Source organism: Taudactylus pleione, unplaced genomic scaffold (assembly GCF_031769625.1).
Source record: "Taudactylus pleione unplaced genomic scaffold, aTauple2 ptg000854l, whole genome shotgun sequence".
NCBI classification, from domain to species: Eukaryota; Metazoa; Chordata; class Amphibia; order Anura; family Myobatrachidae; genus Taudactylus; species Taudactylus pleione.
In genome coordinates, this window is record NW_028285256.1 from 1,441,981 (window position 1) to 1,545,557 (window position 103,577).

Below are 103,577 nucleotides of genomic sequence, written 5' to 3' on the forward strand. Positions count from 1 at the left end.
TCCCTACACTGCCAGACTGCTTTGTCGTCATATATACACTGCGCTGCTGAACTTCCTGCTGTGTTACTTACATCATTGTGCAATTATGTAGTCATTACATGGTGAGGAAAACATTCTTTTTCATTATTGCAATAAACTATCTGATAGGTTGTAACCTCTGGCTGCTCGCACTAGTCCATCCTCAAGATCTCTCTACTTCATCATTGCACACGCAATCATCGGATTAGTAAATAGTATATGACCTTGATCTTATTATATAATGATATTTCCATTGGTACTTGGGTAGTATAGCCAGCCCAGATGTACTGAAAGTGCTGTTTTGTGCCATGGATCAGTGTTGCCAATTCAATGTAATGTTCCATAATGGAGTGCTTTTACATATACAAGACTATACTTCCCAACATCGGAGGTCAGTATTTCAGGACAAGGGGCATGGCTATGTGTCGGATGGGTTTTGTCTGTGTCATTGAGGGGGTGTGCCTAGTGCTGAAAGGCATTAGCCACCCCTTTTCTGTTGCTGGTCCTCCTCCTGTAAACCTTTAACTGCTGTGAGAGGTCCACACATCTTCCTAACTTCCCACAAGGACAAAGCAGTCCCATTCGTCAGCAGGACAGAGACCTCAAATAGTGGCTTTTGGGACGGTTGGGAAGTACAATATGCAATACTATTATCTTCTGCATTAAAACCCACTACATGTAATAATGTTTTGGGCAGCTATGTGCAACTACAGTAATTTGCTGTGTTGACATAATATGATCCCAAACTAAAACAGTTAACACCTAGCGTAATAGCTATTTTCTGTGGATATTATTTTGCACATTGTGGCAATGTTTACGGTTTTATTGCTCAAGTTCCAGCAGCTTTTACTGTTGTTTCTTTCTCAAACCATATGTTTTGTTACTTTTCAATATACTACAACAAGCAATAGGTACTCTCTATTATTATTATTACAGGAAAATAAATATGAACATACTGTCTATTGTTATGTTTTATCTATTTATAAACTTTTGTTCAAGCTATCATAAAGTAAGACTGGAAATGTGGGTGCCTGCAGCCAGAATAGCTGCTATGGCGTCCTCTGGATGCTCCTGACATGGACAACCCCAGTCTTTATAGCCCCATAGAGCAGCATTGTTCTTCCGTGCGCTGGTGGCCTACTCCCCCATGGCATGATGTCATATGCTCTGGGGTCATGGCCGCCACAGGATGAACACACTGCACCATCTTGTCACTGAGTAAAGCTGGCCATCAACTATACAATTTTCTGTCACATATCTGTCCAATCTGGCTGGTTGGAATGAAAAGCTGGTAATGTATGGGAGCAAATGACAGTCGATCATATAGTTTAAAACACTGAAAAAAGGACAAAAAAAATTGTTCAAATTGGTTACATATGTGTGTTTTAACTAGGGATGTGCAGGCTCGGATAGGTTCGAGTTTGCACGTTGAGTTCGGATTTTTCCCTCCAAAAAAACGGAACTCAGAAAGAGGCAAAACGTCATCTTACATGGACGAACATCATCATTCCTGGACAAAAGTCCAGGAATTATGATGTTCGTCCAAGTAAGATGACATTTTGCCTCTTTCTGAGTTCCGTTTTTTTGGAGGGAAAAATCCGAACTCAACGTGCAAACTCGAACCTATCCGAGCCTGCACATCCCTAGTTTTAACCAATTTTTCTGAACAACCATTTTTGGCTGTTTTTCAGTGTTTGTGAGCAAATGGACGATTGTCATTTGCTCCCATACATTACCAGGTTTTCATTCCAACCAGCCAGATTGGACAGACATCTGACAGAAAATTGTATAGTGGATGCCCAGCTTAAGAGTGCCACAGTGGGAGACGGACATCTTCTACTTATCCCTAAAGAGATCTGCGAGATTACCCTGCATTTACCGCTGTTCCAGCATCCTGCACCGCTATCAGCTTGCTGCATACACTCACTGGGTGAGCTGTATGACACCGTGCTCTGCTCTAGCTCCGCTCCATCCAAAACCAGTATGTATCACAGTGAGTCTGGCTGTACATTTGTCATCCAATAAACCATCCCACTGGTTAAGCAACTGGACTGTTAATAATGATAAGGCATCCACTGGTGTGTACATAAACTCTGCCATACCACTACCCCTGTACACAAATATTTAAACAAAAATTATCTAATTTTTCGGTTATGCCTGGTGTCTCAGTATGCAGTGCCTGTGATCAGATTGCCAGGTGTTCCTGTGACTCTAGGGCCTATTCATCATCACTTAGTTTTTACAAAAGCAGGTGAAAATTAACATTTAATTTAATTTAATTTTCACCTGCAATTGTAAAAATTTACATTAGAGGGCCATTCATCAAGAAGGTAAAGCAGGAGATATCACAGATCTCTCCGGCTTTCCTTCCTCTGACAGAATGGTCCACTGTCCCCATACACTAGTATGGAGACTGAATTCATCAAGCTCCGAAGATGGTGAATGCTCTCGCTTGTGGATCACAACCCACCCTATGGGAAGGAGGCCCGGGTTGCGAAGAGAGATCCTTTCGGATCCCTCCGCCCCTGTCCGGCTCCTTCCGCCGGGGCTCTTGTGCGCATGCGTGACCTCTAGGTCACACATGCTCACTCCTGTCACTGCTCCGAAAGGAGCAGTAAAAAGATTCACTTGCATCAGCTGCCACCGCGCCGAAGCAATGATGAATTGCTCCGGATTCCGCAGCGAGTTAGAATGTTAATTATCATCATGAATAGGCCCCTATGTATATCAGTTACGAATGCCATGTTGGAAAATAAAAGTTAACAAATAATGAATCTTAAATACTGCTATATTATAGTTTGAACCACACCACCCTCCCCCTTTTCGCCATAATGGTCTATTTTGGTTTTATCGGTCTTACCTATTATGTAATCCATTATTGATTGAGAGATCTGCAGACACTGTACATGGCTCAGCCACCTGAGCTGCTGCGATACAGCTTGCCAACAGCATTTATATGTCTCTAAGCCTGTGTTGACGTGCAGGTGCCCTGCAAAGAAATCACTGTGCTAGGCTTTATTATAATGAGCTATAGCTATACAATTAGGCACAGTACAGTGCATCAAAGAAATTTGTGGGAACAATCTAATTTATCCCAATTTTCATTTGGAAATGTCAGGACAAAGGTCAAGTTCAGGCTTGGAGCTGGGAGGCAAAGTTACTGCAATTCGCTCTGTAAATGCTGGATCCCATGATTAGTGGGACAAATAAAACATTAAATGACCATTGATGTGGGGCTATAAAGGGGTAGGAGTGCTATTTTTTTAATTATTTTAACTGTATAATCCCTTTGAGTAAGATAATTGCATTGATTGATACGCGAACTCTCACTTTTCTACTCATATAAATTGGCTGTAATGACTACATCCATCTACTAGTATCTCTGCAAGCTTGAGAGGGATACTAGGGATTATGATTCAAATCAAGTGAGATCCTATAATAGACAATTTATGAATCGGGATAGGAGTTCCTCCAACTATGGGAAAAAAATGTTTAAATCGGATAGATCGAGAAGTAGACAAGAAACTCAAACTCAAAGTGGGAGACAGACCAATTGGTTTAAAAGAGATAGGATCAATTCAGCCAATAGGAGACAATATTCTGATGAATACACAATTTGCAAAGAACAAGAACGATTTAGGAAAGATCTCTAAACACCTTCCCGTAGAAGAAAAGACAATGTGAGAGAGGATGTATATACATCAAGAGGTGCGAGACCGAAAGAACAAATTAGATTGAGGGAGGAAATAGTTAATTTTGAAATAAATCTAAAACATAATTTCTTAGGAAGAGGAAAGGAAAATCTGAGACTAGATCCCAACAGATACGAAATTCTAAGAACGGATACATCAAAAAGATTCAGAGACGAGGATGTAGAGGAGGTTACAAAAAATCCTACCAAAAGTGCAAAAATAAGATAAGAAATAAAGGGATATTCAATCTATCTTTTCGCAATCTGAGTGAACATGAAAAATCAATACTAGCTTGAGGACTAACATTTGCACCAACCTCTAAACCTGATCTTTTTGAACTATTTGGATCATTAAATAGATAGGTAAGGGAATTATGTAGAAAACTGTATTTTGTGAACAAGGAACTTAAGAAAAGAGACGTAGAGGGGAATCTGATAGTACTGGATACGGGAGATACTCTAGCTGTACAAATTTTAGAAGAGTTAGAAAGGGAAGGGAAAGTTGATGATAACAAGGAGGAGATAATTAAATTGTTTGAAATTGATGGGAATAAAAAGAACTTCAAAAAGAAATCAGAGTTTTTTCCAATACAGTCTAAAAGTGCCTACATAGAATCCTTTTATACCTCAACTTTAGAGGATTTTCAGATCCTATGTGAAAAGAACAATATCAAGAGAGCTAAATATGATAATCTTAATAAGAGTGAAAGAAAGGCACTGAATAAACTTATGAAAGATAAAACTATTACGATCAAAAGTGCGGATAAGGGAGGTGGGACAGTGATCCAGGACACTTCCGATTATCACAGTGAGGCAAAGAGACAGTTGACAGACAAAGTTTTATCAGAAACTTCAGTCTGATCCGACTAAATAATATATACAAGAATTTAAAAATCTTGACAGAGCTTTGATAGAAGAAGCAATCTCCAGAGAAGAATATTCATTTTTATTTAATGGTTTTCCGGTTATCCCTACTTATTATCACCTCCCCAAAATACACAAATCTCTTTCCTCAGCTCCTGATCGGCCTATTATTTCAGGTGTTGGGTCCCTCACTACAAATCTTTTGGCTTTTGTTGATTCATTTTTGCAGACTCATGTCGCTACTCTCCGGTCCCACATCAGAGACACGACCCATTTTCTCCAACTGATAGGGGTTGTGAAGTGGCAGGATGGGTACGTGTTGATGACTTGTGATGTCGAGTCATTATACACTAATATCCCCCATCTGGGAGGCCTACAAGCCACCCGCCACTTCCTTGACTCTGATGTGGGACTGGAGACTAAGCGATGTCGGTTTGTATTGGATTCTATTTATTTTATTTTAACTCACAATTATTTTTTGTTTGATGCACAATTTCTTCTGCAACTTCACAGTACTGCGATGGGTACCAGGTTCGCTCTGAGTTTCGCCAACCTGTATATGCGCCTCTTTGAGAAACAATACATTTGGGGCAGTCCATTTGGGGTGAACCTGGTGCTCTTCGGCAGATATATAGATGATCTTTGGGATGGGGGTTTGATTTGATATCCTCCTTTATTACACATCTAAACACTAATAATTTTGGTTTAAGATTCACACATACCTGTCACTTTTCTCACATTAATTTTTTGGATATTTCTTTGGAAGTCAGAAAGAATAAATGATGTACTAAAACCTATAAAAAAGATGTAGATTGTAATGGGTATTTAAATTACTCAAACTTTCACTATGGTAAGTGGAAAGAAAACATACCTAAGGGTCAGTACCTATGACTTAAACGGAAGTTGCTCTGATATAACTGTCTTTAGAGAACAAGCAGGGGAGCTGACCCTGGCATTTTTTGGAGCAAGGTTACCAATTATCATTATTGATGAAGCCATATAAAGAAGTAGAGCAATATCATAGAGACTCTCTCCTATCAACTAAGGAAAGTAATAATAATAAAAAAGAACAAGCTAACTGTAAACCCTATACTATGTCTTTTATTTCAAAATGTAATAATTGTTCAGATCAGATCAAAAGAATTATCTATAAGAATTTCAATCTTCTAAATATGGATAGAGTCCTAGCCCCTCATATGGGGGATAAACCTGTAGTTACTTTTCGTAAAGCTAAATATCTGAAGAACTTCCTTTCACCAAGTTTTTTTGTCAATAGACTGTCTGAGCAGAGTACTAGAACTAAGATGGATTTTCTAATGAAACCTAAAGGGAATTTTACATGTGGACGGCGTTCTTGTATCACATGCAAATTTACTTTACATAGGAGTACTAGTTTTCAGTCAACTTCGTTGGGGAACAAATACGATACATGTAAATTTATTAATTGTCAATCCACTTATGTTGTATATCTTATAACATGTAAATGTGGGAAACAGTACGTGGGACGTAGCACGAGAAACTTAAACAATAGGTTTTTAGAACATAGGAGAAATGTAGTTAAAGAAAATTGTCTTCATAGTGTCTCCAGACATATAGCTCAATGTCATGGGGGGTGATGTGAGATCTCTCTCGGTGCAGGGGATTGAGCATGTGTCCCCCTCCCGGAGGTTCAATCTCCTGTGCAAGAGGGAGGCATATTGGATTTTTGCATTGGGGACATTAATACCTGGGGGACTAAATGAAAACATTGAACTTAATAACATTCACTGATCCCCGGGTTTTGTTCCCCTTATTATTAAAAAAATAAAGAAAGAAAAATGTCCCCCTTCTTTTCTTCTACCTCCCTCTCTTTTCTTTCTCAATCTCTGCTTCTTATTTTAGTTGGCTTTATACATGTGTATATATATGTATGCATGTGTAGGTGTATGTTGCTATTCGAGGTGCTGATGTGATTAATATATAAGAGAACCATTCCTCATGATTTCTAATAAGACTGGTTCTTAATAGTATTTTATGTATTTAGATGACTGCACAAATCCCAAAAATAATAAAATATATTTATGATAGATTACTATATATTTTGACTACTCTCTGTCACTATTCATTTGAATAAGTGATGTAGAAATGAAAATGTATAGCTATTGCCATCTGCTTAGTCCGATTAATGGCAGTTTATAATATTTGTTTTATGATTTGGGATTGGAGATCATGTCAAAATAAGGACTATTGTTAGAATAATAAATTATGATCATGTTTTTCAAAAAAATCAATATTCCATTTCTAATGGTATTAGAACCCATGACAATTTGCTTAGAAGGCTGTGTGATTATTGTGTTGTGCCACAGCCAGACCTATAATGAAAAGGGATTTTTTGTTTTCTCTTGAGGTTCTTATGAGTGAACATTGGAGAACTAAATACTCTTGATTAACGCAGGTTAGAGACAAAATATATGTCTTTTGTTCAAATGCAAGTGCAGTTGTTTTAAGGATTGATATTTATTGTGCAAATTCTGTATGGAATGAGTATTTTTGATAAATAAATGTATATTGATTCAGGACACAGGTGAATTATAATTGGGTGTTAGCTTAATTAGTCAATTATTATCAGCAGTTGACTTAACTGAGAGAGCTTTTTAAGGTCAGAAAGTAGTCCCCTTTTTTTACTTACCTTCTGAGGAAACCGTGATTACATTTAAATGGAGAAAAGTGTCAAGGATAAGAATATTGGGACTCTGTGGATTACTCCTAACCCTCTATTTATATACTGGATTTATGTGGACAATTCCCCTAACCACCGCTTATCACCCGTCAGCGAGGACCTAGCTGATCACTATGTGGTAATCAAGCCTACACCAAGACCTTACAGTCACTTCCTTATACGCCGACCGGGAGGATTCTTTGTGGTCACTGTGACTATGTCCTGCTGCTGACAGCTTGTAGTGAGGACAAGTGATTCTTTCATCTCTGCACAACTATCCGCATGGTATCAGTATGAAATACCGCCGACCGCATGGTGCCGCGGTTCGATTCCCGGCAGCGGCAGCCCGACATCAGCAGAGTTCCCGGCAGCGGAAGCCCGACAGCGCTGGAAATCCCGATCGTGGATAGGTAAGTATTCTGTAACCTAACCTAGCCCCCCTAACCCTCCTTAGGGGTGCCTAACCCTAACCTCCCCCCAAGTGCCTAACCCTAATCCCCCCTCTAAGTGCCTAACAATAACCACCCCCTTCCCCGCTGCCTAAACCTAAGTCCCCCGGGGGGGTGCCTAACCCTAATCCTCCCTCCCCCTAGCCTAACCCTAAACCTCCCGGGGGGGGGCGCCTAACCCTAAGTCCCACCCGGGTGGCCTAAACTTAACCCTCCCCCCCCGCGGCTGACCGCTTGCGGCGCCGGCATCACTACGATCGGGATGCCGGGCGCCAGTCTCCCCGCGTCGGGGAAATGCCGGGCGTCTACATCTAGACGCCCGGCATTTCACCCTCGCCGGGATATGACAGTCGGGAAGCCGGCTGCCGGTATTAAGGCAGTCGGCTTCCCGATTGCATACCATCCGCATTACCCTGGAGTTGGTTATTGGTGATTACGTTTTGGCTTAAGTCCACTTTGTCCAGCAAGTCCACTAAGATCATATCCATATTAATTATTTATATTGGACTCATTAGAGTCAAAACTGAAGAGACTGCTCAACTGTAATGAGACTATATTATTTACAGGTGTATCAAGCTGTGCTATGGAGTAAAGCTTACAAAGCAACCTTTCAATTTAAATAATTCCTGTGGAAACATGATGGAATAAACCACTAATCAAATGCTATTAATTGGGGTAGGACTTTATTTATACATTGGACTCCTGTCTTCAAGTATTGTATTTAAGAGGAGGAGAGTTTTTTCTTTCATTGTATTTATGTGCACACATTTTAATGAGGGTTTAGATATCATTTTTTAGTGTGGAATAAAATTAATATTTTGATGTATACCTGTGTCCTGATTCATCCACTTAAACGCGCACCCTTAATGGAGTGGTTTTCACTCCATTAATTTTGTTCCTTTTCTTTATAAACAAAGTAATCATAAGCATTATCTGATTACCTTAATATGTACAGTGGCCCTGATTCAGAGGCGCTCGCAAAAAGCGAGCGCTCGCTCTGAATCAGGGGGGAAGCTTTTTCTCGCTAAGCTGTGGGTGACCATCCACAGCTTTTGCGAGCGGTCAGTTGATGGTCGCAATGGTTGCGACCATCGGATTTCCGACAAGACCCTTGTGGTAGGGTCTTGTCTGCCGCAAGCCCCAGTGAGCTTCCTGCTCAAATAGAGCAGGAAGCTCACTACTGACATCACGAGTGATGTCTGTAGGGCCGCCCACAAACGGCTGGCATTCCTTCAGGAACGCCTCTGTTTGGTCAGCCACCTCCCCTCCCTTGCCTACAAAACGGGGCGAGCTGTCAATCAACATCGACAGCCGCCCTGTTTTGTTGTGAGCCCCGGAGTGAGTGATTTCTTGCTCGCTGCAGGGCTCGCGCACGTGCAGTGCGCTCTGCCCGGCCATCAACACGCTTGCGAGCGGGTCTGAATCAGGCCCAGTATTCACAGAGGTTCTCAAACTTCACTGATAGCCTCATTTACTCATAACTAGGAAGAACCAGGCATCACTGCTAAATAAAAAAAAATATGTTTCACTGATAAATATATCCGACAAGTACTGTAGACTTTCATGCTGATCTCTTGCTACGGACATTGCGGTCCTCCTTACTCATCAATCCTCCCCCTGTTCTGCTGTAGCCATGTTTTCTTTTATTCCCTTCCCACTTCCACACCTCAATTGATTACTCATTTGTAACAGGCTGATTTATATATTCCTCATTAGGTAACCAAGTCTTCTATAAAGCTGAAACTGAATGTTCAATAATAATGTCATTTTAAGAGGACACAGAGATAAAGTGAGCGTTTGGATGGAGATAAACGCCATAATTTTATTAGGCCACAGGTTCTCAAACTCTGAGGGTCATTCAGACCGACTCGCAAGCGGCAGTACGCTCGCAAGTGGGTCGATGTTCCCCACTGCGCATGCGCACGACGGAGGGAGCTCCGTCGTGCGCATGCGCGAGACCCGGACTGCGACAGCCAAGCTGTCACTCCGGGTCTCGCACCAAAGGGGGCGTGCTGTCGATGTTGATTGACAGCACGCCCCCTTTGGTGGACGTGCCGGGGGTGTGCCTGCCAGACGGAGGCGTTCCCATGGGAACGCCTACCGTCTGTAGCCGGCCCCACTGACATCACTAGTGATGTCAGTGGGAGTGATTTTGGCTCTGATAGAGCCAAAATCACTCCAGGGCTTGTGACAGGGAGACCCTACCGCAGGGTCTCCTTCGCAAGTCCGATGTTCGCGATGGTCAAGACCATCGCGACCATCATCATGGACGCTTGCTATAGCTGTGGGTGGTCACCCACAGCTATACAAGCGTCCAGGAGGATGCTCCTTTTTAATGGAGGAGGGCCCTGATTCAGAGCGAGCGCTCTGGTCAGAGCGTACGGCTCTGAATCAGGCCCTCTGTCCTCAGTACCCCAAAATGTGCAATGTGCAAGGTCTCCTCACAGAATCACATGTGAAATACTTAGCTCCACATGTGGATGTTTAAAATGTGTCAGTGAATAATGAGTACACCTGTGCACCTGCTAGATGCCCTGGAAATGTGACCTGTTTGGGGTCCTGAGACTGTGTTTGAGAACCACTATATTAGACCATCAGCGCATGTGTAATTGCTATGGCAGAACTGTGTTTGTGGACGTCGAGAATGAGTGAGGTAATACTGTAAAGTCCCTCGCAAAATAAAAAAAACAATGTGTATGACTGGCATGACACTGGAACTACATGGTAATTTGAAACATCATAAAATGGTAATCCGGTGCCATTTTCCATGGTAAACTGTCAAATAGGACTTGGGTTGGTGAATGTAGTTTATGTGGAATGATAAATGTTAGGTATTGGTAGCTCAGGATATGCCGGGCAGAAGTGGCTTCTGTGCTGGGTGATATTCAGTCTCATTTCCTTCCAAGCTATAAGCCAGAGGTTCCCAAATTCTTTTGAATCATGGCACCCTAATGTATTAGCATTGTTTTCATGGCATCCTTGAGCCAAAAGTTTGTTATTGAGAAATTCTGAAAATATCTAGTAAAATAGTAAAGTGAAGTAAATTGTGCTGACCTGTCATCCTTAGGGTCAGTTATGTGGTGGTGGACGGGTTTGCGCTTCTGTTTGTCCACATATTTGCATTACATTGACGATAAAGAATTTGATTTGGTGCTGGACCAACAACCTAAGACACCCCTGCAAGTGTCCTGAGGAACCCCGGGTGCCACGGCGCACAGTTTGGGAACCACTGCTCTAGGCTATATGTTCCACCCACTCAAGAGGGTCACGGAGCAAGAATTAGGGTAATAGTACACAGCCATGTTCCATGTGGCCCACACTCCACACTGCTTTAACCATAACCCATTTTTATTTAAAAATAAAACTATTTTCTTTGACATAACAAACACTTTTCTACTGCACATGTGCTTGTTTCTCTGTGTTCTTCTCCAAGAACAGAGAGGTGTCCGCTTGATATCTTGGCAAACTGTTTCTGCTACTTTGAAGAGACCGTTTGTATCAAGCTCCCTGTTTATGAAACCTGTGCAAAAAAAAGAGGCTTATGTCACATAAATCATGGCTGATGGAGAAGGATCATGGCACAAAGATGGATAATGGAGATAGTCTACTATGTAATAGGGGGGCAGGGCAGTATGTGCAGCGTATACATAGAAGATCCAGATCCGCACCTACTGGCCCTGCTCCCCCTTGTTGTCTGATTACCAAATCACCCCTAGAACCCCTGTAATGCTGTGTGCCTGGCACTGTACAGAAATGAAGTGGGTCCCCCCAGGGACTATTTGCACAAGTCACCAGGACATCTCAAATGACAGTGTCTATGTATATGTATACAGCCACATTGGTTCATATATAGTCTTTGATCTTATCTCCCAGTTCCCATCTATGAATGTTACTTCCTCAGCAGCCTAACCTTTATTTCCCACTTCACAATAAGCTGTCACTGATCTCTGTTGGGCAGTAAACTGATATAAAGTTGCTTTGTTGATTTGGTTTGTTGACTGGACCTGCCCATTGCAGCTGTCCTCCATGGATGGTGTCATCACCAAGTTCATCTTCAAGACACTTGCCAATATGACATATTAGAGAGCAGAGCCTACATGTCACTCAGACGTCAGCAAAAAAGTAACCCCTACTTCTTTTAAAACTACCATGGACGCTGTCTGCACTAATGCCAGGCTATTTTCCCGGGTTCCAGGCCTAGCTAGCATTCTGCTGGGAAAAAACTTATTTGTATGTCATTGTTTTATTGTCATTTGTATAAATCACCAGCAATATGAATAGTTTGGTTATATTTGGAGCATGTGTTACATTTAGATTATTAATATATAGTATAAGGGATAATTATCTCTTACTTTGCCTTTAATCGTACATCTTTGGTAAGCTCATGCCTTCTTGGTTTTCACCAGCCCCTTAGCGACCAAACTGCGGTATAGTTCTTGCACATAGGTGTAAACGCATTTAGAGTCGGGGACCTTCATACGCACCATGTCCACCACATCCAGGAGAGGGGGGCAGTCTGCAAACTTCCTGGAGAGGAGGTACAGTAAGTATTACAGAGGAGGCTATTAGTAGGATCATGGGGGAGTGTCTGGTAGTGTGTGATCAATAGTATAAGAAGACAGGAAGCCAATCTCAGGACAATAGAAACAATATAATTGGAAAGTTGTATGTATAATACAGTTAATCCTATATGAAAAACACTTTGCAGCTTAGACCATGGATACACCTCAGAGCTGTACAAGTTGGTCTGAAGCAGAGTATGATCAGTGATCTATATAGTAACACTGAAAATTTGTACACATGGATGCCTGATTCAGAGATGTACGTTAATCTGATGACGTTTCCTGCGATCTCACTCGCTGACTCCCCCAAAGCCGCAGCATGGTTGACATGCTGTGTTGTTTTTAGGTGTGGAGCAGGGGCGTGTCTGGTCACCGTTATCCGGGAGGGACAAGACCAGGCACAGATTCCTGGCATCTTAAGTGATCAGTACCCGGTTAAAGACCATAACCAAAGGAGCAACCATCGGTCGCGATGATGATCCCAGCCTGCGATGCGAGTTGTAGTACTGGGATCGCAAATGCAGCAAGAAGGTGTCCGACGCATTTGCATCTGAGATGGACGGAATTTCACAGCCGCTTGTGTGCGTCTCTGCACATCCCTCCATCTCTGCATCAGGCCCACAGATATAATAGGAAAGTTTATTCTACTGTATATATGTTTTTCCATATGTATTTGTCCGTGTTTGAGTCTAAGTAAGTCCTTAATGCAAAGAATTTAACACAAATATGTGTGTGCTCCTGGCACCCGTGCATCTGTGGATGTAATGTGGTGTTGATGATGTTTGAATATGCACTTCTATACCATGAAGGGCTGGTATATGTGTCCTTGCATACTGTACATATTTATTATTTAATAAAGCAGACGTATATTGCTGTAATGCAGGGAACACAATGAGCAGATAGAAAAAAGCTAGAGCACAAACAACAAAGGAAAAATATATATTAAAAGAGATAAGGTAGACAGATCTATATACTGTAGTGTTATGTTAGTAGCATGAGTATAAGGGGTCTATTCATCAGCTCAGTAATAGGTAGGATTAGAAAGAGAAATAAGAGATAATGAAGATGGGGACTTTATGTTGATATCATAAAAAAAGTAGTTTCTTTGTAAAGGGGTCATACATGTTGGTATTCAGTTGTTTGGTCTGATCTCTGAATTGTCTGCTCTATACAGTATTCAATTAGGCCAGATTGGACCAAGCAACAGCAATCCCAAGGGGTTCCATTAGTTCAGCCGTCTAATGATGGCACCACACAAAATCGCTATGTGTGTACTGTGTACATGTTAAAGAATCAATATATTTATGGCTCTCCACTGACCACTGATCATTGTACAATTGTAGTAATGGGATTCTTTCTGACCACTGAATATACAGTTCTGTCCAACTTGCCCTCTATGTGTGTGGCCAAGTTGGACAAAGATTTGGCTATTTGGGGATAAAGCCAAAAACCTGGATCTCATCCCATTTGGGCCACATTAGTCTCAATTGCCTCTGCCCAATTATCTCCTCTCATTTATGTCCCCCACCATGCTACCCCTACCACTCTTTTCCAAACTGTGTTCCTCACTCTGCTGTACTGAATGCCAGCTGAAAGTTCTGTCTTCTGTTCTTGGGATCAAGAGAGTCGTAGTCAAACGCATCCGGGAAGAAGGCCAGAATGAGAGCACAGAATGCAAGGCCGCTACTCCAACTGCTCGAAAAATTCTGGATGTCTACCCCCTAAAAGCCAAAGATAGAAGAAAGAAAGTCAGATTGTAACTATGGTAAGTAAGTTGTTATCTCGGTAGTTACGTGTTGTTTTCAGAATAATGTTAACATTATAGATCTTATTAGAATATACATATATGACAATATCTCTTCTGTGTTTGAGTACGGTTATGTAATTGTGTGCTTTCAGCTACAAGGGAAAACGAAGTACAGAACCCACTTTCCATATAGACTAGAGCTAAGAAATTGAGCCAAAGAAACAGGGAAACTTAAAGATGTAAACTGAGTAATATGGGGGATCATAGAGAGTTGGATGTATTTGTACCCTAAACTTACACTGGAAAATACACATGCAAGAAAATGTGAATTCACATGTATGTGGTCAGTCAGGCGCAGCTTCGGCATGCGTCCACCTGTACAACACTAGCATTTGCTCCAGGTATGTGCAGGAGTAACACGTGTGTATACTATTACCCTGTCCGCCAACCATTGCTGGTTTTGTTAATGTGCTGATTGACCTGACCTTAAAAGATCACTGAAGACGCAGCATTCTTACTCCAACACAGAGGATTGCATGTGTAGCTTACTGCATAGGACTCTGCACAGACTGTGGTGTCAGTGTCCTGTGAAAAACTGTGTCCTGTGAAGGCCACATTAGGTTGAGTATATTTAGTCGACATTCAGAATGTTGACCTGATCCGAATGCCAACACTGACTTAATGTTCACATTTACAATGTCAACAATAGGATTTTCAATGTAAGCCTAACCCAAAACTGAAAATCACTATATCAACATTCTGACAATATCAACGTTATGTTAGCGTCGACAACGTTGACATGTTGTATGTTGTATGTTGACATTCTGGACATTCTAAAATGATACCAATGTCGCAGGAGGCGTCTTGTGTAAATAGACGCCTCCTGCCGGCTTCTGTGATCCACTGCTGTGTCTGAGAACGTCAAAAGGCTGCAGCTTAGGGGGCACTGCGACTGTCGTCGCATTCATAGATTGGCACATGTGCAGTACAGATCCTGTGTATGGGCTGATCGGCAACCATTGGAGTTGTATGTAAACCATCGGGTTTGCGCACAACTCTGAATCAGGCCTCAAGTGTCTTTTGCAAGTTATGGCCTCAAATATGTGAGGTCCCTTCAGTCTGATGGAACAAGAAGAATTCCTAGAATTTGCACATATGTCCAATCCTTCTCGTAATCTGTACTCTTCTGTCATCCATACACCTACTGGGGACATTGGGACTTATTCAGATGTGGACGCAAATTCCATCTCAGCTGCAAACTCTCACGGATCACAATTGTGAAAATATGCTAATGACTTACTTGCCGTCCAGTGCTTAGAGGCAGCCCTGAGAGCATCTCACACACACAAAACCAGAAACATCGTATGTACAGATGTGTCCACATATCTTTCCTCCTACAAGTCGTGCCACACATAACGCGAGAGATCCGTGTGACACGGTAGCACCAAGCGTCTTTCGTGCGACTTTTTACCTTCAAATGTGTCTTATTTGTATTAGAGATGAGCGGGTTCGGTTCTCAGAGAACCGAACCCACCCGAATTTGCAGATCCGGGGCGAGATTCAAGTCCGGCTCGGGTTTCCCGTCTGACTTGGATCTCAAAGCGAGGCAAAACGTCATCCTCCCACTGTCGGATTCTCGTGGGGTTTTGGATCCTATAGAGGTTCCCGCTCTCGCCGCCATTTTCATTCCGACTGTGGAGAGTGAAGAGGAAGCTAGGGAGGGACTGTGCTGTTGTTGTCCATAGCAGCTGTACTGTTGCTGTGTATAGGGGCTAACTGCTGTTGTCCATAGGGACTGGGCAGTGCTGTGTTTATGTTCATAAGGGCTGTGTTGTTGTCTATAAGAGCTGTGCTGAAGACAGAAGAGGGGGGCTTCAGTGTCTCCTTTCTCACTGCAGTCCATTAAGGGGTGCTGCTGTGTTGTCCAGGGGGTGCTCTGTCCATCAGGGGTGCTATTCACCCCCAGTGTGGAAAAAATAAAAATAGTGGGGTTTTTACTGTGTGTGTGTGTGTGTACGCGTTAGCCACAGTAACAACGTAACTGCCCCAAGCATGCTGCCTGTGTCGTTTATCAAGGGGCTGCTGCCTCGTTCAAGGGTGCTCTCCCCCCATTGTAAAAAAAATAAATAATAAAAGTGTTTTTTTTTCTGTGTGTGTGTGTGTGTTAGCCACACTTATCAACAATGTAGCTGCACAGGGGTGCTGCCTATCTCGTTTATCAAGGGACTGCTGCCTCATTCAGGGGTGCTCTCCCCCAGTGTAAAAAAAAATAATAAAAGTGTTTTTTTTTCTGTGCGCATTAGCCGCACTTATCAACAACGTAGCTGCGCAGGGGCGCTGCCTGTGTCATTTATCATGGGACTGCTGCCTCGTTCAGGGGTGCTCTTACCCAGTTTTAAATACATATATATATATATTTTTTTTTTGTGTGTGGCTGTGTGCGTTAGCGGCAACTTAGCTGCACTATAATTGCTTGGTGACACTGCTGCAAGACCGCAGTGAGTATGGAGGACAGTCACATGACAGGAGAGCAGGATCCACATACCAGTCTTGTAACTGCCGGCAGCAGTCATGATGATGACGCAAGGCCGTCAACGTCATCTATGAAGGCCAATGCCCAGGGCTTAAATCAGGCCATGTAAAATCAACTTTTACCCTGTTAAAGACAAAAAAAATCTAAAGCTAAGTTAGCTTTAGAGAAACAAAAAATTGCCAACATGCCATTCACTACACGAAGTGGCAAGGAAAGGATAAGGCCTTGGCCTTTATTTATCACTGGTGGTTCTAGTTGTGATGATTTAAGCCCTTCTGCTTGTAGGAGAGGTATAAAAAAAAAATTTAATTGTTAAGAAATGTTAGACACCGGAACCAACTGTGTGCTCCGAAAAGTCACAGATCCCCGAGGAGAGTCCAAATGTGTCCGCGGTTGCCATGTGCCCTTTGTGAGAGCCTGACCTTTCTAATACTGTACTTGAAGAGAATCCTCCTTCCACCATTTGTGTGCCCTCTGCAAATGTGGGGATGAGCAGCACAAATCAACATTCTGAAAACTGTGGAATTGCACCAGGAAGTTGAAGAGGATATTTATGTAATTGGCGATAACAACAAGGATGATGAGGATGTTGATGCCGAGGATGTTTGTTTAAAAATTGTAAATCAGGCAACAGTTGTTGCCCATGGTGGGAAAAGTCCCATTGCTGTCATGCCTGGGCAAAGGACCAAAAAATCCACTTCTCACGTGTGGAAATATTTTCACCCAAATCTGGACAACCTTTGCCAAGCCATTTGTAACCGTTGCCAAGTAACAGTGAGTAGAGGTAAGGACCTTAACCATTTAGGAACCTCCTCCCTGTTACGTCACTTGCAGCATATTCATCAAATTCCAAAGTGTTTGCAAAACTCATAAGAATAACTGACTCCTCTCCTATCCGTGGTTCTTCAGAAAGATCCTTGAGTGCTACGCCTGTTGCTGCTGTGAGTGGATCTTCATCCCAGAAGGGGACCAGGAAGAAGACTGCTTTTTTAGTAGTTTAACCAAACAATTGACTGTCAAACAATCCTTTGCAATGGTGAACAAGTATGACAGCAGACACTCAGTTGCACAGCGGATTACTGACGACATAACAGCTATGTTGGTATTAGATGTGCGTCCAGTATCCATGTCCCCTCTAGATTCCACTTATCTAGAATAGCAATTCCCAATCTGTACAAGGACATTAAAAAAAACCTTATTAATGTCATCCGAAATGCCACTGTCCACTTAACCACAGATATGTGGACAAGTGGGACAGGGCAAACTAAAGATTACATGACTGTGACAGCCCTCTGTGTAGGTGTATTGCCTCCAACAGTGCAAACAGTAGCAGCAGCATCTAACAAATGCCAGCTCATTCAGAGGCCGGCTACTCTGTGTATCACCGGTTTCACTAAGAGGCATACCACTGAGAACCTCTTAGAAAAACTCAGGGAAATCATTGCAAATTGGCTTACCCCACTTGGACTCTCCTCTGGATTTGTGATTTCTGACAATGCCAGCAATATTGTATGAGCATTACATGCGGGCGAATTCGAACACATCCCATGTTTTGCTCGCACAATTAATTTGGTGGTGCAACATTTTTTTTAAAATGACGAGCGTGCAGGAGATGCTCTCGGTGGCCCAAAAGATTTCGGGACATTTTCAACATTCAGCAGCTGCGTGTAGAAGATTGCAGAACCAGCAAGAACTGTTGAATTTGCCCTGCCATCAGTTGAAGCAAGAGGTAGTAACAAGGTAGAATTCTACCCTCTATATGCTTCAGCGGATGGAAGAGTAGAAAAAGGCCATCCAATGCTACACTATGGTCTATGGCATAAGGAAAGGAGCAGGAATGCACCTTAGTCAAGTGCAGTGGAGAATAATTTCCATGTTGTGCAAGGTTCTCAAACCCTTTGAACTTGCCACATGTGAAGTTAGTTCAGACACTGCCAGCTTAAGTCAGGTCATTCCCCTAATCAGACTTTTGCAAAAGCAACTGGAGAAACTGAAGGAGGAGCTGAAACGGAGTGATTCCGCTAAGTATGTCGGACTTGTAGATCAAGCCATTCATTCGCTTCACCGGGATCCAAGGCTCGTCAATCTCTTGAAATCAGATAACTATATTTTGGCGACCATACTCAGTCAGCAAAACCTAATGACATCTGGTTGGGTCTGAAAGAACTGCCTACAATGAAATACATGTCTACCGTGACTTTGTCTTATATGGTCACCATTCAGAGAATGGTGGATGATTATTTTAGGGATAGCATCCAAATAGGCATGTCAGACAGTCCCTTTCACTACTGGCAGGAAAAAGAGACAATTTGGAGACCCTTACACAAATTGGCTTTGCTTTACTTAAGTTGCCCACCCTCCAGTGTGTACTGTGAAAGAGTTTTCAGCGCAGCCTGGAACCTTGTCAGTGACCGGCATAGGAGATTACTTCCCCAAAATGTGGAAAAGATGATGTTCATCAAAATTAATTACAAATTCCACGAGGAAGACCTTTACCAGCAATTAAGTCAAAAAAATACAGAAGCGTCTGTAATGATGGATTCCAGCGGGAACTAATTAATATTGCAAGGGCTCCTCAAGTCCAAAATGACTAAATGTACAGTATATAAATATATACTGTATACAATATATACATGCTGTATATTGCACACCCCGAACGCAGTTATATATGTATGCATATAGAAATACATATATATATATATATATCTCAAGATCTATTTTCCAAAAAAATCCAACTATAAAGCACTGATCAGGCAACTTATCTTGACTCCTTAAGTTGCGGTATACATGTCAATCCAGCAGATAGCGCACCAAGACAAATACTACATATCATGTTACTTGCAACCTTTCAGTGTTACTGTAGGTTAAGTGACTTGCTCACGAGTTAGTAGCCCCAAGCATCTTTTTGTATTAATCTCTAAAGGACAAATTGCAAATATTGTTTACAAAGACATTTTGTGACCAATGTCTACAATATAAAATATACATCATCACAATATTAATGCCACTACTGTCTTTGTAAAATTAGTTCCGCTGAGCAATAACAGACATCCACATGAACGAAGCTGCGGGCAAACACTAGTTAAATGTTAAAATTAAAAACGTTTCTGTTCTTATGCACTAATAAAATCATTACCATTAAGAAGATTGTTTTGGCATGATTGGCAAGTAATTAACCATTTTAGTGCTAGTGTGTATTTGTTAAAATACTCTTCCAGATATTAGAGAGGTTACTGACTGTGGGCCTGATTCAGAGATGGACGCAGTAGCACAGCCGCTGCTTTGCTAAAAACGCTCACTGCCGACTTCTCTGATCCGATCCTGCGTCCGGGTACTTTTTTATAAAGTGATTGACAGACAGGGACCATTTGTGGCTGGCAATGACAAAAGTGGCGCAACCATTTTTTGGGGCGTATTTCAGCCTGCAACTGCAATCCCACAAGCAGTAAATATGGCTGCAGGCTCTTGGTTCCAGCAGCTATTCTAAATAAGCATAGGGTTACTCAGAACTCCAATAATCGACTGATCTGTATCAGATTCTGTGTCTTTGCACAAAGTTGTTTGGATTTGTGTCTCAATACAAATCCCGGTGGCTGTGACATCTTCATATTTTCGCACATCCACTGCGTACAAATTCTCAGCTGTGTACAACTCTGAGTCAGGCCCAAAGTCTGAAGCCTGTAGGTACATGAGTGTGAGAGAATCCATTACAGAAGCATCCGATGAAGGCGTGCACAGGTGAGGCAACTGGCAATCCCTAACAATTGTGTATGTATGTATGTATATATATATATATATATATATATATATATATATATGGGTCAAGGAAATGCCAGATCCGGCAAAACACACGCGGCACTGCAGATTGATACAAAAGACTGCTTTACCTCAACGTTTCGAGGCTTGCACGTCTCGTCCTCAGTGCCGTGTGTGTTTTGCCGGCATTTCCATGACCCCTATTCAATTTTTGCAAGGGCACGCAGGATCATCATTGTATATACTGGGAGAGCCGAACCTATTGACATTATATATATATATATATATATATATATATACACACAGTATATATACACTCACACTATGTAGACAAAAGTAATTGGACACCCCCGAGCAAACACACGAGTTCCAAATGGCCACTAATGTGACGGTTTTGACAAGAACGCCATGTAGGGAGGCCCATGCACTTGCAGTTCTATGGAAACAACAAATGTTTTTATCAGGACAACAATGCCACCTGTCATGTTTCCAGGGCGGCGCTGGAATGGTATACAGAAAATTCAGTAAGCCGGAGAGTCCAGATCTTAACCCTATTGAGGACCTCTGGGACGAATTCACGGGTGCGTTCTAGGCCGCCTCGACCTTCTTTTTTTTTAATCATGTATTTTTATTGAAAAAGTTAAGCTGCGTACACACGCAGCGATCAGACAACGATAACTATATCGTTGTCTGATCGTCCTGCAACCTCCTGGTGTGCTGGATGATCGATATCGATCATCCAGCACACCACCAACTCATTAACGACTATAACATCCCTATAGTAACTTTGTCGATATCGACCATGTAAATGACTGTAAATAAATAAATAATACTTAATGTTGGTGCATTTGTATGTATCGGATATTTTCTTTTCTTTAGTGACAGACTATCTCATTATGCAAGTATGAACCGGAATAGAGGAAATTAAGGCTCTTTTACAACCTCAAGTCTTTTGGAAGCACAGGGCTTCCGTAAGTCTAAACGGCTCCTAGTATTTGGAGACACCACACTGGCCTGCTCGGCCAGCAGCAGGAAGCAGCATGGAGAACGTGGAAAGGATGTTACCCATCTAGGACCCCACCAATGAGGCACCACACACAGGTAAGCAAGCAGAGTGCAGGGACCAAACCTCTTAGTGTAGTAATCACACCGCAAGAATACCTTATTTATTATACATCCACCACTTTCAATTTAAAATAGTGTATATATAATTTATTTTGATTTACATTTATTCAATTTACCCAGCACAGTACATATTTTAAATAATACTAAATTGTTTTATATTTAATGCAAATTATCCACAATAACTGCTGAGTAGCTGTCAGAACAGATATGTCCTGCACCCCAATGAGGAAGGACAACATGCATCAAACAGTGGCTATTCATCAGGGAAATCTGCCTTTCTTGATTGAGTAACCTCTATCTAGCAATATAATATTATGCCCATGTCCCCCTTTACTGCACCAAGCATGAAAGGATGGGGGGGTTCTATAAGGGTGGTCTAGGGCAAGGTATGCCCCCATTGTAACTAGTCCTCTGCCAGTGGCAGACACATGCTTAGACTATCCCCCCAGCTCCTGGGTGTGACGGTGTAGCAGTGTCAGTAGAATAGGAAGGAGAAGGGAAGAGTCTACAGGATTTACAGAAAGTGCTTAATGATTTGAAGGCTGTGAAGTCTTGTAGGTGTAAGTGAGAGACTAGGGTCAGGTTACAGGTAGATCTAAGAGGGCGTGAGGGAGAGTATTTGGAAATGAGCTTTGACATGTAGGAAGCGATGGTATTATGGCTTTGTCTGTAAGTCATTTGAATCATATTTTGGAGGATATAGAGAGCCAGTGTAGGGAATGTTCTAGTGGATGTGGAGCGGGGAGAGATGATGATCAGTCTCACCATAGATTTCGGATGACTGAAGCTAGATAGATGGGTGAGACAAATGCTACTTAAGAGGAGACAGAGAGAAAGTTTCATATTTTGGATCCATAAACTCTGTTGGGCCGGTACGGATTGGGAGTGAGAGTAACAATTATCTCTCAGACATGAACTACTGGACACCAATGGAAGCAATTGCCTGTCAGTCAGTAGATCACAATATGTAAGCCTGTGTACACATTATACCATCCGTCGTAAAACATATTGCTCCATCACAGATCGGAACAATATATTGTATGGATCATGCAGTGTGTACGCCCGATCCGTTGTTCGTGACAGTCATTCATTGCATCGTCCCATCTTCTGTTCTCCAGGGCATGCAATGGATAACGTCATGCTGCTACAATGTTTTACACCATTGTACACTGGATCGCGCAGTGTGTACAGCAAAGTATCATTACGGCACATCACACCATCGCTGGGTAGCACATCGTATAGTGTGTACCCAGCTTTAGGTAACTGAGCTGCTTTACAATCCCATACAGGCTTTTACACACAACATTTTGATTGTAATTCATTTGAGCCCAGTATTCTTCCTAAGAAAGTTATCTTGCTCTGTGGAATTGATCCCAATGAAATACTGTTCCAGATTCTCACCTCGCGCCCACGAGTCTTTGCCCGGCACCACTCTAGCAGCATATTCTTCACAGCACCTGCACCACAGCTTGTCGATCTTTGCACACGAATCCCAGAAGTGGCCACCCTGTAAGAAAGCTCACAGTACATCACCTGACCTTACTACACATTACCTGTCTTCAAGTATAATAAAATACATCTCAGATACAAACAGATATCCTGTGTATATATATATATATATATATACACACATACACACATATACACAGTATATATAAAAGGACATGCTAACACTGAAAGCATTTCAGTGATTGCCGATTAATGTAATTGTGGTAAATAAAATAAAATTAAAACTTTTCAATGCTTCTACTTCTTGTAGATAAGGGGAACGAGAATGGGGAAAATGGAGGAGGGAAAGGAGAAGGAGAACGGGAGGTTGGGGTATCCTTTTCAACCATGCTATAAGTGGCAAATTGCAGATGTTGAAGCAGAAATCCTATATAGAAAGTATTTAAGATAGCCAATAAAATGGCTAAAATGAACATAAGCATAACTATATTCCAAGTTATCATTATTTTCTATTCAAAAACTCTCTGGAGGGTAAACAAATATGGCTGCCACAGACTCAAAGCTCTCAGGATGTCATGTCATGGCTGAGGTGGTAGATGGAGGAGAAAGATGACCCAATGCACCGAGCAGACACAAAAAAAACCATTGTCTTGCTGCTTCACAGTCACAGGCACTCAGACTGTCAGTATATATGAATATATATGAAGGCAGCTGGGTGCAAAGGAGAGTAAAAAAGGTTTGACTATACTAAGAGGTGATAGTGGTATTCCAAAGGGTCTCTGCTCACTACATTGTATGTCACGTGACTGTGGTTGCCATAGTAACTCTGTGGCAAAATTTGCAGGTGATGATGATAATGACGATGAGGGATGCATATACTGGCTATAAACAGCTGACCGGATCTTGCGATTTAGCCAAGTCACCATTGCAAATTGGCTTTTTATTTAGATACAATTTAGGGTTTTGGTTTAAGTGCGAATTTCATCCAACTTAATATGACTCCCTAAGTCTGTATGTGTGTGATTTGATTCATGGCAAAGGAGGTACATTGTCAAATACATAATTTGCTGGCCCACAGTCCCCTCCCCCCACAATGGCCATTTCCTGGAGGATAATTTTAAAGTATTGTCACGTATGGACTGGTAATAGCCACTTTATACACTTACCCTCCAAACTTTTCCGCTATGTCTTTCCTTGTGGCCCTCCCGGATGATTTTGGCATAGTTCTAGAACGAGGCAGCTCGGCTTTGCGTTCATGATTATCCTTCTCACGGGTTGCTCCTTTACCAGGAGTAGGGGCAATGTCTTCTTCTACAGGACTAACAATAAGGAAGAAACTCTTGTAAGTCACTGTCGTCAGCACATTATGAATGTGGTATATCGCGTAGGCTCCGTATTGGGAGTTAAGTTCTAAATGAGAAATTAAACTTTAAAAAATGTGCTTTTAAAGGAGGTTTTAAAAACAGATGGTTGCTAATGTCAACTATTTGTTATAATAAATGAATTTACATTTAAAGACATTAAAACACAAAATGTTACTAGTCATCTGTTGTTCATACATGCCTACTTTCCCGGTTTGGCTGGGAGCCTCCCGAAAATCGGGTGCCGCTCCCGACCTCCCGGAAAAGTAGGCACTTGTCCCGGTAATTTACCCTCCCTCCCGCTTGCCGGATATATAAGAAAAAAAATATACCTGCAGCAGGGGCGGGGGCTGATGACGCGATTCGTGGTATATCGCATCATCGTGGCCCCGCCCCCGGCAACACAATGCCGAGATTACAGGCATTATGTTGCCAGGGGCGGGGCCGCAGTGACGCAATTGTGAGATCACGCCCCTGGCCCGCCCTCAAAACTTTGATACGCCCCCCCAGCTGTGCCGAGCTGGATGCCTCCCCCGGAAGAGCCAGCCAGATAGTCGGCAAGCCTGCTGTTACTAGACAATCCACAAAGACGTTTGTTTTATGACAGAAGTTCATGCTTGCCTACTTTTGAAAAAGCATTTCAAGCATTTCAGGGAGATTGTGAAAGCGTGATGGTAAAGTAGACGTGTACTGCTACATCTGAGAGTGGTGTCATAAAACTGATTTACATCCAAATGTAAATAAGCCCCAAAGCAGTTAGTAAGAACTAATTGTTGATGAAAAAAAACACACTGATACTTTCAGAAAATGCTCGTAGCCATAGGGAACATTGTGCCTTATAACCAAATGCAGGGAAATTATACTAATGATTCAATTTGACTGTATATATCTGTGTGTGTGTGTGTGTGTGTGTGTGTGTGTGTGTGTATATATATATATATATATATATAGCATCATAATTGGGGCACAGTGCAATTAGGGAGATTGTTAGACTCTTCAGGGTGTCAGGGAGATTGCTGCTATTTCAGAGAGTCTCCCTGACAATCAGGGAGTTGCACACTGCTTACCTACCCGCATTGGGTGCATGAAAAGGTAGGGAAGCCACTGAGCAGGGCTGCCATCAGAAATTGTGGGGCATGAAACCGACAAAACAGGCAGTGCGGAAACCAAACGTTAGAGAAGGGCGCGAGCTGCAGCCGATGGTATGTACGGGTAGTCCCGCCTCTCCTTAGAGCCCTGTATATCGATATGCAGAGCTAGACGCACTTCAAGATGCAACTGCATCTGCCCATGCAACAAATGTGCCTGCCGGGATGGAGTTATGAGACCGGCGGCCGCGATGCCGCCGGTCTCAATACCAACAGCTGAATCCCGACAAGGGACTTAAGATAGGCATCGAAATACCGACGCCTATCTTAACCCCTACGCCGGAATGCCAGCCTGAACGAGGTAAGCCCGGGGCGCCCTTAGCTTTAGCCGTGTGATTGGGGAGGGAGGGTTAGGTTTAGGGAGCATAGCGGGGTTAGGGTCAGGCTTTTTTTGGGGGGGTTAGACACCCCTAGGGGGGAGGGTTAGGCACCACTGGGGGGGGGGTCAGGTTTATGGCACGAAGGGTGGAGGGTTAGGTTTAGACACTAACAGGGAGGGCTAGGGTGCGGGTTGGGGAGGGTTAGGCTACCAAAAGGTAGGGTTAGGGGGGAAGGGTAGGGTAAGTATACTTACCCAACCCCTGTCAGGATACCAACCATCGGGATGCCACTGTCGGTATTCTGACAGGAGGCATCCCGAAAGCCGGCATTACATATCCATTCTGTGTCTGCCATGCTACTGCTAGGTGCCAATGACAGGCCTCCAAACAGCCATATATATATATATATAAATATATATATACAGCCACCTATCCAGCCCTGCACTCTGATGTTTCCTCTTCCCAGCCCCCTTCTGCCTCACTCTCACTCCCTTGCAGCCCTCTTTTGCCTGCCTCAACCACCATATTAATCTTACCTTGTTTCCTGTGTTCCTGGCTGCTGCTCTTCAGGTGCCGTGGCTCTTCTCTCCTAGTGCTTCAGTGGCGCGCGGTGACGTCATGATGTCACGCGCGCTGGATAAACTTTATTGTTCATCGGCAGTTCGGCACTGCAGAGGGGACGGACGTCGGACAGCAGGACCAGGATCTCCCTCACGGCAGGCTCCTTTCAGTAGCGGCAGGTTGGGCAGCGGACCACCTGGGGCCCCATATACATCATTAGCACCAGCAGTAGCGGCGGCAGCGGCTGTAGGACTCTTTCACCTACACTGGCTGTAGCGGCAACTGGCAGGAGCGGGCCCCCTTCTCTGTCTTAGTGTCCGGGCCCGGGACAGTAGTCCCGACGGTCCCCCCCTGATGGCGGCCCTGCCACTGAGTATGACCCATGCATAGTGATGATCAGTGTGTATCAGGTGTGTGATATCAGTATGACCTGTGTATAACGATGATCAGTGTATATCAGGTGTGTGATATCAGTATGACCTGTGTATAGTGATGATCAGTGTGAATCAGGTGTGTAATATCAGTATGACCTGTGTATAACGATGATCAGTGTGTATCAAGTGTGTGATATCAGTGTGACCCATGCATAGTGATGATCAGCGTGTATCAGGTGTGTGATATCAGTATGACCTGTGTATAGTGATGATCAGTGTGTATCAGGTGTGTGATATCAGTACAACCTGTGTATAACGATGATCAGTGTATATCAGGTGTGTGATATCAGTGTGACCTGTGTATAGTGATGATCAGTGTGTATCAGGTGTGTGATATCAGTGTGACCTGTGTATAGTGATGATCAGTGTGTATCAAGTGTGTGATATCAGTGTGACCTGTGTATAGTGATGATCAGTGTGTATCAAGTGTGTGATATCAGTGTGACCTGTGTATAGTGATGATCAGTGTGTATCAGGTGTGTGATATCAGTGTGACCTGTGTATAGTGATGATCAGTGTGTATCAGGTGTGTGATATCAGTGTGACCTGTGTATAGTGATGATCAGTGTGTATCAAGTGTGTGATATCAGTATGGCCTGTGTATAGTGATGATCAGTGTGTATCAAGTGTGTGATATCAGTATGGCCTGTGTATAGTGATGATCAGTGTGTATCAGGTGTTTGATATCAGTGTGACCTGTGTATAGCATACCTCCCAACATTTAAAGTTGGGAAAGAGGGACAGGTCACGCGCCAAAAAGGGGGGGCGTGGTTTAAGAAAAAGGGACGGGCTCTATGGAAAATGGGGCGGAGCCTATCAGCTTCCCCCGTTTTCGTCACTTTGGGGGCGTGCCCAGCACTCTCCGAGATGCTGGGCAGCCCCCAGGCTCTCATTACACAAGAGAACAGATGCGCATGCGCACGGCATCTGTTCTCCTCCTGCACATCCGCTGCTCTGCTCTCCCCAACTTTTCCTCCACTGCGGGACACTGCGGCCCGCGGGCGGGACAGTCCCAGATAAGCGGGACTATCCCACTGGACAGTTGGGAGGTATGGTATAGTGATGATCAGTGTGTATCAGGTGTGTGATATCAGTATGACCTATGTAGAGTGATGATCAGTGTGTATCAGGTGTGTGATATCAGTATCACCTGTGTATAGTGTGACAAGGTCATTGGTATAGTGCTGGAAGGTCACTATATTTCTCCTAGATTCCTAAGCTATGTGTTCTAAAATCCCCAGGAAAATGTGGGCTTTTTGACAAAGCTGGAAAAGGGTTCCTGGGGATTATGAATGGAGAGAGGGGGCGGGCTCCATTCATTAGGCCCAGTTCGGGTTTTCGGTCTTTTGGCCTCACAGGAGGCTAATTAGGTTAAGGCTGTCAGGCTGATCATTGTAGAGCACAGGTCAGTGATTCCCAACCACGGTTCTGGACTGTTAGTGTGCCTTGAGGACCGTGGTTGGGAACCCCTGGCACAGGTTCTCAAACTCGGTCCTCAGGACCCCACACAGTGCATGTTTTCCAGGTCTCCTCACAATCACAAGTGATAATTAGCTCCACTTGTGGATCTTTTAAAATGTGTCAGTGAGTAATGACTACACCTGTGCACCTGCTGGGTAACCTGGAAAATGTGTACTGTGTGGGGTCCTGAGGACAGAGTTTGAGAACCACTGTTGTAGAGACACACTACCTGGGGAAATTAGAGTATATGGCAGGGGTTCCCAACCACGGTCCTCAAGGCACACTAACAGTCCAGGTTTTAAGGATAGCCATAGCTGGGCACAGGTGACTTAATTAGTACCTCAGTTATTTTGATTTAACCATCTGTGCTTAAGCATGGATATCACTAATACCAGGACTGTTAGTGTGCCTTGAGGACCGCGGTTGGGAATCACTGGTATATGGTGTCTCTATTAACATTATTTTTACTAAAATAAAGTGAAAAAGGGTGTTTTCACACCCTTTTCACATTATTTTAGTATCACCTAAAATCACTACAGGGCAATTGGAGTAGAATTCGTAAAAATCTTCTCCAAGCCCTAATTATCAATTATTTTTAGTAAGCAGATCGCATTTCCCATAATTGTAATAAGGAATGTGATCTGGCCAAAGTTACTAAAAATAAATTGTGATAAAATACAGGGGAAAGCCCTGATGTCAGCTGAGCCACGGAGGAAATCACTGGAGCACCAATCACCGAAGTTAAATGTAATCAGGGAGGGGGGGTCGCGGGGAGGGTCGCGATCACGGGGGCGGGGCTTAGCATCAGGGGGTGGGGCTTAGTGGCGGCCGGTCGGCACGTACGTGGGCACTTGTCATGGTATTTTTGCGAAAATACCGTGATAAGGCTGCGGAGGGGATTCGCAGGGACAGAGCTTTATCGCAAGCTCTATCCCTGCAAGGGATTTTTAGTAAATCCCTGTGATATTGCCTGAATTCGCATTGCGAATTCAGTCGGTAATATCACACTACAATCTGCATTCAAAATGCGGATTGTAGTAAATAGAGCCCTATGAGAGAAAACATGCTGCTGAAACCAAGTGAACTATGCCTGGTAAAAACTTCTTGTATTTTTTATTAGTGAGCTAGGACCATTCTGTGTTTAGTTAGTGCTCGACGCCAAGGTATTTATATTTGTTATTTTGTTTTTGCTTGATAATAAAACTGTCCAAGGTCAGTTGCACCAGACCAACAAACTTTGGGGCATATGTATCAAAGCTTGATGTGAGATAAAATTGTGAAATATATATCACTAACCAATCAGCTCCAAACTATCAGTTCTCAAACACAGCCTTCAAAATGTAAGTTAGAAGCTGATTGGTTGGTGATATATATTTCACAATTTTATCTCACATCAAGCTTTGATACATATGCCCCTTTTTTTGTGTGATCTCTCAGCTGCTGCACATTGCCATCTACCCCAGGAGATGGTACAGATTTCCTGACCTTGTGACAATAGTAATGATCAGTCTGTATCAGTATAATATGTTATATCAGTATGACCAGTGTGTATCAGTTATTTGATATCAGTATGACTTGTGTATGGTGATGATTAGTGTGTATCAGGTGTGTGATATCAGTATGACCTGTGTATAGTAATGACCTAAGGTATCAGTATGACCTACAGTCAGAATCCCGGCTGCTGACATACCGATGGTAAGTATTTAGGATAAGGGGGAGGGTTAGGGTTAGGCTGCGGGGGGAGGAGGGTTAGGGTTAGACTGTGGGAAATTAGGGTTAGGATACTTACCTAATTCTGTTGGGATTCTGACCGCCGGTATCCCAACCGCCGGTATCCCGTACACAGCAATAGAATAAAGAAAAGCATGGTGATATATGGATTATAGTGGAGGACATATGTTATGTATGGTTATTAATGTAATTTACTCATATGTGTGCAATATCACACTCCTCTTATACTGATTATTAGTAGAAGAGTGATACATGTTAATGACAATAAATGTCCCAGACTGCCCTATCACAGTGCACCTGCTAACAGGCAGTTGGGCAAGGAGGACAAAATGCCTTGATGTACATGTTACATCCTGGGTAACATGCAGTGAGGGGCGTTTCTAGAGAGGAGGGGGCCCGTGTGCAGTCTCTGACACGGGCCCCCTCCTCTCCACCAGGCAGCGCACTGAGCTGTGCGCGGCCAGCGCCGGAGTTATAGACTCTGGGCACTAGAGCGTGCCCAGAGTCTATAGTGTATGCACAGGTCACCGGGAAAATGGCGGCGGCGGCCATTTTCCCTGTACTGCGCATGCGCAAATGACAGGAATTTTCCAGTCGTTTTACAGCGCCGGACCCATGCGCCGACGTGGGACTCCATAGAGGTAAGTAATATCATGGGTGCAGGGTGTGCGGTGTGGGGCCCCCCTGGACCAAGGGGCCCGTGTTCCCCGCACACCCTGCACCCATTATAGATACGCCCCTGCATACAGTAGGCTTTACCCAAGCAGAAGACCCAAAAATGGAATTATCTGTAACTGGAAGGAGCAAAAAATGATGATAAAATGGAGGTAAATGTTCTCCTTATTTTCTCAAGAATTAAGCATTCCTACACTATTACCTATAGTCTCCCACTACATGTATATTATTGTACCTCCGCTTTCTGCTCCGCCATGTTCAGACAATGCCCTCTAATGAGATTGTTGGTTTTTGTTCATTGCTTTTTATTAATTTAGGGAGAAGGGTAGAGAAAGAAAGGCACAGCATCCACAGAAACTCATCTTTTACACACTGACACCTACCGATAAAGTGAGGGTCACAAGTCTTTAGACACATCAGCAATGCTAACATATGCTAATGCTGCAGGACTCATCTTGTGTTAATAGACACCTCTTGCCTGCTTGTGTGATTTGATCCAAGGATGAACATCAGTTTTGCGTACAAGTCAGAATTTATCCCATAGAATCAACATATTACACAGTCCTTTTACAGAGAATGTACATGGACTGCAGAGGTGGGAACCTTTTTTCTGCAGAGGGCCATTTTGATATATATAACATTACTCAAGGGCCCGGTGCAGGCCAAGCCCCCTCCGTGTGATGTCACATGGGGACGGGGCCAATATCGCCAGTGATTACAGCAATCCTGGTGCATCCAGAAAATGCTCCGGGGAGCTGTAAGGGCAGTGGTGTGACCGTCTGTAGCGTCCTAAGGATGCTCCATGCAGCACTGCTGCATATATTCTGGCTGCAGGGTACCATTATAGGCACCCTGTAAGCCAGATGAGGCTAGTAGAAAAAAAGTCTGAGAGGGCCAGACCAAATGATTCCGGGGGCCTTTTACGGCCCCTGGGCCTAAGGTTCTCCATCCCTGATGTACCGTATGACCAAATCACAGATCTGGGTGATGGCTCCTCATGAGATGTAGATTGTGATAGGTTCCAGGAGGGGGCAGCCAGGCTGGTGATGCAGGGGGCATGGTACAGCCAAGAGCGTGGCGTAATTGTACAATTGAGTCATTGTTGCCCTGCACCTCATTATACAAAGCCGCAATTAGCAGATTGTAAAGCAGGGGTAGGGTCACAATGACTCTATTCAGAGCGAATCGTGTCATCAAGCCGCTCAGACAGCAAGCTTCCCTCAAGAAGCGTCAGAGGACTGTGAGAGGGATCTGGGTGACTTTCCTGCTTTTCTGGTCATCCGGGAGAACCACCCGAGATTTAAAGTCTCACGGACTTTCCAGGAGAGTAGACAAATATGACATATAAAATATATATGCTTTCTAAAAGTGGTTATAGTATTAAAAAACCAAAGGTATACTTACAGTAGCTAAACAGTAAACATGTAAATTATGTTTTTGTATCTATTTATGCGCAATGGGGTGAATGCACAGTGAGTACTATGCCAGTTTGCATGGCACATGTTGCCTGATCTCACTTTGCGCATGCTGAAAAAGTGAACGTACACAAACTTAAATGTATAAACATTAATGAGTGATAAAAGACAATTTAGCTACCAAAATCAGCCCCATAATAAGTGTAAAATACCCTAGGTACTCACTTCCAGGAACAGATGATAGCTGTAAATATCACAAGGTGCTGTCGGATGTAGTTAATATGCCGGCGGACGGGACGTCAGCCGCCAATATGTCGCCGGAATCCCGACGCCCGGCAAAATGCAGAAGTCGCTATCTCAAAGTGGATCAGGATATCGTCGCCTGCATCCCGACCGCCAGAATCCTGAACGAGGATTCTGGGTAAGTATCAGCATTAGCCTGGGGATGGGGGTTTAGGTTTAGGCACCCACTGGGGAGAGTTAGGGTTAGGCATCCCACAGGGAGTTTAGGGTTAGGCACCACTAAGGGAGGGGAGAGGGGAGGAATAGTGTACTTACCTGCCGCTGTCCAGATGTTCACTCATCAGGCTTCCGGCACCGGTATTTCATACCCAATCCGCTGTCAGTACTAGTTCTGATTCATCCCTATTCTGTTTAAGGGAAGCAGTCTGGAAGCCGACGGATGGATTCCCGACTGTCTAATCCCGGCAAGGGGTTAAATGACAGGCATCGAAATTCCGACGCCTGTCATTTTACCTATGCCGGGAGCAGACCCCCCTGGCTTACCGATCGAAGGTAAGCCGGGCACGGACAGCCGCGCGGGGGTGGTGGGGGGTTAGGTTTAGGGTTACCGGGGGGGACTTAGGGTTAGGCACCCCCACCGGGTGTTTAGGGTTAGGCTAGGGAAAGTGAGGGTTAGGCACCCCAGGGGGAGGTTAGGGTTAGGCAGTGGGGAAGGGGGGTTAGGTTTAGGCACTTAGAGGGGGGATTAGGCACTTGGGGAGGGTTAGGCACCCATAAGGGAGGGTTAGGGGGTAGAATAGGGTAGGAAATACTTACCTTGGGACGATCAGGATTTTCACTGCTGCCGGGATGCCGCTGTCGGGAATTGAACCGCGGCCGGCGGTCAATCATACCGAATCCCTGCTTAAAACAATGACTACTGACAGCAGCCTACAATGTACATTACTGCAGTGAGTGCCATCAACCAAACAAATTATTCCAGGATACAAAATAGATCAGCCAATGGCAGCAGTGCCAATTGATAACAACCCTGGGGTCCTGGGGCTATTTAACGTTAAAAGCACACTTGCCATGCACATGAGGGTTTGCTTTATATGCTAGCTGTAATGTATAGACAAATTGCACAGTAAAACTGTAGTTTGGTGCTTGGTTAGTAGCTGAATCAGCCATTTTGTGGCCAACTTGTAGTTGCCAGAATAACATGGGGCATGTGCTGAACATATTAAGTTCCATACAAATAATTATTATATATAATGTATTACTATAATGTAGAGATGAGCGGGTCCGGTTCGAACCGGACCGACCCGAACTTTGTGTTCCGAGATGAGATCCGAGTCCGGCTCGGGGTTTCCTGCGTGACTCTGATCTCAAAACGAGGCGAACGTCATCATCCCCCTGTTGGATTCTCGTGGGTTTTGAATTCTAAGGTCCCGGTGATCGGCAGCATTTTCACTCTGGCTGGGGACTACAGAGCAGACTTGCTGTTGGTGCAGTTAGTGTAGTTGTCAACTTGTCGGTCATCAATCATTGTAAGTGACTTGTCCATGTTACTATTTGTTCAAGGGTACAGTGTTGTCCTGTCAATCAAGGGGCAGGGGCTGCAGTACATAAAGGGCTGCTGTTGTCTTGTCCTGTCCATCAAGGGGCTAGGGCTGCAGATCATAAAGGGATGCTGTGTTGTCCAGGAGTGCTCTTCCCCGATGTAAAAAAAAATAAGTTAAAATAATTATTTTTTTTGTTTCATTTTTTTGTGTGTGTGCTAGGTAGTAGTAGTTACACTATTATTGTTTGGTGACACTGCCGGCCAGACCACAGTTTATTGTTCACGTATTTGTGGTCTGTCTGCTCTTGGCATGGGTGCTTTGTTGTCCATAAAACAGGGTTGCTGTCTGTGTTGTACATTAAGGTGCTGCTCCCTCATTCAGGTGTGATATTCCCCAATGTAAAAAAAATATTGTTCGGTGACACTGCTAGTCAGACCACAGTGTAAGTTTGTTGATATGGAGGATGATCAAATGAGAGGAGAGCAGGAACTACATACCAGTCTTGCAGCTGCTGCCAGCAGTCATGATGATGATGCAAGGCCGTCAACGTCATCTACGAAGGCCGATGCCCAAGGGCTTAAGTCTGGGCATTTAATATCAAACAAGCAATGTTTTACAGTGTTAAAGAAAAAAAATTAAAAGCTAAGATAGCTGCAGAGAAACAAAAAATTGGCAATATGCCATCTACTACACGAAGTGGCAAGGAAAGGATAAGGTCTTGGCCTTTATTTATGACTGGTGGTTCTGCATCTTATGATTATGTAAGCCTTTTTCCCTGTAGAAGTGTCAAAAAGATTAAAATTGCTAAGGCACATTAACCAACTGTGTGCTCAGAAAAGTCACAGATCCACGAGGAGAGTTCAAGTGTGTCTGCAGTTGCCATGTGTGAGCCTGACCTTTCTAATACTGTACTTGATGAGGATCCTCCTTCCACTATTTGTGTGCACTCTGCAAATGTGGGGATGAGCAGCACAAGTTAACATGCTGACGTAGAAATCGAGGCTGCTTCTGTGGAATTGCACCAGAAAGATGAGGAGGATATTTCTGTAGTTGGCGCTAACAAGGATGATGAGGATGTTGTTTCTGTAAATCAGGCAACATTATTGCCCATGGTATGAAAAAACCTACTGTCAAAAATCCACTTCTCATGTGTGGAATTATTTTCACCCAAATCCGGACAACAGTTGTCAAGCCATCTGTAATGTTTGCCAAGCAAGAGCGATCAGAGGTAAGGACTTTAACCATCTAGTTATGTCACTTGCAGCGCATTCATCAAATTCCAAAGTGTTTGCAAAATTCAGAAACTTTGGCTAAAAACATAACAATCAGTCCAGCGTCACCTACCTGCTCTCTTCTCTCTGTTAGATCCAAGTGCCTGCAATCTCCACTACCAACACCTGCATCATCAACATCTTCAATCATGATTGGAAGTAGTCCTGCTGCATCCAATTTCATAAGTATGACTGACACCTCTCCTATCCGTGATTCCTCAGAAGGATCCTTGAGTGCTACGCCTGTTGCTGCAGCTGCTGCTGCAGAAAGGGACCAGGAAGACTACTACTAGTAGTAGTAATTTAAAAAAAATTTGACTATTATACTTACTTCCTGTATCAAAGGATTGTTTAACAGCTGTCACCCAGTTGCACAGCGGATCACTGACGGCTGTGCTAGTATTAGATGGTGAAATAATAGAAAAAGAGGATGATAGTGTGGAGGAAGTGTAAAAGGAGGATGAGGGGAAAATGTGTGTCTTATTTGACACTAATGAGGATGCTGATGATGAGGATGAGGATGTTGTTTGCGTAAATCAGCCACCAGTGGCAGCAGTTCTTGCTCATGATAAAAAGAAAGCCAGAAAAGCCACGTCTTGGGTGGGGAATTATTTTAATCTAAATTCTGACAACAGTTGTGAAGGCATCTGCTCCATTTGTAAAGCCAAAGTTAGCAGAGGAAGGGACGTTAACCGTCCAAATCCAGATCCAAAACCAAAACACGGGGCTCGGCACACATCCCTACTATAATCTGAGAATAAGGGGCCTATCCATTATCCCTTATGGGCATAGGCGAAGCTAGACAGTTGGAAATGGGTAGGGGCGGATTGGGATGAAAAACCAGCCCAGGAGATTTATGGAAGCAGCCCTAATGAGGGCGTGGCCTGTTGAGGGGGTGGGTCTATCGAGGGGGGCGGAATCCCTCCTCATTGGATCTGATTCTGAGTTGGGCACAAATAAATGTTTTTAAGACGCTTTTCACTTTACTTTTAACATAGAACTCATCTTGCGTGTGTGCGTGAAAATTTAGTGTGGATTCAGCTATTACTCTCTTCCCAAAATACACATTATAACAAAGAAACATCCACACAAAAATTAACATTTAAAAACATAATCATATATACATACACACACATAAAATCTAAAAGGTAATGGCCAGCGTTGACTGGCTTTCTATTTATTTTTTAAACTATTGCTGTTCACGACACTGCCTGATTTTTTTTTTCTACTCTCTCTTTCTCTTCTGCCCCCTTCTCCTCCCCTTTTCCCCCTTTTTATTCCATCTCTCACTTCCGGCTCTGTCTTTTCCTCGTATCTCTTTTCTTCCTCCACACTTTTTCTCTCTCTCGCTCTGATATTCTCCTTCCCATTTGTCTCATCCCACTGCTTCTTCTCTCTCTTCCCTCCTGTCTTCCACCTTTCCCCCTCTCGCTCTCCTGCTCCTCTATTTCTGTGTCTGTTTCCTTTCTGACATTCTTTCCTGCTCATTTTTTCTAATAGAGAACATTGATGGTGTTTGTGTGTTATTAAGTGTGAGTGCCAGGGTGAGTGTGTGATGGTAACATTGTGGGTGTTTGTGTGGTACATAGCTTGAGTGATTCTGTGACTGGCAGGACTACTATAATTGATGAGTGTAGGGACATTGAGAGTCAGTATGAGTGATACAAAGGTGAAGGTGACAGTGAGTATGAGTGGCAGGAATATTGAGATTGAGTGACAGACACACAGTGTGACTTTCAGGGAGGGTGAGGGCAGGGAGACCAAGGGGGGAGTTACAGGGAGGGTGAGAGCAGGGACCCTGAGGGGGCTTCTTTATTTAGAGATGTAGCATCTAGGAAGACATGTGGGCAGGCAGGGGCTGGCTGGCAACTTTCAGCCTGGGGGGCAACACAAGCAAGTGGCCCTGGTGATGTTAACCCTGACTAGAGGTTACACGTAAAAAACTCAATAGCCCACACAGGAACAAAATAAAACACATTGGCCCTCATTCAGAGCCGTACGCTCTGAGCAGAGCGCACGCTCTGAATGAGGGCCGGCCTCCATGAAAATGGAGCGTCCTTCTGGACGCTCGTATAGCTGTGGGTCACCACCCACAGGCTATACGAGCGTGCAGTTTGATGGCCGCGATGGTCGAGACCATCGCGACCATCGAAATTGCAAGCCGGAGCCTGCGGTTGAGGTTTTCAACCGCAAGCTCCGGAGTGATTTTGGCTCTATCAGAGCCAAAATCACTCCCACTGACATCACTAGTGATGTCAGTGGGCCGGCTTTTGACGGGAGGCGTTCCCATGGGAACGCCCCCGTCATGGAGGCACGCCTACCAAAGGGGGCGTGCTGTCAAACATTGACAGCACGCCCCCTTTGATCGGACACAACGAGCGAAGGACTTTCCTTCGCTCGTCGCGTCTGGCGCATGCGCACGACGGAGCTCCCTCCGTCGTGTGCATGCTCAGTCCAGAACATCGACCCACTTGTGAGCGGACAGCCGCTCGCGAGTGGGTCTGAATCAGGCCCATTGTCCCCTACAGGAAAAACAAATCAAATGCAATGGCCCTCACAGGAAAAAAAAATAAAACACATATGCATTGCCCATGCCGCCCTACAAAAGTCTGACCTGACCTGTCAGACTCACCCAGTGGAACTACCGGTTGCTGCCACTTCAACTTGCAGGCGCTGAAGAGCGGAATAGAGAGAGGAGCTCCCAGTCTCCCCTTTGCCCTCAGCCACGGGTAGCACCGGCACACTGCAGCATCAGTGAGCAAGTCCCTACAGATCACAATGCACAGTACTAAGCCCTGGAGAGAGTTAAATTGAATGAAGATAAAGTACCAACCAATCAGCTCCTGTCATTTTTCAAACAGCCTGTAAAATGACAGGTACTGATTTGTTGGTACTTTATCTCCATCCACTTTATCTCTCTCTAAGGCTTAGTACACAGAGCCCTTAGTAAACACACATTACAGCAAAAAAAATATCCACAAGAATAAACATTTAAAAACATACTGCACATATACAGTATATACACACACTATATTTAATGTCCTGCGTTGCCTGGCTTTCTTTTTAATTTTTTTTTAACTCTCTCTCTTTCTTCAACCCACGTTTCTCCTCCCCACTTTTCCCTTCTCATTCCATCTTTCACTTCCCAATCTGTCTCTTCTCCATATCTCTCTTCTCCCTCCACTATTTCTTTTTCTCCAATCCCACTACTTTGTCTCTTTCTTCAATACCATCTTGGTCTTTTTCCCCTCTTGCTCTCCTGCCCCTCTATGTCTGTCTTTGCCTGGCAGGAATACAGTAAATGATGAGTATAGACACTATGAGGGTCATTGAGAGTTATATGAAGGGTGAATGTGACTGAGTGACAGGGCAATGAGAATCAGGGTCAGTGACAGGCAGTATAAGTGGCAAGAATATTGAGTGTGTGTTAAAGGGTGTGTTAAAGGGGGGCTGAGGGCAGAGACACTAAAGGGGAGTTATAGGGAGGGAGAGGACAGGTAGACTGAGGGCAACTTACAGAGGGGATGAGGACGGAGACTGAGGGGGATTTATATTGAGTTTGAGGGCACCAGTGGAAGCTACAGATTTCAATGATGCGACTGACAGACCTTGTGGAATTTACGCGTGCGTGTGTGTATATATATATATATATATATATATATATATATATATATATATATATATACACACACACATATATACTGTACATACACTGTATATATATATATATATATATATACACACACACACACACACACATATACTGTACATACACTATATATATATATATATATATATATATATATACACACACACACACACATATATATATATATATATATATATATATATGTGTACTTAGTTTTTTCAGGGTCTCACTAGTTGCGATGGCACTACAAGTCCCAGCACATCCTTATTGACAAGGCGTGCTGGGACTTGTAGTCTCATCTCAGCTGGACAGGCAGTCAGTGGCCTAGTAGTAGGGCCCCCAAACTTGTTACCTCCATGTACGGTGCAGGTGTTTCTGGCTACCAGGGGAAGCCTCCGGGCTTCTGTACAAGCACAGTCGCTGCAGGGATCACTAGCTCCCCGTTCTAACTGCTGACTCTGCAGTCTGCACTGCAGTGTGGAGACAGACCGCGCGGGAGAGCTGGGAAGTGGAAGGGAAGAGGAGATGCCTGGCCACCTCCCCTCACCCAGTGATGCCCCGCCCCTGGTGACTGTCTGAGCAATCTGCCCGTGAGTCCGAATCCTGGCTTGCGCTGCCTGCAGCCGGAAAACATGCACAAGATGCTCCCCAGGCAGCTGCTTATTACAAGGGCTTCAAAGAAAATCAGTGTGGCAGACGGCCGCACTGATTAGCCTTGCTACACAAACTGAGTGGCCGGGGAGCATCCTATGCATGTCTTCCGGCCACCAGAAGTGTATAGAGAAAGACGGCCCATAACACTGAAATTATACCGGCCCGCGGGGCAGATGGCACCCTGCCCCCCGGCCCAGCCCGCCACTGTGGGCAGGTACCATTATTGTGGAGTGGAGTACTGGCTATATATATACATACATACACACAGCAGACTGCATACAAATTCCTAAAAAAGGAATTTTTCATGAAATCCATGAGCAAAGATAAATATATATTTTCTATCACTAGTCTTTTCAGAGCCTTTCTAGCTGGTATGGCACTACAAATCCCAGCACATTCAGTTGACAAAGTGTGCTGGGACTTGTAGTCTCATCACAGCTGGACAGGCACAGTGAACCTAGTTGCACATACAGTAGGACACTGGGCTTCTTACCTAGAGCTCCAGGTCATGCTGTGCCGGTAGTGCGCGGCTGCAGGGTCCATGACTGTCAGACCGCACTGGCGTACCGCTGGGCTGGGGAGCCGAGGAGGATGAGGAACTTCCCCGTCCCTTGCTAACTCCGGCATCATGACCAGCTCCTGAGTCCAGACCAGCATTGCCCGCTGCCCGTACAGCTGAGGGGTGATCTTGTGCAAAAATGGATCACCCCTTCTAACTCTGCTAACCCGGCGGCCCAATCCGCCCCTGGTAATGGGTGGTCCCAGATCCATCCCCTTGCCAGAAGTTATGTTACCTTGGATGTTTGACACTTTGTTTCGTGAAGTGAATGGCTGAGGTCAATACAACCTAATGTTCACGTTAGGGTGAACAGCAGGCAGGGCCCTATCCAGGAGAAGATGCACGAGCACTCCCGACAAGGGGGCGTGTCTTCTGTCAAACCCCTTGTTCTTCATTCTAAGGAGCATGTTCAGAACTTATGGAGATGCTGGGCTGCCCTCAAGCTCTCCCTCGCTGTGAATAGATGCCATGTGCATGCACACAGCATTTATTCACTGCCTGTGATCGTTAAACTTTTCCCACCTGCAGGACACTGTGGCCCGCGGGTGGAGAGGGTTTAGGGGAGGTTGTTTCAGTGAGACGCCACCGTAAGGGCAATAACTTGTACAGTGCACTACGCCAACATTCATATATGTAGCATGACTTTCAGCAGCATCATACTAACAAAGCCAGGCACTACAGCAGGGGAATTCTAACAAAGCGTAGGGGGATAATAAAGCGTAGGCGGGGAAGGGGACAACATTGTATATGTATACATATATACTGTGTGTGTATATATTATATACACACACACACGGCCCCCCCTGCAAACTATGAATTTGCACCCTCCCACCCATATTCTATAAAGGAACAGCGCACCGCCACAAAAAAGGGGTGTGGACTCACAAGGAACAGCCATGACAACACATTAGTACTCCCAATTCAAATTACGACACACAATCTGCTCCTTCCTACTGGAAGGAGTTCCAGAGTGCAACGAGGGATCCGAATGGGCCTCCAATGGCCCTCTCTGTGCACATGTGTGAACTCAGGGCCTCATTCAGCACGGATCGCAAGTTTGTAATCGCACGCACCCGCTGCGAAACTATGCAAATGATTGAGATCGCACTGCGATTGCAACACTATATCAAGACTCCCACCACTGTATAAAGTCGCCCACTTCCCATTACATACATCCTCAAGTCAGAGAAAACATCAGTAACATCGGACCAATACACACAGTTGTGGTTGAGCTAACCCAGACTCAAACTGTGAAACTTCCTGTTGCCATCTAGACCTCTTGCTGCGTATGCCATCGCAGGGGCTTAATTATGCACGTCCCTGTAACGAATGCCAATCAAAAGCACAGACACGCCTGTGTTCCTTCTACCACCGCACTCTCCACCCCCAAATGTTGCTTTCTGTCAATCACTCTGCGATGGCTCTGAGTATCCTCAGCATTTGCTTTCGCGATCACAGCGGCCGGTTCGCGCACATGCGCTGCATACGCATGTGCAGAACGTAAACATCGACCGGGTGTGTGCTTCCGCAGACTTGCGATCCAAGCTGATTGAGGCCCTCAGTTCATGCAGTGCTCACTTACACTGTCCAGCAGTCTAAACTTTAACCGGTAGTAATCAGGGCTGTCGAGAGTGGGGACTGACCCAGATGTTGGGGGTGTAGCCAAATTGTGAGAGGTGGGGCCACGCTCACTTCCAAAACTAATGCTGCATACAACTCAGCCATAGGCTGATCCAGGGAAGGGGGGGCGATCAGTGCATTACCCCCGCCTTCCGTAACTAGGGGTGTGCGAGTGATGCCACTGCACAGAGCATACCATCGCTGCCCCATGGCACCTACATGTGCCTTGCAGGGTTCCTGAAGTGGCACCCTGCAACTACTAGCACTGCTGAAGAACCACAGGGATGCTATGGATAGGTACCCCACAACCCATGGAGCTGACTGGGCAGTGCTCTATTTTCCAGAGTCAGTGGCCCCGCCCCCTATGTATGACATAATGACGTAACGGAGTTAGGAGCCAGCGCACTGCCACCCTGTTACAGCACTGCACTGAACGCTGTATAGCAGCGTAGCAGCAGTGACATCAAGCAAGGGGCAGGCTCCTTGGATCCTCTGCACCATAGCACACAGCACCATGTGCTGGACTGGGGAGAGGGGCTGCTACAACTGACATAGGCCCCACCAACAAGCGGAATGGCCCGCTGTCCCATACACTAGTATCACAGATATCTCCTGCTTACCTTCCTCTGGCGGAATGGCCCACTGACCCCATAAACTAGTATCACAGATATCTCCTGCTTACCTTCCTCTGGCGGAATGGCCCGCTGTCCCCATACACTAGTATCACAGATATCTCCTGCTTACCTTCCTCTGGCGGAATGGCCCGCTGTCCCCATACACTAGTATTACAGATATCTCCTGCTTACCTTCCACTGGCAGAATGGCCCACTGTCCCCATACACTAGTATCACAAATATCTCATGCTTGCCTTCCTCTGGCAGAATGGCCCGCTGTCCCCATACACTAGTATCACAGATATCTCCTGCTTACCTTCCTATGGCGGAATGGCCTGCTGTCCCCATACACTAGTATGGGGACAGAATTCATCAAGTTCCGAAAATACAATATTTTTGGAGCTTGACTGCAGTAGCTTTCGCCATCTTCAGATGGCAAATGCCCCCGATACTCGCTCCTTTCCCATGGGAAGGAGTCCCAGGTCGCGAAGAGGGATCTTTTAGGATCGCTCTGCCCCTGTCCGGCTCCTTCCACCGGACATTGGGGCTCTTGTGTGCATGCATGACCTGTAGGAGCAATGACGAAAGGAGCAGTGAAGCCGCTTGTGTGGACAGATGATTTCACATCAGCTGTCACCATGCCGGAGCAATGATGAATTGCTCCGGAATCCGCAGCAAGTTAGAATGTTAACATCATGAATAGGCCCCTAAGTGCTGACGTCTCTATCCCACACTAACCCCAGGTGTAATGAAGTGTCCCCCAGATTAAGTCAGATAAAGAGAATTAACTGGTAGGTACCATAAATCCTGTTTGCTTCTAAAATATAAATGGTGATATAATCTAGATTTTACTATCACTTAGATTTTCCCTTCACTAATATATTGGGGCACTCTGTACAACATTTCCTTATAGTTCTTTTTCAACATTATTCTCTTTTTTATTTAAAGTCCATGTAAATCCAGTTATAATTGATGTATATGTATGATGATAGCTGTAACTTAGCAGCATTGCTATGGTTGCTGTGACATCATACACCTATCCTGTGACATCACAGTGCCTCATCCTGTAACATTCTATCTACAGTTGCTGCAATTTACAGTTACTGGCCAAGAAGGAGGAAGGTAAGTCCTACATAGCAGGGTATGATGGAGGTGGGTAAGGAAAGCAGGGTGCAGTGTATTAGGGTGAGATACAGGACAATATAGAACAGGGAATATATGTACAAGGACACATAATTAGGAGAAGTACAGGAAGGAATAACACATTTAGGAATGAAAATTCATAATGTAGTATAAGAGAAATCAAGAGGGCAGTATGGATGATAAGCACATAAAGTAGCTGGAAGAACAGAGACTTATAGCATGGATAAGGAAAAGACAGGAGAACTATCCAAGTGAGACATACAGATCGGGAGCATGTGAGGCATCTGATGGGCCTTATAAGGGCCACATGAGAAGCACCTGGACTAACTCTCCCTAAGGCACTGATCTGGAGATAGTGAAATGCCTGACCTTTTTATAAATGTACAAAGTACATACGAATGATGACATAGGACAAAATAGTATAGACGAAAATTGTGAAATAGAGCTGTAACAAGTGATTATATATTTGCCTATGCAAATATTAAGGGCTCCATTTATCATACATAACCCTTTTAGCATTCGCTATTTAACAATCTATCTAAAGTAATCACTGTTTGCTCTTGACATCTTTAGATGACGCATACGCAGACTGACCATCACACATGGGCATGACATAGAAGCCCGTTGCCGGCAGTGTTAGGCTGCCAGCAGCTGAGCGGAGGGACGTAACTGGCCCTCGCCAGCGGGTGAACTGATTTATATAATCCACACATTAGGGGGAATAAAATTGGCCCTTTTGGCAATTGTTCATATTTTAGGCATTTTCAATGCCCTCAATAGTTGGAAAAATATGAGATATGGTAAGAACTTACCCTTGTTATCTCTATTTCTACGAAGTCCATAGGGTTCCACAGGATACCTTGGGGGGTATAGGTGTGACGTCAGTCGCAGGGCACCAAAGAGTTAAGCTTTCAGCCTCCCAGGATGCACTAGGTCCCCCTCCTATACCCCGCCCCCGGGCCAAGGCACCTCAGTTAGTTACCAAGCCATAGGCCGGAGGAGGAGAAGGAAGAGAGAGAACAAAGATCTGGACACATACAAGAATCACATTCTCACCAGAGGGAGACGGAAAACCGGTGACCAGAGCAAAGCCCATCTGCAGCACAGGTGCGACAGGGCGGGAGTCCTGTGGAACCCTATGGACTTCGTAGAAATAGAGATAACAAGGGTAAGTTCTTACCATATCTCATATTTTCTACTTCAGGGTCCATAGGGTATCCACAGGATACCTTGGGGATGTCCCAAAGCAGTATCCTTTAAGGGTGGGGACGCTCCTGTGCAGAAAGGAGAATCCGCCGCCCGAAGGAAGCATCCTGAGAGGCGAAGGTGTCAAACCTGTAATACCTCACGAAGGTATGGACAGAAGACCACGTAGCAGCCTTGCAGATCTGAACTGCCGAGGCACCACGTCGAGCTGCCCACGAAGGACCCACAGACCTAGTGGAATGAGCCTTCAGAGAAGGAGGGACCGGTAGGCCTTCATGAAGATAAGCTTCAGAAATAGCCATACGGATCCAGGCTGCCAAAGTTTGCTTTGAAGCAGGCCAACCCTTTTTACGGAAGCCAAAGAGGACAAACAAAGCGTCCGACTTCCTAAACGAAGAAGTGCGGTCAACATAAGTCCTTAAGGCCCGCACAACATCCAAAGAGGCCTCACCCACGGAAAGACCCGGTGAGTTAAAGGCCGGAACAACTATTTCCTCGTTAATATGAAACTGGGAAATAACTTTGGGAAGAAACTCGGGCCGAGTGCGGAGCACTGCCCTGTTCCCATAAAAAACCAAGAAAGGGGGTCTACAAGAAAGAGCCCCTAACTCAGAAACACGTCTGGCCGAAGCAATGGCCAGAAGGAAAACAGTCTTAGCTGTTAGCCATTTAAGATCCACTGAGCCCAGTGGTTCAAACGGCGGTCCTTGGAGAGCCCTCAGGACCACAGCCAAATCCCAAGGCGCCACAGGTGGAACAAAGGGCGGCTGAATGCGGAGAACACCCTGCATAAAGGTGCGCACATCCGGGATTGTAGCAATCCTACGGTGAAACCAGACAGATAGGGCCGAAACCTGTACCTTCAAAGAAGCAAGGCGAAGCCCATGATCTAGTCCCGCTTGCAGGAAGGCGAGAATCCGAGACAGACGAAACTCCCGCGGTGCATAACCTCTCGGTCGACACCACTGGAAGAACGTATGCCACACGCGATGGTATATCCTCGCGGAAGACGGTTTCCGAGCTCGTAACATGGTACGCACCACAGAGCTGGAAAACCCCCGGGACCTCAGCATGGCCGTCTCAACAGCCACGCCGTCAAAGACAGCCGAGTCAGGTCCGGGTGAAGGCAAGGACCCTGAGACAGAAGGTCCGGTCGTAGCGGCAACCGCAGAGGAATGTCCACGGACAGACCCTGAAGGTCTGAGAACCAGTGCCGTCTGGGCCACGCGGGAGCTATCAACAGGAGCGTCCCTCCTTCCTGTTTGAATTTCCGGATTACCCGTGGAAGAAGGGAGACCGGAGGGAACAGGTATGCGAACCGGAACGTCCACCGGACGGACAGAGCATCCACCAGAGACGCCCCTTCGTCTCTTGTGCGAGACCCGTACACCGGCAACTTGTTGTTGTGCCGGGACGCCATGAGGTCGATTTCTGGAAGACCCCACCTGTCCACCAGTAGTTGAAAAACGTCCGGGTGCAGGGACCATTCCCCCGGATGAACGTCCTGGCGACTTAGAAAGTCCGCCTCCCAATTGAGCACTCCCGGGATGAAGACCGCTGATATGGCCGGAAGATTGCGCTCCGCCCAAACCAGGATCCGAGAGACCTCTACGAGAGCCGCCCGACTGCGAGTTCCTCCTTGCCTGTTTATGTAGGCCACGGTGGTAGCGTTGTCCGACTGGACCTGCACCGGGCGACCCTGGAGAAACCGCTGTGCCTGCTGGAGAGCATTGAAGACCGCACGGAGTTCCAAGATATTTATTGGAAGCTCCGCTTCTGTCGGCGTCCACCTGCCCTGGAACAAGTGTGGACCCGAAACTGCTCCCCAGCCCCGAAGACTGGCGTCCGTTGTCAACAGGACCCAATTTGGAACCCAGAACGGACGTCCCTTGTTGAGGTGGGTCGTCTGTAACCACCACGTAAGGGACAGGCGAACCTCCTGGGTGAGCACAATCGTCTGGGACTTCAGAGACTGAGTCAGCCCGTTCCACTTGGACAGGATCAGGTGCTGCAGAGGTCTGGAGTGAAACTGGGCGTATTCCACCATGTCGAACACCGACACCATGGAGCCCAGTAACCTCATCGCCGAGTGTAAGGACACCCGGCGGCTGTGCAGACAACTGCGCACCCTTGACTGTAAAGCAGAGATCTTGTCCTCCGTCACGAAGATCCTTTGCTGTCCCGAGTCCAATAAGGCTCCAAGATGCAGAATCCTCCGAGACGGGATTAGAGTGGACTTCTGCCAGTTGATTAGCCAGCCGTGCCGTTGCAGCAGTGCAATGGTCAGGTCCAAGTGGCGTAACAGGAGCTCTGGAGATCCTGCCACCAATAACAGGTCGTCCAAATACGGCAACATGCGGACTCCCTGCAGCCGCAGAGAAGCCGCCATGACCGCCATCACCTTGGTGAAAACACGTGGTGCTGTTGCCAGGCCAAAAGGTAACGCCCGAAACTGGAAGTGGTCGCTGCTGATTGCAAACCTGAGGAACTGTTGATGGCGCCAAAGAATAGGGACATGCAGGTAAGCGTCCTGTATGTCCAATGACACCAAGTAGTCCCCAGGTTCCAGCGCCAGAATGATGGACCGTAGGGTCTCCATCCGAAACTTCGGGACCCGCAAAGACTTGTTGAGTGCTTTGAGGTTGAGTATCGGACGATATGACCCATTGGGTTTCTGTACCAAAAATAGATTTGAATAGAAACCCTGGCCCCTCTGGGTGAATGGAACCGCCACTATAACTCCAGCCTGGAGCATAGTGTGCAATACCTTCCGCAGCTCCGTAGCCTTGTTCCGGTCTGATGGGAGACCCGTGGTGAAGAAGCGTGCCGGGGGTCTGTGCCGGAAGGACAGGGCGTATCCGTGGGAAACCACCTCCAGAACCCAAGTGTCTGTCGTAGTGGTCGACCAACACTGAGCGAACTGTAGCAGGCGGCCTCCCACCCTGGGATCCCCCAAAGGGAGGCCCGGACCGTCAGGCCGCAGGCTTGTCATCTGGCTTGGGGGCCGGACGTCTGGTACTCCATGCCTGCTTCCGGGGCTTGACCGATTTCTTAGGGCCAGCCTGTCGAGGAAACGACTGTGGTTTGGGCCTGCCCTGGGCCCTAGATGACCGAAAGGACGATGGTCCCGAACCAGAAGGAGCAGCGGCCGACGGGAGACAGGCAGATTTGGCTGCCGCCAGTGTGGCCACAATCTTATCCAGATCCGGACCGAAGAGAACTTCTCCGGTAAACGGCAACGCTTCCAGACCTTTCTTGGAATCTGCGTCCGCCTTCCAGGATCGCAGCCACAAGGTGCGACGAGCAGCTACCGCTGCTGAAGAAATTCTAGACACCAGAGTACTAATGTCTAGAGCCGCCTCGTTGATGTAGGTGGCCGAATCACGGAGATTGCCAATCAACTCCGCCTGATCGGCCGGACAGTCGGATTCAAAAGAAGCCTCTAATGAATCCGCCCAGCGCTCCATCGCTCTGGCAACCCAGCAAATGGCCATAGCCGGCCGTGCTGCCCCCCCTGCAAGGGAATAAGCGGACTTCAGGCAGATTTCTACCTTGCGGTCCGTAGCATCCTTAAGGGAGGACATGGATGGCATCGGCAATGTGGCACTACGGACAAGACGGGTCACGTGAGAATCCACCTGTGGAGGGGATTCCCACTTAGCAAAATAATTATCCGCGAACGGATAAGCCACCGCCAGGCGTCTCTGCGGCTGGTATCTTTTGCCAGGTTGTTTCCACGCCTCCTCTAAATGGTCCACCAACTGACCCGAAAGAGGAAAGACTGTGGCATCGCCCTTCACATCTTTGAAAAAGGCATACTTAGATTTAGCCGCTGGGGGAACTTCGTCCTCAATCACCAAGGCTATGCGGACCGCCCGAATAAGTCCAGGAATATATACTTTGGACTTAGCATCAGCGTCCTTAGTATGGAGAGGTTCCTGATCGTAAGGATCTAGAATCTCCCCATCATCAGACGTCCCTTCGTCATCCTCATAAGGAGCGGACAGAGACGCCACCGGCCTTTTATGAGACCGCATCACAGACTCCCCTTGCAACACATCCGACAAGTGCTGTACAGAACTTGTCAGGGAGTTAACCCACGCTGGCTCCTGAGAACCCGGGAGCGGGGAAATAGGGAGACTGTGGGGTACCACCAATTGTCGTGGGAACCCCTGCATGGGTGACGACACCACAGACTGCTGGGACAAACCCATCGGAGTAAACGCGGGCTGCGGAGCTAACTGGCCCACTAAAGCTGTTAACGCCTGAGCGAAACAAGCCCAGGGCGGCTCCTGTACCGGTGCTGTAACCGTAATAGGCCGCGCCATGGACAAACACTGCCGGCAAAGGCCCTCCGCGCTACCCTCCCCCTCCGCTAACGGTACTTTGCACGTGGTACACTGTAGCCGGAGGGGAAAATCACTTTCAGACATGATGGCACCACGTATGTGACCTCTCTCACCAATTAAGTATTAAATAGGCGAGAGACCACCCTGCAGCACCGCACCGCAAGGGCTTTAGCAGAAAGAACAGGGACAGTAATAAAGCTGACAGTTTAGAGAAGAAAAGATTACAGGCAGCAGCGCTAGCACAGTCACATACAATGCAGAAAAATAACAATTCCTGCACTAACAGCGCTGATCACTCAACTACACAGACACAGGGCCTGGTAGGACACAGCGCTGCATACACAGACCTGACCACAGCGGAGGAGAGGTATGCGGGGGGACCCAGACCACGATGCTTCCGTCCAGCGCTTCCAGCAGCGTTCACCATGCGTTCTGGAGAAGATGGCCGCCGAGGAGCAGAGAGGAGGCTGGCCTGGGGGAGGAGCGCTGCCACAGGACCAGTCGGCAGCATGCAGAGAGGGCTGTGTGCAGCGGGGGAGGCGCCGGCTGTGAGACAGGGAAGGCGCGCTCCCCTGGCATGCATTTAACCCCTGGGACGCCGCAGCGCTACCGCTCTGCTGCGGTCCGCTGTCCCAGGGGGTAGTGGAAGCGCAGGTTGGTCGCCTGGCTCCACGCTGCAGCCAGTCCCCAGGGAGCCCCCTGCCTGGGGACTTAGGACCATGTGATCAGCGGGGACCCACCACGGGACCCCGCTGCTTACCTCTGTCCCCCTTGAATCCGGCCATGGTCCGGAGCATCTGGGGTCACCGCTAGCTGTGACCCCAGACGCCCACCAGCATCCCCGGATCAGTACCGGCGTTCTGGTACCGGCGGGGTGTAGGGAAGACAGCATGGACGTCAGGACTGACTGTCCATGCTGTTCATCCAGATGTGCAGCCACAGCTGCATGAAGAATAAGCTTCAGGGGCTCTTCTAGTCCCCACTCCAACAGGTGCACCCGACTCCGGCCGGGCACCAAACTAAACTGGGGTGCCTTGGCCCGGGGGCGGGGTATAGGAGGGGGACCTAGTGCATCCTGGGAGGCTGAAAGCTTAACTCTTTGGTGCCCTGCGACTGACGTCACACCTATACCCCCCAAGGTATCCTGTGGATACCCTATGGACCCTGAAGTAGAAATTGGATTAACCTATTTACATAGAGAGATTTTTCCTCTTCACAACCACATCAATGTTTACAGTTTATCACTCTGCTTGTTCTTACACTAACAATGTCTTCTCCTCTCTTTCCTCTTACTCTACACAACAACTGATGATCTTTGGTAAGTATTGGAAAGCATTGAACATCTCCCTTTATCTATTACTATACCTTTTAATGCCCAGAGGGAAGGGCGATCCTGAAGCCATGGTTCCCCAGAGGTTTCCTCCACAGGGGGTTTTTCCTCTCCTGAGTGCTGAAGAATGACTCTTCGTGAGTCTAGAGGTTGCCCAAGTATGTGGCTGTTATGCCATTATGATCACCATCATTCACCTGTCTCCCTTTATCTATTAATACACCTCTTAATGCCCAGAGGGAAGGGCGATCCTGAAGCCATGGTTCCCCAGAGGTTTCCTCCACAGGGGGTTTTTCCTCTCCTGAGTGCTGAAGAATGACTCTTCGTGAGTCTAGAGGTTGCCCAAGTATGTGGCTGTTATGCCATTATGATCACCATCATTCACCCGTCTCCCTTTATCTATTAATACACCTCTTAATGCCCAGAGGGAAGGGCGATCCTGAAGCCATGGTTCCCCAGAGGTTTCCTCCACAGGGGGTTTTCCTCTCCTGAGTGCTGAAGAATGACTCTTCGTGAGTCTAGAGGTTGCCCAAGTATGTGGCTGTTATGCCATTATGATTACCATCATTCACCTGTCTCCCTTTATCTATTAATACACCTCTTAATGCCCAGAGGGAAGGGCGATCCTGAAGCCATGGTTCCCCAGAGGTTTCCTCCACAGGGGGTTTTTCCTCTCCTGAGTGCTGAAGGATGACTCTTTGTGAGTCTAGAGTTTGCCCAAGTATGTGGCTGTTATACCATTATTCACCTGTCTCTCCAGCTCACACCCCTGCGTCTCTACAGCACACACATCCCCTGCATCTCTCTGGCTCACACCCCTGCGTCTCTCTGGCTCACACCCTTGCGTTTCTTTAGTTCACGTCCCTGCACGTCCCAGGCAAGGTGCGACCCTTCTGGGTGCTGCGAGACCAGCTAGGGCCGGCGCGTCCCAGGCAAGGTGCAGCCACACTGGGTGCTACGAGAGTAGCTAAGGCCGGTGCATCCCAGGCAGGGTGTGGCCTGCCCTGGGTGCTGCGAAACTAGCTAGGACTGGCGCGTCCCAGGCAAGGTGCAGCCACACTGGGTGCTACGAGAGTAGCTAAGGCCGATGCGTCCCAGGCAGGGTGCAGCCACTCTGGGTGCTGCGAAACTAGCTATGACTGGCGCGTCCCAGGCAGGGTGCGGCCACTCTGGGTGCTGCGAGACCAGCTAGGGCCGGTGCGTCTTTCCAGCGTACACATTGCATCTCTCCAGCTCATGCCCCTGCGTCTCTCCAGCTTAGCTCCCTGCGTCTCTCCAGTTCACACTTCTGCATCATTCCGCATAATAAATCATTTTTATAATTTAACAAATAATAAAAAAATGTTTATGTATTTATTGGCAGAGTCTCTATTCTTTACTGAATACTACTTTCACAGAGTTCACAAATTACTACTGATATGATTGTTACTGTACTGTGCTGCTGGTGCTCCTGAGCAGCTATATAACAGTTAGACACATTTATATTCTATATTTAGTGTGTCAAGTTGTACCTACACTTCTGTTCGTGCTTATACCTGATATTTAAAAGATCAGTGCCCTTTTAATTATCGGGCATAAACAGGAACAGAAGTGTCGGATTGTAAATTTCGCAAATAAACCCCTTGAAGAGCGATAAAGTGGAGAAGTCGCCCATAGCAACCAATCAGCTTCTGTCATTTATCTAGCACAATATTTGAAATCACAGTTAAAGCTGATAAGTTGCTTTGGACAATTTAACCATTTTATTTCTCTCCAAGGCTTGATACATCTCCCCGACAGTTTAATGTCCTCCTTTCACTTAATTAGCAAGTTCAATTATTATTATTAACAATGTCATTGTCTTGGGAAATTCACAGTATAAAATACTGTAAAAATAATACTAATAATAATAATACTTTTATTTATATAGCACTGTTCTTCAATAGGTCTCAGTGTGCTTGAATAGGGGTTTCCATCTTCAGATTACTTTGCTTTATGATTCAGAGGCCTATTCATCATTACTAAATTTAAACAAAAGCTGGTGAAAATTAAAATTTTTACCTACTTTTGTATAAATTCATTGTTAGGGCCACTTATAATTGCTGTAAGGCAGAACATATCACTCATATCTTGTGGTTACAAATCTGCCCCGATAATCTCCACAGTATAGAAATTATGTAATTCATCAAGTTCCGAAAAAGCTTTTTCTTTTTTAAATTTGACAGTGAAGCTGTACGCCACCCTGAGATGGCGTACAGCCCCCGAATCTCTTCACAAGTTGCCGTTTACACAGAAATTTATGCAGCAGATCCCTCCCCGCTGTGTCCCCACTGCCTCCAGCTAAGCACACACTCCACTGGCCGCTGCCCAGCAAGGTACGGCTGGGCAGGTATTTAAGCGGTTCAAGGGTGCACAGGGTGCCCAGAGCCTGCTGCTCATCTGTGCCCACCCTACTTCTTACCCACAGCCTTCATCCCCCACTGCACACAGCATCTCAGCTGGAGGAAGACCCTGCAGGACACTCCCTCCAGCCGGCACACACCAAGTAGCAGCCGCAGACAGGAGCCCGGACCCTGCTGGCTATTATCATCCCTTCCCATTGTCTTTGTCTTTGGCTATCCGGCACCGCCTCGGTCCCTTCTTCCCTGCATCCTTGGTACCCGCAGCCTGCATGCCGTATGAAACACTGGCAGGCTAGGAGGAGAGGGCTGCGGGGACACTGGCAGGGGGGTACAGTGATGGGACTGTGGGGACACTGGCAGGCGAGTACGGGAGAGGGGTCTATTTACTGAGCAGTGTTAGGAGACAGAGTGAAAAGTGATAAGGTACTAGCCAACCAGCTCCCAACTGTCATTTGTCAAACACAGCCTGTGAGATGACAGTTGGGAGCTGATTGGCTGGTACCTTATCACTTTTCACTCTGTCTCCTAACACTGCTTAGTACATAGACCCCATAGACATGATGAATGCCTCCAACAAAATGTTTAAACTCGCAGCGAGTTTAAAACATGATTATCAGAAGTGATAATTATGTAATGATGAATAAGCACCTATATCGCAGACATGTGTACAGTTTGTTGTATATATTCTATAAATATATTTAGGGAAAGATCATCCCGCTTACTGTAAATTCTAAAGAGTTCCAAACCTAAGTACAGCAATCAATACTTTTATATAGTCCAGGAACACTTTTCATAAACCATTTATATTCATTAGCAAGTACTGTACATACATTCTTATCAACTAAGTTTATGTTTTTGAACAGCTTGTATGGTGTGGTATGCCCCCAACTCAGAATCAGGCCCATTGTGTTTCCTGCCCTCAGGATCTTGTACTAGAAAAATTCTAGGGATGCTAGTGTTGAAAGACGTCATAATGTCTCCTGCTCCCTCAAGTTTACCATATCTAGTATAAGGAAGCCACACAGTTCTGCCAACTTTCTTCCCACAAAACTGTTATTGTCTACTGGCTATTAAAAGAAACATCATTGAGGTAACATGATAGGAATTTCCTTAGTATCATCTAACCCGCTCTCCTTGTATTGACTGTTAGAGAACCATCTGGCACACTGTCTCATTTCTCTCAGCATCTGCCAAGGTACCCTGCTACATCTGTGAACCCCTGGGTAGAAAGGAGGTTTCTAGTATTTCTTATTTATTAATGGAAGAAAGGTATTGTAAGCTGTCAGTCTGCCACATAAGTGCAATTGTCCCAATATAGGCAAAACAGTCCCAATGTTCCATCCCCAAAAGGACTTGCAGTTGCTTTGGCAAAAATGACTGTGTTTTGTGCAAGATGATGGGGTAGTGTATTGTCCGGGCAGGGTATCAATGGATTCTTACCGATAGTTAAAGACCAGAATGTATGCAGTCTTCAGTTATACACCATTGATAAATGGCTACATCAACATTCATTCAACTGTATTTTGGAACTACCCTATTGATATGCACTGATTGCCATAACAACATTCCCACTGGTGAATACTGATTATCGTATCCATTTCTCTTTCTGGCTTTGTACAGCAACTGTCAAGTAACTCGACACACTGGATACATTCAAGTCATTTTAATTTCAGCATCCGAGGGCTGAATAAATGGCCAGGGGCGTATCTACCCATTGGCCAGGATGGCACTCGCCAGGGGCGCCGGTCGAGGGGGGGGGCGCAGTCTCGCAGTGCCTCCCATGGTCAAGGGGTAGAAATAGACTGCCGTAGAGTCCTAGGTACGCCCCTATGAAGTCCGTCCAGGACCTGGGAGCCGCTGGTGAGTGAGAGGGAGTCACCCACCCCCTACTTCCTGGCACCATCTCCTCACCCGCCCCAGCACCTCCCCGCCCGTCCTCCCCCAGCCTCCTCCTCCCTGTCCCCGGATCCTCCCCCGCTCGGCCTCCCCGGCATCCGCGGCTGACTCTCCTTCTCACATGCCGCCGGGCACCGGGGAGTGGAGGATGAAGGAAGGTACCTGACGGTTGCTCCTGTGCGCCTGACAGCGAGACACCCGGACTCGCGGCTGACTCTGTCTCACATGCCGCCGGGGAGCGTAGGATGAAGGAGTGTACCTGCCGGCTGCTCCTGTGCGGGCTGACACACCCGGGCATCCATCTCACATGCCGCCGGGGAGCGTAGGATGAAGGAGTGTACCTGCCGGCTGCTCCTGTGCGGGCTGACACACCCGGGCATCCATCTCACATGCCGCCAGGAACCGAGGAGCGGAGAATGTGGGAGGGTACCTTCCGGCTGCTCTTGTGCGGGCTGACAGGGGGACCCCAGAGGTATGTGACAGAGTATAGTGTGACAGGCTGAGTGTGAGTATATGACAGGGTGTAGTGTGACAGGCTGAGTGTGAGTATGTGACAGGGTGTAGTGTGACAGGCTGAATGTGAGTATATGACAGGGTGTAGTGTGACAGGCTGAGTGTGAGTATATGACAGGGTGTAGTGTGACAGGCTGAGTGTGAGTATATGACAGGGTGTAGTGTGACAGGCTGAGTGAGTATGTGACAGTGCATAGTGTGAGTGTTTGACAGGGTGTAGTGTTACAGGTGACAGGGTGAGTATGTGACAAGATGTAGTGTGAGTGTGTGACAGGATGTAGTGTTACAGGTGACAGGGTGTAGTGTGAGTATGTGACAGGGTGTAGTGTGAGTGTGTGACAGGGTGTAGTGTGAGTGTGTGACAGGGTGTAGTGTGAGTATGTGACAGGGTGTAGTGTGAGTATGTGACAGGGTGTAGTGTTACAGGTGACAGGGTGTAGTGTGAGTGTGTGACAGGGTGAGTATGTGTCAGGATGTAGTGTGAGTGTGTGACAGGGTGTAGTGTGAGTATGTGACAGGATGTAGTGTGAGTGTGTGACAGGATGTAGTGTTACAGGTGACAGGGTGTAGTGTGAGTATGTGACAGGGTGTAGTGTTACAGGTGACAGGGTGAGTTTGAGTATGTGACAGAGTGTAGTGCTACAGGTGACAGGGTGTAGTGTGAGTATGTGACAGGGTGTAGTGTTACAGGTGATAGGGTGTAGTGTGAGTATGTGACAGGGTGTAGTGTTACTGTAACTGGCAGGTGAGACACGGGGGCTGGCTAGGGAGAGGTTTTAAGTACAGTGTGTGTATTTATACAGAAAATATGGGGAGAGGGGGTGCCATTCCATTACTTTGCCATGGGCGCTCGGACCCATAGATACACCCCTGTAAATGGCATGTTTTTTATGTTTATAGTAGCTGTTGCCCGCCGATTCGCCACTATGAAATCACTTCTGCTAGCAATTTTTTTATTTGAGGTGTTCTAGTTGTATTGGTTTGCAAAAGGGGCCCTAACGCAGGCGTGCTCCACGTCACCAGCAGCGCTATACAGACTGGTGGCATCTGCGCTTTCACCTACCACTCACACCAATGTCACTGTGTGCCCTGTGCACAGACTGCTATGTAGCCTAACCCAGGGCTGGCTCCAGGGGTCAGAGCACCCTGTGCCGGCCCCCTCCAGCGCGCCCTATCTTTGCGACTGAGAATGGGGGCGTGGCCTAATTTCCATAGGCCACTCCCCCTACATGACGTTACTAGGAGGCGTGTCCGCCTCCAAATAACGTCAGGCTGGGGGGAGCCTCACTAGCTGGGCTTCCCCCAGCTCTCTACAGTCACTGAATGAGTCTCCGGGGTCCGGCACCGCCGCACAGCTGCGGCAGTGGGGGGTCCCCAACCTCCCGATTTAACTACCTGCGGGCCACTTCGGCCCACAGGTGGAACAGCGGGACAGTAATGTCCCGCTGAAATCGGGATGTTGGGGAGGGGTGCGCCCTCTATGGGTGGCGCCCCTGTGCAACAGCTCAGGTCAAACACCCCTAGAGCCGGCCCTGGCCTATCCTATTCCAAGTGAACGCAGGCCCAAAGCACCTCTCTCCCGTCCCATACAGGCTGAACGCATGCCACACCTATCTCTTGCATTGATGATGGTAATACAGTTTGTTTTTCTTATTGCTTGACGAAGCGAGATAAAACAAAGTGCAGGTTATTTCTAGGCGATCCCACTACAAAATGATGCAGTTTTCAGGAAAATCGGTTCAGTAATTTTTATGCCAACTTGGAACAAATGGACAGAGACAACGTAGTACAGAATCAGTAACGTATTTGGTATATGAATGCTTTCATTAATAAATATATTTTTTATTAAATTCTAGCAATCAGTTAATTGTTATCTATAAGTGCCCAGCACTGCAGAATATAGGCCTGATTCAGCAAGGAACGCAGTTGCTAATACGCACGCAATCGGTCGATTAATTTGCATTACTCATGCATATGCATTGCAGTGCGCAAACTAGCAATTGCGATGGGAACTGCAATTGCAGAGGCTACACAGACCCAGAGAAGAGTGATTGACAGGAAGCGCCGTTTGTGGGTGGTGACAGGGAGGTGGTCAGGCGAACGCAGGCTTGCCAGTGTGTTTCAACGCCGTTGCATGGGCGTGCATAAATTATCCACTGCGATACCGGATGCTGCTTGAAGCGTGCGCTGAAGTTAGCAATTCCTGAGTGAGGTCTGACCTGCCTTAATTGTGTGTATGGGTCCGATGTTACCGATTATTTTGCTGTGTTGCCCTAGCATACGGATGTGAGGGGAAGTGGGCGTCCTTATGTCAGGCTGCGATCGCAATGTGATTGCAAACATTTACATATCACTGCTGATATGTGCAACTGCGTATTAGCATAATAGCGATCCTTGCTGACTCAGGCTCTATATTTCTGTCCCAGATTTATTAATTGTCATGGAATCAAACTGCACCGCTCTCTATCCCACAGACAGGGCCTGATTCAGAAATGTACGTTACACCGCTATTTACACAGTCTGCAATCTGCGCATGCATCTGAGTCATACTGCGCATGGGTCAAGGTACATTACCGTAGTCATTCGCAGAGATTGTACTCGCAGTTTCATTGACAGTCAGGGACAGTTTGTGGTGGCAAAGATCGGGGACGTGTTGTATCCTACATCTTTGATCCCATATGGAAGAAAAATAACTACGGCGTCTCAGTTCATGTGGCCATTCTGCGCGACAAAAAGGGTTACTCAGAAGATAATGGAAAGATCTGCTACTGATGCTGCACCTTTGTACGCAGATGCTTGGATTTGCAAAGCCGCAGGTGGGCGTCTGAATACATTCCTCGAAATCTGCAGCACTTGCATATTTGCACATCCACTGCATACACAGACGCAGCAGAGGCGACATTACCATACAACTCTGCATCAGGCTCACAGTTATTTGCTTTCTCTGACTCGGCATCCCATTTTCACAAACAAGCAAAATTTCCATCTGGGCTAAATATTGCACAAAGGGCGGAATTCAATTCTCTCCAGCCCCTATTGCGCCCGACGGAGCTATTCTATTCTTGCTCCTGTCAGGCGCGATCATCTGCCAAGCGCTACATTTCAGCTCGCAGCCCCTGGGGGATGAGAGCTGAAATGTGCGAAAAGTGACATGTTTGGGCGTCCAAACATCACTTTTCGCGATCGCGCCCAGCACTTTGGTCGGGTTTAGCTGCTTTACGCTGCTAAACCTGACCTCTATGGGCGCGATCAGCGTGAAATCCTGGCACAATTGAATAGAGGCCCGCGATCTCCTGTCACTTTAGACGGGAGATGCAGGCCGCGAAATCAATTGAATTCCGCCCACTGAATGACAAGTTCAGTGAGTACAATGAAATTGCTCTTTTGTTATGTACTGTACGTATCACAGAAAGCAATGCAAAACCAGATTGGGCTGCCTTTATAGTGAGACTTGGAACAGAATGGAAATGGAAAAACTTAGGGCCTGATTCAGAGGCGCTCGCTCTTTGCGAGCGCTCGCTCTGAAGCAGGGGGGATTTTAAAAAAAAAAATCCGCCTCCAGGCGGCTCGCACCCACCCACAGCTTTTGCGAGCGGCCTGGCGATGGTCGCGGTTATCGCGACCATCGGGCTTGAGACGAGACCCTTGTGGTAGGGTCTCGGTTCCCGCAAGCCCAAGTGAACTTCCTGCTCTAATAGAACAGGAAGTTCACTACTGACATCACGAATGATGTCAGTAGGGCCGCCCACAAACGGCAGGCGTTTGTCCAACCACCCCCCCTCTCCGCCTACAAAACTGGGCGAGCTGTCAATCAACATCGACAGCTGCCCCATTTTGTAGCGAGCTCCAGAGCGAGTAAAGTTCTCACTCGCTCCGGGTCTCGCGCACGCCACCCGTGCGCACTGGCTGACCATCGACCCGCTTACGAGCACTATGCACTCTCCAGCGGGTCTGAATCAGGCCCTTAGTTTCCTTAATAAGGACACAACAGTAATACTGTAATATCAATAATTCAATAAATATAGTAGTCTACACATGCTAAAAAGAACTATATATACTACAGCTTATATTGTCTTAAATCTAAAATAATGTTCTATGGTTCCATTTGACCCGCAATGGTGTCATAGGATAGGTGTACCTCAATATTTGTTCCAGGTTATATATAGAGGCATTATTGTCACATTAGTTGGCAACTCTAGGGCAAGGGCTTATTTTATCCCATCTATGGGCCATATTCAATTTGGAGCGAAACGTCGGAATCAGCAATAATTTATCGCCGATGATGTCATTTTCGCCTATTTCAATTATCCCCGTATTAAATTTCAAAGACTTTTCGCAGGTTTTCAAAAGTGTTTGAAAAAAAACGGGGATAAGTTTTCACCACTGAAGTAGGTGGCGAAAAAAAGTGCAGAATTTGTGGTTTAGGGGTGCAGGCTTAAAAAAAATAGCCTGCACCCCTGGGAATGTCATTTAAAAATAAACTGTGTCACAAAAAGTTTATTAAAAATAAATCGGGACACCCCAAAAAATTTACTTTAATTTTGGGGGTTAAAAAAAAACTAATAGGGAACACACTTCTAAAATAGCCAAATTAAATTCAGAGGGGTCCCCAAGTATGCGGCAGGTGTTTTCTTCATTGCGGGAGTAGCGGAAGGTGCATTTTTGCAGAATTTTTAAAAATCATTTTAGGGTCTTAAACAAAATGCTTATTCCCATTTTCATGTACCCCAAATTTGATAGATTTTTTTTTTTATTTAAATAACTATTGCTAAGTGCTATTCTTCACCCTTTCTTCATAGCCACCAATATGCACCTGCCGCGGCTATTAGAAACCACGACTTCCTTCAGCAGGTAAAAATGGGGGTACCCATAGTGATCCTCCATATCTAGATATCTTTAGGGGGGTCCCTGGAATATTTCCAGAAAATTCCCGTTTTTTGGCGATACTTACCTTTCCGCCGAGTCCCATTTTTGTTGATTTCTAATTGAATACGGGGATAAAGCGGGCACGTGCCCCATACTTTATCCCCGGAAAACCTCCGATGTGGAGCGAAAAGTCCAGTACGGACTTTTCGCTCCAAATTCAATATCCCCCTAAGTTTGGGTACATGTTGTGAGGTCCTCTGTGGCCAGTATAATGATTGTAGAAGTGAGGAAAAATGTAGCAGTAAGCAGGGGCTAACTGGCAAATTTTAGCCTGAGGGGCAAGTACACCACATCGGCCCATGAGCTGCGGTTCATCTCTTAAAAATAGTCTAATGCGGGCCATACATCTAAACGCCAATTCCCCATACTGCCAGTGCCAATCTGCCAATCGGGAATCGGCAAAAAACATCATGTTAACAAACCCCAATTTGCCGATTTTGGCAATTTTCCGGTCAGAATCGAGATTGGCCAACATGTTAGATTATAACTATCCCCCCGACCCAGGCGTCCTCAAAACGGGGAATTGCCCTGATAGAGTGTAGATGCATGGGCCCCTTATGATATAAAACTCAGGGGCAAACGGTTATTCTGTGGGAGAAAGCAAGTGTTATTGGCTGGACCACTCTTGTCTTATGTTGTTTGCACATCTCTTGCCTACCCTTTCATACAGATCACCATGATCTCTTCTCTATCTTTCTTATGACTGCCCTCAATAAGCATAAAGAGGTCAAAGGTAAACCTCCATAACACCACTGAAAATAATCTACCAAACCTACTAAACTACAAATATTATATTTGTTGACATACAGCTGTTAATGAAAAGAAATTATCAATAAATTTTACCCATACAAATATGGATACCGGTCAATTGATTGACAGTAAAAAGGTCGACATGGTCATTAAGTCGACCTTCATTCTGTAGGCATGTACATAGGTTGACAGTGTTAAATGGTCGACAGTCAATGGGTCAACATTTACTATCTCAACACTTCAATTTTGACACATGGATTCTCATGATTTTTAGGGTTAGGGTTAGGTTTAGGATTAGGCTTAAATAGCATAAGAAATGTGTTGACATTTTAGTTTTGACATGTCACATGACAACCTTTTGACTCGACTGTTTTACTGTCAACATTCAGAACCAGTCGACCTTCTGAATGTTGACTTTCATACGGTTGACCATTTATATCACACCCAACAAATATGGGTTTGGTTGGCTTAACCCTTTAAGTCTCGGAGGCTTTAAACTGTGAGCTCTTCAGTACAATTTTGATTATTCTGAAAAATATTGTCAAATAATAACATTATATTACCAAGCATTTGTATAAAATAACATAAATAATTGGTTTATTAATTAGCGGTCATAAAAGGTTTGCAAAAGAAGAATGAAGGGGGGACCTAAAGCTCAGTGGCTGACTGAGCTGCTGACATGGTGGTGTGGGCGGGATCGGTATGTATTACTGCCGGCCACATGGCGCATGCCCGGCAGGGGTGAAGATCACGACTGCTGCTAAAGGCAAGTACCGCTAACCTTCCCCCCCCCCAAACCCTCCCTTAGGTGTGCCTAACCCTAACCCCCCCCCCCCCAAGAAGTGTCTAACCCTAATCCCCCCTCTAAGTGCCTAAACCTAACCTCCCCTTCCCCTAGCCTAAACCTTACCCTCCCAGGGGGTGCCTAACCCTAACCTCCCCCAGGGGAGCGCTAAACCTAACCATCTCCCCCCGCGCCCGGCTTACCTTCGATCGGTAGGCTGGGTGTCGGGCTCCCGGCGTAGGTAAAATGACAGGCGTCGGGATTTAAACGCCTGTCATTTGTACCCTGCCGGGATTAGACAGTCGGGAAGCCGGCAGTCGGGATTGCATCCGTCGGCTTTCTGACTGCTTCCCGGTGAGGGCAGCCTGTGTGAAGTCATTGACAGGAGAAAAAAAGAGCTTGGGGCAGGAGACAGAAGGGGCGGGGCAGGCCTGACAATATGTAGATCATTGGTGACTTATCCTGGAGGAGGGGCTAGCCACAAGTAAAATACAGCAATAGAGGGACAAAAAACTGCATGTGAACATGGCCTATGTGGCTGCATCATTCACTATTACAGTATTGATTGCCAGGGCTGGATTAAGAGGGAGGCGACAGGGGAAGTCGCTTCGGGACCCCCACACAAAGAGGGGCCCCCACACAAAGTCGATGTGACCCAGCCGAGAACAGGTGTCCAGGGGCACCTGTTCCCGGGTGGTGGCTCAGTGGCGGCTGTTCTACTGCATGCAGCAGCACAGTCAGTGCTGCTGCATGCAATCAGAGTGGCTCCCAAATCCCACATCAGCGCCATGTCCGCGACGCTGGGGAGGGGACTCAGGATCAGCTCTGCCTGGACATCAGGAAGGTCAAGTGAGTAGTCAGTGGCGGGATGGAGCAGTAGGCTCCATGTGCCTTGGGGAGGGGGTAGGCTCCGTGTGGGGCTTTCAGGGTGAGGAGGGTGGGTAGGCTCCATGTGGCTTGGATGGGGCCCACACAACTTAGTTGCCCTGAGGCCCCCACAAGCCTTAATCCGCCCCTGTTGATTGCTATGGTGAATGACGTGGCTGCACAGGTGCGACCATCACTGACGGGCAGAATCATGGGAGATGTAGCTGCACACCATGATTTTTACAAAGCTGACAGCCAGCTGTCTAACGAGTCTGGGCCAAGGGGCACATGCCCTCCTGCCCCTGGCTGCAAATATTTCCAAACACACTATATGAACAATTGGAAAGTATACTTGCTATTCTCTGCCATGGTGATGCATGAATATACTCTACATGTAGTTGCTGACATTTTATGACTCCCTCTTAGAGATCCTTGAGAGAAAATCTAAGGGGCAACTGTGCATGCTTCCTAGGCATTTCTCCATATATTAAGTTTACTTTCCTATTGCTGTGTATATTTACAATTTTTTTCTGTGCATTTACATAATTCTATTGCCGTTGGATATGACGCACCTCTGCTCTGCTTACAGTATACATTGTATCAGTGAACAGCGATGTGTTGTACTACAGAGCAAGAAATAAAACTGTGCCTGGCGATATTCAGATGCTGAAAATAAAAAGTTATACCAGAAAAGGAAAAATAATTATTTAAAGGCTGTAGGTGCCTTTGTACATATGTATGTAAAAGTTATTAGCAGGTGGAATGCCTCTTTCTAAGCTTGATAATTTTATTTTCTGTTTACACATAAAGTCTGCTTGTACCATGAGCTTTAGAGAGTGTTACCTTGCTGTTGGACCATTGCTACCTCCATTTGCATTATCTGCTGTCTCTGATGCACTGTGGTGAGGTTCCTCCTCTGTGCCTCCATCATCCACATCAGTACACACTTTCTGGGCACCAGCAGGCTCTTCTTCCTGTGTTTCTGTGTTATGATTGGACAAATCCTCTGCAATCTTCTCTTGATTTGATGTGATTGGTTCATTTTGTTCTTGAACAGTGTTTTCTCCTCTTTCAGTTGTCTCCTCTTGTGATGTCATTGGGTCCTCTTTTTCCTGTCTCTCTCCTGTGGGTTTAGATGTACCTGTCCCCAATTCAGTTGCCTCACCTTCATCTTTTGTTGTCTCCTTGCCTGTCTCGACTGCCCCTTCGCCTGCTTCATGCCCCCCACTAGCAGGTCCAACATCTTCAGTGACATCTCCATCAGTCTTACAATCTGACACTGGAGTTTCATCTGTTTCATGTTCTTTTATCCCAACTTCCATTTCATTAACTGTGCTCTCCCAAGTGCCCTCTGAGTCTTTGGGACTTCTGCTCAGCACTTCGAGGTGTTGCTCTGTTAAGAGATGGGGCTGTTCTTCTACCATCTCTGTACAGAATGTCCTTTTACTGCTGTCTGTCCTATTCTGCAGCCTTTATTCCCTCCTACTTATCATCAAGCATGGTGGGTGTCTATTTTTATTCGGGATTAGCAGGCTTTATTCATCCTCCTTAGCCACCCCCACACTCTGCCAGCTGTCACCTTGATTCTCTGTCCCTGGAAAGCTAAAAACAGTTCTGTATTATGTCACTTTTGACTGTTCCCTGGGTATCCCCACAAATACTGGCACAAACAGCAGCTCTGTGTGTATATGCACTCAGTCAAAATGATCCTGCATTAAAACTATAGTGAGCAACATCTGGTTAGTGTGTACAGTATGCGTGGTACAAGTGGCAGTATCTGAGTTAGCATTCATTCAGCAGGGCAAGCAGCTGGCTGTGTAAAAAGAGGTTATTGCAGCAAAACACATATAAGAGGAATATAATGGTAAACAGCAAGTATAAAACTGAGCTTTTATTTAAGCCTGATTCAGACCCGGACGCCATGCTGCGCTCGCTCGCATTGAGCGATGTTTCACAATCTGCGCATGCATATTAGTCGCAATGCACGTGCGCGGAACCAGTCATTGCGATGGGAAAGTGCTCGCCTTTAGCCCGCAGTCGGGCCGCTATTTTGAGTGACAGATAGTGCTGTTTGAGGGTGGTAACAGGGGAAGGTGTTTGTAAACGGGGGTGTGGATGTGCGAACGCAGGCGTGCCCGACCGTCAGAACGGCGTTTAATGGGTGTGCATAATTAGCAAAGTAGCGTCATTACACACGTGACTGGGTTATATTTTAGCCAGAACTGCTCGCAATGTTGTGGTGGGAAAAAGCGCTGCGAGCAGCTCCGATGGCTCTTGATGTTCCCGATTAACCCTACAACTGCCGGAGATGACGTGTGTTGCGAGTGGCAAAGGGGCGTCTTTATACAGGTGTGAGCGCATACTGCGGCCGCTCGCTATTACTTAGTGGGCGGCTTTACGCGACGCAGTGCGAGCACATGATTTAAATAGCCAGCCCCTTTTAGCCAGCGAGCGGCCGCAAAATAGCGTCCGGGTCTGAATCAGGCCCTAAGTCTTTTGAAATAAGAGAAAGCCTTTTCTTCAAATATATGTATTAACAGTTATTTTGTACATTAATTGGTATATATCCACATATATATATATATATATCCACTTGGCCACAATATGAAAATTATGGGGCCTGCCTTTCAAGACCCTTTTTACTAAAATCAATCAGAACTTGCATTTTCTGTATGATTTTAAGTATTTGGGCTATGCAACGATAGAATAATACAGGAGATATCATAGATATCTCATGCAAAAGGCTAATTAGGACTGTAGACTGCACTGCCCATTATTAATAGTGTGCTCATCAAGTTTCTGTACAACCCTTATAGCAATTCAGGTGGCATACTTAAACTGTTATTACATTTAGGTCCCTATTTATCAATCAACTTTTTACTAAAATAATGTGAAAACGGGTGTTGTTGAAAGGGCAATTAGAGCACTTTTCATAGAAAACTACTCCAAGTCCTTAAATTTGCATATTTTTAGAAAGCAGATCTCATTTCCCATACTTGTAATGGGAAATGCGATCTGCTTCAAATGTACTAACTGTGAAAAAATACAGGGGAGGAACCCGGTGATAATAGCGCCATCTGGAGATTGCGTTATGCAGGGTTCCCCCCTGTCTCACCTACTCTAACTCAGCCTTCCCTCCCTGCTGGCCCTAAGTAATCAGACTCAGGGACCAGTGATCCTTTGAGCGGCTCGGTGACCCGATCATCTGATCACTGTGCTCCGGTCATCTGATGCAGTAAACTGAGATGCTGGGCTGCATCCTCAGTTTACTGCATCAGATGACTGGGGCACAGCGATCAGATAATTGGGTCACTGAGCCGCTTACCGGATCACTGATTATCTGAAGTGTAAGCTGTGGGGGTATTCTTTTTTTTTAAGAAAAATGCCCTGAGAAGTGTGCGGAGAGGATTCGCAGGGACAGAGCTTTCTCGCAAGCTCTGTCCCTGCATGCGATATTTGATACATCCTTGCGATGTATTCAAATATCGCATTGTGAATCCTGCAGATTTTAACTCATCCCATCTACATCTGAGCAGTGGCGTAACTAGGGCAGGGTAATGGGACTGATGTCATGACGTCTGTCCCATAATGCTGAGCGCGCCAGCCCGGGCGGACTGGCGGGCGGCGGGAGCGGCGTCGCGGACAGGAGCAGCGTGTATTCAGGTAAGTATATTATATATATATATATATATATATTTTTTTTTTTTTTTACTTATCTGCACAACGGGGGAGGGGGGTGGCTACTACTGGGGGCACCATTATTGGGAGGACCTTTACTGGGCGGGCTACTACTGGAGGCACTTAATCGGGAGGGGAACCTCTACTGGGGACTACTACTTGGGGGGGGAACTACCACTGGGAGCATTATAAATGGGGCCTACTACTAGAGGCACTGCACTCGGGGGACCACTACTGGGGGCAATAACAGGGGGCACTGGATAGGGAGGATCACTACTGGGTGCCTGCATAAGAGGACCACTACTGGGAAAATTGCATGGGGGGGGGGGAACTACTGCTGGGGGCACTATATAAAGGGCACTGCATAAGGGGATAACGCTACTGGGCACACTGCGTTGTGGGGACTGCTACTGGAGGCACTGCATTTGGGGGGCCACTACTGGGGGTACTGAGTAAGGGGAACTAATTGGGGGCTGTATAAGGGGGACCACTACTGGGGATACTGTATAAGGGGCACTACTATGGGCCTGCATAAGAGGGACCACAACTGCATACTGGGGGTACTGTATAAGGGGTACTACTGGGGTTAAGGTGCATATGGATAGGAATGTTCAGTGTGAAAATAAAGGGGTGTGTCATGTTGACACGCCCCATTTTTAAGTGACCACGCCCATTTTTTGACGCACATCGGGGGGGGGGGGGGGGCTCCCTTTTCAAATTTGCCCTGGGCTCCAAATACCCTAGTTACACCACTGCATCTGAGATATGGATTGTGACAAATAGGGCCCTTCGGGAGCTGGTTGCAGTACCGTGTATCCTTACTATACAAGATTTCTAATCTTGTTATAGATTTGTAACCTATTAATTAACAGCTGAAAAGATTAAGCTGTATTTCCAATGCAATTTCCAAGAGACTGCTTCATGCTTCTTTACTAACTGTCCACTAAGCTGGTGTAGAACATGAATCTGTGGTATATACATAATACCCAATTAATATATATATATATATATTGTGGCAGTATCACCAGAGATGACACTGGTGAGCAGCTGATTCTGTGTGGGGCAAGACAGATCCGCCCACACAGAGTAGAAAAGCATTGTGGGAAGATGCCTAATTGCTACCTTGTGGAGAAAGCTCAGGTGTGGGCTGATAAGAAGGCAGACCAGTCAGGCTGCTGTGGGAGACAGTCTGTGTGAGACTGTGGCAGCCAGAGAGCCCAGTGAAGCTGAACAAGCCATTGGGGGCCAGGAGGCCTGGGTCTGTACCTGCAGGAGGCAGGGGGGACCACAAAACTAAAGCAGTGAAGCTGCAGGCCAGGAGGCCAGTTCCAGTCCTGCATGTGGCAGGAAGGACCACCAATCACAGAGACTGTGTTGGCAGACTAGCTGCACCCTTATAGAGAGGGTTCAAGAAGTGAGTTAGATGCCCTAAATAGGGGCTAGGTTGCTTATTATTTTCTGTTTGTTTCCTGACTTTCCATGCTGGAAAGTAAAGCATCATTTATTTACTTGAAAGCTGGTGTGGACCCTCATTAAGCACCTAAACACTGCACTAATCCACCCTCTGGCGAGCTAATTACCCCCAAGATATCACATATGGTGGAGAATGCGGGCATAAAGATACTACGCAGAAGATTCTACACAAGAATACAATTGGAAATATGGATGCTTATTGCACTGATTAATTGGACTCTCCTAGAAAGCCAAAAGGAGACTCACGGCACCTGCATGGTGGAATGCTCGTCAAGGTGGCGAGTGAAGATAAGTTTGTTGTGAAGTGTTGTTTAAACAAAAAAATTGTCTGCAAGTGTACATCTTTTCCTTGGAAAGAAAGAGAAATAAGTGTTACACAAGTTGCTGGAGAATTGTTTGCTTATGGGAGAGGCAAAGTTTGCCAGAAACAAAAGTACAGTATTCAAGGGTTTTGCAAAAGTGAAAAGTGCAAGTATATTGTCTGTGAAGAGAAATGTGCACTTCCTCAACATTGGAAGGGTTAAAAGAAATTGTGTGGTTTATCCTGGTGAATTGCTCATGCTCATTAAGTCAAGGTGTAGTACTGAGGGAGTAGAGGTTCCTATTGAAAGGCTATTGAGACTGTTTGATACATGCTGGTAATTGTAGTGCCACATGAAGAAAAATGTTTTTGCTGTGTTGAAAATACTTTTGAAGGCAAAGTGGGATACAGTGAAAACAAAAATAAGTTGTTCCTGTGTATTTGGTGCCAAGAATCATGGGGAATAAAAAGTAAAATTCTAAAGGCAGAATTCTTGCTACAAAGTTTCATTCTCAGTCTAGAGCAGGGGTTCCCAACCACGGTCCTCAAGGTACACTAACAGTCCAGGTTTTGAGGATAGCCATACTGGAGCACAGGTGACTTAATTAGTATCTCAGTTATTTTGATTTAACCATCTGTGCTTAAGCCTGGATACCACCAAAAGCCAGGACTGTTAGTGTGCCTTGAGGAGCGAGGTTGGGAATCACTGGTCTTGAGAGATGGAAAACCTGGGCTGGAGTTTACAGTCTGAATGTAAAGATGTCAGCGTGTATGGTGCAAAGTCCACTAGCAGAGGACTAGGTCAGCATGGAAAAATTGACTCTCTGTGTGAAGTTTGGCATGAAACACTTATGCGCTATTGCGACCAGATAAGTGACTTGGAGGGCAAGTCTACAAAAGAAAAGCTTTTGCATGCGCAAATTGAAAAGACATTATAGAGTGAATTGTCATCTTTGAAAATAGCATTAGTGCAAGAAGAAGAAAAAAGACTTGAAGTTCTTAAAGAGACAGACCTCATATTAGCGGTTATGTCTGAACGCCTTGAGGAGGATAAAATGTTCCAATGTGTTACAAAGTATGAGAATGACGTGCTCCTAGCAAAGAATGATGTATTAGACCAAGATATTGTTGAAGTGCAGAAAAAGGGTGTGGTACTTCAACAGGAAGTAGAAGATTTGAAAGAATGTGTCCAGAGATATCAGATCGATGTAGAGCGCACGCAAGTGAAAGTGGTGGATCTGACTCTGGTGTTAAAAGAAAAAAGACTCTTTAATTGTGTCCACTCAAGTAAAGCTTAAAGATTGTAAATTGGAGAAAAATTCTTTGGTGGAAAAGTTTTGTGAAGTAAAAGAGAAGTATCTCCAGGTGCTGCAGACTCGCGCTCAGTGGGAAACTTACCGTGAAGGAAAAGAGATGGAGATGGTCCATCTTAAAGTCAGCTGTAAGGAGCAAGTACAAACTCTCCAATCCAATTTAGGTTTAGCTAGAGCAGTTTCAGAATGTCTGACGGAAAGAAATGAATTTCTGGAGGAAAGTATGCATAAAGCCGCCAAGCAAAGTGAATATTTGGAGAGAGAGCTTAACTTTGCCAATGCAGGGCTTGGAAGTTGCAAGAATGGAGTGAGAACCTTGAGAAGTGTCTGCTAAGTACACAGGACCAGTTGCAAAGATTCCAAGTGGAGAGGAGTACCAAAGAACTGGAGTTGCAATGTGAATTAAACATGGCAGAGTCTGAAATAATTGTACAAAAGTTGAGAGTTGCTGAATTTGAAGTTGTGGAGTGCAATCTACTGCAATCCAAGAGCAAGTTGGAAAGCGCCATGGTGAAAATGCCCATCTGGAAGAACAGCTGTCTGCGTCTCAGAAAACGTTCCACATGGTAGTGGGAAAATTAGAGGGAAAGAAGTTAAATAACATTCTGAAGTTGGATTCTGGACCTAAAATGGCATCTGATGTCTTTGCTGAACCCAGTGTGGCAGAAGTACATAACCACAAGCAGCAATTGGTTCAAGTTGATCCTGAAAAGGCTGGCGCACAGAGTGATATGCTTCCGGTACAGAGTGTCTTGTGTGATGAGTAGCGGACAAACAGTGAATTGCGGGAACTAAGTAAGATGTTCCAGAATGATGTCTTTCAGCAGCAATGTGATCATAGAGATGTCCTCATTAACGATACCGGTGTACAAGAAGGGACAGACGTATCGGAGTTGGGAAATTCCCTAAAGTCTTGGAAAAGTGGATGAAATTCCTTGCAGTGACTTTCAGCTTACAGTAATAGCTGAGGGTGTGAAGTCCTCCCAAAGGGACAAAGGTCCAGGTTGTAAAACTGTGTCTGAAATTGGCGATAAAGAAATAACATATACAGATGGTGATCGCATAACCCGTGAGGCAAAGGTACAAGATGTACAGAAGTCTACAGGTATGTTGATGGCTTCCAAAGATGAGACTCTGATGCCACTATATCAGCACAGTGATGTGAATGTGCCCAATTCATGCATTTTTGCAGTGGAAAACAGAACCTTACAGGCAGTTAATGGTAACAGTCTTGTGAAGAGTAATTCTCTTGTATATGAAGTAATGTTATCATGCAACCAGGATAAAACTTACAATACAGCCAAATTTATCTGTGAGGAAGTGAAGTGGTCTCAAATTACAAAGCTTGAAGCAAAATGTTCAGCTAAAGGGAATTGGAAAATAAAGACCTCTGTAGAAAGTGAACTTCAACCTGTGCTGGTGGAACATGTGGAAGTTCATTATATTTTCAAAGCTCAAAAATCGGGAGCACAAGAAAATCCAATAGATCTATGCCTTAATGAAGTGGCAGATAGCCATCACAGCCGTGAGGTAAATTATGTGGATCAATGGAATAAATATTCAAGTATCCCACGTGGACACGGGAGTCCGGAATCTGAGGGTGACAGTGCCAGTACGTTGTCTGTTGACATAAAGCCAAGGTCCAGAATTTGTGATGCTGATGACTCTCGAGATACTGATAGCCCCTCTTCTTTCAAAGGGCCATCAGTTAAATATGCCAGTAGCCAATACAGGGCTTTAAGGCTGAAGGTTAAAGATATGACAAGCAAGAAGTACCATTGCTACCATAAAGTGAGGAAAAAAGTTTGGAGGAAAATAAATTCTGGAATCTGGAGGATGAGGCCCACAGAGATCGCAAGAGTCTGTATGACCGTGGATACAGTTGATTTCCCTCATGAGGAGAGTGAAGAGGGACATTGTCATGAGAATGCCTCGTCCCATGTAGCTGAACCCAGGGGTTTCAAGCTGGGGAGGGGGATATGTGGCAGCATCACCGGAGATGGCACTGGTGAGCAGCTGATTCTGTGTGGGGCAGGACAGATCCGCCCACACAGAGTAGAAAAGCATTGTGGGAAGATGCCTAATTGCTACCTTGTGGAGAGAGCTCAGGTGTGGGCTGATAAGAAGGCAGACCAGTCAGGCTGCTGTGGGAGACAGTCTATGTGAGACTGTGGCAGCCAGAGAGCCCAGTGAAGCTGATCAAGCCATTGGAGGCCAGGAGGCCTGGGTCTGTACCTGCAGGAGGAAGGGGGGACCACAAAACTCTCAGATTGTGTGACCATAAAGCAGTGAAGCTGCAGGCAACAAGGCCAGTGTCCAGTCCTGCATGTGGCAGGAAGGACCACTAATCACAGAGATTGTGTTGGCAGAGCACCTGCACCCTTATAGAGAGGGTTCAAGAAGTGAGTTAGACGCCCTAAATAGGGGCTAGGTTGTTTATTATTCTGTTTGTGTCCTGACTTTCCATGCTGGAAAGTAAAGTAAAGCATCATCTATTTACTTAAAAGCTGTGTGTGGACCCTCATTAAGCACCTACACACTGCACCAATCCACCCTCTGCCGATACCCCCAAGATATCTATCTATCTATCTATATCTATATATACACACACAAAAAGAAAAATTAGATAAATAGTGTATTATATATATATATATATATATATATATATATATACATACATACATACACACTATTTATCTAATTTGTCTTTTTGTGTATTATTATTATATTTATTGTCTTTCCAAAATGCTCCTATGCTCATGATACAACCATGTAATGTGCCTGGGAAGTTGTAAGTAAATAGCGCGTAAATTGCTTTAATGCTGTGTGACTGAAAGAGTCCCTATATCCAGCCGTCTGCAGAGTTGTACACATCTTGCGATGCAGCCTCCCATATATGCACTCCTGGTTTGCTTACCCTTACCAAGCCTGTACTAGGTGCAAACGGTACGCACATGGGTATACGCTTACGCCAGTGACGGAACTAGAGTGGTGGGCCCAGGTGCAAGAATATGCTTTAGGCCCCCCTATGCAGTGCCCCCAATAGCGGTCCTCCTATGCAGTGCCCCCAGTAGTGTCCCATATACAGTGCCCCCAGTAGTGGTCCCCCTATGCAGTGCACCTTATACAGTGCCCCCAGAAGTGGTCCCCCATACGCACTGCCCCCAGTAGTAGTCCCCCCTATGCAGTTCCCCCTGTAGTAGTCCCACCTATGCATTGCCCCAGTAGTAATTCCCCCCTATGCATTGCCCCCAGTAGTAGTAGCCCCTATACAGTGCTCCAGTAGTGGCCCCCCCATACAGTGCCATCACCCACTGTGGGGGAGCCGGAAGGCGGAGCTCATGAGTGAGCTCCAGCCAGCTTCCTCCGTGGACTCAGCAGCCGATGAGAGTCTGTCTGACTCTCATTGGCTGCTATAACAAACACAACACCGCCGCTGGCATCGGTGCGTTTGTTACCGTGTAGTGCGGAACGCTCTAACTGCGGTCTGCACTACACTTAAATACTGTGGGGCCGGGGGACAGTATTTGGGCCCCTGCACCACAGGCTATGGGCCCCTGCACCACAGGCTGCACCGCCGCTAGTTCCGCCACTGGCTTACGCCCAACTTTGCATAGCCTATAGCTGAGTTAACACACCCTCATTGAACTCTGCCTAAGCCCATTAAACCCAGTTCATCCTGGGTACATGTATTGCAGCGATCCTTGTTATATTTTAATGTATTATTTAAATAGCTTCCAAATATAATTATCCCCATACTATAATTATAAAGAATATTGTCCACTTAATATATGGTTAAAAAATTCAGAGCAATGTGAGGTCCTTTTGAAGGTTTTAGTGGGCAGCCTAATGTGGCCCCGATGTGTTGCCTATCACTACTCTAGGCTAAAGGTAATTGGTTTTACTAAAGTTTACTAAATTAGCCAGTGAGAGAGGACTTGGGGGAAGGTATGAGTGCCATGTGGTGAGGTCTCAGTCTCCTAAATCTCTAGGTCATTTTATTTGATCAGTTGATAACTAATTTTAACAAATGATAATTCAAATAGAATTACAAAAAAAAAAACAATAATGACACTTGCTCCTAGTGGATTCACAAAGTTAATTAATGAATTTAATAAGGTTAAGACCTGTTGTTGTCTTAGGGCTGTTAATTTGGGTTGGGTACAGATGCTGGCACTCAGGATCCCTGCAGTCACAATCTCGATGCCAGCATCCCAACAGGGTTGGGATATCGACACTTGTCAGTCAGTATTCTAACCCTCCCCCTCTCCCTACCCCTAACCCTCTCTGGTGCCTAAACCTAACCTCCTTCCTAGTGCCTAAACCTAACATTCCCCTCCTCGCACCCAAAAACTTAATCCTCTGCCTAACCCTAGCCCTCTCCCTAGTGTCTAACCCTAACCCTTCCCCTAACCCTGCTACTTACCTTCGGGATGCTGACAGCAGGATTCTGACAAGTGTCAGGACTCCGGCGCTGGCATTCTGAGCGCTGGAATCCTCGCGGTCGATATTATGACCTGACTGCACGTCCTTGCCAAAAACCTACCCTGACTGCACGTCCTTGCCAAAAACCTACCCTGACTGCACGTCCCTGCCAAAAACCTACCCTGACTGCACGTCCCTGCCAAAAACCTACCCTGACTGCACGTCCCTGCCAAAAACCTACCCTGACTGCACGTCCCTGCCAAAAACCTACCCTGACTGCACGTCCCTGCCAAAAACCTACCCTGACTGCACGTCCCTGCCAAAAACCTACCCTGACTGCACGTCCCTGCCAAAAACCTACCCTGACTGCACGTCCCTGCCAAAAACCTACCCTGACTGCACGTCCCTGCCAAAAACCTACCCTGACTGCACGTCCCTGCCAAAAACCTACCCTGACTGCACGTCCTTGCCAAAAACCAACAACAACAAAAAGTTGTAATACTAACGGCTCTACTGTAATTATATATATATATATATATATATAAATCTTTTTGTTACTAAAATAATATGAAAAAGGGTGTTTTCACACCCTTTTTCACATTATTTTAGTTTCACTGAAATGTATTAAAGGGCAATTGTAGTTGTTTTCATGAATAAATACTTCAAGCCCTTTAATTCTCATTTCTTTAGCAAGCAGATATAATTTCCCATAATGGTAATGGGAAATGCAATGTGCCTGAAACTTACTAAGGGGGAATTGCGAAAAATACGATTTTTACTTAATGTACAATCTCTTCATTGGAATCCATCTGGGGGATGCCATTACTCTGGGTTATGTATAGTAAGGTGTGGATTTGGACACTAGCTTAATTGAAACTGGCTCCCACTCCCTATATAAGCCCTCCCCTTCCACCCCTAGCTCAGTCTATGTTTAACAAAGCCGGAGGAGACCCAAGGGAAGGGACTGAGAAACCAGAAACCAACAGGTATCTTAGAATGAAACCAAACATGGGAGGGATTGCTGCATCCCCCAGATGGACTCCAAGGAAGAGACTTTATGGTAAGTAAAAATCGTATTTCTTTTTTCATCCACGCCATTACTCTGGGTTATATACCACAGGAAGCCAATTAAGGGGGGGAGACCACTCTCAAAATCTTCCACCCAACACTGGCATCCTTGGTGCCAAATATATGGAAGCGGTAAAACTTTGTAAAAGTGTGTACAGATAGCTGCTTTGCAGAGCTGCTGAACTGAGACACCATGCCACACCGCCCAAGAGGCTCCGACCGCATGAGTCGAATGAGCCCGAATTGAGGCTTGAACCATCACATTCGAGGACAAATATACCTACCGAATAGCAGAAGTGACCCATCTAGCGATGGACCCTTTTGAGGCAGGCCAGCTTTTTATTGGTGCATCAATCAATACCAACAGGGAATCCGAAAGTTTCAAAGACGCAGTATAGTCCAAATAAATGTGTAATGCACGTACCACATCCAACAACGCTTTTTTTTACAGTAGTTGGTTCTGTCAGCTCTCCTGTTATGTAATCACCACAGCATTTTAAGGAATAAAAATGTGCCAGGGAGTTTTTCTTGGAAAACCAGGACAAAAACTGGTAGAGACAGGAAGTCTGAACATTTGAAAGTGGAAACATTGGTTACACCAGAGAGCAGTTAAAGATATTATTCCATCACTCCACCTCTACAGACCTGGGTCAGATGCTCTCTCACACTCTGTCAATGGGAGGTTAAAGTCATTGTTCCCATTGTGTAGAGACCCAGGTCGAAATTTGGGTATACTGTACCAGCGCACAGTTAAGCTGGCTATACACTTCACTGGTGGAGAGAAACAATACAGTATTTATGAAACAAGTTTGGAAACAATCTCATACCCTCCATGTATAACCTGCAACATTTCTCTTACACAACACAATACACAGCGGATAGACTGGCCAGCAGAGTGAGTGACAGGAGAAGCCGTTTGTGGGTGGGGCGCTGGCCACTATAAACGGGGGAGTGAATATGTGAACGCAAGCGTATTGGGCATATTGGAAAATCTACCTTCAAATAATTTGCCACCATATGATCAATCCATCCTGCCACATTGGCTTGGTCATTGACACGATCCACCAATGTTTTTATATCGTACATTGGATTTTTGCCCACTCTTCTGTAAGTATTAACATCAGACAATTGGGAAAGAATTTCCCTATCATACTACTCAAAATCCATAATAACAATCACCCTCCCTTTTATATGCTGGACAAATTACTATGGACATAGGCCCTCATTCAGACACGCTCGCAAGTGCTATGCCCTCGCAAGCGGGTCCAAGGTGAGGGCCTGCGCATGCACAGCGCTCGCAGTGCACGTGTGCAAGCCCCGGAGCGAGTGACAAATTTGCTCGCTCCAGGGCTTGCTAGAAACGGGGCGGCTGTCGATGTTGATCGACAGCTCGCCCCGTTTTGTAGGGGGGGTGGCCAGACAAACGGAGGCATTCCTGAAGGAACGCCTGCCGTTTGTAGGCGGCCCTACTGACATCACTGTTAGAGCAGGAAGCTACCTGGGGCTTGCAGTAGACGAGACCCTACCGCAAGGGGACAGGTTGAGGGAGAAGAGGAGAAACATGGGGCTTGAAGTTCGTGCTAGTAAAAAAATGGATGGAGTTGATTTTCCCCTTTTAAGTAAGTAAGAAGTTGAGGGTGGTAAGACAGAATAGTCAGGTAGAGTGGAGGGGGGGAAACGAAAGGACAGAGAGTGAAATTAATGGTTTAAACAAGGCTACAGGGGTTGTTGATTTTCGAAGAGATAATGGTTCTGAAATAGGACTGCTTGGCAAGAGAGAGGAAAGCATTTTAGGAAGGAAGGATGAATTTGACTTCACACCATGGGAAAATCCTACTATATAAATAGAAGTACTATGCCATTTATTTCCAGGGCTGCTGAGACATCAGGTATGCTCTGGGGTTTTATAGCCAAGTAATAAAAAACAAAATAAAAATATATACAGTAGATAGATAGATAGGTGCCGGGTGCCCTCCACGCAAGTTCAATATCTAACAATACTGGTGGCACTCGTAGATTTTATCATTACAATAAAAAAAACACGCTGATAGCGTTTTTAAATATGTTCCTATGTTCCACAGTTCCATGTTCTACAGGATAGATAGATAGATAGATAGATAGATAGATAGATAGATAGATAGATAGATAGATAGATAGATAGATAGATAGATAGATATAGACATATAATGCTATATTTCAGCAGGAGCACGCAGGAACTCCTGAACCTCTCATTAACTATGATGTAATGTCCTGGGCCAAGATGTATTTTCCATAATATAAGTTTCATTTTAAAGTCCCTTTTGAGTGCCTTATGTTATAAAAACACACACACATTATATATATACATATATATATATATATATATATATATATATATATATATATATATATATTATATATATACACACACACACACACACACACACACACACACACACATACATAGAATGTAGATACAGGGTCGAGTCTCCCATATCCAAATATTTACGAAATACAGAAATATTTTTAGCATGACTGAGATAGTTAAATTTTCGTTTTTGATGGTTCAATGGGCCTGATTCAGAGCCAGACGCAATTAGCGCTCGCTCGTCCTGAAAATAGGGGTGGCTATTCAAATGAACCGTTCACTTTTTGCGGTCTGTTCACGCCTCTAGGTCTGAACGAGCAAACAAAACTTGCGGTCGTTTTTTGGGAAACTACGCCCCCTGGCCGCTCGCATCCTACGTCATGTCCGCTATTTATTAGATTAATCGAGTACATCGACCAGGGTATGAGCTGCTCGCTATTCTTGTGGTTGGTTTTTGCTACCACAATTTTGCGAGCAGTTCTGGCTTAAAAAAAAACCCAGTGACGTGGTCAATGACGCTGCAGTTTTAAATATGCACACCCATAAAACGCCCATTTTGACCTTTAAGCACGCCTGCGATCGGATCTCCACTCCCCGTTTTCAAGCACCTTCCCGTTACCACCCACATACGCCTCATCCTGTCACTCAAATTATCAGGCATTCGCTATTTTGCGAGGACATGAATTTCGGCCGCACTGACTGGTTCGCGCATGCGTATAACGATCCGTACGCATGCGCAGTTGGGCAAACATCGCTCGGAGCGAACGAGCTGCCGCTTACGAGTGGCTCTGAATCAGGCCCAATGTACATAAACTTTATTTGAGGTGCAAAATTATTGAAAATATTGTATAAAATTACCTGCAGGCTGTGTGTATAAGGTGTATATGAAACATAAATGCCTTCTGTATTTAGATTTAGGTCCCTTTATACCATATCTTATTATGGTATGCAAATATTCCAAAATATGGAATATTCCGATATCCAAAATACCCCTGGTCCCAAGCATTTTGGATATGGGAGACTCAACCTGTAATACATATATATATAATTCTTTTTCTATAGCTCCACCCCCAGTAGCTCCACCCATAGTTCCTAAACCTATTTTTCCTATTGGTTAGCAACCATAGATGTTTCCAATTCAATGGCAGTACTTTTGCCATCGAATTACAGAAATTCACTGGTTTCCAACCATCAGATGTAGCTTTCCAATGCCCATCCAATGACTTGCTGCTTCTGTGCAGCTGCGGACACCCAGAAGTGGTGTCTGCAGCTCAGCTAATGTGCGCTTGCACGTAGCCCTGAAAGTGCATAGTAAAACCATCAATGGTTATACCATCAAATGGTTGCAATGCGATGGCTAGTAGCCATCGCATCACTGGATTTTATGTTGGAATCCCATTCCTGTGCAGCTACTGTGCACATTTTATTTGGGTTTCACATACTGTACATTTATTAAAAGGCAATTAGAGTAGTTTTCATGAAAAAACTACTCTATGCCCTTTAATTTGCATGCTTTTAGTATGCAGATCGCATTTCCCATACTTGCGATGACAAATTTGATCTGCCTGAGATTCACTAAAAATATATTGTTAAAAATACCGGGGGAAGCCCTGTGATAATAACGCCACTAGGAGATGGCGTTATCCAGGGTTTCTACCGGCCGCCTGTGAACAGCTGGAAAAGCTGATCAATGGAAAAAGAAAACAGTTTTAAAAAAACACTTACCTGCATCCAGGGACTGGTGATCGTTACTCAGGTGATGTTCTCTGGGCAGGGCAGCAACTAGGGGGGCTGGAGGTGCATGTGCACTGGGTGCGCCGCTGCACCCACCGCCAGTGTCCTACAGCCTGGCGTCACAGGGGGGCTCCAAGCTGGACGCCGGCTGAGAGTTTATCACCAGCGGCGCCGCGGTAGCCGTAGGCTGGAGTTCTCTCCTGAACTCAAGCTTCCGACTCTCCCCACAGGCACTATGGGAGAGACGTCATGATGTCTCTCCCATAGTTCTGAGGAGCAGCCGGGTGGACTGGATGGCAGCGGATGTAGGAGTGGGGTTTAAGGTAAGTATTGGGGTTTTTTTGTGTGTGTAAGCGGCACTACAGGGGCATTACTATGGGGGGCATTACCATATAGGCACTACTACAGGGGCATTACTATGGGGGTATTACCATATGGGCACTACTACAGGAGCATTACTATGGGGCATTACCATATGGGCATTACCATATGGACACTACTACATGGGCACTACTATAGGGGCATTACCATATCAGCACTACTACAGGGGCATTACAATGGGGGTATTACTATTTTACTACTACAGGGCATTACCATATGGGCACTACTACAGGCGCATTACTATATGGGCACTACTACAGGGGCATTACTATATGGGCACTACTACAGGGGCATTACCTCAGGGTAATACTAAAGGTTCACTGCTGAAAGGGGTATTACTATAGGGGCATTACCAGTTGGGGCGCCAAATTACTGTCTTGCACCGGGTGACAAAATCCTATTTTCGGCCCTGCTCTGGGGCGCCAGTCAACTGGTCTCCCGGCTCCAGCACTGTGAACCTGGTCACCTGGTTGGACTTTCAGTTATAAATTCAAGGGTCCTGCTATAGACGTGCGCTCAAGCACCATATCTGCTAATTTCATTAATTACATCTCCAAACATCTCTAGACTCTGTCAGAAGTCACAGGCTCCTGAGCATGGATTGTGCACTCCCATAAAGCTATAGGTAAGCACCTCACCTACACTAATTATTATAAAACACTGAGCCTGTTTCAGACCCGGTCGCAAGGCTGCGTTTGCATGTAGCCTGCCAATGTTTGCAATCTGCAGTGCGCGAAATAGTCGCTGCGATCGGGAAGCGTTCGCAGCCAGTACACAGACGCTCTGCAAGCATGAGTGACAGGACGTGCCGTGTGTGGGTGGTGACAGGGGGTGATCAATGGTAACGGGGATGTGGTACCATTTCAGGGGCGTACATAATTAAGACGCATCGTCAGCATACACGTCACATGGCTGAATTACACACAGCAGCACTCGCAGTGCTTGTGGTAGGGTATGGTCAACCACAAGTGCTGCGTATGGGTCCGATGTCAGTCGATGTTACCGACTGTTTAATACACTTCCTGGAGATGAAGTATGTTACTAAGGGAAACTGGGCATGTTGTGTCAGGCTGGTGGGCGTCTAATTTCATACCGCGATTGTGCGGCAAGACATAGTGGGCGTGCAAATGTCTTGCTAGCAATCGCCGGATTTGCACACTCTGACTTGTGATGGCTGCGTTCGAATGCATCCTTGCGACCGGGTCTGAATCAGTCCCACTGTTTCACATAATATAACACGGCGTATACTAGTCTTATCAAGCACATGGGTGCAAAGGAGTTTATACAGAAAGATGAATTCATCAGCCTCAAAGAGAGACAATCGGAAGACAGGAATTTTAATTCAGAACAAGGACTGAGGGTATAAAATAATAAATAGTAATAGTAGCTTATTTTTCTCCCTGAGTAAGAAAGAACATTAAGATATGGACACAGAAGTGTTTTGTTATGTCACCTCTGTTTAGTAATGAACATAACACAAATTGTACCAAATTTGCTCTATAACCTAAAATGAAACAAAAAAAAAGTGAAACATAGTTTGTGATTGAGGAACAGGGGGAGGAACTGCTCAGTAGTCAGACAATTTACAGGAATTTGGGAGAATATTTAACTATCGCAGCCAATGACACTCTGTATTTCTAAGCCTGTGTCACAGATCTGGAATGATGTGTACACTGTTAGAGATAACACATAGAAGAGATACATAACACAACTATCCTCAAAGACCCGCTGATGATCGCAGCGCTCACTTTAGCAGAGGTAAAACTCATGTATAGATATAACATCACTGTTGTCAATCGAATGAGTAATGTACTACAATGAATGTATCATCTATGTTTTCAGATATTTGGGTTTTGATTTAACTTCTACAATGAATCTTTTCATCTGTGTGACTGTTCTTCTTGCAACTGCGACCAATACGGTCAATTCAGCTGAAGCAGCGTCTGAGAGCAGCGCAGCACAACCAACAAAGGTCAGAACTGTACAGAATCTTCTACAAATGACATTTTCCCTATAATGCATGGGTGACACTAAAGCTAAAGTCCTAATGATAAAACATCTTTTCATAAAAAAGTGAAATATAGAGTATTGGCTGTATAGGCTCTTTGCCTGCATGATTTATTTATGGCTATTGTCAAGAAAGCAGCATACGTATACTAAGCATGTTTAAATTAGTTTACCATTTTAGTGTGAGTGGTCTTATATATTCAGTTGTTGACTTGCTGAAGTTGCAGTGATATTGCTGAGGTTCTGTGAGCTGTTTATGGCGATGTACAGGGTACCCAGGTCGGCTTTGCCTTATAAAATTTACAATTCAAATCGAGCAGCTAAATTGTGTAAATCTCGGCACTTGCCACAACTTGCAGGCTATTACATTTGTCCTATTGTGTTTTGCCACCACCTTGGAGTTATTGTTTTGGTACTGTGGGCCTAATTCAGACCCGCTCGCGAGCGCTGAGCGCTCGCACGCGGGTCGATGTTGGCCAAGTGCGCATGCGCACGACGGAGGCGGCTCCGTCGTGCGCATGCGCGAGACCCGAGTAACGACGGCCAAGCCGTCATTATGGGTCTCGCACCAAAGGGGGCGTGCTGTCGATGGTGAGTGACAGCACGCCCCCTTTGGTGGGCGTGCCGGGGGCGTGGCTGCCCAGACGGAGGCGTTCCCATGGGAACGCCTACCGTCTGGGGCCGGCCCCACTGACATCACAAGTGATGTCAGTGGGAGTGCTTTTGGCTCTGATAGAGCAAAAAGCACTCCAGGGCTTGCGGCAACGAGACCCTACCACAAGGGTCTCATCGCAAGCCTGATGGTCGCGATGGTCTTGACCATCGCGACCATCATTTTGGCTGCTCGCTATAGCTGTGGGTGGTCACCCACAGCTATGCGAGTGGAAATGAGGCCGCTCTTAGATTCAGAGGGACGGCCCTGATTCTGTCAGAGCGTCCGGCTCTGAATCAGGGCTTGTGTTCTCTTGTATATCTGTTATTTCTCTACTTACTCTCAGTTTCTTGTAAGTGGACGTTTTCTCAGGGTGGGCCATATGCAAGCTTAAAATAATCTATATAGAATAAAACAGCATTAATGTTATAGCTAAAAAATAAACAACTACAGCACACACATGGCGACTAATTTTTGCACACTTTAAATATCCCCTCCCTAAGGATTTTCTGATGACATCATTTCAAAAATTATAAATTAACTGATCACTGATGTCCTCACATATTAAGCATTATGGGCCTCATTTATCAACAAGTTTTATCATATGCAATGAGTTTTAAAACTCATTACATATGATAAATGATGCTCCAGCCAATCAGCTCCCAACTGACAGTTAGGAGCTGACTGACTGGAGCACCATTATCATATGCAACGAGTTTCAAAACTCGTTGCGTATGATAAAACTCATAGATAATTGTGCCCCTATTTATTAAATCTCTTAACACACATCACCTAATGGTGACGATTACTAATGCTTTATCCCTAAACCCTCTTGTGCTTCTCCTTATCCCCACTAGGGCACCTAACACTTGGTTTCTTATGCCCTGTTCCTTATTTGAGTGTTATGAATGATCGCTAATACAACAATGTATATAAACCTTGTCCTTGTGCTGCATTGTATTGCACTGTAAGCCACTGGTTTCTTTGTAAGGCGCTGCGGGACACTTGTGGTGCCATATAAATAAAGGTTTAAAGTAATATGCACTGTGAAACTTGTCACTCAGGTCACCCAATATCTCTCCAAACCTCCCACTAGGGCAGGGATGGACTGGAACTGTAAATGAGTCTTGGCAACCCTACAGTGCCTTGCAAAAGTATTCACCCCCCTTGGCTTTTTACCTTTATTGCTACATTACAGAAACAGACAAATCTCAGGTGCACAACTCCAGATTATTAATGATATATATTATAAATGCAATAAAATTTTGCAATCAATAGAGGTTTTTAGCATAATCATGGCCAAGCTTATGGGCCTACCCACCAATATCCAGGTAACCTCTTTCGGGTAGGTCCCTAACATACCAACGTTCAAATCCAGAGCGCAGGACCCCCCAAAAAATGCCCCAGCCAAGCTGCCCCAGGGCACCACCATAGTAAGAAAAGTGCAGTGTAAAGAGATAGTTAAGAGCAGCTACAGCTGCATATAAGGAATGAAAATAAAAAAGGTGAAGTACATATATATTAAACACACAGTGAAGGGTTAAAATGTGTTATAATGCAGTGCCCTGAGACAGACTAACCAATGCAATCCAGGGGGACCCACGCCCCAAAAATGAACCAAAATTGCACTACAGTATATAACTTTTAGGACTTACCTAGAATTGTGCCTAATACAGTGTGCATATACATTACCATACTCCATGCTTTGAAACCAATAAGGTAGGGTGCTAGCCCAGAATGAGGGCGTCTCATTTCCCTCAGAAGTGCAGTAAAGCACATTAAATGGAGCATATGGGAAAGATTTCTGGGCTGCACAACCTGAATATATATATAATGGGAGGTGCTACCTGATGAGACTAATTGCAGGCACAGAAACAGACAAATCTCAGGTGCATTTTCCATTATAACACATTTTAACCCTTCACTGTGTGTTTAATATATATGTACTTCACCTTTTTTATTTTCATTCCTTATATGCAGCTGTAGCTGCTCTTAACTATCTCTTTACACTGCACTTTTCTTACTATGCTGGTGCCCTGGGGCAGCTTGGCTGGGGCATTTTTTGGGGGGTCCTGCGCTCTGGATTTGAACCTTGGTATGTTAGGGACCTACCCGAAAGAGGTTACCTGGATATGGTGGGTAGGCCCATAAGCTTGGCCATGATTATGCTAAAAACCTCTATTGATTGCAAAATTTTATTGCATTTATATATATCATTAATAATCTGGAGTTGTGCACCTGAGATTTGTCTGTTTCTGTGTCTGCAATTAGTCTCATCAGGTAGCACCTCCCTTAATATATAGAGTCAGGTTGTGCAGCCCAGAAATCTTTCCCATTGTTACATTACAACCTGTAATTTATTTATTTTTTTAATCTGAATTGTATGTGATGGATCTGCACAAAATAGTCTAATTTGGTGAAGTGAAATGAGAAAAATATATTTAAAAATAATCTTTATAAATAAATTTCTGAAAATTGTCATGTGCATATGTAATCACCCCCTTTGCTGTGAAGCCGCTCAAAAGTTCGGGTCCAACCAATTACCTTCAGAAGTCGCATAATTAGTGAAATGAAGTCCACCTGTGTGAAATCTAAGTGTCACATGATCTGTCAGTAGAAACACATCTTTTCTGAAAGGCCCCAGAGGCTGCAACACCACTAAGGAAAAGGCATCACACCATGAAGACCAAGGAGCTCTCCAAACAAGTCAGGGACAAAGTTGTTGAGAAGTACAATTCTGGGTTGGGTTATAAAAAAATATCCAAATCTTTGGTGATCCCCCAGAGCACCATCAAATGCATCATCATCATCAAATGGAGAGAACATGGTACCACAACAAACCTGCCAAGAGAGGGCCGCCCACCAAAACTCACAGATCGGGCAAGGAGGGCATTAATCAGAGAGGCAGCACAGAGACCAAAGGTGCTGCAAAGTTCCACAGCAGAGACTGGTGTATCTGTGCATGTGACCACAATAAGCCGTACACTCCATAGAGCTGGGCTTTATGGAAAAGTGGCCAGAAAAAAGCCATTACTTAGTGATAAAAATAAGAAGAAGACACGATTTGAGTTTGCCAAAAAGACATGTGGGCAACTCCCCGAATCTATGGAGGAAGGTGCTCTGGTCAAGTGAGACTAAAATTTAACTTTTCGGCCACCAAGGAAAACGCTATGTCTGGCGCAAACCCAACACATCCCATCACCGCAAGAACACCATCCCCACAGTGAAACATGGTGGTGGCAGCGTCATGCTGTGGGGATGTTTTTCAGCAGCAGGGACTGGGAAACTGATTCGAGTCGAGGAAAAGATGGATGGTGCTAAATACAGGGATATTCTTGAGCAAAACCTGTTTCAGTCTGCCTGTGATTTGAGACTGGGACGGAGGTTCAGTTTCCAGCAGGACAATGACCCGAAGCATACTGCTAAAGCAACACTCGAGTGGTTTAAAGGGAAACATTTAAATGTGTTGGAATGGCCTATCTGTGGTCAGACTTGAAGATTGCTGATCACAAATGGAAACCAGCCAGCATGAACATGAAGGAGCTGGAACAGTTTTGCCCTTGAATAATGGGCAAAAATCCCAAGGGCAAGATGTGGCAAGCTCATAGAGACTTATCCAAAGCGACTTGCAGCTGTAATTGCCGTAAAAGGTGGCTCGACAAAGTACTGACTTTAGGGGGGTGAATAGTTATGCACGCTGAAGTTTTCTGTTATGTTGTCCTAAATGTTGTTTGATTCCCAATATAAAAATAAACACAACGTCACAGTTGTAGACATGTTCTGTGAATGAAATGATGCACACCTTCACACAATCCATTTTATTTCCAGGTTGTGAGGCAACAAAACATGAAAAATGCAAAGGGGGTGAATACTTTTGCAAGGCACTGTATGTGCGTGCACGACGTAGGCGAGTGTGCAAAAAAGAGGCATGGCCACAACTCAGGGGGCGTGCCCTCACAGCGGATCCCCGTGTCTCAGCACGCCGGCCAGACCTCTGATGGTCTGCTCGGCCAGTCTTTAGGGCCGGACTGGCCCATCCGTCCTTCTGGAATTTGCCAGTAGTGCCAGGTGACCAGTTCCGCCCTGCACTCAGATCACTCCACATGGAACATCTCTAACTATCAGGAACCTATCTGTGTTCAAATCCTTACCTTGAAAGCTATGGTGAAACACATGCTGGGGAGGGTGTATTCCTGTTGAATTACATAGTAAATATAAAGTAATAAGGAATTTAAGAAACTGGAAAACCTCACTGAATATAATGCAACCTGTACGAGTGATACATATAAGAGGTCACTCGTTAATCAGACACAACAATAGCTAGGCAATACAGGAACCCATATTTAGAGTTTCTCTATGCGGATAATGATATTCTAAGACAGGGATGGGGAACCTCCTGTCTGGGGGCCGTATAAGGCCCTCGGAATCATTTGGTCTGGCCCTCAGAGCTTTTTTCTGCTAGACTCATCTGGCCAGCAGGGTGTCTAGAATGGCACCCTGCCGCCCGAATCTATGCAGCAGTGCTGCCTGGAACGTCCTTAGAATGATTCAGATGGTCACAGCACTGCCCTTACAGCTCCCCGGGCATTGCTGTAATCAACGCGATTGTGGCACCGTCCCGTGTTATGTTACACAGAGGAGGCGTGGCCTGCACCAGGCCCGTGAATAATGTTCTATATATCAAAATGGCCCACGGCAGAAAAAAGTTCCCCACCCCTGTTCTAAGACCATAATGTTATAAAGAAGTTGTAAGGCAAACATGATGTGGATTATAAGAGAAGCTACATATTACTACTACTTAGGGATGTTGCGTTCAGGCTGCGGTTAACAATTTGTAAGACAAACTGATCCCCAAATCATAAAGGATTAGTATTTTAGAAATACAATCTATACACAGAGCTGTAACTAGACATTTTACTATCAAAAGTTTTATTATCTATATAAGAATGTGACTTACCATCCTTATCTTCGTGATGGGTTGATAAATAAAATAGTGGTCTGTCCACTGTGCCGGGGGACAGATTGGGTGGTGTGTTTTCTTCTTCCAAGGTGAACGTCAATATGGGTGTGCATGGAAGGGTTATTACTCTCAGTGGCGTAAATTCATCCCAGACGCCCGGAGGCAAGCTATAATTTGGTGCCACCTAAAACAAAAGGCAAATTAAATATGGTGCATATCTTTCTTTCTATCTATCTATCTATCTATCAATCACATATGCACTAAAACACTAATATACAGTAGAATAGCCTTAAGTGGGGTGAATATATTGTGGGCAATGGAGGAGGTGCCCCTTCAGTGCTGGAGCCCGGCGGCAGGCGCCTCCATTGTCCCCCATAGTTCTGCCCTTGATTACTCTCTGTGTTGGGAAAAATAATTCTTAATAATGGTAATATTACAAGCAAGGGGATATTACTCAAGGGGAACTGCAAATAATGGAGCATATGGAGGGGACAGATGTCATATGAGGGGGCATCTGGAGGTTACTGAGAGCATATGGGGGGCTTCTGTGGGAACTGATAAGGGGCATGTGGAGGGGTCTACAGTCACATAAGTGGCATTTTGAGAGGTCTGATAGCACATAAGGGCCATCTGGAGGGGACTGATGGAACATAATAGGATAAGTAGGGAGGTCAGAGATGCATTTAAGGGGCATGTGGAGAAGTAATTTCTGGTGCAACACAGAAAAAAAAGGGGGGATAACGTAAAAGTACTGTTGCGGTTAGAAAATAACTGAAATGTTTGATCTGAAATTTTTTTCAAATTTATTTGTATTTTCTAGTCCTTGTGTAAGAGGGCGAATCTGTACGCAAGAGAAGAGCGGAAAGCGGAGCTTTTTGTTTCTTTATGAATTGTACTCACCATACAAAAGTATCTTGATGCGATTCATACGCGAAGTGGGGGTGGAGCAAGAGCATCCTCTGCCTGCGCAGCCTGGCGGCCCTGAAGTACTAGAATTGTACCGGCCCGGGGGGCAGTTGGCACCCTGCCCCCCGGCCCAGCCCGCCCCTGGGCGTAGCAACATTTTGAAGGGTCCTTTTAAAACATATACATGTCTGGGGGGTGCATCTATTGATATGTCCTATTGGTATAGAACCTATGAGGTTAACATTACGCGCCAACATTTTTAAATGGGTCACACAGTGATCCTTACCCAGGCTCATACTTGCCGCTTCTCCCTGATTGAGGGAGACTCCCTGAAATAGTAGCAATCTCCCTGACTCCCTGAAGAGTCCAGCAATCTCCCTGATTCCACCTTACCCCCATTATGTAGCTGGTATATATAAAAAATTAAATAAAAACAGAGATATATACATTCAAATTGAATCATTAGCATAATTTCCCTGCATTGGGTATAAGGCACAATGATCCCTATGGCTACATGCATTTTCTGAAAAGTATCAGTGTGTTTTCATGAATACGTAGATCTTACTAACTGCTTTGGGGCTCATTTATATTTGGATGTAAGTCAGTTTTATGACATGCTCATAGGTGCTGCTTTCACAATCTCCCTAAAATGCTTTTTCAAAAGTAGGCAAGTATGCCCAGGCTTCCAGGTTTATTGTGGAACTGCTGTAACTTACACAGCGGTGGTTATATCAGCAGTAATAGGTACTCACACCCCTAAGGAGCTAAATGCAGCGCTGCGACGCTCAACACAGTAAAATGGCGCATCTGCGCATGCACAGTAACACACCTGGTGTCCATCTTGCTAAAGCTGCCTGACCAGCTTCTCTACAAGCAAATGGAAGACAATGCAGGAGCTTACTCCTCTCCAACAGATACAGGGAAGATCCACAATAAGGAGATAGGGAGACTGCTCGTAGCTGCTAAGCAGCAGCCTACTATGCCTGTGGGGGGAGCAATCACACTGAACGCACCACCCACTGGCAATGCGCCGGGCTAAGGGGGCTCATAGCGCCGCTGCAAAAATGTCATCTATACAATTTTTACCCTAAGGGGGCGTGACCACGCCTCCCTCAATTAGGTCACGCCCCCTATCACCCGGGCCCAGCGCGTCTCTTGGCGTGCCTGCAGGGAAGATCCACAATAACAAGTCATCAATTACTGTAACCCCCCAACACCGCAATACTGGAGGCAACATCTCCATATCTAGGGATTGGGACTATTAACCGTCTCACTGCTTGATCAGCCAGGATAGTTAAGCCAATCCTCATTACCCAGTTACTCTTATAGGGGGCGCACCCCCTCTGACTGCACCCTCCGATGATAAGACTGGGCACAATAAACAGAACCCCTGCAGTGCTATCACAGTATTTTGACATATTACGACTTTTCAATTCTGGGCCTGATTAAGATGTGGACGCAACTGCGATCTCTCTCGTATTTGCAATTGGGAAAATATACTAATGACTAATCACCACACCATCCAGTGCTTAGAGAAGCCCACTGAAAGCATCTCACATCCGCAGCTCACGCACAAAACCGGAACCATGAAGCGCAGATCAGGCGGCCATCAGCCTTCTGAGTAAAGCTGGCCACACATCTAAAGATTATCTGTCCAACCAGCCAACTAGTTGATTGGTTGGAATGAAAATCTGGTAACGTATGGGAGTAAATGATGATCAGCAATTTGCTCCTAAATGCCAAAACACAGATGAAAATGGACGTCAGACAAGTTTGTTACATGTTTGATCTAAACAATTTGTTCAAACAACAGTTTTTGTCCATTTTCCGGCGTTTGGGAGCAAATTGCTGATTGTCATTTGCTGTCATACCTTACCAGATTTTCACTCCAACCAATCAACTAGTTGGCTGGTTGGACAGAAAATCTTTAGATGTGTGGCCAGCTTAAATCTAAGCTGTCGCAAACACATATCCATACACGTAAAGGGATCTTCTGCTGCTGTGGTCAAGAACGCAGTGGCTAATTTATGCACACCCAGAAAACAGTGTTTAAACCTTACCGACACACCTTCATTTTTCTAACCACTCCCCATTACCTCCCCCAAACACTGACTACCTGTCACTCATGGGAATCCTCTGTGTGAGTGTAATCACAATTCAAACGCTGTGTTGCACAGTGCGGCTTACACACATGCACAATGGCTAACAATCGATCAACATCTGAATCAGGCCCTCTATTCATACATTGTTACTGAATTGATTACGAATTACAGATCTAATGTGACTATATTGTATTCTATTAATAGGTATTAAAAAATATGAGATATGGTAAGAACTTACCCTTGTTATCTCTATTTCTACGAAGTCCATAGGGTTCCACAGGATACCTTGGGGTATAGGTGATGACGTCAGTCTTCAGGCACCACAGAGTTAAAGTTTTCAGCCTCCCAGGATGCATCTGGGTCCCTCTCCTATACCCCGCCCCCGGGCCAAGGCATCTCAGTTACGTCACAAGCCATAGGCCGGAGGAGGAGAAGAAAAAATCTGGACACTCACAAGAATCACATTCTCACCATAGGGAGACGGAAAAACCGGTGACCAGAATAAAGCCCATCTGCAGTACAGGTGCGACAGGGCGGGAGTCCTGTGGAACCCTATGGACTTCGTAGAAATAGAGATAACAAGGGTAAGTTCTTACCATATCTCATATTTTCTACTTCAGGGTCCATAGGGTATCCACAGGATACCTTGGGGATGTCCCAAAGCAGTATCCTTTAAAGGTGGGGATGCTCCTGTGCTGAGAGGAGAATCCGCCGCCCGAAGGAAGCATCCTGAGAGGCAAAGGTGTCAAAAGCGTAATACCTCACAAAAGGTAAGGACAGAAGACTACGTAGCAGCCTTGCAGATCTGAACTGCAGAGGCACCACGTCTAGCTGCCCACGAAGGACCCACAGACCTAGTGGAATGAGCCCTCACCAAGGAGGGAACTGGAAGACCTTCATGAAGATAAGCTTCTGAAATTGCCATACGAATCCAGCCTGCCAAAGTCTACTTTGAAGCAGGCCAACTCTTTTTACGGAAGCCATAGAGGACAAACAAGGCGTCCGACTTCCTAAAAGAAGAAGTGCGGTCAACATAAATTCTCAATGCCCGCACAACATCCCAAGTGGCGTCACCCACTGAAAGTCCAGGTGAATTGAAAGCCGGCACAACAATTTCTTCATTGATGTGAAAACTGGATACCACTTCGGGAAGGAATCCTGGACGAGTGCGAAACACCGCCCTATTCCTATGAAAAATCAGAAAAGGGGGTCTACAAGAGAGAACCCCTAAATCCGAAACCCTTCTGGCCGAGGCAATGGCCAGAAGGAATATAATTTAGCTGTAAGCTATTTAAAGTCCACTGAGTCCAGTGGTTCAAACGGCGGTCCCTGGAGAACTCTCAGGACCACAGCCCAATTCCAAGGCACCACCGGTGGAACAAAAGGTGGCTGAATGCGAAGAACACCTCGTATAAAGGTGTGCACATCAGAGAGCGCAGCAATCCTACGATGAAACCAGACTGACAGGGCAGACACCTGCACTTTCAGAGAAGCCAGGCGAAGCCCATGATCCAGTCCAGCCTGTAGGAAAGCCAACACCCTAGACAGGCGGAACTCCCTAAGGGAATACCCTCTAGGTCTACACCACCGGAAGAAAGTATGCCACACACGATGGTAGATTCTTGCCGAGGAAGGTTTATGAGCTCTTAGTATGGTTTGCACCACGGAGCCAGAAAAACCCTCTGGACCTTAGCATGACCGTTTCAACAGCCACACCGAGTCAGGTCCGGGTGAAGGACCCTGTGACAGCAGATTCGGTCATAATGGTAACCTCTGAGGAACGTCTACTGACAGACTCTGGAGGTCGGAGAACCAGTGCCGTCTGGGCCACTCGGGAGCTATCAACAGTAGCGTACCTCCTTCTTGATTTGAATTTCCGTATTACCCGCGGAAGAAGGGAAAACGGAGGGAAAAGGTAGGCAAACTGGAACGTCTACTGGACAGACAGGGCATACAGCAGAGACGCCTTTTCGTCTCTTGTTCGAGACCCGTACACCGGCAATTTGTTGTTGTGCCGGGACACCATGAGGTCTATCTCTGGAAGACCCCACTTGTCCACCAGACTCTGAAAGACGTCCTGGTGTAAAGACCACTCTCCCGGATGCACGTCCTGCCTGCTGAGAAAATCCGCTTCCCAGTTGAGGACTCCCGGGATGAACACTGCCGATAATGCTGGGAGATTGCGCTCCGCCCAGACCAGAATACGGAACACTCCTGCGAGTGCTGCCCGACTTTGGGTTCCTCCTTGCTGGTTTAAATAGGCCACCGAGGTGGCGTTGTCCGACGGGACCTGCACAGGGTGACCCTGGAGAACCGGCTGTGCCAGCTGGAGAGCTCTTGACACCGCATGGAGCTCCAAAATGTTTATTGGAAGCTCCGCTTCCGCCCGAGTCCACCTGCCCTGAAACAAGTGTGGACACGTGACAGCTCCCCAGCCCCGGAGACTGGCGTCCGTTGTTAACAGGACCCAGTTCGCCACCCAGAACGGGCGACCCTTGTTGAGGTGGGTCGTCTGCAAACAACAGGTTAGAGACAGGCGAACGTCTGGAGTGAGCCCCATCATCTGGGACTTGAGACACTGAGGCAATCCATTCCATCTGGACCGGATCAATAGCAGCAGAGGTCTGGAGTGAAATTGGGCGTACTCCACCATGTCGAATACCGACACCATTGAGCCCAATAACCTCATTGCCAAGTGTATCGACACTCGACGCACTGCAGACAACTGCGCACCCTCAACTACAAAGCAAGGATCTTTTCCTCCGTCACAAAGATCCACTGCTGCCTGGAGTCCAATAAGGCCCCGAGGTGCAGGATCCTCTGAGACGGGGTGAGAGTGGACCTCTGCCAGTTTGTCAACCAGCCGTGACGTTGCAGTACCGCAATTGTCAGATCCAGATGGTGTAAAAGAAGCTTTGGAGACCCCACTATCAACAGGAGGTCGTCCAGATAAGGCAACAGTCGGACTCCCTGCGTCCGCAGGAGAGCCGCCATGACCTTGGTGAATACCCGTGGAGCAGCCACCAGGCCAAAAGGCAGTGCCCGGAACTGGAAATGTTCGTTGCAGATTGCCAATCTGAGGAACTGCTGATGGCGCAAAAGAATACTGACATGCAGGTAAGCGTCCTGGATGTCCAATGACACCATGTAGTCCCCAGGTTCCAGTGCCAGAATAATGGACCGCAGGGTCTCCATCCGAAACAGAGGCACCCTCAAGGACTTGTTGAGGGCCTTTAGGTTTAGTATTGAACAGTAAGACCCATTGGGTTTCTGCACCAAAAATAGAATGGAATAGAAACCCAGGCCCCTCTGGGAAATTGGAACATGCACTGAAACTCCAGCCTGGAGCATAGTGTGCAAAACCTTCCGCAGATCCATGGCTTTGCTCCGGTCTAGCGGAAGGCCTGTGGTAAAGAACCGGGATGGAGGCCTGTGCCGAAAGGAGAGGGCATACCCGTGAGAGACCACCTCCTGAACCCAAGTGTCTGTCGTAGTCCTCGACCAGCACTGGGCGAACTGAAGCAGGCGCCCCCCACTTTGGGGTCCCCCAAAGGGAGCCCTGGACCGTCAGGCCGCAGGTTTGTTATCTGACCTAGGAGCCGGACGTCTGGTACTCCAGACCTGTTTCTTGGGCTTGGACAATTTCTTGGTCCCAGCCGGGGCCCTGTGAGGCCGAAAGGACGACCCACCAGCACTAGAAGGAATCGTAGCAGACGGAAGACATGCAGATTTTGCTGCTGCCAACGTAGCTACTAATTTGCTGCAGAGGAGATCCTAGAGGTGAGCATACAAATATCTAAGGCCGCTTCATTAATGTAAGTGGCCGAGTCTCGCAGACTGCCCACCAACTCGGTCTGTTCAGCCGAACAGTCAGAGTCCAAAGACGCCTCCAAATTATCCGCCCAGCGCTCCATAGCTCTGGCTACCCAACACACGGCCAGAGCCGGTCTGGACGCTTCCCTGCAAGGGAATAAACGGATTTGAGGCAGATCTCCACCTTGCGGTCAGTGACATCCTTCAAGGATGACATCGAAGGCATAGGCAACGTGGCACTTTTGACTAGGCGTGTGACATGTGATTCCACTTGCTTAGGGGATTCCCACTTAGAAAAATAATTGACCGCAAACGGATAAGCCACGGCTAAGCGCCTCTGGGGCTGAAACCGTTTACCTGGATTTTTCCACGCCTCCTCTAAATGATCCACTAATTGATCAGAAAGAGGGAACACCGTAGCCTCACCCTTAATATCCTTAAAAAGGCATATATGAATGTGGCCACCGAAGGATCAATATCCTCAATAACTAAAGCCGAGCGGACCGCTCGAATAAGACCAGGGATATACACCTTGGACTTAGCGTCCGGCTCTTTGGTACGGAGAGGTTCTTGGTCAAATAGAACCAGAATCTCCCCATCATCTGACGTCTCATCGTCATCCCCATAAGGAGCAGATAAAGACGCCACCGGCCGTTTATAAGGCCGCAACACAGACTCCCCCTGTAAAACATCGGACAAATGCTGAACCGATGTAGTTAGAGTATTAACCCACGCAGGATCCGGAGAAACCTGGGAAGGGACAGGGAGACTGTGGGGTACCATCAATTGTCTCGGGAACTCCCGCATGGGTGACGACACCACTGACTGCTGGGACAAACCTGTCTGGGTAAACGCAGGTGGCGGAGATAGCTGGCCCACAGGGTTGTAAGCGCCTTAGCGAAACAAGCCCAGGGAGGTTCCTGTACCAGGACAGTGACCATAATCGGCCGTGACAGTGCCAGGCACTGGGGACATAACCCCTCCGCGTTACCCTCCCCCTCCGCTATTGGTACCTTACATTTAGTACACATGAGCTGGAGAGGAAAGTCAGTCTCAGACATGATGGTAAGTATGTGACACTCACACCTATACGTATTGGTATAGTGTGAATAACACCCTGCACACCGCGCACCGCAAGGGCTTTGAGCAGAGCAAGATCAGGGACAGTAATAAGGCTGACAGTAGAAAGTGAAAGTACAGACAGCAGGCTAGCAGATTAGTCACATACAATGCAGAAGAAACAAATCCCTGCACTATTAGCGCTGGTTCTCAACTACTCAGACCCTCGGGCTGGTAGGACTCAGCGCTGCATACACTGACCTGTGACAAACAGAGGAGAGGTATGCTGGGGGACCCAGACCGCAATGCCACCGCTCACAGGCTTCCAGCAGCGTTCACCATGCTTCAAAGATGGCCACTGGGGAGCAGAGGATGAAGGAGGCCGGCCTGGGGGAGGAGCACACTATGGCCAATCAGACAGAGCAGAGAGGCTGTGTGCAGCAGGGGAGGCGCCGGCTGTGAGACAGGGAAAGCGCGCTCCTCTGGAATGCATTTAACCCCTGGGACGCCGCAGCGCATGCCGCTCAGCAGCGGCCCGCTGTCCCAGGGGGTAGTGGAAGCGCAGGTTGGTCGCCTGGCTCCACGCTGCAGCCAGTCCCCAGGGAGCCCCCTGCCTGGGGACTCAGGACCATGTGACCAGCGGGGACCCACCGCGGGACCCCGCTGCTTACCTGCTATCCCCTGGGATCCGGCCATGGTCCAAGACATCTGGGGGCACCGCTAGCCGTGACCCCAGATGTCTACCAGCATCCCCGGATCAGTACCGACGTTCTGGTACCGTCGGGGTGTAGGGGAGACGGCATGGATGTCAGTACTGACTGTCCATGCTGTACTCCCAGATGTGCAGCCATCGCTACCTTTAAAAGAAACTTCAGGGGCTCTTCATAGCCCCCCTCTGCACAGTGCCTCCGACTCCGGCCAGGCACCGACGAAACTGGGATGCCTTGGCCCGGGGGCGGGGTATAGGAGAGGGACCCAGATGCATCCTGGGAGGCTGAAAATTTTAACTCTGTGGTGCCTGAAGACTGACGTCATCACCTATACCCCAAGGTATCCTGTGGATACCCTATGGACCCTGAAGTAGAAATTATATTTGTTTTTGGTGTTAACTATAGGTGCTGGTTCTTATTTTTTTTAATTCATTTTCTACCAGGAACAGCACATTCCAATTACCATCCACCCTTTGTTAGGTTTCTTTGAAAAATATTTTATTGTTAGGAAAACAACATATTGTGATACAAATCTATATAAAGTTATTCTCAGCATAGTGAACACATTGCAGAGAATCATACAACACATTATTATAAAATTTGCAGTACATGAATCCATATATAAATTGCAGTTGCACACACATGAAACAATTACATACACTGTTACATATACAGTAATGGGGGGCATCCACTAGACGATTTTAGCCCTGTCCAACCTCTTAACGATTTTCCCTTGAAGTTTCCCTTGAAATTTGATCTTCCACTCTGAACAATTTGCAAAAGATTTGCAAAAGATTTGCAAAAGATCTAACGATAAACTATTGTTGTTTCAATCTGTGATTGAGAGCTTTCAGCTATAGTGGGCAGATAGTGGTTCATCGTTTGATCGTTCAGCGTGAACGATGTGTAAACGATGTGTAAACGATTTGTAAGCAATCAAGTGAAATTGACCTGCATGTTCAGTCGATGGAGGAGACGATCAAACGACCAGCGGGAGCGCGCATCGTACATCGTTAGAAACAATTATTGCACGATTTGCAAACGATGTTTGAACGATTATCAAACGATTATTGAACGATTTTATCATTATCGTTCAACTTTATCGTCTAGTGGATACCCCCCTTTACAGTTATCGGTCCGGCTATCATTAGAGTGTAAATCAAAAGGGAGGGCCATTGTCAAGTACTACCAAATTAAACCATGACGTTAGTTGGAAGCATTTCTTTGTTAGTTGTCTTTAAAAAAACAAACAAACAATAAATAAATAAAAAAAATATATATATATATATATATATATATATATATATATATACATACACACACACATATACACATATATATATACATATACACACACATACATTATTTACATATTTTCCAGAACACACCAGTAAATCTGCTTTCCTTGTTTGTTGCCTTCTGTCTTTTGTTGTAGTTGGTTAGTTCAACGCATTGTTAGATAATTGTGAGCAGTTTATGCCAAACTAAATTTGTACTTTATGTAGTATTATCTGGGGATATTTTAGCGGTGTGTGAGAATACTTAGCAATGCTTAGTTGTTATCCCCTCCACTGATCCACCCACAGGTCAGACCTTATGTGCTGTCCCTGGCCTTTCTGGTACCTCCACGCAAGTTAAATAAATCACCAAAGCAAATAGTAGGTGAAAGATTCACTCTTTTATTACACATAAAAAATACACACCACAAAATAATAGCATAAATGTAATACCAAGGGGGATCTGCACAAACACTCCTGTATCTTATTAGAAAGCAATGCGCTCCTGCCCATGTGGCTGCAACCATCTTAGTACTGTATAGAATGACATGGTGGGAGACAGTAATCTCATGCTTAGCTCCAGGGAGACCCCAGTGTATACCTGCTTAAAGCTGTTCCAGTATTCACCACTACCTGCTAGCAGCATACTGTACACTCACCGGCTGGTGAGCTGTATAGGACCCTGCTCCGCTCAATCTTCGCTTCATTACCAGTGTGCATGTAACAGTAATGGTGGGTACACACCTGACAGACATATCTGCAGATCACTCGATCTGCAGGTGATGGTCGTTCATACACACTGACCAACCATCATCTTCTTATGCCCCCGGGGCGCGGCGGCCGATGTGCGGGTCGAGGCATGTCCCGTCCCCCTCCTCGCTGCTGCCGCTGTGTGTGTGTGGGTCGTCTGCAGATATATCTGTCCATCGGCTGTGCAGCACAGCCAATGCGAAATGTCTGTGAACGACGCAGTTCACAGACATATCGCAGGTACACACTGGCTGACGGGCAGCAGATACTGTATATTGGCCGATCAATTGCTCGGCCAATATATCTGTCAGTGTGTACCCAGCTTTAGTTTGGCTGTACCTGTTATCTATCAATAAAACAACACCAGTGGTTAAGTAACTGAGCTGTTCATAGTTTGAGTCATCTGCTGGTGTGTGCCTACATAACTGTAATATCAACACCTGCACACACATCATTTCCAACATATCTCACCTCCCTCACTACGATTCACTATCCCGACTGTTTTAAGGATACAATGTGGTAGGGGCTAAGCTCAATTTCTCCCTGCTTTTGGCAGGTTTACAAAGTAACAGAGTATGTGGTATATGGAGGCTACACTAACCACTAGCGGCTTCACAGCACGGCTCATGCTCCTAAGCCTCTAGCATGGCATAGTCACCACACGTAGACTGGCTATAGCCTCATTGCTCAGGCCAGATGTGATTCAGCAGCTCTCCAAAGGGACGTGAGCAGACAAATCTCCCACAAAACACAGGAACATTCACAATAGCAGAATGGGCAACCCTGCCTAAATTACAATACAGACACATAGGGCCAAATGTAGTAGGTTGTCTGTTTTAGTAAATTGCGAGTTTTGTGGTAAACTCACAGTTTTTCACAACTCTCCTATTGCTGATATCGGCGGATCGCCCCGATAATTGTAGCGTGTGTGCGGGCGACCGAGGGTTAAATATTGCTCTGTGGGGCATGCAGGATTGTCCAGCATGTCTGTCCTATGCGATATTTACCCGGTAAACTGTTGGCCGCATCGGGCAGTGTATGCCCAGCGCGGCCGACAGACAGACATTTCCTGTGTTGCTTCCTACGGAAGGAACAGGGAAATGTCTCCTCCCCCGGGGGGCGGAGCGCGGATATCGGGCTATACACTGTGAGATTTCTCTCTCAGTGTATGCCGGCGACATCTGCGGCTGGCATGCTGCCAGATAAAATGTCTGTCGGTCTGACAGACATTTTATCTGGCTGTGTATGCCCAGCATATGTAATAGGGTGTCAGTTCACTAGAACTCAATTTTTTTCAGAGTTACTAAAAAACGCCATTATCAAAATCTCATCCAGATGTTTTCCCATTTAAAACAATAAACTCGCCCAATGTAATAGGGTGCGAGTTTCAACCGCGACATTGTATCCAATGATGTAACCACAAGGTTAATTGAGGTGAACCTTGTGGTTACATCATTATATACAATGGCCCGTAAAGCCGAGAAAAAGTTTTGCCGATGACATCATTTCGCCAGGCGGAAAAGTATCGCCGTATTCAATTTGAAAGACTTTCCGCCTAGGCAGAGAGTCAATGCAATGTAATAGGCGAAAAAGTTTTGCCTATGAATAGCAGGCGGAAAAAAGTGCAGAATTGGGGTTTTGGGGTGCAACGTTGCGGGAACCCCCATGCAGCCTTCAGACAGTCCCCCAAAGGTAAACTGTGTCAAAAAAATGTAAAAAAATGGTTAAGAACACCCCAAAAAGAACTCATTTTGGTGGCGAAAAAAAATGTTGGGGGACAAAGTTAAATACTAGCGAACTAGACTCCAGGGGGTTCCCCAAGTATGCCCCAGGTGTTTTTTTCATTGCAGGTGCTTGCGGCAGGTGGATTTTTCACGATTTTTTAAACTTTACTTTAGTAACTTTAAAATATGCTGGCCCCCATTTACAAGTACCCTAAATTTACTGGGATAAGTTATTTTCTGCAAAAAAAACTCCTGAATACTATTGTTCACCACTTGTACAAAAACGCAATTTAGCAGATATTGAGCCCGTTTAAAAACACCAAATACCTTCAGCAAGCCAAATCGGGGGGTACCATAGTGAACCCCCATGTCAGAGCATCTTTTGGGGGGTCTGACATGACTTTCCGCTTGTTTCAGTTTCTCCCGGTCCCATTTTCATGCACTTTCAAATTGAATACGGCGATACTTGGGGACGTGCGCGATACTTTCCGCTTGCAAAACAGGCGAAGTAGGTGCAAAGTCCGGGAGTCGGAAAAGTATCGCGGGTCCGCTCAAATTGAATACGGCTCAATGCCGCGGTTCCCACCATAGACTTCAATGGAGATTCCTCACCATTGAAGTCTATGGAGAAGACAGGCTGACCGCACACAGCCAATCAGCGAGCAGCTCTGGAGATGCCCGCTGATTGGCTGGCGCCTCCTGCAATGACTGAGCACACGTGTGCCCCAGTCATTCGTGCGGAGGAAAGGTATGTGTAAACACATACCTTTCCTCTTGTCCGCCACGGTTCCGGGAATTTGCGGTTTGTTTTTTAACCCCCTGGATGCCTACAAGGAACGAAGAGGACCTGAACTACGCATAGGAGAGGTGAGTATGGATTTTTTATTGTAGGTACCCCTATGGATTCAAACTGGATAAGGGGACACGATGTCAACAGGGAGACTAGGTGAGTACGTGTGATAGTGAGTGTGAGAGTGTGCACTTATGTTTTAATAAACTTTTACTGACACGGTGTGTGTGTTGTGTTAGTTTAAGTATTTTTTTTGGCTGTGGAACTACAGGTACCAGGGGGATCGTAATGCCCTGCATGCTGGTACTTGTGGTTCTCCAAGTACCAGCATGCGGGGGAGGCTTGCTGGGACATGTAGTAGCACAGCTTTAGACAATATTTACACCTCTTTTACACTACACTTTGACACGATCAACCTGGCACCCAACGCCCATGGGTGCCGGGGATAGCTCTGGGCTATCAGCCTAGGCCTGTGTTGCCCTGTAGAGGGGGACCCCTTTATTGGGGGGGTCCCCACCTCCCCACGGATCCCCGTCCCGGGCTGACTAGCAGTCAGTGGTAATGCTGGGAAGCATGGGAGGCCAGATTTGCGGAGATATTGGGCCACAAGTTTGAGAGGGAACTAGTAACTCTGGAGGCAATGAGCCCCGTAGGTTATATAATTTGGTATAATAGGAGTGAAATGTGTCGGCAATGTCCCAATTAAAATGGCGCTGTACCCCTTTTGAATCTGACTGATTGGATATACAGAGTGGCTCTCTGAGCCCGTATAGCTCTCGCCAGTAACCTACCTGGCTTATTACCCCATTGAAAATATCTGTTTCTACACAGTTGGTAATCTTTTTTAATATCATCAAAGAGCAAAGGATTAAGGGCCGACCTAGTCTCTATCAGATAAGATCTGAGGGGATGGAGAAGACGTAGTTTCCAACACTCGTTTTCGTAGTTCGATTAGTTTCCCATGTAATACGTATTTGTGAGCCTCCTACACTGTGACCCCGGAGATCTCGGGTGTTTCATTAGAGGAAAAATAGTAATTAATCGCCTCAACCAGCTGAGACTTACAGCCTGGGTCAGCCAGAATTTGTTCGTTGATACGCCACACACTGCTTAAAATTGGGCTATGAGGTCTCAAAGGTCAGGGAAATGGGGGCGTGGTCCTACCATTTTATGGTAGTGGAGTGAATCAGATGTATAACTCTATGAGGAAGTAAAAAATAATCTAACCTGGAGTACACGTTGTGGGGCCTAGTCAATTGTGCAATCCCTATCCCCCAGGTGTTAAAGTCGCCAAGTGTCAACCAGCTGCTGGTCATGGATATCTTCCAAAACCCCTCTAATCTGCAGGTTATTCCACCTCCCTCTATTGTATATAGTGATCAGTAAGGCTGCATAGCCTGTGGCTGCCATAGTCAGTGTTAGATGCAAAGTGTTATATTATGTGTAAATTGTCACTACTGCTCCCATTAGATGCTGTTATATTGATTGCAAAACACAGCTTTGGACATTTATTTTAGATAAATTGTCACTACTTTTATATTAGGAGCAATTTCTGTAAAGGAAGTTAGGAATTTTTTGTGAATCTGTGATGCTCTCCCCCCTTCTTACAAATTGTTTATCTTAGCCTTTATTGTATCCCAATTTAGTGTGTGTTAAGCACAGGGGGTGGGGTGGGGTCCCAATCTGTGAGCACTCAGAAACATGTTTGTAACTTTAGTTAATAGTGATCAGTAAGGCTGCATAGCCTGCGGCTGCCATAGTCCGTGTTAGATGCAAAGAGTTAGATTATAAGTGTAATTACAATTTCATAACTAAGACTGAGTTACGCTGGAGTTAAACTGAAGGAAAACTGAGGGAAAACATCCTCAAAACCAGAACACTTTCTGAACAACATCAAGCAACATACTTTTGTGAGTTACCTAATTCACCATCAGCTGCTGTATGCATATCCAGGAAATTCCTTACTGCACTCCCTGCTTGGACATTGCAAGTACTCCCCTATCTGCTGCTGCTCTTATTGATTGATCTTAGTTGCACAAAACACCTCTGACTGGATCAGCTCTGTACATTGTAATTTATGCCTTCATACTAAAGGAAATTTTGTTTGTATTGCCTTTTTCCATTGCATCACATCTATCCACTTTAATCATTCTTTTAATAACTAATTCCCTCTCCCACTACTCACATACCTCTCTTTATATATCACTTTAGGAGCTGCGCTAATACATTAGCAGCACTGTTCTTTTACCTGTATTTTTGAACATTTAACAACTATTATTCACACTGTCTCTACATCACACAGCCCCCACTCCAGTTTTCATCTTACTTATTACCTCATCCACAGCATGGACACCTTACTTCAAACACCCCTATATTCAATGTGCACATAATCCTCTACTTTATCAACCCCCATCCTCCCCCTCTTGTCTTCTTCACTTGCTGTTCCCCCTATTTTCTCTCATCAGTCTCCTTTCCAACCCTCTGCTTCTTTCCCCCGCCTTTCCTGTTCTCCACTCTCAACCACCTCCCTCCCTCCATGGCCTTGCTACTCCACCACTAACACCCACTCCCTCCTGGTTCTGCCCATCACCTCCAGGGATGCCAAAGAGAAATTCTGAGCCCGGATACAGCAACATCCTGTGGGACCACAGCATGTTGGGCATGACTGCACCTATTTGTGGGTTGGTCTAGCACTATCTACCCCATCTGTGTCACCCCTGTCTGCCCCTCCCCTTTAGAATGTAAGCTCTCACGAGCAGGGCCCTCGTCCCTCATGTGCTTCTCCTATCCCTACTTATAGTTTCATTTACTCCTAACTCCCTAATTGGCACCCAACATTTGGTTGCTGAGACCCTGCTGCTTGTGTTATGCAGCTAAGCTATGTTTATAAACCATTTTCTTGTCCTGCATTGTTTTGTATTACTATTAACTGTTTTTCTTGTGTGCTCATTTATGTACTGTGTAAGGCGCTGCAGAACCTTTGTGGCGCCATATAAATAAAGGATAATAATAATTGTCCAGATCATCCAGGCGATCCTGAAATTTTCAGGCCTTACCGATTTCCTCACCAGGATTTTCAATAACTTCCTGGGGCAAGATTCCAGCTCACAGATAGAGTTTGATAGAGCTCACCGTGCCTTACGTCCCAGAGGAGCCCCGTCCAATTGCCCAAGAGATATTATATGCCGGTTACATTACTACTCTCAGAAGGAGGATATCCTGTGTAAGGTTCGTCGTTTGGATGTCATAGATGTTGACGGTCAACAGTTTCAGGTCTTTCAAGATTTGTCATGGTTGACACTTCAAAAACGCAGGGCTTTACAATCCCTGACTGCCGAATTACATAAACTCAGGACTAAATACAACTCTGTCGGAGAACGACCGCCCAAAGGGCATTGTGTGCTGCAGCGGAGTCAGATGTAAAGTCTTCTAGAGATGCAAGATGAGTACCCAATTGAGACACTTGAACCGATGCGATTTCAGTGCGAATAGTATCTCGAATCCTATGTTCCAACTGTTCACAAGTCCTGGAGCTGCATGAAACGAAGCAGCTCCAGGACTTGTGAGATCCCGCCCGGCTCCGGAGAAGGGTTCAGACCAAAAGAAGGATCTTCATTCTGGGATGGAGAATTTGAAGCCAAGGACAGCCTGGGAGAGGGAGGAGCAGATGATTCTTCTGCGGGGCAGGGCCCTGGGGTCGAAAAAACTGCTGCATATTGGAGGAAGGAGTAGTCATACTGCAAGCAGAGTCTTTCCCTAGCAATCTTTTCTGTTCCCTCGGAGAGCTCTTCCTACCTTTCACCATGAGGC

General features: G+C 45.9%; 1 protein-coding gene across 1 annotated transcript; it reads right to left on the reverse strand.

Annotated features, from left to right (window-relative positions):
- Positions 1–11,067: 11,067 nt before the first annotated feature.
- Positions 11,068–63,847, reverse strand: LOC148474294 (uncharacterized). Its single transcript, XM_088458811.1, has 6 exons — positions 63,141–63,847; positions 24,059–24,211; positions 22,845–22,950; positions 13,852–14,003; positions 12,073–12,247; positions 11,068–11,240 (listed from the first exon to the last, which is right to left on the reverse strand). The coding sequence occupies exons 1-5, from the start codon at positions 63,719–63,721 to the stop codon at positions 12,103–12,105; spliced, it is 1,137 nt and encodes a 378-aa protein (XP_088314937.1). The 5' UTR covers positions 63,722–63,847; the 3' UTR covers positions 11,068–11,240; positions 12,073–12,102.
- Positions 63,848–103,577: the final 39,730 nt, after the last annotated feature.

Coding starts and splice junctions, on each gene's coding strand:
- LOC148474294 (XM_088458811.1), bottom strand. CDS start 63,721: ATGGTAGAAGAACAGCCCCATCTCTTAACAGAGCAACACCTCGAAGTG. Junction 22,951..24,058: donor ATAGCGGAAAAGTTTGGAGG/GTAAGTGTATAA, acceptor GCTTTCTTACAG/GGTGGCCACTTCTGGGATTC. Junction 12,248..13,851: donor CTGGCATTCAGTACAGCAGA/GTGAGGAACACA, acceptor CCTCCTCTCCAG/GAAGTTTGCAGACTGCCCCC.